Consider the following 142,561-nt stretch of genomic DNA (forward strand, 5'->3'; position numbering starts at 1 on the left):
TAGGGAACAACCACAGACCGCTCCCCATGAAGAGTCTGACTGAGCCTAGCTAGAAGGGTGAGCTAGAGGCCACCAGGGGCCACAGAGGACCTATACCCCATGTCTGTGCTAGGTATCCCCACATCTTCCTACTCACCACCACACCACACACTGGCCCTTTCCTACCTTCCAGCCCTGTCCGACCATCTGGGTCTGAGACAGAGGAAGGGACCCGCATCTGGGTGTCAAAGACCAGAAGCAAATGTCCCCCTGACCCCACATCTTGTCTTTATTTATTTATTTTAAACTAGGTGAATGGGGGAGACAGAAGCAACCTGGCAGAGCAAGCCGCTCCAAAGGGGGAACATCTGGTAGGCGCAAAGGGAGGTGACTCTCCCGGGCGGGCTGCTGGGGGTGGGGGGCTGCTGGGTGGCGCACGCCCCCCAAGCCCCGCAAACCCACGGGCCCCGCATGACATCAGAGGCTGGGGAGAGCGCAGAGCGCAGGCGCGGGCGGAGCAGGCGGGCGGGAGGGGGCGCGTGGTGCTGCTCGGAGAGCGCTCCTCCGCCCAGCTCGGTCCCTGCGCCCCGCTCCGCCCGTGCCTTGCCGCCCGCGCCGAGCTTCGGGCGTCCATAGCGCGCCCGTCGCCCGTGCAGCCAGCGCCACCCAGGGCTGCGCCGCGCACCCCCGCCTCCTCCGTCGCCGCCGTCGGACACGCAGCCGCAGGCCGGGGCCCGGCCGCAGCTGGGGAGTCAGGGGCGCGCGCAGCCAGCCCTTCCCCCTCCGGCTCCCGCACCGCTCGCCGCCTCCCCTCGCCCTCCTCCTTTCCCCTCCCTGCTCCTTCGCCGCTTCCTCCTCCTCCTCGCCCGGCCCCAGCTGCCAGCACCATGTCCGCAGGGGGAGATTTTGGGAACCCGCTGCGAAAATTCAAGTTGGTGTTCCTAGGGGAGCAGAGCGGTGAGTACTCGGCTTATTCTCTCGTCTCGGAGCCGAGTCTTTTCCCCACGCCGCCCATTCAGCCACCCCACTAGGGACCCTCCCAGCCCCTGCTCGCCAAGGCCCTTCCACGCCCCGGTAGAGGAGAGAGATGCAGATGGGGAGATGAGGCTGGCTCGGGCGGGGCCGGGCTGGGTAAGACCAGGGGGTAAAGGAAGAAGGCGGCTCTAGGGTCATGGGATGAGGGTGAGTGTGGGATCTGGGTACGGGTACCCGGTGCAGGTGCGTCCGGGAGGACTGAGGGCGGCGGCTGGCTCGCCGGCTCTAGGCGCCGGGCTCGCGGGCTCGCTGACTAGCTCGCACTGCGGCACGGGCTGCGGAGCACTGAGCAGGTGTCTGGGTGCCGGCGAGGGTGTGGACGAAGGGACAGGAGCCTCTCTTGGGAGAGGTGGGTCTGGGAGCTGGTTGCCCCCTCCCCAAGGTTAAGTCCCAGGGACTCTCTGCGGACCCTGCCTGGAACCTGGGGAAATGACACGTCCAGCCATGGAGCAGATTGCTGTTGGGAAATGGGGGACACGATACCTGTCCCTTTTCGAAAAGAGTGGGTGCAAATGGTAGAGGGAACGGGGCACTTAGCTTCTCTTGCTTACATCCACCTAGGCAGAAGGTTCTAGACTCACTGTCCTTCACTAATGCATTAGCCTCTTTGGGGCTCAGGGGTGTGGATCGGAGAATGAAGATTTTCCCCATAGCAGGTGACTTGGGGGATGGTACAGAAGCATCTTATATCTATGAGCTTGGCACTGGGCAGAGAAAGGCCTAGGCGACACGCCCTGCCTGGCTTCCCTGCCCCCTCTAGAGAGCATCAGTGAAGCCAGTGGATTCTCCCACCCCCATCTCCCAGCTCACCGCCCTTCTTGGGGGAGGGGAGGTCACCGTGGCAGCCAGCCAGAGCCCAAGGAGGGGGAGACTAAGGGTTTCTTTGCTGCCCAGGAGTCTCCCATCTCCAATAGCTGAAACCTACGTTGGTCCAAGGTGGGAAACCCAGATTGAAGAGCAGCGAGCCCTCTGATACCTGTAGAAGGAGTGGGTCCTTGAGAGCCATGTTCATGTGCAGTGGTCTCATACCCAAGGGGTTATAGAGACAAGCCGGGCTTCTAAGCATTTCCGCTGGAGGGGAAAGGGATCCCTAGGAGGCGGGACCCCCAGCTCTAGCTCTGTAAACCATTATTAAAAGATTATTAGCTGGTTTAGAGGCCAAGAGGAGGAAGGCTGTGGGAGGAACTGGTGGGCCCAGGCACAGTGCAGCTATGACGTGTGCGTGTGGGCTGTGGAGGTCACATGGCCACCTCCTGTCTGCTGATGCTCAGTACCTGAGGTGGGGGGTTGGGATCAGGGTGGGAGAAGTGGTTGCCTGTCCTGGAGAGGTGGGTTTGGGACATTTCAGATCATATCCAGCTCAGCTGGGTAGCCTGCTGGATCTGACTTCCTGGACTTTGTAGATCCCAGTGTCAGAAAGGACAAATTCGTTCCCTGCTGTGTGGAAAGGATTTGGGAGCACCTCGGCCCTAGGAGGGAACCTGTAGGTGCACAGCAGCCTTGGGGTGGAAGTCTCAACTGTGTTGTCTTTTGCCTAATTTTAGGCCCCCTGGACACTCAGTTTCTGTGTCTGAGTAATGGGTGTCTGGAAGCAACCTTATACCTGTTTCCACAAGTGCCTGGATATGCTGGGGTTCAAAGAATATTTGTTTATTCTAAATCTAAACACAGTTGCATAAAGAATTGTTTATGTGGTGAGTTTGAATGAGCTCTCTGAGCTCCCTTAGAAACTGTTCTGATGGGTGGAAACCCCCCAGTGAGAGCTCTGCTAACCTCTACAGGTCTGAAGTCACAGAAAGAGAGACAGCCTTTCCTCACATCCTCATGTGGAGATGGAGCTCCAGGGAGTGGGGAGGTCTGGCCCAGAGACCCACTGTGAGTTGTGAACACTTTGGGAGCAGGGACCCACACTTCCCTTTTCCCGTCTACCATTTTTAACTAGCATGTCATTGGGAAATAAGATGACCTTCAATGCGGGAAGCCAAGTTCGGAACCTCTCTGAGAGGTTCTATGTGCTCAGGAACTGTTGTTTGAGACCGGGTGGGAATGCTTGGCTAGTTGGTTAGGGGCAGGGTTCATGGGCCCTTAGAACATAATCCATTGGTGAGATCATCTGCTGGCCACTCTGGTCCCTTCCAGCAGACAGCCCAAAGCCCTTGAATAGTTTCTTCCATCTCGATGTGTTATTAGTGAGTTGTTTATCTCCAGTTTACAGAGCTTCTGGTGTCTGTGAGTCGCAGAGGTTGTATAAATCCCAGAGCCTGGTGGGCCGTGACTGTAGCCCCTTCCGTCTTACCTCAGTTTTTCATGGCAGCATCCTCTGCAGCCTGTGCTGTGGAGGGAGTCTCCTGAGGACAGGTCCAAACCCTACCCTAGCTCTCCCTTCCTATGTGATCTCAGAGACCCCTCACCTTCCATACCCTGGCACTTGAGCCAACTGAAATCTGAGGCTTAAGCTTCCTTATAGGAGTCGGCTGATGGTGATGAGGTAAAAGAGGTTGGAAGGACACAGCCTTCTCCTGATCTCTGTTCCTGGCATTGTGGTAGCATCCCTCTAGGCTTGTGGGCAGAGACAGCTGGATTCCAAAGACGGGTTGCCAGGCTTGGAGCACGATAAGGAAGAAGATATCCTGGAACAGAGAATCAATCATAGGTAGGCGTGAGGGCTTCAAAGGTACCAAGGAACTGGTTCAAACCGGAAACTTTTTGAGTGCCCACTCTCCGGAACACACCTCCAGCCGGAAGGAGAGTGTGTCAGCATAATGAATGGTGTGTCTGTCATCAGGCCTATGGACTGTAGTCTGACTGGCAGTGCCCACTTCGCAGGTGTTGGGATCCTGGGCAGGTGTTGTGGACTTAGGGTGATGTGTTTCCTAGCATCAGGAAGGCTAGGCGACAATGCCGGTATTCAGGTAGCTGTGTGGGTCTTCCCGATTAACCCTAACACCATGGCAGGGAACGCAAGAGGGTGGTGCACACCAGACTGGTGTGGGACACTGCATAGCATCTGAAAAAGATAGGTTGTCTGAGGGACCTGAACAGTGTCCATCTTTCTCCAAGTTATCCGAGCCTCCAAGGGGATCTGGACCTCACCAGACACATCCTGGTGTGTGTGTGTGTGTGTGTGTGTGTGTGTGTGTGTGCGTGTGTGTGTGTGGTGAGGAGGAAGGGAAAGAAGGAAAGGTGGACAGACACAAAGGGCTGTCTGCTTTCCCGGGCTGAGGCAGTCGGCCATCCGTCTCGATAGGTCTGAGAACGAGGAGTAAGTATAAATTTCAGAGACTCTCCTCTCTCCGTGGCCCAGCTGTGCAGAAAGTGTAGGTGAAGACACACCTGTCAGGAGTGACTTCTAAAGCAGCCATTTTCAACCCTCCTAATGCTACAACCCTCATGTCGTGGTGAACCTCCCCGACCAAGAAGGCATTTTGTTATTGCTTCATAACTATAATTTTGCTACTGTTGTGAAGAATAAGGTAAACATCTGACACACAGGATAACTGGTATGTGATCCCAAGGGGGCCGCGACCACAGGTTGAGAGCATATGCTCTAAGGGATTGCTGGCACATGGGACTGCCCTCCACAGTTAGGAGTTAAGGAATAACTGTCCACAGCCTGAGCCCTGTTCCCTGCAGCCACCCGGTGCACTGGCAGCCCTGTACTAGCTTGGTATCGGGCCCACTGTTTGTTCCAGGGGCTTTTTCCCCCTCCTTTCAACTTCCAGTCTTGTCAAGTGGACACAGCTTTGATTCTTTTAATGAGCATTTAAAAAAAAAAAAATTAGTCGTGTGCAGTCCCGTGACCCCTTCTTCTGTCTCAGTTAACTAAGGATTTTAGGGTGAGTTTTAAGCACCCTAAGTGGGTGACCAAAGCATGTTGAGAGGAGCGTGTTTTAGTCATATCCTGCTCCCTGCTTCCCCCATCTGTAGGCTGTGCATGTTCACTGAAGATCCTGCTTTGAAAATGATGACATCTTCGATGTGTGAGACTTGCTGATGGCCTGTCATCAGATTAACAGTGAAGGCAGCTTTATGTAGTGTTCATCCTGGCACCTGGCATGTCCTCAGCCCAGGTTCCTGTTAGGAGTTGTAGGGGTTTTGTTGTTGTTGTTGTTGTTTTCCAGAGTATTGCATCATTATGCCACGGTCATGCCCAAGCTCCTGAGATTCTCAAAGGATCCCCTAACTCCCTTTATATCTCTGAAGAAATATTGGGGGGGGGTCTGTACTTCCAGAGGTGGGAAAGGACACCAGAGCAAACCAGAGCAGATCTCTTGGAGACTTGGACTCAATTACCATGAGGTTCTGTGCCTCAGTTGCTGATCTTGTTTTTTCCCTCTCCTTCTAATTTCTCACTCCCTGACCCCCTCCCTTGAATTCTAGGACAAGAGAGAGAACCTTGGATATTGGGTATAGACCTAGAACCCTTGATCTGTTTGTTTGTTTAACAAGGTGTGTAGAAATCACATACACAGTAAGATAAGTTTCTCAGTAGATTTTCTGTTGCTGTAATAAAACACCCGAGTCAAGCCAGCTTGGTAAGGAAAGCAGGTTTATGTAGCTCACATTCTGGAGGGTCAAGGACAGGGTGCTGGGCATCAGCTCAGTTCTGGTGAGGCTCTCATTACGGATGACATCATAGTGGGGAGTGATTCTGAGGTCATATTACCACAGGAAGTTAGATAACTTCACAATCCTTTCACAGCACCTGCTCTAATGGATCAAAACCCCTCTTAATAGGTTTCCAGTCTTACTGTTTTGTGAGGGGTTAGGTGAAGGTCAGGAGAGAAGAAGATTGACAAGGGTCTTACACAGGCCTCACTGAGGATAACCATGAGCTCTCCTTCTCCGCATCCTGAGTACCAGGGATTGGATCTAGAACCTCATGCATGCCAGATTAAACACTAAATCCTCTGGTCCCGCCGCTTAAAGGACCACATAAGGGCCAAGCCACATCCCCACCAGAGACTTGAAAGTTAACTATATGCAGCATAAGAGAAAAAAAATGGCTTTGTTGATGCCAAAGGATAGATGCAAGGGGACTCATCATAGAGAGAAAAGAGACTAAGGTGTCATAGTTGTCACCAGTGTTTACATAATATCATTGTCATTACTTGTAATCCCCAAATGCTCATAAATCATTTTAAAATAGGACAAAGTAGCTTCCTGTCCTCCTCTTCAATACTGCACCCCTAAAATCAGTCTGTGCTGCCCTGACGTTGCAGACCCTCCTTGACAGACCTGAGAGAAGCAGCATGTATGTTACCCCCACTCCTCCCTCCCCACCCAACTTCCACACCCAGTGCCTCTCACTGTTGCTTGGCCCAACGGGGCTGCTTGGTCTCATGTAAAGAAATTTGGGCAGAACTGTGTAGGGAGCTGAAAGGTTAGGTAGAACAGCAAAATCCATAAAGAGTATTGGATTACTGTTGTTCTGGACATTTGCATCTGTCTGTCTGTCTGTCTGTCTGTCTGTGGTCCTTCGTTGTTTCTCACTGTGCAGAAGAGAAAGAAGATGGAGGAACTCTTGGTGGAGGTTGCCAGGGAGAAGGACCAGACACGCCCTGAGATGGGCAGCTCTTTTGTTCCAGCCAGAAAGACAGGCTGCTGGGAAACAGGGCTCCAGGCAGGGCCTGGGGACTTGAAGTCCCAAGGGGACTGGGAATGTCAGGCGCTTTGTTTCCAGAACCAGGGAAGGGGCCTGATGTTGACTTTCTTCTCAGGGCTCCCGAGGAGGTCTATATTATATGTCTGGGCTTCAAAAGTCACGTTTTCCTCATTATTTCTATAACTTTGGCTTGAACGATCATCTTAAAGAGTAAAAATGTTGCTGCCACGAGTACTTTTTATCACTTTCATAAAGTAGTTTATTTTTAGAAGAAAAACATATTTATCCTGTTCTCTTGGCAACAAGACCAGTGGGAGCCCAGGTAACTGGGGCTACGTACCTTGGCCTAGCACCGTATCCAGGGAGTGATATACTCAAGGGACAGGCCTGGGTCCTGAAAAATACAGGGGATGGTGTGGCCCTGAAGGCAGAATTGATTCTCTAAAGTGGTCGCTGAGAAATACGCAGTAAGGCTGGTTGCCTGTGTCCTTCCTCTGTGAACCTCGAGTCTAAATGCCCCAGCCTCTCCGGGAGTACTTTGTACCTTCTGTGATAAACACACAGTTATTTTGCGGTTCACGAGGTTGTAGAGAGCTGGTCCGGCCTACCATTAATGTAACAAATTAGAATTTAGAGTGCCAGAGCTTGGGAGGCAGCTGAGTCAGGGGACTACTTGCCTTGCAAGCATAAATAGCAAGCTGAGTTTGATCGCCAAAACTCACAAAAAAGAAGAATGTGGTGGCAGATGCCTTAAATACCAAGCACTGGGGAGGCAGAGGCAGGTGGCTCCCTGTGGCTCCCTGTGACTCACCAGCCCTGTCCCGGAAAAAAAATAAAGGCAGCTCATGAGGAATGACCCCCAAGGTTGTCTCCCCCACCCCTGCTGCCTTTCTTACACACACACACACACACACACACACATACACACACACACAGGCATTTGGATCACATCATTGTCAAAGTCAGGGCAGACACAAAGAATACTGAAGTCTAGGGCTGGAGAGATGGCTCAGTGGTTAAGAGCACAGACTGCTCTTCCAGAGGTCCTGAGTTCAATTCCCAGCAACCACATGGTGGCTCACAACCATCTGTAATGAGATCCGATGCCCTCTTCTGGTGTGTCTGAAGACAGCAATAGTGTACTTATATATAATAAGTGAATAAATCTTACAAAAAATAATACTGAGGTCTTCTAATCGTATGATCTGCCATAAATGACTCAGAGGACACCTGTGCCAAACACTTTCTAGATCCCTCTGCAGATCTGCTGACCATGCAGCTTCCTCGAGCCAAGCACAGGGAGAACAGGCCAGGGAGAACAGGCCTTTGGGAAGGAGGCAGGCAAGGTCTCCACAAAGGAGTCTGGTGGTCCTGTGCACTGTGTGGTGGGCGCTGTGTCTCCCCACACCGGGAACTGCTTCCTTTGGATGGTTTGGAGGGAACCAATAGAGAATCAGCCTTCCGCCTACTTCTGCTGGGGACATGATGCTGGGCACTGGTCACCAACAAAGGAAAAACCAGTCCCAAGTGTCAGGTTGTCAAACCACCTGCTGTGGACTAACCCCTGCTTGGCCTTGTCCTGCTCCTGGGACTGCAGTGTCCTAGAAACACAGAAGTTATTTGCCACCTGTTAAATGAGCCCCAGCTCCACTCTGGTTCCCAAGGCTCCTGGGTGGCTTCTTGGACCTGTGGAGCTAGTGCTCTGCTTCTGTAACTCAGGGCTGGCATGAAACAAGATAACAGGCCTATAGTGACACTCCAGCCAGGAGGGGAGCACAATACTGGTTCGAGGTGCTGCAGAGAGGCTCTCCTGATGGGTGTTTTGGTCTATCCTGTACTTCCTGTCACCAGAAGGCTCTTCTTCCACATATGGATGGCTTAAGACAAAGGCAGTAAGGAGGGTGGCAGCTCTCGGTCACTTGGTGCTCAGGATAGAGAGAGAGCCAGAACCAAGGTGGCTGTTAGTGACCCTGCCTAAGCTGCTCCAGAAAAGCTGCTCACTCTGTCGGACCTCCTGAGTCCTGGGCTTCTGCCCCAGCTCACCCCCCACACTTGTCTGGGTGGTTTTGGGGTGCACATTTGTTCCCCTCCTCTAGCGTGACCTTGCTGGAATTTCACGAAGATCAAACGTGTGAACACACCTCATGCGGTTAAAGCTCAGGCACCAGCTGGCTTGGTCGATAAAATCGTGAGAGAGCCTCCCCTCCCCCTCCTCACCTTGCAGCTGTTTGGGAAAGAGTAGAGATGCATGGAGCATTTCCGCAGGTAAGCTGCACCCCACAGCCTCCGGGTGGCACATCCTATTTGACAGCTGCAGAAACTGGCGGCTCTGAGACTGGGCCTCCTCTGTGGAGGTTTCTCTGTACCCAGCAGAGCCCAAAGCCAGGCACCACGCTGCAGGAAAAAGACTCAGGTCTCTGACTCAGTGCTAGCTTGCCCCTGCTCATCACTGTCAGAGGCAGGAATCACTGACACAGCAGTTTCCCCACTTGAGGGCTATCCATACTCTATTCCCCCGGGCAGACCACAGGGGCAGAAGCTGCTTGAGATATGACATGAGGAATATGGGCTGTTCAGGTCAGCATGTGGTCTAAGGTAAGTGGGTCATGATATATAGGAGGAAGGCTATGACTGTGGTCTCTTTGAACAAGTCCTGGAGATCTTCTCATAGGTTTTATGATGAATGGGAAAACACCTGCAGGCACAGGGCAGGGGACAAAAGGGCCCCACTGTGCCAAGGCTGTAGAGGGCATAGAGCCCCTGGAGAACTGAACAGGTTCAGGGCTGCTGGGACCCTGGTAGCCTGCAGGTGTGGGAGAGTAGCCGGTGTAAGAGTTGAGCCTACAGAAGATGGCAGGGCCAGGGCCAAGAGGTCTCCCTTGTCTTCCCACACTGATATCTGAGCCTTTCCTACAGAGAGTGGTGACCCATGGAGGCTCGGACGGAGGAGGCCCATGCTCATGGATTAGGAGACAAAGGCAAAGTGTGGCATATTTGACAGTCTAAGTGACTGAGCTAGGTCAGACAGCCCAACTTCTGCCTAGTTCTCTGGCCTACTCAGTTGGGTGGGTAAATTCTCTTAGTTTGGTCTGCAGAAACAAGCCTCAAGACAATGAAATGAATAAGGGAGGGACTCTCAGTCTTCTCCTTATTGTCCTCAGATGTCCCAGAACCAGCCACTTTGAGCTCCCCTATCTACCCTGCCTCCATGGTAGCCTGGGGCCTCTGGATGAGTTGACCTTGGGGACAGGGGTGTGCTGGTCTGTAGCAGTCTCTCCAGACTTCCCTCTGCCCGCTGCTCGGGCAGATATGGCATCAGATGCACAGTGACTGGGCTCTGATCAGCCTCCCGTTGCTCCTCCTCTTTGGGGGACCTTGCCGCACGCTCCCCTTTGCTTTCTTCTGTGCTGCTGTCTTTTAAGATTAGATTTGATTGCTCAGAACAGATTAAGAGAAAGTGCCATTTCCTGCCCTGGAGACCGAACCCTTGTCTTAAACTGGCTGCTCCGAAAGTCAAGGTTTTTGAGAGCCAGGGGCCAGTGTGGAGACAGAGAACAGCCATTCTTGAACCCACCTCTAATGGAAAAAGAGAAGCTTATCAGGATCTAATGGGAACTGGTTTTTAGATGACCCATGGCCTTTGCTCTCTACCCTTCCTGCCTTGACTGTCTTCCAATGCAAGGGAGCACCACCTGGTATAGCTTTGGCAGCATGGATATAGTCCTGATTGGTTCATCTGCATTGACAGCATCTCAGAGTCACAGTCATGGCCCCTTGAGCAGCACCAGATCTATCATTTCTGCAGTCAGGGTAGGTGAGGAGAAAGAGGGATGACTTAGACCTGTTCTAGCCTCCTCTGTGGGGATGGGCGCTGGAGACTCATCCCTGGTTCTGGAATAGATTGCTGTAACTGTGACCTGTACACTAAAGCCAAGTCCCAAGGGACAGGCAGATAACAGATAAACTTCTGACTAACTCTGAGAGTCAAAGAGAAACATTCCACCTTGACCCTGGGATGAGCAGGAAGTAGTCATAGGACAGAGCAATGGAGCCATTTAGAACACATTTCTCCTTTCCCCCTCCTGTCCAGTATAGTGAGCAGGCCAGGAGGGAGCCACAGGTGTAGCCAGAGGGAAGAGAGACCAAGGATGTGCTGCTGAGTCAGGGAGAGCAGGCTTCCTGCCTCCAGCCCTGGCTAGGCTCAGCAGCTACGGTGTGCCTTAAGGGCTTGCTGGCTTCCCAGAGCCAGGATGTTTGGCAGTTCCGATGGTGCTGTCCATCCCAGGGTTCTGAACAAAGTTTAGTTAAAGACTGGAGGTTCTGTCAAACTGTTGCTGGTTCTTGGGCATAGTATGTTGTGACCGTGAAGGGCAAGAAGAGGACGGTAGCCCAGTAGGGCAGCAGTAGAAAGGAAGACCCTAGTGCTCCCTGGTGGACCTCCAGCACCCCCACTGCCTGAGCACTTCCTGTGTGCGTTGTGCAGTGGGGTGATGCTGAGCCCCATCTCTCCCTCCCCCAGGGGTCTGTGCTGCTGCTGCTGCTCCGACCCTGCAGATGTACACTTATCTGACCACAGTAGAGGATGCTTTCAAGTTATTGTTAAACTCTCAGCACAACCTGAGTGCAGCCCTAGGGCCTGTAAGTTCTGAATCTGGCTCATCGGGTTCCCTTGCCTGCACTGCAGGCCACTGCCCAGACCACAGGGAGCAGGAGGCCTGACGAGGCACCTGGCCATTCTCCAGACTGATCCTTCCCTGCCCACATCAGAAAATGCCAGAGCCCCACCTGCAGAGCCAGAAAAGCTCTGCTCGTCTCCAGCTCTGGGAACAGGAGATGCTAGTGTCTTCTGTTTGGAGAGCCCAGGTATGGTGTGGAGGTCTGGGCAAAGGGTGCACCCTACTGAGCACCCTCTTTTTTGCCTCCATCCCAGCAGGCTGGGAGAATGTCTGAAGTAAGTTAGGAGACCTTGTTCCGGGGGATCAGTCCAGGTCACAGCAGTAGGAGGGGAAGGGGGGACCACTTGGGAAGGGAGCCTGTCACCATGACTCTCATGTCCTTCAGATGTCCTTCCCTTGCGTGCAGATGGGACTTGTGACTTGCTGCTAATCCATACAGTATGGCAAAGGTGGCAGGGGAGGTCACTGGTCTAATTGAGTCATGTTGTTGAGAAAGGTACCCTTAACTCTTTCTTTTTTCTTTTTTTTTTCTTTACTAATTAAAATTTACTCTCTAAAAACTTCACACGTGTATACAGAGTACTTTGATCACATCTGCCCCTCATTTTCCCCACTCCAGCCCTGCCACCACCACCAGAGGACCATGACAGGTGTCATCCTCACCCGCTCTCCATATTTTTTTGAGACAGGGTCTCTCAGTGAACCTGGAGCTCACCGACTGGCAGATTAGCTGTTCAGTGAGCTCTGGGGATTCTTCCGTCTCTGCCTCCCGTGCTAAGATTTATAGGCCACCCATGGCTTTTCACACTCAGATCCTCATGTTTATGTGCCTCCGAGAAATCAGCTGCCATACTGTGGGTAAGTGTGTGTGGAGAGGGGCTGGGAACTGTGGCTGATCCCTAAGGAGGAAGTGACTCCAGTTTTATACGATTGGAGGAGGACTCTAACTTCAGAAGAGAAATACAGTCCAGCAGACACCATGTTTGTGATCTTGGACCCAGCTATAGGACCCAGTTCCCTATAGAGACATCTGTGGGGTATTCTACCCACTCAGTGATTTGAGCCATAAACAAAAGCACACAGACACTGTAGTGCCATTTAAACCTGAGCCCTCATAACTTCACATGGTGCTCACAGAGATTCTAAAGTAAAATTGCTGCCTGAAGCTAGCTGTCTCAGAAACTAGGACCCACCCTTCTCATGCCTTTTGATCTGTTATTTTATGCTTTAAGATTTTTCTATTCATGTGTAGGTTTATGCGTGTCTGTATATGTGTCACATGTCTGGGTGCCTATGGTGTCCAGAGAGGCATTAGATCTTCTGGAGCTGGAGTTATAAGCAACTATGAGCTGCCCAAAGTGGGTGCTGGGAACTGAATTCTGGTCCACTCGAGCAGTACTTGCTCTTAACTCAGGAGTGAGCCATCTTTGCAGCCCTTCTTGAGTTTGTTCTACTCCAAACAAGCCTGGCTTTGTTTCTAACAAGACCCCAAGCTGAGAGGTCCCTTCAACCCATGCCTGGACTCCTAGCCCACAGGGACTGAGAGATTGTAAAAGTTCACTGTTTTGAGCCACTGTGACAATCAGCGATGGTAGTTGGTACATACAATGAATGGCTTATAGAGAGGGAAGATTCTAGGGTGGGGAGATGCCTTTATTCTTCAGAGCGACCCATGACTGGCTCTGAGTCAAGCAGCTACCTAGGCTTGACCTGGGAACCCCTGATCTGCTTGTATTCTTCATGTGTTCCCAAACTGATTCCTGGAGTTGTCCCCTTCGGATGCCAAGCTAGAGGATTCTGTAGGGCCTTCTGCCATGTCCTTGTGTGCTGGGACCACTTTGATTGATGGCCCTCCAAGAACCAAGCTTTAGTGTCCCTTAACCTCTCTACTGACCTTTGACAGATCCCATTACATGTTTACAATGGGGCCTTAGCAGGTGAAGTCTTCCAAGTCTGGTGACACCTTGGTGACCTTGTGGTTTTATATCAGCAGCAAGGACAAGAGTAAAAAGAAGAGCTTCAGAGGGTGGGTCTCAGTTGTGCACTGGAAGAGAGTGCCTGCATGTGGCTTTAGTTCTGTAACCTGCTAGACAGGAGCGCCCTCCTCCTGGTTTCACATCTCTCTGATAAGATCTGCTCCAGAGTCTTCTGTGGTTTTGAACATTATGGGACTGCTTTTAGGAATGGGTCCTTAGAGACCTAGAGCCTACAGAGTTAGGAGGAGACTCTGAACATTGCCCTGGGTCCCTGGTTCCCCATCCAGTCTGGTGCCTAACCAGCACCATCTGAGTTTCACAAAAGCTGGAGACATAGCGGTCCTTCCTGCGTCCCAGATGGCCTTTATTCACTCACAGGCCCAGGGTCCTGAGGTCTACAGTGAGCTTTCCTTCCTCATTGTACTTCAGCAGGAGACCTGCCCCTATGCAGCTGTCTAAGGAGCAAAAGGGTGGATATTCAATTTTGGCTGAATGGGAGGTCTAGAAGTTTCTCTCTTACTCTTGCATTCCCCTTCATAGCTGGCTTGAGCGGAGCAGGGCTGAACCTCTATCCATCTCCTGGGCCAGCAGAATGTTGAGCAGCTGTGTGAGGGTCTGAAGGAGGACAGGAGAAGAAGCGAGGGCCCACAGAGGCAGCATCAGAAGCAGCCCCGTTTGGAGACTTAAGAACATCCCTGTTTGCCAATTAGCATGATGCTACCCCATCCCACAGTTCCTTTGAGAAGGGAGTCGATTTCTAGGAAGATATTTGCCAGCGTCGGTCATCAGGCCCCTTCCACACTCCTGAGAAAGCTTTTTCCCATTGTCAGGTCAAAGTCGTAACCGTAGTTTGGGGAGCTTTAAGTAACTGCAAGTCTCTCTGGCAACTTAGGAAGCATACCCGTGCCTCTCGGTACCTTGTCCACCATCTTGCCACCTCACCCCTTTCCCATATCGCTCAGACTTTTAACATTGACAGTGCCAGCCTTGGGAAGAAAAGAATGAACATGCCCATTACTTTGCCAACTTGATGTTTGGCTGAGCCAAGACACCTGTTAGATAAACTATCAGATTGCAATAGCAGGAACTTTCTAAGGGGGCAGTGGGAATGTAGCATTCGTATCTCCCTTCTCTACGGCATGCTTGCATCCATGGTGGACCAGCACATGGATGCATGGACACAGTTTGCCTGGAGGGTCTGGCTGGAGTTTGGCTGAGCCTCAGAGCTGCTGAATGGGAGCACACTTGCCCACTCCAGAGTTGCTGTGTATGCTGTGGATGGGGCCCTGCCAGTGTGTCTGGCTTTCAGAAAGAAGTCTTTACTTGACCCTGCAGGGAGGATGCCATCCTTTCTGAAGTTGCTATGAGTGTGTGATGCATTGAGGCAGAAAGGGTTCAGACCTGGGTAGGTTGGCTAGGGTCGGAGTATTTCTACAGCCTGGGGCAGGGGAGGTCTTGAGAGGGTCTTAGAAACCCTGAAGGTGATGTTTTTTATCATCAGTCCCAACAACAAGAAGCCCAGGGAAATCAAGGCATTTCCACACAGACCTGCTGTATTGGCCATGTACACGCATACATGTGTATGTGTGTGTGTGCTACATACATCTCAAATATTCGTACATCAGTGACAACTGGTGATAAGAGCTCCCAGCAGCCTCTGACCCGGCTCAGTCCTGTTCTTTCATGAGACTTGAATACAGTAATATCCCTGTTCCTTAGGGACATTTCATATTCACTAGGGGCTGCAGAGATGCTTAGTGCTTAAGAGAGTGAACAACTCTTTCAGAGGACCCAGGTTTGGTTTTCAGCGCTCACATTGGGTGGCCCAGGGCCCCTCCTTGCTCCAGCTCCAGGGATTCTGATATCCTTTTCTGTTCTCAGGTTCTGCACTCACTTTAAGTGCATATCCTCGACATACACATGTACTTAAGCATGTACTTAAAAATAAAATCTTAAACATTTTTATATTCACCAGCACATTTGTTTAATCAGACAGAATGCACCATTTCATGAATACACTGGGTATCTCAGACTATGTGTGTGTATACTAGCATCTATATTACATATTAATATATAAAATTTCCCTTTTGTTTATGTTAGCATACTTTTAAGCTTATAAAAGGTCACAGAAATAATACCAAAGCTTCCTCTCTGCCTTTTAACCCAGGACCCCCAATTTTTACATTGTTACTGCTTTCACAGAATTCCTCAGACTTTTGTGAGACAGACATACAGTCTCCCCGTTGCCTGTCTGAGGAAGCTGAAATCCAGAGAGGGTAGTAACTGACGTAAGATCACACAGCAGAGCAGAGGCAGAGCCAAGATTAAAACCAGGCCTGTCGGTGTTTAAAGCATCTGTGTGGGCACCAAGACTGTGAATCTGCAAGCAGTGGGTTATCTCAGCATCTGTCTGTCTCTATTTCACATTTATTTTCGGAATGTTTTTTTCTGGGAATGGAATCTTAGGCTGCTGATATCTCAAAGATGCCATTTGCTCAGCGGATCCTCAGAGTTGGAGTTTTAGGCCAGGGCAGAGGCCCAGCTCCGAAGGTCCCTTAACTCCCAAGAAGGCAGGTGGGATGATGGTGATACAGCAAGAAAGGTTTTGAATCAGCACGGCTGTGCTGGGAAGCAACCTCCATGAAACCTTTGCGGTTCATCTTCTGTAACCGACTCAGGCTTTTTAAACAGAAAAAATGGGAGAGAGGCATGCAAAAGTAAGCAGGCTTGATTAAACTGGCCTAGGTGATTATTATATCAGTTCCGGCTCTGCTGGCTGGCTGAAGTCCTTGCTTGAGGGGATAGGCCAATTTCCTAAGACAGTGGATTCTGAGGGAAGGGACACTGTCCCCAAGGGATCCAGGTGATGGCAGGTTTAAAAGAGTAGCTACTTCCTGGTACGTTGTGGTTCATTTGACTCTGTCTAGGGTAGGGGTGGGGCAGTGGAGTGTCTTGAACAGATTGTTGACAGGACAATGCTTTTATCTGCATGCTTTCAGGCTCAATGGGAACTGGATAAGTCACTGACTTGCACAGACAGCACTTGAACAACTAATGTGCCTGTGTGCAGAGTTAAGCAGAGCCAGAACTTCATTTGGAGCAGGGTCTCACCACATAAGACACCAGCTGCTCTGTCTCCTTAGGGCTTTAGGGATTGAAGGCAGACACCAGGATACTCAGTTCTGACTCCAGGTTCAAGGCCAAAGAATATATGAACATGAAGGCTTTTCTCCTGCTTTGGGTGCCTGTGGGGGGGGGGGCAGTGAGGAGCCAGGTTTCTTGGTAAAAACAGTCTCCACATGTCCATTATGGCATTTCCGAGCAACAAAGATTCTTCTCACAGTTCTCTCAGGCTTACTGTTATCTTTGTTTAAATAGTCACCTTCAAAGCGACTTAGATGGCAAAAATCTCGGTGTTTGTCCGTCATTCTCTTGAGTTTCTCTGTGTTTCTACCCAGCACCATTGCCCGGGTTCCTGAAAAATTTCCAGTGACAGTTCTTGTCATGAGAATCTGCCAGTGATAAATTCTGTTAGCTTTTGTATGTAGATAGATAGACAGACAGATAGACAGACAGACAGATGATAGACATGGATGGATGGACGGACAGACAGACCCCTTTATCTTGACATTGCTTTTAAAGATTGTTTCTGGGTATAGAATTCTAAGTTAGTACTTAGTGTAGGTTTTTACTTTCAGAACTTTTATTTTTAAACCTTAGGGCTGGGAATTAAACCAGGGCCTAGTGCATGTTGAAAACTCCGTTGTCTTCTTGCATACATCAATTAGGAAAGAGCTCTGGCTGCCCCCTTGTCTTCGAATCCTGGTGTCACTTTCCAGCTGGCTTGAGCTTGATTGGACAGTTCAGAGTGAGAAGCTGGAGGCTCAGACTTGGAGCAGTAACCAGAGTCCCATAGGGGACGTCCCCACCCCCAGCTTCTGTGTGAATGTTCGAGTCGTCTGCTAACCACTGACTATATGCAAGCAGAAAGTGGAGCTTCTTAATGAACTTTTGTTGAGTTCTTTTCACTTTCTTTCTTTCTTCTCTCTCCCTCTATGCTCCTGACTTCAGTCTCACACTTTGAGATCTCTAGTCACATATAGAGAAGACACTTGACATTGTCCCACAGCTCGCCGGTATTCTGCTCATGTTGATTCTTTTATCTCCCCGTGTTTATCACTGTTCCCAAGTTCATTGTTGTTCTCCCCTGTGAGGTGCCATCCTCTCTGACATCACAGTTTTCACTGCTGGGATGTTGATTTGTGTCTTTAAAAACATATTCCTTGTCTCTGTTTAATTTTTTCAGACATACAGAATGCAGCTATAGTAACTGTCTTGTAATGTCTTTATCCGCTAATTCTACTGTATCAGTTTTGGGTTTTTTTTCCCCCACTCTCTTTTTATGTCCCCATTTTCAGGCTTCTTTGCCTAGTGATTTCTTTTTAAGGTTTTATGTGTATGGGTGTTTTGTCTGTATGCATGTCTGTGCACCGTATGTGTGCCCAGTGCCCAGAAGATAGTATGGAATCCCCTAGAACTAGAGTTACAGGTGGTTGTGGGCGCTAGGAATTGAACACAGGTTCCCTGGAAAAGCAGACAATGCTTTTAGCATCTGAAAAACCTCTCCTGGTGATTTTCTTTTTTAAAATTAGATATCAGATATCATGAAGCAGGTGTTACTGTGTACTACAGTTTTGCCTTCCTGTAAATGTTAGGAAGAGTTGTTAGTTGGATCCTAAGCAACTCAGAGACTAACAACCCACTTCTGAGGACAGCCCTTCTGAGGACCCCCAGTGTCTTTTGACAGATGAGCATTCCATACTGGTTGGTAGGGGTAGGGGGATGAGGGGAGTCATTCTTCTGTCCCAAGTAGTTTTTCCACATGCTGGTTTCTCAGAGACTTGTGAAAGTCCCTTGCCAATGTTACAGTTTTTCTATCTGGACCTCTTCTCTGGAACTCTGTCTTGTTGGCTCCAGTGGTCTTGCCACCTCTAGGCTCTCAGCTCCATCTCCTCTACCTAGGGGTGCACCAGGTTACCCTGACATCATCTTGAATTATGGGTGCATGGCATCTGTTTCATGTCTGTCTGGGACCACCACTGCCATGAAGTAACCACCACTGTAGAAAAACATCTACCACTGCTGTGAAGCCATTACTTTTAACGGTGGTTTTCCTATATTTTGTGTTATTTGGATGAGATGTGTCTGGTCACTGTTACTACAACTTGACCCGAAGCTAAAGTCACTGGATCTTGGGTTTCTGATGTCCCCAGCTGTTTGTCAGGACACTAACCTGAGCCTGTACCTCTGATCGCTGACATGGTCTCATTATCAGCCTTTGTTTCAGTAGCCAGTTAATTATGCGAGCTCAGATTGGCTCTTTGAGTGGCTAAACAACTTCTGCACTCCAGACCCTTTTCTAAAATTCTTTTGGAATCTGTCATATATAGTCATCTAAATTAGCAGCTGGTTTGGGTTTTTCCACATCAATGTGAATACAGTGGTACCCACTTATGTCTTCTACTGCCATGGGCAATTGGAAGAAGTGAGATTAACACAGAATAATAAGGTACCTTGAATGCAGACCTTAATAACCGTGAATTGTTATACTTATTATATTATGATTGTTAACAATCTCTTACGCCAATTTAGAAATTAAACTTTATCATGAGTGTGTGTATTCCTAAGATGCAGCATTGTTTATATATGTAGGGCTTGGCATTATTCTGGCACACTCAAGTCTTAGGATGAATATGCCGTGGATAAGTGAGGGCTGTTATACTGTGAATGTTATGACTGGCCCTGCTGTGTTTTTTTCAGCTTACACTGCCAGGGAAGATGAGAAGCTTCAGGAGAAGCTATTGCAACAAACTTTGCTCATGGGTTCTCTTTTTACTGACCTGCCCTTTGCCTTCCTGAATTTATAAACAAGAGACCCAGTGTCACCATTCCAACTGGCTTGAGCACCAGAGGCGTAATTGGACCGTTCAGAAGGTCGGAGGCTCAGAGCAGTAGCCAGAATCCCATAGGTAGATATAATTCCAATGCTGGATACCAGTAGATGCTTAAGACAGACTCTGGAGGTAGAATCCAGATTCCTGCAAGTTCTCCTTCCTCACTAGGTTCACACTGGCCCTCTCTCTGGCAGAATCTTGTGTGAGTATCTGAAGGGAGAAGGCTGTGTGTTGCAAAGTGGGGCTTCTCCACTGGAGAGGTAAGTTGGAGCTTCCTCAAACAATGGACATCCACAGGGATTGGGAAGCTTTTCAGCTTTATTACTAAGGAGGTGCCATATCTTGACACTGTCTTCAACAATTGTATGTCTAATCTTACTTTCTAGAGTTATGAACCATCTTTTTGGCACAGGGAAGAAATTATCTAAGTAATTAAATAAGGGCAGGTACTCATGGCATACAGTGGTCCTGAGCCAGAGAACACAACTGTTACCCCCATGCTCCCCTCTACTTTCCCACCACAGACTTAGTTCCATCCTTTGGCTTTAGGGCTCTGGGCTGGATAACATTATGAAACCCCAGGGTAAGAGGATTCTGCCCACAGCAGTAAAGAAACCTTTCTTGAACTTACATCCCACAGTATATCAAAGTAGATTCGGGTCTTAAAAGACCATTTGGCTCAGCCTCAGTGAAATACCAGAGAGCCTAGACAAAGCCAAGACATGTTCATGGGCACGTTGGCAAACTTGTTGGTCATGTTACTCCCTTAGGTCTCCATCATTTGACGGGTATCTCTGTTGCTAGTCCTGGCTGGTTCTTGATATTTGAACAGACCGCTGTTGTATCAATGAACCCATCTCTCTCATGAACAGTGCCTTCCTCAGTCCCGGACTGTCATCCCAAATGTCTGTTCTGGGACACGGTGTCTTTATTTCAGTAACCTGTGGCCTTATGCTGCAAAGCTGCCTTAAGGTAAGCTTGTTCTGGTTTTCTAGTTCATGGTTTCCCTTCTTTATCCCTTGACAGTGTGATGTCCCTCCTTCCCTTTTGTTGCCCATGTCTTCCAGCAACTAAGTCCTGTACCTCCTACTGTGCTGTATGCCCTCCTGGATTTCAGGTGATAGAAGTTGGGGCCAGGGGTTCCATGCCATTCCCTGACCTTGAACTGAGAAAAGAAAGCCTCAGGTCAGAGCTCAAGACTACTTCCTGATCCTGGCCTGAGGTTGGCTTTGGCTTGTTTTAGTGTGTCTTAGGGTTAAGGAATGGGACACTCCTGTGGCTGATGCACCCAAAATCATTCATTCTCACAGGGGTTGACCAAAAAAAAAAAAAAAAGGTATCAGTGAGGTGGGGAAGATGGTTTGATGGGTAACCTTGTTTTGCAAGTGCAAGGTTTGACATTCTGGTCCCCAGTGCCCACATAAATGCAGCACTTAGGAGGTAGAGATGGGGCATCCTTGGAGCAAGCTGGCTAGACTAGCTGAGTCAAAAAAACTCTGGGTTCAAGGGAGAATCCCTGCTTCAGTGAAGTAAAATGCAATCAAAGGAGGTAGCACACACACACACACACACACACACACACACACACACACACACACACACTACAGGCACACAATTACACATTGCCAGAAAGGGAGCTGTGTTGTGATGAATACATTAGCTAGACTAACTGCCATATCACTGCGTATGTATCTATATAGAGAGGGAGTTCTATGAAAGCATCACCTTGTATATTTTAACTATTTATAACACTGACTTGTCAGCCATGCCTCCATACACCTGGGGGTGGAGAAAGAAAGGCAGTTGGGGAACACAGGAATGAGCATACAGCGGAAAGGTGGCAGAGCCCTCCCTCTAGGCAGCAGGAGGCCCCAGCTGGGCACCTTGGAAGGGTGTCACCTGGCTCAGCCCTTGGGCAGCTCTCCAGTTAGCCTTCTACTGAAGGAGGAGCCACTGGAAAAGAAGCAGGAGGACAGCCAAGAGTGTGTGACAGAAAAGGAAAGTGAGGGGCTGGAGAGATGGCTCAGTGGTTAAGAGCACTGGCTGCTCTTCCAGAGGTCCTGAGTTCAATTCCCAACAACCACATGGTGGCTCACAACCATCTGTAATGGGATTTGATGCCCTCTTCTGGTGTGTCTGAAGATAGCAACAGTGTACTCACATACATAAGATAAATAAATAAATCTTTTTAAAAAGATTAAAAGGTAAACATTTTTAAAAAGAAAGGGAAACTGAGGCTGGGCCTCCCTATGCACTGTCTGATGGCCATGTGAAGCAATCCATTCTGTCACTGGCAGGCACAGGGCTTTGATGAAGGTGTCTGGAAGACCTAGCACACTGCATGCCTGAGGCTCCTGAGCGAGGGAAGCATGCTTGTCTGTAGTTTTAGACTTCGTGGAGATCGAGGAACTTTTATTTTGCCCTCTGGTTTCTGCCTTATCCTGACTACATGGTTAAAATGCGAGTTTCTCTTTTTATTTTACAGCATTTTATTTTTAATTCATCATCATCACCCCTATTAAAATTATGTGTATGTGGCCAAGAAGACCAGAGCTATCAGATCCCCTGATGCTGGAACTGAGTTAACGGCAGTTGTGAGCCACTGGACATGGGTGCTGGGAACCGAATTCTAGTCCTCTACAAGTGCTCTTACACAGAGCCATCTCTCCAGCCCTGTGGTATCAGCTTCTGTGTTGCTATGATTTCTTTGGATCCCCCTGATCCTGCTTTTTCTTGCTCTCTCAGAAGTACTGAGATCCCCAGGGAACTGCAATGGCTCCAAGGTCTCCAGCCAATCAGGGGCACATAGGTAGGCCAGAACTCCCTTCTGTAGGCATGGAGTCCCATTGTTCCAGCAAGCGCAAAGGGTGGGAATGAAGCAGCACTCTACATCTGAGTCAGGACAGCTTCCAGAACACTGGGCTTAAAAAAAGTAGGGCTGTGGGAATGGGGTGGGGCTTGGGGAGACTGAGGCAGGAATACATGATAAGAAGACCAGAGGGTCAGGCATGGTCAGCCCTGGCTGGTATAGAAGGGCCTGAGCCACACAGGCCTGCCCCATGTCTTGCTACCCTTGGCCTCCCTCTTTCTCCTACCCCCCCTTCCCATCTTTACTGGCCCCTAAGTGAGGCCCAGGCAGCTGAGCATCCGCTGGCAGAGGGAATTAACATACTTAATTAAAGTGTCCAATGAAGAGCTTTGCGTACTTCTTAATTACTGTCTGAGTCTGTGCGGGGAAGGTTTAGAATGGGATTTTTTTTTTCACCTGTTTCCGAATTTAGCCTACAGTGAGGCAGCTGGGCCCCGAGGGCTCAGGTGGGAGCTGTCACAGCCGCTTTGAGCACAAGATGGCAGGCTGAGCTGGGTGTGGAGGGGAAGCCTGGCCCCAGGCACATTTGCCTTTCACAGTCAGTGAGGGCTGGGTTTTCTGTTTAACCCAGAACAAAAGGAAACGAGACTCAGACAAAGGTAGCTGGTGTTTCCCTCAGCTCCTCTCCTCCTCGTAGGGCCTGGGTGTCCTGCACACTGCAGCCGGACCAGTTACGGTGTGCCTGGTGTGCAGAGGCATCTTTTGGGGGTGCTATGAAACAGTGACACGGGGTTGGGGAGGCTTGTCCTCCTTCCATTTTAGACCCAGGATGTGAGTGAGCTCTCTCTGGACCATCAGGAGGACTAGGCTGAATTGCATCTCTGTCCAGGAGTGCTGCAGAGAGACAGGAATGTGAACCTGAGCTGAGAGCCAAGGCGAAGGCTCTCTGGAGGTGGTACAGCTTTGGCCAGGCTTTGGCGGACCCTCCATCAAGTCAGCAATGATTTCTTAGGCTCTGTCTCACTCCCTGGCCCTTACAGCAGTCTCTCCACGCACATTCACGCCCACTCTGGGAAGAGAGGAGGGTGAGGTGTGTCCTTTACAAAGTGAGCCAGCAGCAGGACATGGTCTGGAACGCTCCATCGATTCAGCTCTTATCCCTTCCAGCCAGGCCCAAGCCACACCCCGAGTCCTCTTGGGGATGGCTCCATCATCCGCCGGTCACAAAGCCAGGTGATTGGAGGCATCCTGGGCTCTCACTTAACTCTGACCAGCCATGGGGTCTTGTTACCTCCTATATCACCCCCACTGCATCCTTCCAAACGGTCCATCTCTCAGCCGACTTCAGCCCCACCCCTGGGTGGCATCTGTAGCCAGTCTCCTAGAACAGAGTAAGAGTGCCTTTCAAAAGCTCGGAACAGACTCTGTATATCTCATGCCATGGACTAAACCACCCAAAACGCAGCTGCCCAAGGCAAAGCAGGGTATTCACCCGGTTCTCTCAGGCTCCTGACTGGAGCAGGACACAGCGGGGTAGGTACTAGTTCTGAGCACACAGCACTGTGAATGTTAGAGTCCCCAGAATGAGAAGGCTCACTCACTCACAGGTGTCCTGGGATGGGGGATGTCTCTGTTTCTTGTCACAGGAACACAAAAATGATCTCACCCAGGTGGGCTCTCGAAAAACCTGATAGCCCAGTTTTAGGGTGTACAGACAGGAGCACACTCCAGGCAGGTGATCTGTCCTTTCTCCCCTGGTGACACATAGAACCTTTTCTGTCACTCCGCCCCTGATGGAGTGCCAGGCTTGAATCTGTGGGGGCATGTGGAATGGGGACCGTTCCCTGTGGCGGGAACATTGAACTACAATCACTGGGTCCATCCATATCCTTCTGCTGAAGACTCTTCTGGAGCACTCAGTGCCTCAGGAATTCAGATGTGGTTGCCACACCCTTGGCAGCCGAGCCTTCCCATCTGCCCTTGTAGCTCTCCATGTCCAGCCCCAAAGGTGCGTTTTTGTTTAAATTGACCCTGCAGCCTCATGGAGCTTTTAATGTTGCCTCAGGGGAACAATGTTTTCATTTCTTTTCCTCACACACTACCTGGCTCCATTATTTTGGGGAGCAGCATTAGGATTGAGGGGCCTCCACATAGGTCCCCACGATAACCTGGCCCACTCCGCTACTTTCTTAATGGACATGGGTCTTGCTGCCCACTTTACCCTCCCACCAGCAGCTTGGCTGACCTCTCTACAGAAGGCAGATCTGTACCCCTTCTGAGGCTCAGCTATTAGAAACAAAGACATCATGAAATGTGTGGGAAAGTGAAAATATCATTTCGAATGAGGTACCCCAGACCCAGAAAGACACAGTCTGTACCCGCTTATAAGTGGGTATTAGCCACAGGATATAGGATAACCATGATACAATCCACAGACCCTAAGAAGCTCAGTAACAAGGAGGGATCAAGGGAGAATGTTTCAATCTCACTCAGAGAGGGAGATAAAATAGACATGGGGGGTGGATGGAGGGAGGGAACTTGACCTTGGGCATCTTAATGCAAAGCATGGAGAGGAGAATTCCTGAGGAAACCCGAGTGCTAAATCCCCCGCCTTGCTTAGGCAGAGGCCCATGGGTGTTTCCTTTCTGGAGGCTCCTGGTCAGGGCCCCAGAGTGAAGTTCCTCACCTTCATTTAGCCGGAAGAAGACTGTACCTCCCTGTTTATTCACGTGGGACTATCCACCCTGGAGACAGCGGGGTTGCTGAGCCCCGGGCTGAGAGTAAAGAGAGCCCAGTAATGGTTCACTTGCTTGTTTCTAATAAAGTCCTGCCCTGCTGTGCTGCACTGTGTCCTGAGCCTTGTTGGCAGTGCGACAGGGTGACCTTGAGAGAGGAGCCAAGTGGAAGGCTGATGTTCACTGGCATTTCTCGCCTCCTCTCCCACTGCCTGTCCTGGTGCATGCTGACCACGGCCACCTCTCTCAGCACCCCCCATGACCTATAGTAATTCCTAATGAGATCTATTTCCAGATTCCAGCACCTTCTACCCAGGGCTGTTGTAAAGGGCAAGAAAGGGGCAGAGAAAGACCGTCTGCCCTTTGGGGTGAAGTTGGCAGAGAACTCCCCAAGCATGCGCCATGGGGATCTGTCATGCAGTGCTGTCGTGGCCGTGAGCAAACAGAGGGAATGACTTACACTGGGCTCAAGCCTCCTGGAGGTTCAGGAGGCAGCCATGGAGGATGCCTTTTCCTGCAGTTCCTGGTGTGTGTTAGCATTTTCAGGCTTTGCATCCAGAGCAGGGCAGTCCAGTTCCTTGCAGACTGTTGAGCCCAGAGACCTCAGAAAGCCAGGCTCAGAGGCCCTGCAGTTCCAAACTTGGCCAACATGGGGCTGCAGAGAAACAACTTGATCAGAAATAAAGAACAGGGACATGCTCCCCAGAGCATGAAGGAAGGATGAGGGTGCCGGGATGTGGGGAACTGTCTCCAGGTAGAGAAGCTGGAAAATGTTGGGGGGGTTCCCCAAGACATCTACACTTCTGACTATTTCTAAATCCAGAGGGTCCCCAGTGCTCTTTGGGTTCAGAACAGAAACCCAGAAAAGCCCATTCCTTAAGATTGCAGTGGTGGGGGTGAGGGACAGCAGAGATACAGCTCAGTCAGTCACTTGCCATGCAACCGTGAAGACCCCAGTCTGGCTTCCCAGCATACACATTAGAATCTGGGTGCCGTGGCGCTGCACATCTGAAATCACAGCCCTGGAGTGGGGAAGGCGGGCAGAGACAGGCAGCTCCCCGGAGCTAGCCTGCCTCACCAGTCAGTGATGGTATGGCCTGTCCACACTCAAGGCATAGCTGTGTGTGCACAACCCAGGAGACTCTGTACCGCCCGGCTGTCTGGAATTCTTACTGGGGTGTCAAGAGCAGACAGAGTTGGTTGAGTGCTGTCCAAGTAGTGGAGCTCCGTCTCCAGCCTGCCTTCCTTCCCTGGCAGTTGGACTGACTCTGGGCTGACAGCCCCATCCCTAGGTGGTGACAGCCACCTAGGGAACCACCACCTCGTTAATGAGTGACATGGACTTAGGAAAAATAAAGATACTCCTGTTGCAGCCCCACCACCAATTCCAATCCAAGCATGTTGTGTCTCCAACCCAAGACAAGAAGGAGTTGGTTTCCTCATTACACACAGCCTTAGTGTTGGTGGCTTTGTTTTTCTCCCATCATATGTCATTCTGGAAATTACCTCCACTATCCTAAGTGACCTGACCCTCTTGTTCTTCAGCATTTCCTGTGTACTGTTCATCTTATGACCTTCTTACCAATTAACATTCTCTGACATCTCTGTTATGTTATAATGAGGACCCGGGGTCCAGAGGAATGGTGACCACCTGAAGGTGACACTGATAATAAGTGCCCCAGTAGGATTTCACCTCAGCTGGGTCAGACTTGGGATCCTTTGGCTGCAGCTCAAACCGAGTCTATCAGAGGCTCCAGGTCAGGTGACTGCCTCTCTTTGGCCACCGTTGGCTGTCAGGAATGATTGCATTTCTCTGCTCCATGCTGTGCATAGTAGATTCAGACCCAGCAAAGAGCCTTTCTGTGGATCCCATTGGGTTGACCTGCCCTGCCCAGGCAGTGACAAGCTATTCCACTAGTCCCAGCCTGCTGATGGCCTGCTAGACAGTGGACAGGGCCTTAGGGACTTTTGTCTTCCCTGTCAGGGGTACTTTGCTCCTGCAGCTCCCTTCTGAACCTCTCTGGACTAAGGCTAAGTCCTGGTGGGACAGAGGAGAGTACCATATAGTGACCTAACAAATGTCCCTTTATTATTATCCTTCTTCCCCTCCCAGATGGCTCAAAGTACAGCAGTTGGCATTCTTGTCACTGCCGTGTCCCATGGGACCTGCACAGGGTTGTGTCAGAAGCCAACCCCTGCAGTTTGGGAAATTAGCAGCATTTATGGCTCTCCCAAGAGACTCTTGGCTTCTCAGCCATACCAGCAGTTTTCAGCTGGGGACATTTTTGCCCCGTTTAGGGAGTTTACAGATATGTAGGTAAGCCTGCAGTTGTTACAGTATTGGGGGGTCCTTTTGTCAATTACTCAATGGGATCTAGAGGTGCTAATGTCACAGTATTGAGCTGAACAGTAGGGCACACTCTGTGGGGAATAGACTTGCCCTTGAGAGACCTGAGAAAGGTCTGCCTTCCCCTGCCCCTTTCTCACCAATGTTTAAGTTGAATTGATGGGAAACCAAAGGAAGTCTCCCTTGAGCTGATCGTCAGGTGATATGTCCAGGGGAGCACAGGCAGCTGTGAGAAGAGCATTCTGTTGGGGATCTCATGTCAGCTGGTGCCTGGGGTCAAGGTAGACCTGGACTTGGATGGTAGGAACTGGAGAAAGGGTAGGCCTCCTTCTCTGTGGCAGCCCAGCGTCTGACAATAGTGCCCCTAGAGTTTACTTCAGCACCTTGACTTGGGGTCTTTTTCCTGGGGTCTGCTTCTCCCCTTTCTGTGATTCTTATAAGCCAGCCTTTCAAGTGTGTGCATTTAGAAGACCCTGGCCATAGGCTCATCTTACAGCTGAACTTCTCTGTCCTTTCTGCCTTGCAGTCGGGAAGACGTCTCTCATCACGAGGTTCATGTACGACAGCTTCGACAACACGTACCAGGTGAGATCCCCGCTTCTCACGCCGCGCCCTCCTCCTCCCCTGCCTCTCGTCTCTGCCTGTGGACCCTGTCAGGAGACCACTGCCAGCCTGCCTCGGGGGATCACTGGGCTGAGAGGGGGGCCAGTCCAGATTTCTGAGGCATCTTATTGCTTTGAAGGAATGCCTTCCACAAGTACTGGGCCTGTGCAGGAAATAGGCTCAGAATCTAGATAAGGAAACTTTTTTTTTAAGGGATAAATATCAAAACCAGAGAGGGGATCTTTTGAAAAGGCAGGTTGGAACCATTGTAACATTTGAACATTTGATTATGTTGTGGAGCAAGCAGAAGAGGGCAAGATGAAACACAGGAGCAGTTGGTGAGAGTGCACCTCGGGAGCGGCCATATTGGCTGGATACATACACATAACACGGACACCCGTGGATAGGCGTGCTCACATTCCCTGGGCTTCACACACGCTCAGCCCCTATCCCCATCGCTGAAGTACACCCTACCACAGAGAGGCATGGGCGGCTAGTTGACCCTGCCCTGTGTGGTCAGGAGAGTAGACATAAAGACCTCTGTGGATCCTGGTTTGGGGATGGTGGCCTGGGCTCAGCCATAGACTCACAGACCCCCAAACCGAATTCATGATGGGCAGAGACATATCTGTTTGGTATCAGTGGTGGTAGAGGGAGGCGGTATCCAAGTGAATTTCCTCACAACTAAAGCATTTTTGTCAAAGTTGTTAACACTTAGGCATTTCAGCTATTCTTACATTTTTAAAAAGTACTGTTGTTCCCGCCCCCACCTTTGGATATAGACAGAGTTCTCTAATTCATTTCTCTAGGCTGTGAGTCCTGTGGGATACTAGCTTCCAGACATGGTAGTAGCTATTACTTGGAAAATGGAGTGTGTGGTTTCGAGCAGAGCTGGGTTGTTTAGACAGGGGGACTGCTCTCCACATCGCTTCCCAGGGCTCTTCCCTCAGCCCAGGGCTTCAGTCAGCCGAAAGCAGATGCAGCGACTGTTTGAATGTAGAATCCCTTTGTCAACACATTCTCAAGGACAAGTATTTATAGATTCACTGGGGCAGCTGTTCCAAGATGCCGCTCCCCACCACTGGGTGCGGAGTGGCTCACCGTACTTACCATTCTCCGTTTGCTTGGCAGTCAGTGCCCTGGTGTAGTTGCCCTTGTCTCAGATGCCCTCTGAGGACCCTGTTTCTGTTTCCCTCAAGTTCCTGTTCTACTCTGCCTGTGGTGAAGGACAGGAGACTATGGGTGTATAGAGGCTGCACATGGCTTTGGGACATTGATGCTGGTCGGACTGTGTGTCCTTCCCCAAGCCAGGACTTTGCATCACTTTGGTCTGACTGTGGAGCAGAGGTGACATCCCTAACAGACTTCCTCCTAAAGTCTCCCATTGTGCTCTGAGTGTGTGCACACGTGTGAGTGTGTGCGTCTATGCACGAGCCCATGTTTTTACTAGTTGACTTTTCCCTTTCCCTTTTTGACACAGAGAGTCTTGTGACCCCAGTTGGCCTTGAATCTTCCTTGTAGCTAGGAATGACCTTGATCTCTGGGTCTTTCTGACTGCGCCATACCTGGCTACTGCTTGATTTTTTTTAAATTGATCTTCTTCCGCTTTTCCCATGGCACCACACTGAGATTCTCAGCAGCAGTGGACAAGTTACCTCTGAAATTTTTCCTCCCTTCCTCCCCACTGTCACCCTCGTTGCCTGACACTTGTCACTGGAGTAATGCTTTACTTGCAGTCGGTGTTGGTGGTGCTGGCATAGCCTGAGCCTCAGCTCCTGTCATTGTTCTGGCTCTGTTTTCTCCCTCTGAAAATTCTTCCAGTGCCTGAAGCTGGGCAAACACTGCCCTGTGGCTTGCATCCGCTCCCCGTGACCCTTTGGCATGTGGTCCTAAAGGCTAGTTGGGCTACTCATCAAATCTAGGGCTACTCCTCCACCCTTCTGCTTCTCACCTGTGTTTTGGGATGTACCAAGTCCTGGATCATCTCAGAGCCATCACTGTACAAGGCCTGGCCACAGATGTTGTCACAGGTGCCTATGAGCACAGTAATGGCCGCTTGCCTCAGCTGACTGGTGCCATTAGACTGAGCACCTCCCAGGTCCACTGTCAGGGAAGATCACTGAACAGACACTGCTCTCCTCTGTGTGGTAGAATTGTCTGACCTGGGTTTCTCCACAGCCTCGAGTGGAATTCCTTCCCTTAAGTCCTTTAGAGCAGTAATTATGTTGAGAGGCTGGGCTCTGCTTCTCTCTCTCTCTCTCTCTCTCTCTCTCTCTCTGTGTGTGTGTGTGTGTGTGTGTGTGTGTGTTTGTGTGTGTGTGTCTCCCTCCCTCCTTCTCTCTCTCACTCACTCACACACACACACACACACATACACACAAAGATATATCACACAGACACAGAGACATTTACATACACATAGACACACACAAAGACACATACAGATACACACAGAGGCAGACACACAAAGACATACATATACACACAAAGACATATACATACACACATAAACACATACACATAGAAACACACACACAAACATACTCATATACACACAGACACACATAAGAACAAAGACATACACACACAAAGACATACATACATATATACATACACACAGACACACACAGAGACACACACACACAGAGGCACACGATTGCTTGTCTTAATCCTCTGGAGATGGAGGCGGACAGACTTTGTTTATTTTCTTTTTCTGAGCACAGAAATGTATGGGAAGTAGATAAAGTCCCCAGGGACCCTAGGAGATGAAATGTATTTCCTCTCAGGCTGTTCCACAGCACCGTGGCTGTGCCTAGACCCACTCAGTCAGCTCCCAGGACAGTGTTCCCTCTTTTCTCCTCATATCTCCAGACCCCGACCTCTTCTCTCCCACTCACTCTGATAAAGGCAGCTGTGTGCTGTAGTACTTGGCCTGCCAAAGGCAGTGAAAGAACGCAGCCTGGCTGAGGGAACCTGGCCCACTCTCCTCGGGGCACAGAGGGCAGGGCCCAACCTCAGTCACAGCCAGTTCCACCATGGGGTAGAGCTGAACATGCAAGAGGCCCCAAGGGGCCACCATGAAGACCTGAGTATAGTAGGCTAGGGGCCCTCACCTGAACCTCCCAGAAGGTTCTGTTTGTGGGTCCTGGTGAGCTGCCACTTTTACAGCCCTGGGGACCTTTGAGGAACACATCTTCCTCTACTTACCTGGCAGTTACACACAGACATGTGCACACACATGCACTCGTGCGCGCGCGCGCGCGCACACACACACACACACACACACCTTATTTTCTGCTAACACCTGTACTCTGCAGTCTCTCCCGCCCTGCCTAACCACACCACACAAACTGATTCATTTATACAGTTTTCACTTGGTGGAAAACGAAGTCTCCACTAGAGGGAATTGTGTCTGTGATGATTGCTTCATGTAAAACCCCAACTAAAAGGTGATATGTTTTGTAATGTGGTAACATGATGCGGCAGAAGGGGATGCCTTGTGGGTCCGTGTTGAGGCACCACACCAAGGTACCAGCCATACAACGGGTCTAGTATAAAATGAAGTCTATTTGGGGCATGAGAAGGGGGTGTGGAGAGGGGAGAGGGGAGAGAGGAGAGAGACCAGCGGGGGAATGTGTGGGGAAAGAGAGAAAGGGGGAGAGGTCAAAAAGGGGAGGGAGAGAGGCTGGAGTGGGGTGGTGAACAGTCTTTTTATAGAAAGCCAGGCACATACCTGACTGTTGCTAGGAAACCGTTGGGCGGAGCCTAGAGCTAACAAGAGGCCACCTTCAAATTCTACCTAGGAAAAAATATCTGGACATACCTTGTAATAAGAGGTGGCTATGGTGTGCCCTTCCACACCCATACCAACACACCCCAGAAACCCCTGTGGACTGTGTGAGGGTCCGCTGTGAAAGAGCCCAGGTAATAGGAGGTGTGATCCTCTGGAAGTCACTGCTGGCTGAGGTTGGGAAATCAATGCTTAGTGGAACCTCTCCCAGGCTCTGTCTCCTGTCTGCTAAGCTGGCAGCTCAGGCCTTAGCATCTTATAAAGCTGAACAGTGATGAGAACTTAATGCTGGGAGCCCCTGGCCCCGTCCTGTAATTCACACCCTGATACAAGTTAGAACACACAGATCTAAAGGGGCTGCCTCGGGGAGAGTCCACGTGCTGAAGGACTGCTCTCCATGGACACTTGTGAGATGGGAAAGTGTTTGAGACTCTGAGGGGGGTTCCTAGGAAGCTCTGGTCTTTCTTGCCGGCTCAGATCTCCTGAGATCTCTTGCCTGCAGCTGGTCCTCAAGCGTGGCAGTCTGTTCTGCCCTAAGGCTTCCCACACTTGTTCTTGGGGCTGCCGTCACAAATTACCACAAACCGAGGAGCTTCAAATAGGAGGGTATTCTGTCCTCACCTTCCTGGGAGCCTGAGGGTGAAACAAATGCAAGACAGCCCTGCTCTTCTGGAGGGGGTGGGCATTCTCCTTGCCTTCGGCAGCTTCTAGTGGCCTCTTTGTTATAGGGCTTCAAGATTTCCTTGTGGCCTCCTTCTTTAAGAGATCTGAGTAGATGTGGTGAGTGGATGAGCCCTTGAAGTGGCTGCAGCATGCATCTGTACCCAGGGAGAAGCTCCTAGTCACCTCATGTGGTGCCCGAAGCCTTGGCTTTTATCTCTGTTTCCTGCCTTTTCCTGACCATGTGCTCTTGCCGTGGCCACAGAGACTTCTCCCTGACAGTGTGGTAACTGGCCTCTTAGCTGACAAGGTGAATACACATCTGCATATACACACATACACTCACATGCAGACACACTCACATGTGCACGCACATACACTCTGGCGCTCACGAATACACGAGCACACACCAGCACACACACATTTATGCGGCATCCGTACACACTCCGCCTCTCCTGAGTACCTGGGTGCTGCTTCTGTGTGAGCTCATTCCTCTCCACTGTGGCTGGATCAAGTCCTCACCTCCCACTGTCCCCACTCTTCTTTGGTGGCCTTCCTGCCCACTCCAGCAGCCATCAATCCCTGGCTTGTCTGGACCACACACCCAAGGGACCACATCATTAACACTATTTTCCACAGACTGAGCCACTACAGGAGGGGAGGGTGAGTGGGCAGGGACTTGGTTGACAACAGTGATGTTTCTCATGATGTGAGCACAAGACCACCCAGGGATGGGCTAGCAAGGTGTTTCTGTATTAGTATTCTGAGAAACAGAACCAATAACTTATATTCATATACATAGATTACACACCACACACACACACACACACACACACACACACACTTACAAATTGGGCAACCATTCATCATAGGGTAACTACTGGGCAGATTATGACATTGAAAACCCAGGTGCTACCCTGTGACCTTGGGAGCCAGTATCGCCTCCTCCAGGGCACTAACTGAGCAGCTGGCATTGGCTGGCAGTGACCTGTCCCTACATGTTTCCCAGAAGCTGTAAGATCCTCCCTACAAAGCAACCACTTTCAGGACTGAATCTTCAAGTTTACCGGGCTCATTTGCATGCTAATTTGCATAACTTTACTCTGGTCTGAGGTTGGATACTCTGGTCTGAGGTTGGTGGTGCTGAGAGAACAGCAGAGTCATTGTCAAGGGCTTGTCGTGCCCAGCCGCTCTCCAGCCTTGGGCTCAGGCCGGCCAAGGCGACAAGAAGACACACATACTTGCCTTTTCATTCTCTTCCCCAGAAGAAATAAATGCTGGAGTCAATTTATGCAAATCGCCATGCAGATTTCCTCTGTAGACTTTATTGTTGTATCTTGTCAGAATGTGGATGCAAATTTATATCTCGTAATAAGTGCTCAGGGCTAAGAAGATTTCAACAAATGCCGTAGGGAGCATCTTCTTGCTCGGAGATCTTCTTGCTCGGATGTGCTGGTGGAAGTTCTGTGAAGAGGAATGCATGGAACACAAGGGTCCCTGTTGATACTGTTTAATACTGAACTCGGGGGAAGATGAACGGGGAGAGCAAGGAAATCTGTGTTTGTTAATATTCTTTGCATGTGTAAAATAAAGCGGCTGCCATGTTTCCACAGGCAGGGCTGTTTGCAAGCGCCAAGGAATAAATTAGCATTGCTAGGTTCAGGGCCACGTACCACAGTAGACTACCGCAGCCTCCTTCCGAGGAGACTTCACATAGTACAAGCAGAGTAGGCACAGCTGTGTGAGGGGACCATGGGGCTTCTAGACTGACAGGGGACTCCCCAAGCACATGCCTGTTGTTAATATTTCTTGATATATATTGCCCTGTGGGGCAGCTATCATCAGAAATGATTTGTTTCATGCCTCATAAGATACAGCAAAGAACAGAAAAGCTACTTGGACCATGATTCCTTGGCACAGTGGAAGAGGGTCGTTGCCTCTTCTCGGATCCACCTTCCTGAAGCTCCGCCTTTTGCTCCCGGGGCTCCACATTTGATCCTAAGTTTCCAGGTGGCCAGGAGGAAAGGAAACTGTGTGCGTGGTCCTTGTAACTACAAGAAGCTTTCGGGTTTGTGTTGTGATCAGACGTTGCTACCACATAAACTAACCCACACCACCCACAGGCTCATGTGTTTGAATGCTTTAGCAGGTAGGGATGTTTGGGGAAGTTGTGGGACTTTTAAAAGGTGGGAATCTAGTGAAGGAAGCGTGTCTCTGTGGGGAAGGCAGCACTGGAGGATTTTGTTTATGGCCTGAAAACAGCTTCACACTCCCATGTGCCGGTCTCACCGCCCCTAAACCATCGAAATAGAATCTTCCTCCCTTAAGTTCTTACTTTCAGGTATTCTGTCTCAGCAAGTGAAAAGTCACCAATGTCCAGGGTTTCCTGGAGCCAGCCTACAAAGATGTACATGAAGTGACTTGGCCGGCAGACCAGTTGGTAGTAGTGTCAACATCGAGGTAGAGACTCCTCCTGTGGTGATCTGTGCTTCTGACTCACCGACCTCTAAAGTGTGATGCCTGCCTACCCACCTCGCTTCCTGCTGACACCGTATTGTACTGTGTAGACAAACATCTGAGGTCCATGGCCTCCACTGTCGGGGTTGACACAGGTCTGAGCCTGTAGGGCCGTGCTGAATAGCAATTAAATAGTGCTCTCAGACAGAGCCCAGGAGGCCCACGTGTGATGCTCTAGTCATCCCGGCCCATGCCCTGTGGGGATGCCCATCAGTCTGGATCTAGCTTTGTGGCTCTCCACTTGGGCAGCATGAGTGATGGCCATGTATTATGTTTCCACTAGTTAGTTCGTGTGGTGTGGTTGTGGCTACCTTTCTGTAATCTGCTCCAAAGGAGTCAGCTTGTATTGGCTATATCACCACAGGTTATCACCAAGCACCCAACAGAAACAGCCTAATGTAGAAAGTATTGATTTGGGTGTGTGATTTCCGAGATGTTAGTCAATCATAGAAGAGAGCACATAGCAGAACAAAGCAGTTCACATTATGGTGCCCAAGAATCAGAGAGAGGCATTCAAGTGAGGGTCTGGGCAAGGACACACTAGTGACTTACCTCCTCCAATCACCCCTCATCTTGTCTGCCTTACTACGTCTCCATAATATCGTCTTATGAACCCATTAAAGGATTGCTTCATTGGTCAGGCCAGAGTTCTCATGATCTAATTGTCTCTGAAAATGCCAGCCAGCTACACACACACACACACACACACACACACAGAGAGAGAGAGAGAGAGAGAGAGAGAGAGAGAGAAAGATGGAGATGTACAGTATTAATCGCCTAGGTGTTTCTTGGTCTGACTTTTGGTTTGTTTGTTTGAATTTGAAACATCCTCCATAGGCTCACGTTTTGAATGCTTATTCCCCAGCCAGTAGCACTATTGTAAGAGGCTGCAATTTTTAAGAAGAAGGGCTCTATTCGGTAGCAGTTAGACAATGGGGGTGGGCTTTTGAAGATTCCGCCTAACTCCTTCTTCCTGTGTTACTCTCCTCTTCCCGTGCTGCTGTGATGGGAACAGCTTTGGCCACATTCTGCTACTGCCAGATATCCTTCCCAAGCAGGTGGGCCGAACAGCCATGGACTGGGAACTGTAAGCCAGAAGAAAGTTGTCCCATTCTTGAGAGTTCCTGTTTTATCGAGTATTTTGGTTACAGTGATCCAAGAGTATATACTAACCGACTCAACAAACGTGACCATCACACAGCACACAAAGGCCATCTTTATGTCCTAGCAGCAGAGAAAGAAGGTCCTTGTCTTCCTACTGGCTTACTATGACACCCTGGAAAAGTCATGTCTCTTGTCTGAACCTCTGGTTTATTGTCTGATGAGTGAGTATATGTTCCGACATATACCAGCTACTCTGGTTGCTAAAACCTTGCCTCAGTCATACACACAGCCTTTCTATATCTCTCAACATTCACCAAATCCGACTTGTCCTGAGTGTCATCTACGTGCCCTCCCCACCCCCGCCCTGAGCCTGTTCCCTCCCCTTGCCTGTCTTTCAGATATACACAACAGTTCTGTGCACCTTCCTTCTTCCAGATATACACAACAGTTCTGTGCACCTTCCTTCTTCCAAATAAACACAACAGTTCTGTGCACCTTCCTTCTTCCAAATAAACACAACAGTTCTGTGCACCTTCCTTCTTCCAGATATACACAACAGTTCTGTGCACCTTCCTTCTTCCAGATATACACAACAGTTCTGTGCACCTTCCTTCTTCCAGATATACACAACAGTTCTGTGCACCTTCCTTCTTCCAGATATACACAACAGTTCTGTGCACCTTCCTTCTTCCAGATATACACAACAGTTCTGTGCACCTTCCTTCTTCCAGATATACACAACAGTTCTGTGCACCTTCCTTCTTCCAGATATACTCAACAGTTCTGAGCACCTTCCTTACATTTGTCCCTTCTACAACCAGAATGAACGTTCTAGAGTGCCGGCTATTAGGAAGTCCTTCTGAAGCTTCACTTTATCCAGTTCCCTGGCTTCCCCTGGTCCTCCCTTCAAGTCCCCTTGAGGAAGCCATTGGCCCCAACCATTTTCCATTTTCCATTTTGTGAAATAAATGCATGGCTTCATACTTCAGGATGCTCTGTCTGTCCTACAACAGTCTCCTGCCTTTACCCATGTACTGATCTTCTCCTTCTCCTTCCAGAGGACCCAGGGCCTGTTAACAGCGTTTCATTTCAGGCTAAGGATAGACTTTAACATAGACTCTTCATCCCATTCATTTAAAAGATGCTTTTAGTTTATCTGCACTTTGAAAGAACATTTTTTTCCTGATTTAGAGTTGCAGCTCCGCTTCCTACCCATCATCATCATCCCAGTCATTACATCCTTGGGTACCATGTGCCATTTCCCTCTGGCTGTTCTCAAGATTTAATTTTTGGTTTGGTGCTCATGGATTTGACTCTGATTTTTTAAAGGCTTCTGTATGTACTTGTGTGTGTGCCTGTGTGTGCTGCATGTGCATTTGTCATGTATTATGTGTGACACCAGAGGACAGCTTGTGGAGTTAGTTTTCCCTTTTCTACCATGAGGGTTCCCGGACCAAACTGAGGTGGTCAGGCTTGGTGGCAAGCACCTTCACCTGCTAAGCCATCTTGCTGACCCATATCTGTGCCTTTGTTAGGAACATAATCTTCCGCATTGGGAAATAATGCTATTGGCTATCTTAAAATCAACTCAGGATTGATCCTCAGTTTTTGTTTTCCTCATGCATGGCTTCCATTTTTCTGTCACTTCATATGTCTACCCAATAGAGGTTACATCCTGCACATTTTATTTGTGACTCTGGGTTCTGGTTACAGCTTTGAGCTGGTTCTCTGTTTTAACAGTTGTATAGACCCTGATTCTCAGCTCCATCCCCTGTGCTGGGCAGCAACTTTCTCTTCCATTTGTAGTTTTGTTTTGTTTTTGTTTTTTGTTTTGCTTGTTTCTGGCCTTGGGGGTCTTCTCCGGTCATCCAGTGTTGAACAGCATTTATCTGTAGACTCCACAATCCCTTCTGTGGCTTTATCGAGTCTAGGGTTTTTCTGAACTTCTTGTCAACTGTGATGGCTTTGTGTTGTCTCCTCTCATGTTCCATTCGGTATGGCTGACTGGGTTTCTTTACAAATCTGAGTTTTTACCAGCACGTACAACTGGTGCCTTCATCGCCTGTTTGTTCTAGTGTTTCCGAATTAATAGCATTAATCATCAAGAGGGTTAGGTGACCTCGTATGATGAGAACCAGGGTCCCCCACGCTCCTTTGCAAAGCTTCTTCCCAAGTCTCCCATCTCCCACTGTCCCCCAGCCCCTGCCTACTGGAACGTCCTTTGCACTGAGGGCTTGTATGTCCTCTCCACAGTTCCATAAGACACCAAGCAAGCAAGGCCTGCTGCTCTGGACCCTCAGCCCTTCCACACAGGCTCTGCCTCCCCGTTTGCATCTCCACCAAGTCAGAAGCTCCTTAGGGACAGGGACCAGGATTTTATTTTATTTATTTATTTATTTATTTTTTGCAACACACAGTAGGCACTCAAGAGTGAAGTGGCTTTACTGTTAATTATTCACACCATCTGCCACAAAGAAGCTTCCCAGGGAAGACCCTGACATCTTCTCTGAAAATCTGGCCGCCTTGGGAGAAACATTAGGGAGCCAGATAGGGTTTGACTCCAGCTTCAAGGCACAGTGACAGCTTCGGAAATGGGCTTCTAGAAGCAGGAGGAGTACAACCCAACAGCCTGAAGCAGAGACTTTGACACAAAAGAGAGCTGGATTCAGATCCCAGCGCTGCTACCCAGCCTGTGTGAGCGACCTTGGTTCTGAGTGAGCCTGGTTTCTTCCCTGCTCGAAACAACACATCCACTGGTGTCATCTCTGTCTCCCCCCTCCCTCCCACCCCCACCTCCTCCCCTGCGCCACCCCAGATCAGTCTGTGGCCCTGGAGACCACAACCTCCTCAGACCTGGGTCACAGCACAGAGCAGTTTATCTGCACACTTCACTGAGCAAGTGACTGATCTGAGACCTTGTCTGTGATTCCGATGCTCACAGCCTGTGCTTGTATCTACCTGAGTGGGCTCAGGAATCTCAGTGTTTATAAAGCTCCTGGGGTGAATCTGAAGCCCATGATCAACAAGCTACAAGCTAAGAATCTCCACATCGTTGACCAGTGGCAGACCTAGGGAGTCTGAGACCTTTCCTGATTGGCAGAGAAAGTATTGAATAACTTCTGGGCTGGCCCGAGCGTTGATAATCTGATTTTCGGAGAAGCATCTCAAATTCTGAAGAGGTACTGACTGTGGAAGAGCATTTCACAGGAGGGACAGTGTCAGAAAAGAAACAGAGAAGCTGACATGGGAAAGGTCTGCAGACTGATTCAGTGGGTAAAGGTGCTTGCTGCCAAGCCTGGGGACCTAAATTTGATCTCCAGATACACGTAGTGGAGGGAGAGAACCAACTCCTGCAAATTGTCCTCTGACCTTCACACAAAAGCTATTGCATGCATGCATGCATAAACACATACAAAATTAAAAAAAATAAATGCAGAGTAACGTGTCTTAGTTAGGGTCTTACTGCTGTGAACAGACACCATGAACAAGGTAACTCTTATAAGAACTATATTTAATTGGGGCTGGCTTACAGGTTCAGAGGTTCAGTCCATTATCATCAAGGCAGGAGCATGGCAGTATCCAGGCAGGCATAGTGCAGGAAGAGCTGAGAATTCTACATCTTCATCTGCAGGCCTCTAAGAGAAGATTGGCTTCCAGACAACTAGGACTAAGGTATTAAAGCCCACAACCACAGTGACACACCTACTCTAACAGGGCCACACCTCCTAATAGTGCCACTCCCTGGCCCAAGCATATCAAGCCAACACAACATGTGAATTCTAAACAGCATTATTCCCTAGTATGAGGTCAAGCTGGTTAAGACAAGGTCCTAAAGAGCCAGTGATGGGCTATAAATAGTCAGCCACTGGTGCTGAGGAGGAACGAAGTCATTTTTTTTTTTTTTTTGGTTGTTTGTATGTTTTTTGTTTTTTTTTTTTTTAATATCATTTGGTTTCTTATGATTGATTTATCTTTAGTTCATGGTTCATGTATGAAAACGCACCATGTTTGTGAAGTGGAGGTGGAGACCAGAAGAGGGCATTAGATTCCCCAGAACAAGCACTGTGGAGAGTTGTAAGCTGCCCCATGGGTGCTAGGAACTGAGCCCAGGTCCTCCCCAAGAGCAGCACGTGCCCTTAACTGCCAAGCCACCTCTCCACATCCCTAATGTTGTTAGTTTTAAACTCAAAATCAACCTTGCCTGCTGCATGAAGATTACTTACAAGGAAGGCAGTGTTGAGGACAGGAGGCCAGCGAAGATGCTACTGAAGTTACTCTCGTGGAGGTTCAGTCTGAACGAGGGAGCGTAGGGAGCGGTGAGAAGGCGGTGAGGCCGGGGCAGATGAAACCACAAGAGACAGCACTGTTAGACTGTTGTCTCTGCCTTCCCTCAGCCCCGTCTTGATCGTTTCCGAGGGTCCTCACATTTCTGGAAGCTCATTTTCACATTTCAAGCATAACTGTTTGTGTCATCTGGGGGTCTGTTCCTGTTGAGTTTTTTTTGTTTTTTTTTTTCTTGATTCTGATCCAAATTTCTTCTTTGCATAGGCAGTCTGTTTTTATTTTGTGGCCAGGGTAATTTAAATGCACAGTTCCCTTTGCTTTCCCGGACACTGCAGTCCCTCCATTGTTTGCCAGCTTGTGGTCTCTCTTATGTGCTTGTACGTTGTTGTTTCTTGAGTTTTTCTATAATCAGAATAGCCTAATCTAATCTTCTCAGCTCTCAACAACAGAAACTGTGACATCAGAGCTTAGGCGATGGCCATGCTATGCCATGCAGAGCTGGAAGATGTATGATTGGTGGATTATAATTTTTATGTTGTTGTGATTAAGTTACCTGACAGAAACGGTTTAGAGAAAGATTTATTCTGGCTCACGGTTTCAGAAGAGTTCAGTCCTTCATGGCAGGGAAGGCAGAGTAGGGTCCGAAGCAGTGCCGGCTTGTACTGGAGGCTCCTCTTATCACAGTAGATCCTGAGGCAGAGAGAGCAAGGACCAGGTATAAATAAATGCCAAACACCCACCCTAAGTGTCCTGTTTCCACCAGCTGGGTCCCACTTCCCAAAGGTTCCAAACTCTCCAAATAATGCCACCAGCTGCAGAACAAATACTCGAAACCTAAGCTGTGAGAGACACTTAAGAGTCAAACCATAGCAGTCCATCCTGGTGACCAAAGGTTCGTGGCCATCGTCTAAGACAAAGACACGTTTATTCCAACTTCAAGAAGCAGTACAGTCTCAAAAAGTCTCCACTGATACTCAGAACAGCCTGCAATCCCCTGTAAAGTAAGAATGCGCTCAAGAGTAGACAAAAGCAGGACCAGCAGCCAGCAGGGAAAACAACGAGCCTTCTACTCCATGTCTAGAATCTGGGCACATTGCTCAGTGACACACACCAGTGTTTCTTAACAATCTCAGTGCAAGTCTCCTTGACCCCATAATTTACATTCTGCACACCAAAAAAAAAAAAAAAAAAAAAAAAAGTAGCACCAGGTAGATAAGACCAAAGTCTGCGGGGACCCTTCAATTATGGCTGCCTCCGCTTCTGAGTACCTGAATAGCTAAATCAGAACCTAGAAAACCGTCTCTTTAGGTGGCCCCTTTCCACCAGAGCACCTTGGTGACTCTACAAAATAGTCTCCTTTTGAAGGAAAGTATTTTAAGTGAATAATTGGTTAGCCTTCTGTTTCATGCCCTAGAGACCTTAGGATGGGGCCCGAGTCTCAGCTCACCTGCTCTGTTGCCCGGGTGCCAAGACTTTGAGATGAGTAGCCTGCCCTGACCCCACTTCTCTCGTCCACACCTTTAAACGTCTTCACCTCCCTTTCGGGGCCAAATCCCACATCTTGAAAATTCTCTGCATTTTACTCCCTAGTCTCACTGTAAACAAGCGAAAAGTAGCCAGCCAGAACCATAGGTTGCAAGGCTGAGTGTTGGGTTGATTTGCATTTTCTCCATTACCTTTGAAGTCTGCCTCACTCAAAATTTCAGGTCATGGGTAGAGGTAAATAAATTCTTAGTCAAATTCAAGTGGCTTCCAGGGTGCAGTGGAATCCTTGTTCCTCCCTGAGACCACTGTTCATATTGTGCTCTGATCCTCCAAGTTCTCACCAGAACAGTGGATTAAGAGCCTCGGAGTCCACATGGGTAAACTGTTGCAAATTCCTCATGGATAAGCTGTTGCAAATTCCTCTCAAAAGACAGTTTCAAAGGCTTGTAAACCACCTAGTAAGATTAGCTATCTGAATGTTGCCACTTTGCTGGGACCAGCTCTCTGATTCTCACTTTTGCAATGTTCAGAGAAGTGACTTGAAGAAAGGAGGGCTCTTTGGCTCATGATCTTTCAAAGGGCTTCAGTCTATCCAGTAGTAGCATCATGTAGTAGAGGCACCTCACGTCCCTGAGGCAGGTCAGGAAAGAGAGAGGACAAAGTCTTTGTGTAACCTTCAAAGCCCACCCCTACCCAACTGCTTCCACCAGGCAGATCCCATCCTGAAAGGTTCGGCTGTCAAAGTCAACACTGCCCGTGGAGAACAAGTATTCAAAACCTGTGGGATGTTTCAGATTCAGATTCAAACAAGTGGGCAGAACAGCTCTTAGAGAGTGACAGCTACACTATTAGGGATGGGAGACAGCTGTGGGGAGCTGTTGGTCCCTCTCAGCGCTGGTTCATTGTCATCTCTTCGGTCAGTCTGTTGTGAGGCTTAATAGAGATACAGTCTGTGGCTCTGCGAGTTGATGATGAAAGTCACTGGGCCACGCTTGATCCAGTGGCATGATTCCTTGTCATATTATCTAATGACCTCTCTCTGCTCCATGGCAGCAAAGTGTCTGTCTTACATGTGCACACAACGGGAGGAAAAAAAGGATTGTTCCTGTTACAGTTATTATGAGTAACATCCCTGTCACCACCCAGCCACTGACCTTAGGGGATATGATTTTCCAGGGTCCTTCACTCTGTTGATCAAGGTTAGTTACGCCATGTTGACGGAAATGGCGTGAACGCAACAGAAAATGAAGTCTCTCTTGCACTCAAGAATAGGGCTGTCTTGGTAACTCTTCACCGTCAGGGATTTGACTCTGTCGAACAGTCTTCCTGCCCTGTGGTCCTCAGCTGAATGACCCATTATCACCTTCCCTACCAGTCTGCATTCCTGGGAAAAGGAGCAGCTTGGGGCTCACTAACCCAGGAAGGACTCATTCCAGATGGTTATCACCTTCACATCCTTTGATCAGAACTTAGCCACCCTGCAGCCAAGGATGCAGCCAAGGATGCTGGGAAACATGGCCTTTGACTGGGGGCAGCCACTAGCTCAGCTGTGCGTTTTCTGAATTCCGTGTCGAGATGCTAGCAGCCTCTGCCTCTGATCCTGAGCCCAGGCATCTGGTCTCTGTTCAGGGGTCACTAAAGAAGGAGTATGGTGCCCTCAAGTGTCCCGTGGCACATAGAGGAGTTGAAATTTCTGCCTGCTTGATGCATTCCTTAAGGTTTTGAATAGACATGGAGTTGTCAGTCCACTGGATAATGAGTGTGATCCTTTGGGAATGAGGCCTGGTCTGCAAGCACTTGTCAGTTTTAGACTTAGTTATCCTGGCTGTGGTCGGCAGGACACTGCATAGCTGGGCTAGTAATGCCGGGATTTCAGCACAGATTCTCCCAGCTCCGAACAGACAAGCAAAGTCGTGAGACACGCCCCAGCCTTGTCTTTTCCTTTCTGCAGTCCCTGCTGACTGGAATGGGATGTGTCTGTGGTATGTGTGTAGCTCTTGTGTTGTGGAGTTGTGCAATCATTCTAGAGTGAGGTGGCTTTTGGCACTTTTGAATCACTGTGACCACGTCCCTGGGGAGCAGCAATTTAAGGATGGAAGGACGGATTTGAGAAGGGCTTAGGATCGTCGTGGTAAAGATAAGGGCACAAGCCTTCTGGTTACACCATGGCCAAGGGCTGGAAGGAGAGAGTCTTCATTCTAGTTTGCTTGTTGTTGCTGTGATTAAAACACCATCCAGAAGCAGCCTGGTGGGGAAGAGTTCATTCTTTATCACACTTCTGCGACACAGTTCATCAGCCAGGCAGGATGCTGAAAGCAGGCACTGACAGAGACCACGGAGGAACACTGCTTACTGGCTTGCTCTTTATGGCTTGCTCAGCTTGCTTTCTTATAGCATCTAGTCACATGCCCAGGGGTGACATAACCCACGAAGGACTGGGCCTTCTCCCAGCAGTCATTAATAAAGAAAATGCCCCCACAGGCATGGCCACAGGGCAGTCTAGTCCGGTGGAACCAGTTCAGATTCCCTCTTCCCAGGTGACTCGAGTGCATATCAAGTGGACAAAGAAACTAACCCACGTGGAGAGGAGAAAGGAAGGGGTGGGGAAGGGGAGGGGAAATGCAAGGGTGGAGGAAGGGGAAGACAGTGGGTGGGGGAGGGGAGGAGGTACCAGGTGTCTCCTCAGTCCGAACTTTTCATTCAGCCTGGGACCCCAGACCACAGTGTGGTACCGCTCATATTCAGGGTGGGTTTCCCTGCTCAGCTAAGCTTCCCTGGCCATGCCCTCACAGACAGCCCAAAGCTGCGTCTCCTAGATGATTTTAAGTGGGTTTGACAGAGCTCTCCGTATTTACACCGAAATCTTCCTTTGCTGTGTGTCTTTTGTGTCCACTGCAGTTCTTCACATGGTGAAACATTTTGAACTTTTTCTTTCAAAGATTTTATTATTATTATTATTATTATTATTATTATTATTATTATTATTATTAAAGAAAGTCTCACCATGTAGCTCAGGTTGGCCATCTTTCTCTACCTCAGTAGTACTGGCATTAACAGACCTGTGCCATTATGTTTGGTGGGATGGTTTGTATATGTTCTGCCCTGGGAGTAGCACTTTTAGAAGGTGTGTCCCTGTTGGAGTAGGTGTGTCACTGTGGGCGTGGGCTTTAATGCACTTCCTAGCTGCCTGGAAGTCAGTCTTCCACTAGCAGCCTTCAGATGAAGATGTAGAGCTCTCAGCTCATCATGTCTGCCTGGATGCTGCCATGTCCCGCCTTGATGATAATGGAGGTCATGGAGGAGACAAGATCACCAGCACCAGAGAGTAGCCAGAGTTGTCATGGGATGGAGACAACTTTATTATTTCACACAACAGATGGTGCTCAATGTGGGGCACAAATCCATGACCCTGAGATTACCTACCAGGACAGAAGAGGTGTCAGGTGACACAGGGTTGTGGGTGACATCTCTTGACTCAGCAGCATGAGGAGCAAAGAGCTTGTTGGGTCTACTAAGATATTACCCTTTCTCCTCATGAACAATGTTGAACTTAAGTCCAGGGGAGAGTCTGTGGGAGCTCAGAGTCTGCTATAGGCAAGCAGGATCTTCTTCCTGTGCCCCAAGCTCTCTCACCCTTCTTGAGGCACCTTTCTCTTCCTCTGTATAGAACATCCTTCTCTGGAAACAAAAGCTGATCTCTCACCCATAATTTGTTCAAGCTCCTTCCTCAGTGGAGCTGTTTGGCTTGCATGTCCTCTCAGCCATCTGTGCCATTCCCTGGGGTCCCTGGCCTTTGGGCCCCTTTGTGTGATTCGTTTTCTTGTTGACTTCTCTGTGCTGTTTTTTAACAGGCAACCATCGGGATTGACTTCTTGTCAAAAACCATGTACTTGGAAGACCGTACGGTGAGTTTCTACTCTTGGAACCGGAGGACAAGGGGGGCATTGTTGGGTTGTCCCCTAGAGCCCTCACTTGGGCAATCTCTGGAGTCTCTACTGAGACTGGAATGGAGCTTGTTGTGCCAGCATCATGGGGTCTGGGCCTCCGATACCCTCTACCCTCCTCTACTGACGCCTCTGTTCGGCTCTGTAGGTTCGACTGCAGCTCTGGGACACTGCTGGGCAAGAGAGGTTCCGCAGTCTGATCCCCAGCTACATCCGGGACTCCACAGTGGCTGTGGTGGTGTATGACATCACCAGTAAGTAGGGGTCTGTGTTGGAAGGAGGGGGTTCTTGGGCCCCAGTGTAACCCTGACCAGACCTGTGGGGGGGGTAGAGGGTAGTGAGTTATCTTAGACCATAGCAGAGTCATTACTGTCCTTCAAACTCCTGTGACAGATAGGACTGCATAAAGCAGAGTTGACCCTGCTCCTGGTCCTCCTGGGGTGGGAGCAATGGCAGATGTCCACAAGGTTAGCTCTCTGTGCCCTCCCTGACTCTAGCTGACATATATGTGCCGGTTCTCTCCAGGCATCCCTGTGGTCAGCCCCTCATGTATACATGTTTTTGAAGGGGCTGCACAGACTCAGTGGGAGCCAAGAGGTTGGGGCAGGCCCTATGCAGCTATCTCAGAATCATCCAGAACAAAGATTCTCAACTGGTGGGTTGACACTCTTTTAGGGTCAAATGACTCACAGGAATGGGCATATCAGATATTTACATTACAATTCATAATGGTAACAAAGTTATAGTTATAAATCTGTTGCCGTAGCAACACAATAAATGTATGGTTGGAAGTCGCCACAAGATGAGCAACTGTGTTAAAGAGTCACAGCATTGGGAAGGTTGAGAACCTCTGATCTAGAGAAACATACCTGGGAAGCCCAGGTTTTAAAGCCCAGGCCTTAGTCAGAGGATGCTGTGAGGACCGTGGCACCACATGGGTTTGCCTCCTTCCTGAGCACATGCTCCTTACACCCTGTGGTGAGGTGGGAGCTTCGTCCTACAGGACTCTTGTCACGGCCGGGGAGAGACACCTCCCCTCCTCCAGGGACTGAGCCTCCATGTCTCTGATGCAGATGATACTGAACACAGATGACGTGCTTCTGGATTTATGTTCTAGGGGAAGCTTTATCTGCCCATCCTTCCCTGCAGAGCTGCAGGTTCTCTTCCCCAGCCAGCCTGGCCTTTCTCAGGCTCCTTTGAGCATCACTTTGGTGGGACACCATTTCCTAGGGGACACTGTGTCCACCCTTCACTGATCTGCAGCTCAGCAAGGCCCGTGGCCTTCCGTTCCTCCCTCTGCTGTGAGTCTCAAGTCAGCTCTCACTTTGTGTGGCCTCTAGAGTCACTGTTCTGTGTAAAAGTTGTGACAGCCTAGCTTTCTAGGTACGGAGACTCCTCTCCCTAGGGATGCTGAGCAGGGCTGGAGGCTCTCCACAGGCACAGGGCTTGCCTCCTGACTCCTCCAGGGGCCCTCATTCCCTTTCTGTCCCTACTTTCTGCCTCCAGATCTCAACTCCTTCCAGCAGACTTCTAAATGGATCGATGACGTCAGGACAGAGAGGGGCAGTGACGTGATCATCATGCTTGTAGGCAACAAGACAGATCTGGCTGACAAGAGGTAGGCAAGCACCAGAGCATGGGAGTCCTGTGACTAGAAGGCCCATGCTTCTTCGCCCCTCTGGGGCTGTTCCTGCCCAGGAGCTCTGAGGTGACAGGAACAGCAAGACTGGTCTCCACACACAGGGACACCGACACGCATTAGCCCCCACACACTGCAAGCTTCTTATTCCTGAAAGCTTTGTTTTCCTCAGCTCAGCAAAGGCAGGGTGGGGGCCTGTTTGCACAGGTGTTCCCGTCATGGTTCCAGAGTAGCCTGACACAGCTTCTGTCCCTGTGAAGTCCTGGCATTGACATATGAGGTGTGAAACCCAGGTCCTCAGATAATGTGTCTGAAGAGTGTCAGCAGGGCAAAGACCTTGCCCCCAGTTCGTGCCTCCTGGTTTATGGCTGTGTCTGGGCATGGTGTTTGCATAGGAAAGGGGGGGGCTGAGGAATGACTCCAAGAAAGGCTGCATGTGTCCAGGAGATCTTGTCCTAACCACTACTGAGAAAGCCATCCAAGTACTTTCTGTGAGGCCCTGGGTTCAGTACCCAGCACTTATAAAACCCGGCTTGGTGGCATATACCTACCGTCCCTGTTTTAGGGAGGCACACACAGAAAGATCCGAAGTTCAGTGTCATTCTTTGTGACATCACAAATCCAAGGCCAGCCTGGGCTACATATGACCCTGCCTTAAAAGGTAGGGGATAGCCTAGCTCCCTAGTTTGGAGGATGTGGGAAAGTGTGAAAAACACTTGGGGTCCTCTGTGCCCAGCTGCCGCCTTCTTACTAGACAGACAATGGTAGGCATGCTGGCAAGGACCCCTAGGCGGGAAGCCTATCTTCAAGGCTGACCAATGGCTCCTTCTGCCCTGCCCACAGCTCTTTATCTCGGGCTGCCTCCTCACTTGTGCCAGGGGTTGCCTCTGTGCCACCTGATTTCCCCTCCCCCCTTCTTTTCCAGGCAGATAACCATCGAGGAAGGGGAACAGCGGGCCAAAGAACTGAGTGTCATGTTCATCGAGACCAGCGCCAAGACCGGCTACAACGTGAAGCAGGTGAGGCCACACCTGCCTTGCTCAGGTCTGGAAGTCCTCACTGGGCTCTTCCCTGCTCTGCTAGTGACTAGGATGGGGCAGCCAGCCAGTGTGTAAATCTAGAACTCTGGGCAGTGAGAGGTGGCACAGGGAGGGAGGGTAGCACTCAGCTTAGGAGTCTTGCAGACCCTGTCAGTCACTAGTCTCCACAGCCTTCATCAGGTGTGGGTCCCTGCAGCAGCGTGTGGGAATGAAGGTCCAGCATGGACTTCCGCCTGGCTGAGGAAGCGGCGGTGCTTAGCTTCACTTCAGATGCAAACGCAAGATTTTGAATCTGATCCACGTGTTGGGTTTATGTCTTGTACTTGGCAAAAACCTGGGGCCATGAAGGGGTAACTCAGAAATGGAGCAGAGAGACTCCTGTCAGGAATGGCGGGAGGGAGAGGATGTGTGGCCGGGAGTCACAGAACCAGAGTGGTTCATGGGCAGAGCTTAGCAGCTCAACCTGGGCTTCAGAAAATCCCGTGGGTATTGTGACTGCTCCCTCATCTGTAGCCTGATCCTCAGTGATGGACCCAAACAGCCACTAAATGCAGTGTTAGCTGCATCCACCCGTAATCCTGTTTAGTATGTTTGTAAGGCACATATTTGGGAAGTTTCATTGAGAAGCAGACGGTTTCCTTTATGATCCCTGTGACTGATTTCATCTGAGAATGAGACCCCGGCTTCAGCAGACTGTGAACGGAGTCATAAACAACTGGTTCAGGCAAGGTGAAGAGTCCGTATCTTGAAGCAGGAGAAGGGTGGTGGCAAGGAGAAGGGACATCACAGGCAGGGCTGATGAGACTAGACGGTGCCTGTAGCCCAGGAAGGAACCCTACGTAAGGAATGTGCCTTGATGTAGTACCTGCTGTGACCCTAGACTTCCCAGGAACGCCAGGCAAACCTGGGCACCGCTTGGCTTTTGGGAGATAGTGACAGTTCACTTCATGTTGATGGTATTGAGATTACTGTTGACAAAGGAAATAGAAGGGACAGAGTGGGGGGGCACTGTGGCAAGCTTAGGGAGACCCCACAGTGCCCAATTGGAGGGCCCTCAGCTCCATCCATCCCAGCCCTTTCCTGGTCTTCGTATCAGATGTGAGCCTAACCACCCTGACGGTGTCTCAGGTGGGAGGAAAGTGGGTGATGGGTGGGTGGACTCTGCTGCTCTTTGGGTCCCATGACATCATGGGAAATGGAAGCTGGGGACAATATCAGGCATCCATAGAGCAGGAGACATCTACAACCCAGTGGGACAAGGAGAGGCTGGTCTCTTCCCCCACCCTGGAATGATCTAGAATCTGAGCAAGAGTTTGAGCAGGAGTTAAATCTGGCCAGCTTGAGCTGCTATCACAAAGTACTACAGGCTTTGTAGCTCATAGATAACAGAAAATTATTTCTCCCTGCTCCGAAGGCTGAGGAATCCAAGATAAAGATGCTGGGAGGTTCCTGTGGACTCTGTTCCCTGTTTGTCACCTTCCAGTTGTTTTCTCACAAGAAAGGAACTCGAAGCCCCCCTCAGTTTCTCTGTAAAGGTGTTATTCCCAGTCACGGGGGCTCCTTAAGGCAATACCTCCTTACACTTCCTTGCTGGAAATTAAGTTTTTGTTTGTTTAATTGGGTTTTGTTGTTGTTGTTTGGTTGGTTGGTTTGGTTTTCAGTTTTTTGAGACAGAGTTTCTCTGCATAGCCCTGGATGTCCTGGAACTTACTCTATAGACCAGGCTGACCTTGAACTCACAGAGTGAGTATTAGAGGCATATACCACCACTACCTGGCCAGGAGTTAGGTTTTAATTAGTGAACTTGGGAGAGACCCAGACATCCAGCCCAGCCCAGAATCTTCTGAGCTCCTGGCTTCTGCCTGTACATGTTACTTTAAAGATGTTACCTCCACCAGTATCCACCTGTTAGGTACCCCCGATGTCTCCTGTTCTTGTGCACACTCTTAGGCCTGCACTCCTCCTAAGTAGACATATACGTGGACCCACACTCCACATGCTTGCTCCTCCCACACTCTTTCTTATATACACCCAGAAACATGACATTTACAATACCACACCACACACACACCTCTTCACTCATATGCTTACACACACATACACAGACACACACTTAACTTTTTATACCCACTCTACAAACAAAATCATGCACACTACACATAGCACACCACATCAACACAAATTTTCACATCTCTCATCTTGGCCATGGCCCTGGCTCCCAGGATCTGGCTACCTCAGTGTCCCCCCGGGAGAGTTATTTATCTTATATGAGGCCAGAAACTGGTTTTCTACACCTAGTCCCCATGTCAGAGTGATGGGCCCACTGAAGGGCCTGGTCCCTGTGGCCTAGATTATTTCTGTAGGAGGGCAGGTCCTCTGCAGTCACTCTGATCCCTGCTGACTGCCTGTGGGCCAGCCTGCCTCTAGGAAGCCCCAGCTTTGTTGTATGTGCAGGCATGTCACATGTGTGTAGACGTGTATTTGTGTGCAGGTGTGTGGGGGCACACATGTATTTCCACCAGTGAAAGTCACACATGTCATTCCTCAGGTGTCATTCACCTTGTACTTTGAGGCTTTGATTTTACCTGGAGTGTGCCAGTGAGCCCTTGGGAACCTGTCTCTGTCACCCCATCACCAGGATTACAAGTGTGTGACCCAGCTTTTTATGTGGATTTTAGGGGCTGAAGTTGGGTCCTCATGCTTGTGTGGCAAACACTTGATTGACAGACTGTCTCTCTAGCCCCTGTTTCCTCTTCCTATAAACATTCCGAGATGCTCCAGGACCAGCATTGGGGGGTGGGGGGGATGTCAGCAAAGGACTTAGAACAGGCCTGCACTCTGAGGGGGGATGTCAGCAAAGGACTTAGAACAGGTCTGCACTCTGAGGGGGGATGTCAGCAAAGGACTTAGAACAGGTCTGCACTCTGAGGGGGGGCGTGTCAGCAGAGGACTTAGAACAGGCCTGCACTCTGAGGGGGGATGTCAGCAAAGGACTTAGAACAGGCCTGCACTCTGAGGGGGGCGTGTCAGCAGAGGACTTAGAACAGGCCTGCACTCTGAGGGGGGCGTGTCAGCAAAGGACTTAGAACAGGCCTGCACTCTGAGGGGGGATGTCAGCAAAGGACTTAGAACAGGCCTGCACTCTGAGGGGGGCGTGTCAGCAAAGGACTTAGAACAGGCCTGCACTCTGAGGGGGAATGTCAGCAAAGGACTTAGAACAGGCCTGCACTCTGAGGGGGGATGTCAGCAGAGGACTTAGAACAGGCCTGCACTCTGAGGGGGGATGTCAGCAAAGGACTTAGAACAGGCCTGCACTCTGAGGGGGGATGTCAGCAGAGGACTTAGAACAGGCCTGCACTCTGAGGGGGGATGTCAGCAGAGGACTTAGAACAGGCCTGCACTCTGAGGGGGGATGTCAGCAAAGGACTTAGAACAGGCCTGCACTCTGAGGGGGGTGTGTCAGCAGAGGACTTAGAACAGGCCTGCACTCGGGGGGGGGGGGGTTGTCAGTAGAGGACTTAGAACAGGCCTGCACTCTGAGGGGGGCGTGTCAGCAGAGGACTTAGAACAGGCCTGCACTGGGGGGGGGGTGTCAGCAGAGGACTTAGAACAGGTCTGCACTCTGAGGGGGGCGTGTCAGCAGAGGACTTAGAACAGGCCTGCACTCTGAGGGGGGATGTCAGCAGAGGACTTAGAACAGGTCTGCACTCTGGGGGGGGGCATGTCAGCAGAGGACTTAGAACAGGCCTGCACTCTGGGGGGGGGGGATGTCAGCAAAGAACTTAGAACAGGCCTGCACTCGCGGGGGGGGGTGTCAGCAGAGGACTTAGAACAGGCCTGCACTCTAGGGGGGGGGATGTCAGCAAAGAACTTAGAACAGGCCTGCACTCTGGGGCAGTCGGTGGACAGACAAGCCATCAATCCTCAGGATCCTTACGCATGAGGAGAGCAGTGCAGGGGGAGACCAGGAGGGGGAAGGAGGGGGAACTGGGCAGGCCTCACCCTGTATCTCCTGCAGCTCTTTCGGCGTGTGGCATCGGCTCTGCCCGGCATGGAGAATGTCCAAGAGAAGAGCAAAGAAGGGAGTATCCTTTTCCTTAATCACGTGAGTGAAAAGATGGTTCCCCAGGCCCGTGAGTCACTTGGTTTGGTAAGCAAGTGAAGACCACCTGGTCTCTGGCACAGCCCTCCCTGGACACAGATAGCCAGGTCACCTCTTCCAGTAGCCAGATGGGCTCCATATTATCTGAGCTCCCAACCATCTCTAACCAAGGCTGCCTCTTCTTTCCTAGCAGTGAGGAGAGACAAGGGCTGTGCAGCTGTGGTGTGTGTGTGTGTGTGTGTGTGTGTGTGTGTGTGTGTGTGTGTGTGTGTGTGTATGTGTGTAGGGGGGAATAGTGGCTCTGTGCTGCTTTGTAGTGAACACTACGTATGTTTCCTGAGATCACAGGCAAGGAGGCTTCCATGCAATGAGCACTTGATTTCGATGTGTCAGCGCTTCCTCCATCTCCCACTGCTCTGTGGGAAAAGCTTGCCAGACACTCACTCAGTCTGACTGAAATCCCAGCTCACGCCCAGATGCTGAATCTGAGATAGATCAGTTTACTCAGGGGCACACGGTTTGTAACTCAGGTAATTCGCCTTTACACTGGGGCTTCCTTCATATCTATCCCTACTCCATCCTGGGGTGCTGTCTCAGCGGGGCCCCTGCAAGACTGAGACCAGCAGCACTGTAGGTGGGTGAGCACGTTGCCCATAAGCAGACTTTCCTTGAAGTCCATCAGATGGTCCTGCCTGAGTAAAAACCCACCTGCAGAGTCAAGAAAAGAGCAGGACCAGTGGGAAGGCAAGAGCGACCCCGTACCCACCATGAGGGACCGATAGCCTGTCTTTATCCTGCCCACTCCAAAGGCAAAGCACAGTGGTGATTCCTTCATGTTCTCCCAGAGCCCAGGGTGGGACTCCATACTGGATTAACAATCAGGGCTCCCACTTCAGTGTGACAACTAACATGGCATCCTGGTGTGCCTAGCATCTTGCTTGGCTTTAGGGAGAAGAGCACTAGGCAGATAGCAAGCAGACCACACAGAACAATCGGTCCAGCTGTGGGATGCCCCAATCTTGCAGATGCAGCCATCTGTCCCACTCCCAGGTGCTCAATGGCTGGAGCCTCCTAGGAGGCAAGACTAGAACAGCCTGGAACAGACTCTAGACAACCCAGCAGGGGCCAAGTGGAAGCAGCTGCCACCTCAACTCAGTGCTGAGCTAGCACTTCTGTTGACTGATGGTTCAAACCCAGATGTTGTGATGTGTTCCAGGGGTCATGCTTGGGATTGCATTGGTATGACATAAGGGACAAGCACAGGGAAGTGCCACTCAGTGCTGATATGTAAACGGTTTTTATGTGGCTTTACTCCCTGGACTGGTATGAGTGTGGCAGGGTGTGGGGAGCTATGTGGGCCCAGAGCTTCTGTTTTCTGCATCTAGGTCCCTAGAGAGCTTCTGCTCCTCACCTCTTCCCTGCATAGGAAAGCCTCTGCAGGGCCATTTTAGTGCTCCCCCCGGCCCCCGGGGCTTGGTCTCTTAACAGAGTTGGGCTAAGGAACCACAGAAAGATAGGGCCATAGCCCTATGCTGTGCCTACGTACACAGGGCCCTCCTTTCTGCGTGTGTCAAATACTGACAGTATCTTGGCAGTAACAAACAGGTTTCTGCCGGTGAAATGAACCAATTCAAGTCAAGTCAAAAGTATAAAGGCAGGTTTATTGAGAGGCAGCTGTCCTGTGAGTCATACCTGGAGGTCAGTGAAGTCACATGCCCAGGCTAAAGCAAGGGGTTCTATGGGTTTTAGGCACAGGGTAATGAGGTGTGAGCTGGGGTTATGCCCGTGTAAGGTAGAATAGCTGAACCCCTGCATGAGCACTCACGGTGTAGAGCCAGAAACAGGGAGAGATGATGTGTGAGCCTGGAATTTTCCTCTTGCAGGCCAGGTTGGGGGAAGAACAAATGGAGTTTCTTAGCTTGTGCAAGGTGTAAGCAGGGGTTCCCGCCAAACAACCCAACCTCTTTCTGAAGAGGGAGAGAGTCCGGAGTCAGTGGGTCCGAGTTCGGTGGAAAGTTTGTGCAGAGCATTTGGCTAGCAGTTACTTTGAGAATCCATTCCCGGAGAAAGCAGAGGATGCGAGGTGTTAAGGAGGAAAGAAATAGATTTATACCGCCGCTCTGTGAATGGGGCCAGACATGTCCGTGCGGAGTAAAGACCGACAGATAGAATAAAAGGGAGACGTGCCCTGGCAGTGTTGGCAGAGTTCTTCAGGTGACTCAATGTTTGCTCCTACTAGGCCAGATTTGCTGACATAACAACATTCTTCTCCCAGGGACACACAGGTGCCTTCCTCGTCTGCTGTGAGGAGGACCAGTGCTCTTCGGTTTTTCGTGGCCACCTGGGCCACTGCAGTGATCTGACATTGGAGGTTGAGAGCAATGATGCCACTAGCGTATTGATGAACTCTTGGAGACAGTCGGACACCCCTCTGATCTCAGCTTCTGTATCCAATAACTGCAGTTAAGGCAGTTGCTCTTGTAGTGCTGTGAGTTAGTGGGGAATATCCAGCCACTGGCTCAGCCCATCCTTGTTTATGTTCACCAGCAGCTTTTTGTTTGTACCATCCTGGAATGTTTGTTATACAAGGATCCCCCATGAGCAACCGCCATGTTTTCACCCTTTGGGTATGACAGACAGGCTTCCTTCATCTGATCATGGGCAAAGCAAATCACAGAGGAGCAATATTCCCTGTGCATTTAAAGAAAGATACAGGGGTGGAGATACCATCTTGGCATCCCTTAGATGCCCACATCTGCTTGGCCCACAATGTCATTGTGGGTCTCACCAGATCAGTTGCTGACCATGGAAGCATCAGTAATATGTTGGAGCTGACTGACTCAGTCTCACCTAGCTAGACAACCAGGCAGGGGTGTCATAGTGTCTGGTGCCTTTGCAACAGAGAAAGGACATGACCCAGGAAAAGGAAGAAGCAAATAGAGTGAATGTGGCCAAGTTTGACCATTCAGATCTGTTTTTGAGAATCCCTGTAGAATCTGAGAGTGCTGAGTCCTGCTGCTGAACAGACCAGCCATCTTGGGCTGGGGCCTTTTTGAGCTTAGATACCAATACTTCTGTCCTGGAGTTTGGCAGCTGGGGTGTGGTGTGGTGATTACCATGTATGGTATGGTCCACCAGGGCCCTAAAGATTAGGAAGATAGTCCTCTCACCCCAGGAAAAGTGGAGGAGTGTGTAGCAGCTGAGTCTGCTGATGTTGGGGTAGGGAGATAGTTGTCAGTGTATGAGCAGATAGGGGAGCACGGGAGAGATAGGGTAGGTAGCTGGCCAATGGGGGAGTCTGGGCCAGCCAATGGTGGCTGAGGAGAAATAGGCCCTCCGTACAGGAGCTCAAGAGGGCTGAGGCTTGTAGGAGAACGTGGGGTAGCTCAGAAGTGAGAGCACTGGGGAAAAGGGAAGACCAGGATAACCTGAGCTCAGCTGAGAGTTTTGAGAGTTGTTTGATAAGGCCATTGGCTCTCTCTACATTTCTCAGTGACTATGGGTGTTACGGAATGTAAAGTTTTCAGGAGACATTCAAGGCATCCTTGGCATTTCAAAACCGAGGAATGGTTGGTTATGTTCAAGGAGCCTCTGGGCTGTCACACCTGCTGCCTCCCTGGATGTGGGGAGTGTTTGGATCCACCCTGTAAAAGTGTCAACAAGGGTTAGGAGATGGTGGAGTCTTTTCTGGGCAGGCCTGAGTGTAAAGTCAGTTTGTCCCAGTTGGTGTCCTTGGAGCTGGTGTGGGGCCTGGTGTATCTGGAGAGCTCCCTGTGAGTTTGTCTTGGCACATGTTTGGCAGGAAGTATTAGGCCTGTAAAATATGGGCTCAGAGGTCAGTGGAGTCAAAAGGGGGCTCTAGAAATGGGAACAGAGCCTTGGGTCTGATGTGTAGGCTCTGGTGGATGTTGGAGATAATGGAAGGTGCCAGTTTGGGGGGAAGAATGAGGCTGTTACTTAGGCAAAGCCACCAGTCTTTTGTCTGTGTGGTCCTTTTGCTAAGGAATCTTTTTCCCCTCCAACTGCTGCTGAGGTTTGTAAGAAGATGTTAGGAAGAGGATGTGCCCTGTGAGTCTGTAGGAGCTAGAAGCCATTGAGTCAGCCCAGGCTCTGGATATGTAGAAGTCTGGTCCCTCCCTTATCCCTACACTGAATTATGGCCACCTCTGCAGGGAGTTGGAGGGCTCCAAGAGCTTGGCTATGAGGGGACAACAGGAATGATGGTGAGGAAACCCCTTTCTTTCCATAGGACAGAGGGGCTATGAGCTATAAGAACGGCATCTTTGGGTGCTGGAGAGATGGCTCTTTCAGAGGTCCTGAGTTCAATTCCCAGCAACCACATGGTGGCTCACAACCATCTGTAATGGGATCTGATGCCTTCTTCTGGTGTGTCTGAAGACAGCTACAGTGTACTGATATACATAAAACAATTTTTTTAAGAAAAGAAAAGGCATACTTTGAATCAGTGTTAGCTCATTGTCCTTTGGCAATATGGAGTGCCCTGGTTAGAGCAATTTGTTCAGCCTTTTGGGAAGAGGTTCCACTGGGAGAGCAAGAAAATGGCTCAGTGGGTGAGAGGCCCACTGGGAGCCTCCTTGGCTGCCTGGTATAGTGGTTTAGCCATATTAGCAAAATTGGGGGTCCAGTGTCTAAAAAATCTCACCAGGCCCCAAAATGAAAGAAAGTGGTCCGCCATAGTTGGGGGCTGTCTCTCAGATCCTGATCTTGGTCAGTGGTGAGGGTTTTATAACCCCAGCTAAGTTAAATGCCCAAGTTACAGTGGGAGAGCATAGTTGAGCTTTGGATGGGGAGGATGATCCCAGGGAGCCAAGGTACTTTAGAAGCAAGAAGTTGGCCATTTGAGACAAAGATAAGGAGGGGCTTCAAAATAGGAGGTCATCTACATACTGAAGAAAGGCACTAGCATTGAGGTCTAAGGAGGAAAGGTCCTGGGCCAAGGCCTGGTCAAAGAAATGTGGACTATCCTGAAAGCCCCAAGGGAGAACTGTCCATGTGAGTTGTCTCTCAGCCCTTGTATCAGGGTCCTTGCAGGTAAAGGCAAAGAGAAAATATGAGAGTGTAGGGAGAGAGTAAAGAAAACATTTAGGTCAAGGATGGTGAGGTGGGAATTGATAGGAGGAATGATTAGAGGTGTAGCCACAGGGTGGGTTGGAGTGACAGAGGTCCTGAAGTAAGTGGAGGCACAGGGAGAAGTTGCAACATGAAAGTGTTGCAAGGTGAGTAAGTAGGGATTAGAAGTCCCTGACACAGGAGGTAGATGGGCTTGAGATGGAAACAGTGGGTCTCAGAAATGGGGATCTGGGGTCTTGAAGGGGAAGTAATATGGGTCCTTAGGGAGAACCAGGCTGACGGTGGTGAGCAACTACCAGGGTGGAGATATCCCATACAGAGGTCAACAGGATCCGGCAGGGCAGAAACAGGGTAGCCTTGGGATCTGTGAGGCAATCAAGGGAAGAACATAGAGTTAAGAGAGGTTGTGGGGATCAGAAAGAGGGAGGCCCCAAAGTGGCTGAGGATATTGTGGCCAAGTGAAAGCATGACTAGAAAAGAATGTGAGGAAAAAATTGTCCTGCTAGAATGTAGGGAAGTGGCCCAGCCAGCTGGAAAGGAGGGGATCCCATCCACCCTCATAGCAGAAATCGGTGGTGGACTGAATGGGAGGTCAACAGAGAGAAGATAGCCCCATGTCCACCCGGAAGGTGAGGGACTAACCTGCTCCCTGGTGCACTACCTCGGGATCTGCAAGGATGACAGGAGTCCTTGAGTCTGGGTGCCGTCAGTCCCCTACCAGGACGAGGAGCCTGAAGGCAGGAAGAGTTTGAGGTACCTGTGCTGATGAAGCTTCATGGCATGGCACAGAGGACAAGCCCACACTGGGGCATTCTGACTTCTGTCGGCAGACAGAACATGGGTTGCTGAGGGTTAGGGCAGTTGCAGGATCAGTGGCCTTCCTGGCTGCATTTGAAACAGGCCCCTGTTAGGGTTGGCACTGACTGGACCCCAGCGGGATGAGGTCTGGTAGATCTCCCTTGTTCCCTCTGCGGTATTGCCAGTGGCCTCTGGGAAATTGCCAAGTCTTGGGCTTGGAGTGCAGCCTTTCGTTGTAGCTGAGCCTATTGGGAAGACTCAGCTGCCTCCTCTCAGGCGTTAAAGACCTCAAAAGCCATCTTTACCAATTCCTGTATGGGGGCTTGGGGACCATCCTCAGCCTTCTCCCCCCACAATATCTGAAGATGATTTGGAAATAAAATGGGTAGACAGGACCGTAGCCCCTGCTGGGGAGGTTGGGTCAAGGTGAGGGTGTTAAATCATGGTTTGTTATAATCAGCTTTATGAATGATTTTTCATTAGCTTCCTGTGTAACTTTGCAGAGCTTATCAAAGTTAACAATTTTATTTGAGACCATTTCCATTCCCTGAAGGAGACGATGGACCGTGAGGTGTCTCCTTTAGTGGTCATTGTGACCTGGCTAATAGTTCCAATTAGGTTCTGCAGTCAGCACTGCTGTGTCACCCACAGGGACCATATTGTCCACTAGGTGGCTCTGGTCTGCCTACTGTGTGACTGCAGCCTGAGCCCGTCTACATTCCTGGGAGTGAGGGTAGAGGCCTGAATGACATAAAGGTCGTGTCAAGTTGGGTTATAGGCCTGGCAAAGGAAGTAGAACTCTTTAATATAGGCAGAGGGGATGGCAGAGAAGGGGCCTGTCCAATTTTGAGTCTGGGAGAGGTCATGGAGGGAGAAAGGAACTTGAACAACTGCCTCGGCTCCAGCCACCTTCTAGAGAGGGCAGAGGAGAGCACACGTCACATAGAGAAAATACACAACTCAGAGTGACAGTAGAAATGTGTGGTGGACAGGAGGTATACCTCACGGTTGAATACATACTTGATGTGTCTAAGGCCCTGGGCTCTATCCTCAGTCCCAAGTAAGTAAATAAACCAGGGGCTGGAGAGATGGCTCAGTGGTTAAGAGCATTGACTACTCTTCAGGATGTCCCAGGTTCAAATCCCAGCAACCATATGGTGGCTCACAGCCATCTATAATGAGATCTGATGCCCTCTTCTGGTGTGTCTGAAGACAGCTTGTGTGTGTGTGTGTGTGTGTGTGTGTGTGTGTGTGTGTGTGTGTGTGTCACATACACAGTTGAAAGCCCTGGCTTAAAATAAGGCCACTTACAGGCAGAGATAGGGAGGGAGGGGACCTGGATAGGACAGAGTTGTGTGCAGTACTTCTAGAAGCAAGAAAAGTATGGAATCTGCTGAAGAAGGAGACAGACTTGATTGCTGGAACCTCCGTGGATCAAACCAGAGGTGATTCAAGGGAAGCCTGAATGCTAGTAGTATCTTGGATGTTGTGCCTCTGCTGCAACTGATGGTATGGGTGTCATGTCACTGAGCTGGCTTAAGGATGTCACTCTGCTGAGCAAGAGGTAAGGTGGCTCAGAGGGGCACCTGGAAAAGATGAGAAGACCTCAGAGAGGTCCTCAGGGCCAGCAGTGCAAGCCAGGATCTGGAGTGTACTGGGATCAGTGGGGACTACAGAACCACAGCAGAGAATAGCATCAGGACCGTCTGGGAAGTGTTTGTAGAGATGTAGGGAGCAGAGAAAAGGGACCATGGGATGGGAGAAGACAAAGCTGAGCTGAGAGGGCGCGGTAAGGAAAGCAAGTTTACTTATGTATACTCTACAGTGACATCAGACATGTGGAAGTGCATACATACATACATACATACATACATACATACATACATACATACATACCAGCAAAGCTGTATGTTTTTCTATGAGCACACACAAGATAGGTAGGAAGAAAATCATACTAAAAATGCATACCGTGCCGAGTGATTGATAGAAAGGGCAAAATACTGGCTATGAGCTTAACAGCCAAGGCAAAGAGGCAGTGAAATTCAGGGTATGGTGTGCCAAAAGAACCTCATATGTCACCCCCAAACAGGGGACACAGAGACATCATTGAATGCTAGCAGCAAGCTCCACCCCACTCACCCCACTCACCCCTGTTTTGTGCAACAGCGCAGCTCCACCAGAGCCCAGCCAGGGATCTGGGTGCGGCTGTAGAGCACCCAAGGGCTTGGTGCTCAGCGGTGGCCAGAAGATCTGGCTGGAGACAAAGCTAAAGTCTCAGGAAGTAAGTTAGTCTGGGGGGGGGGGGCACAGGCTGCCCCATACTTTGAACCTACTCCTCTGGTGTACCTGGCAAGTGTGATTCAGCCCCCGGTCCCCAGAACGCCAGAAGAAAGAAGCTGTTGAGTCCCCACAGATGCAGCTAGCTTCTCATTGTAGCAGCCTTGAGAAGTAAGGACCACTCCTGCTCACCATGACAACCCCACATCCTCCTGTATTTTATGAGACGGACACTCATTTCTGAGCCTGCCCTAGGGGACTCTTCCCTCCCAGGGCACTTTGGGCTAGGGCCAGCCGTTAACCAGGTTGAGACTATTGCTAGATGCTGGAGTTGGAGCACAGTTCATCAGCCCTTGGGGAACGCTCCTAAGCTGGACTCTTCCTGGCCTCTGGGTGGTGTTGATAGTGGGATCCCAGGCCATTTCACTCTTGGTTGACAGTTTGTGGGGGCGGGGTGTAGACAGGTAGAAATAGAGAAGAGGGTGAGAAGGAGTTGCTCCCTACTCCAGCTGAGCTCAGAGCTGAGGCTGTGGGTTTGCAGAGGGTCAGAATGGCATGTCCATCATGTCTTCCTTAGCCTGCCTCCTACAGTGATCGACATCAAGCTGGACAAGCCTCAGGAGCCCCCGGCCAGCGAGGGCGGCTGCTCCTGCTAAGGCACAGCCTCACTCGGCTTCCTCAACACCACTCACTTGTTTTGCCTCCTATTGGTTAGCTTCCTAACGGGGTGGGAACTGAGTTTATCAAGACGGGAGGATCTTTCTTTTCTCTCTCTCTCTCTCTAGGAGTAGGGTGGGACATGGGGAGGGAGGCTGGGCATCAGGGACCACGTCACTCTTAACAGCTGTTACCTAAACAACTATTTTTTGGTTTGGTTGTAATATATTGTACTTTATTAAGATTGCCAAAAACTGTTAAAATTTTAAAAAAAAATTTAAATCATGTGTATACAACTTTTTGCCAGATAAGAAAAGTAGTCATTTTTATTTGAAAGAAGTACTTTTTTGTTTGTTTGCTTTTGTATATTTGTAAACTTACAGAGAACCTCTCCACCCGCCCCTTCCTTCCTGTTCTCTTGGAACTGTGTCTCACCTCTAGTTTCCTCCTATCCCCAGCCCAGAAAATTAAAGCAATTAACTGAACAGTAGTAATTACGTTCTAGTTCTGGGTCACATGGCCCAAACCAACCAAGCCCAGGACCCCACAGGCAAATCAAACTTTAATCTAACAAAATAGCCTCAGAGGGGCATTGTTGAATCCTTCCTTGGCAGAGTGGGACATGTTAGCAGGCCCCAGAGTGAAAATGAAGGTCCGTGGACTATAGCCTCAGCAGCAAGTCCCTCGGCTGCTTCTGCCTTTTCTCCTTCCCTGAAAACATCATGGAGTCAGAGGGCACAGACAACAGTTGTTCTCTGGGCTGACCCAGTGACGAGCAGAACAAGAGGTTACTAGAAGGATGGGTTTTCTCGGCCCTTGAGGGCTGTGGCAGTGTGTGGGTCTCAAAAGTTGTAATCTACTGGCCCAACCGTTGACACACGTGGTTAGGCTGACTCAGCAACTCACTATGTGATGCTGGGTGGCTCGGGATGCTGAGGCCTAGGGCCTCACTGCAGCTACAATTGAGGAAGAGAGGGGTGTCGGCCAAGACTCTGAATACTCCATGTCTTCAGACCCTTGGTTACTGATCTTGCTGAATGTTGTTCTGCCAACGTTGATTCCTCGGTGTGTTCTCACCCCTACATGGTACATTTGGAATCTCTGTATGAATACCTTTGGGAGTGTTGCGACTGTACTGCAAACATCTTGGAGTCAATGTGGGGTTTCCAGAAGGCTGCCCAGGAACTGTACCGTCCCTCCCCGCCCCAGCAGGCTATCCCTGCTATTCCCACTCATTCCCCAGACTGTTTCTGTCCTGAAGACCTTCAGAGTCTCTGACAGAGTGCTCTTCTCAAAGTAAAACAGCTCACGTTCTGAATGCTCCTGAACTCACTGCCCCGTCTGCCTTTGGGCAGGCCTGGGGCAGTTTCTCTCTCTAATCGGAACATCCCAGCCCCAATAGCATTGGCTCTTCTTCCAGACTGCTGGTGGGCACAGTAAATTGCCTCTGTAGGGCAGAACTCCAACAAGGAAGTTGGGGTGGATTATGGAATCTCTCAAAAATGAGTTAAAAATGGCAGCCTATATGGCATGGCTGATTTTGTGAGTGTCATGGTCCTCCGTAGTGGGACACAGTGTCAGAGCCGGTTCTGGTGAAGAAGAGAGGAAGCAGGACCCCCCCCCCCCCCGTACCTCTTCCAGAAGGCAAGGACAAACATAATTGTCACACATTTAGTTTTTATATGTGTGTACATAACTATACATAGAGATAGACTTGTGTATACACCCTCCACACATGCTCACAAACACATGTGCTCAATGTATATCCTTGTCTCTCCTGCTCACAACTTGGAACTTGCATTGTGATTCCGGTTTTTTGGAAGTTCAAGAGTATGCAGTGTATTGAAATAAGACATAATTCAATATTGTCAAATAACTTGTGGTTGTCTTGCCTTCAATAAAATAGTGCATAGATGTGTTAAACTACAAGCAAAAATAGTCCACAGAACTACCTTTGCCACTGCTTTTTATGTACCTGTGTGCACAGGTGTGCATGCCGTCGTGGGCCAGTGTCCCCCCCAGTGTGGACACCCCACCTATGTGGTGCTTGTGGGAAGAAAGCATACTTACCTCGTGGTGACAGCAGCCTGGTTGGCACTGAGGGGCTTTGCTGGTGGCCTCTGGCAGAGTCCCACTGACAGCACTCTCTGCCAGTTCTCACTGAATGAATGTGGATTTTAACCTTGACACTGAATAACCTTTCTTGTATTCCTGTAACGAGTTAGAAACTCCTTTCTCTTCTCTTGTACACACAATCTAAGGCACCATGGCCTGCTATTAGAAACAGCAGGTGCCATGGTAGACGCCCTTTCTGCTTGATCTGGCCTAAGGAGCCCTGCCTTCCTAGCTTATACACAAAACCCCTTCTTGAGTTTAGGCTCTCCCAGCCCTGCGGCCCCTGAGAATGAGGGTTCTGCCCCGTAGCTCTCCCACCCCAGAGGTGCCCTGGCTTTCTTTTCCTCAGCCAAACTGCCCATCTCCCTCCCTAGAGGCAGTTAAGTCAGCTAGGCCCCAACACAGAACTGTACTGGATGTGGGCTCTCCCCTTGACCACCACCACCATCACCCCACTTGTAGGTAGGATCTAGTCAGGTTCTCTTAAAGACGTCCTGAAATTATCTGTGCCCCTGTCTTTGCTAAATTCAGATCAGTTAGAGGACAAAATGGAGGATTTCTCTTAGGGCATGATCTCTGGACACTAAGCCTGGCCTGGCAGGTGGGCCTGGCCCTCTCCCTTTTCTTTAGGAGCCTTGAAGGAGAGTTGTCAGTTAAAAAAAACCTTCTGTGAGCAGTGCAGAAATAGTCCGAGATGGAAAAGGTAGGTAGCATAGCTGTACACACCTGCAGACCAAAACGAGGGCGTGACATCGGAGTGCTCAGCGCCAGCGTTGCTGTGGGGTCAGAGGTTAGAATGCTTGGTTGTTCGTGCCTGGTTGCTGTCCTTCGCCGTTCCCTGTCACCATCTTTAAACACTGCGCAATATCTCAAGATCCAGGAAGCCATGGCCACATCAGCTCAGTGTCTCGGGTAACAAAGGGTTTCAAAGCGGAAGCTAGGAGAGTAGACACCCGGGCCTCTACTCGGTTAGCCCAGTGGGTAACCAGCGTCGGAGATCTAAGCACTGCTGGCTTCAGCATCCTTCGGGCAGTTTATTCCTCCTCCATATGGACTGGGGGAGAGGCTGTCAGCAAAGACCGGATAGCTGAAGATGGTGAGTTAGAGCTACACAAGACCAGCAGGAGTCTGTCTGAGTGTGTCAGATGCTCAGGGCTTGATGCTCACTAGTTTGTAAACTACCTCCCCCCAGGAATGGGAGGCAGTCTCACCTTGCCACAGTGCTGGGAGCCCAGACCCTCCTGTTTCACAGGTGGGAGAACCAGAACAGACAAGGTCACCTACAAGCCAGAGATGATCAGAATTAGTGTTGGCATTCTTGATCCATTGCTGACCCGCAGAGTACAGACAGGACTGCTGAGCTCATGTCCCTTAAGCCATCTCTACTCTGTGGCTAGTGCAGAAGGGCATTCCCAGCCTGACTAGAGGGAAGATAGGTGCATTTTGGGCTCTCACTGTAAGGAAGGGTGGTCCCCAAATCTGCTTGCATTGTCTTGTGTACACACACACACACACACACACAGTAGTCAGGGTACCCTTTTAATTTTTGTTTGAAATCAACTTCTTCACTCTTCTGAAAACTTGCAGTTTCAATGTGCAAACTCTTTGGACTCCAGACCCCCTCTGATTGACACTCTCCGCAGGGTATGATTATCAGGAAAACCTTGCAGCAGGAGTTCAGATGGGCCCTTCAGGAGGCAGGAAGCCTCCATAGCAAAGAAGGCCAGCCTGCCTGTTGTGATGTATTGACTTCTCACCTCCCCTGTCCTTTAAAGTGAGGAGCAGAGGGCGGCATTTCCATCTGTACTGGGCTCAGAAGGCACAGTGTCCATATTGACTTTACATTCAACTGTGTAGTATGTGGAAAAGACTCAGCATGTTGGTCAAACAATAAACTGTCCTAATTCTCGACACAAAGTTTCTTGTTGACTGTTTCTAAGTGGCGTAGTTATATATTGGGGCTTAAAATCGGGTTTCCTCTCCTGGCTGGGTGGTGTATCCCCTCCCTCTACCAAGCCCATTCCTCTTGTCCCTGCTCACCTGGGCTCTCTCCAGTTCTAAAAGAAAACTGGACTAGTGCGATCGTGTCCACAAGCCTTTCCACATCTCATCTGTCTGGGAAGCTCCAGGAGGGACCAGGACTTGGGAGTGTATTTACCATCACCCCCACGCTCTACTTAACATAGCAGAATGCAGGGAGATAGTAGGTTTCTGTCCTCTTGGTTTCCAGAATATCGTTTAAAGGAAAGAATGTAAAGGTGATTTTAATTACCTTTAAAATGGCACCGGCCATGACCACCGCTGCTTCTCACACAGCAGTTAGGGAACAGTCTCTGAGAGGTCCCTCGGATCTCTAACCTCTAACCTAGCAGGTGCCCTCAGAGCCGGGCTGGCTTCCGGAACAATTCCTGAGAATGCTGGAAGTGCCACTCTTCAATGCCTTTTCCTATCATGATTCTAAAAGTTCCGGGACACTCGAGTCTGCCACAAGGCTGCTACTGGTTAGAAGAAGCCATGAAAGTCCCTGCCTGCTGCCTTAGATCGGCATCTAGTCATAAGGTGTGGGGTGGGCAGCTGCAGGGGGTGGCAAAGGGTAGAAGGCTGAGAGCCCGAGAAAATGCATGGTCCAGACAGAACAGCCCGTCAGTCCTTCCCCAGCACAGCACCACAAGGCTCCATGCTACTGATGGTTGCTGTCTTCCGGTAAGATGCTCAAAGTTCCTGGAAAGACTAAGGAGGTATTCCAGGAGGGTACAGGAAATGTCCCTGATTGCTCTGCTTAAAGTGCAGTACGGCAAAGGATTACTGGGTGACTTTCCTAACCACTGCAAGAGTGGTCACTGTTTGCTAAGCTCAGGTTTATAGATTTCTGGAAAACCTTGGGGGGGGGGGGGTGGAATACACACACACAAACACACACACTTTAAAATGCCTTAAAACAGATCAATGGCTGGGCCACTCCCAAGCTAACACCTCCCCTCTGGTATTCCTGAGTTATTACTTACTAAGTCTGTGTTCTATCTTTGTTGCCCTAGACCCAGTTGTGGGGAGGGCAGGCTGGGGCCACTCTCCCCTCTTACATAATTGCTATGCTCTCTTCTGCACCTCAGGCTTGGTCCTTACTCCTCTCCTGGAATGGTGGCTAAATCTTCCTCCTCCTCCCTCAGTCCCCTGTCCACGAATCCTAAAGTCCCACCTCTGTTTCCTGCCCAGCCATTGGCAGCCAGCAGCTTTAACAATCACAACCAACTGGGGACCTGCCTTGTCCACACAAGATGAGATCAAGGCCTAAATTTCTGAGATGAGGTGCTTCTCCCTACCTCCTGCCCTGATCTATAGGAGATCAAAGGAAGGCCTCAACTCATTTATTCATCCATGTATTATTTAAATTTTCCCTTCTGTGGAGATTATCTCTTTGGGTATAACATATATATATATACATACATACATATATATATATATATATATATATATATATATCACTTTTCTCTTTAAGAATTACATTAATATCCTTTCTTATTTAACTTCAATTAAATTACATTCTTACTTTATAAGCCTATTAATTTGTCATACCAGACTAAGTAATCCAAGAATTCCCATGGATCCCATGTTCAGAGAACCCAGTTGCCTGCAATGGCATAGACTTTTCAAATTTCTTTCAAAGCAATTACAATAATTTCTCCTTTTTAATCCTTAAAAACAGTTAATTTTTATACATTCTCCCTTCTGTGGAGATTAACATCTCTGTGGATACATATGTCACCTTTCTGGCTTGAATTAACATCTTTTTAATGTATTTAACTTTAATTTTCTTTTATATTCTTGTGTGAGCCTATTTTTAGGCTTACCTATTTTTCTTTAAACAGTTTTCTTTAGCCCACTGCCCATGTCCCTGGGTCAGCCTGGGTGTGTCCTAGCCTTAAGCCACAAACCCCAGAATCATGTGTGCCAAACCCACAAGATTTTTTTAATCTTAGTTTTGAACCTGAGCGGCTTGGGGAGGAACCATGTGGCTCAGCTCGGCTGAGAAACCTATTCTCCCATGTCCTAATTGTAAAGTGTATTCTACTTGGGAATCTCTACTTTTTAAAAGTGAGTATAAGCTCCATGTTCCATGCCATCTGTTGTAGCTGTCAATCTTACTCAAATAGGTGGCAGCTGCACTTTCTTTGGTGCTCCTTTCTACCCGCTCAATGGTCTGTGTTCTCAAATAAAACACACACACACACACACACACATAGCCTTATATATATATATTTTAAAATATATTTATTTGTTTTATGTATGAGTACACTGTAGCTGTCTTCAGACACCAGAAGAGGGCATCAGATCCCATTACAGATGGTTGTGAGCCACCATGTGGTTGCTGGGAATTGAACTCAGGACCTCCAGAAGAGCAGCAGTCAGTGCTCTTAACCACTGAGCCATCTCTCCAGCACTGCCTTCTATTTTAATATGCCTTAAACAGCTCAATGGCTGGGATACTCCCAAACCTCCCCTCTGATAGAACAAGTCAGGAGGTGCTGGAGGCCTTGGGAAGGGTTTTCCCAGCTGTTGCTTAGTAACAGCTGAGGCCTCTGCAGAGACCACAAGACACCTAGCAGTGGGAAGCTGCGACAGTCATGGCTCCATAGAAGAAGAGTCCAGAAGTAGATATTTACTCCGGGCCTTCTTTGATGCAGCAGCACACAGCAAATCTAGACCTATGCATTCCAGGCAAGCATTCTACCAACCTAGTTCCAGCTGTGCCCAGCTTACCTTTTGCTCTGGGCCACATCAGGCTATGAATAACATTTATCCTTGCTCTCCATCCTTATCACTTTTTTTGATGTACTGATTCTCCTACTAAGTAAAATCTCTTTATTACCCAGAAAAAAGGGAGGTCAGTGAACATTTTCTAGCTGAAAGTCTTTTTCATGAGCTCCTGTGTCCTCCCAGAGCAGTGTGCAAAGGGGAGTAAGAATCCCTGCAGAAATACTGCTTCACAGTGAGACCTGACAGGTCTCCTCATGACTTATCCCTTCTGTGCTGTATCTGTCTCACACACCATCAGCAAGCACAGTAGGTATTTTAGGGGTGGGGACCTGAGTACTTATGACGGGAATCGTGGTCTAGGACTGTATTGTCAGCCCAAGTGACCCACAGGGAGGCCATGTAGTAGTAGGCAGAGGCTTGGGCTGGACTGCCGAGAGGACACGCAAGTGTCATCCTGTCACTCCACTGGTCCCTCAAGGCCAGCTCAGATGCTCCTGCACATGCTCCCAGAGCACTGACCTCGAGTCACTGCTATGATGGTGTGACTTCAGTGAGGCTTCACTGACGCCTGACCCCGAGTGTGAGGTGAGATGAAAAGTCTGTTCATACGCAGTGCGCTGTAGGCTCAGGAACTGGGAGCTGGGCTTGGATCCAAGCCCAGGTTCCCACGGCACTGATCACCTGACCTAATGCTTTCCATGCGGCTATTCATTGAGACACCAGTCATTTATAAAAGCAGCCAGGACACAAATGCTGAAGGCAGTGTCACTTTAAAACGGCAACATGTTTAAAGCATGAACGAATACGTACTTAAAACGCACAATGGACATCTTCAGTTTGTATCGTTCACAGCACTCTGGCTGGGGTGACACAACAGGGGCTGATCAAGGAGCACAGGCGACAGGCTGGGCTCACGCATGCCCAAGGCAACGGTGCTGTCTTCCAGCTCTTCCCAGTGGAACCTCTAGAACACACTAACCCATGAGCATCTGGGGATTTGGTTTTTTTTTTTTTTTTTAATAAAGAAAGAATTTTTTAAAGATTTATTTTATGTATATGAGTATACTGTTGCTATCTCAGACACACCAGAATAGGGCATCGGATCCCATTACAGATGGTTGTAAGCCACCATGTGGTTGCTGGGAATTGAACTCAGGACCTCTGGATGTATTCTGAACCACTGGGCCATCTCTCCAGCCCAGGGATTTGGCTCTTAGAGTCACCATGTAAGGGTGACTCTTCAGGGTTCCAACAGCTTCTGAACCTAAGGTGGAGTGGAGACAGGTCACTGAGCCTATGTGACACACCGTCAGTTGTCCCCCTGTGGTTCTGAAGATATCTTCACAGTGACCACCTTCACATCCCAAACTTCACCGAGAACTGACAATGTATTACGCCGAAAGCCTTATCCCAATGCAGGAGGCAGAAGACAAGGACTTCTCAGACGATCCCCACTCTCAGGGTGATGCCTTCAGTCATGTCTCACACTAATGCAACCTACACCTAACACCCAACAAAGGGAAGACAGAGGAATTAAGGCAAAAGGATACCTTGAGAAAGGAGCTGAGGAGGAAGGAAACTCTCAAGCTGGTATAATTGTTTCAAGAACTTAAGAAACGGTACAAACAATGACACGCCCCCTCTTTATCAGCCCACACCACCTTTCCCAAACTTCAAGTCAGTCTCACATAACCAAGGTTTGTGGCCAGCGATGCTCCTCAGGCGATCTTGGCCAGCCACTTCTCCAAGTCCTGAATGTCAGCAGAGCCAGCGTCCCCTCGGCCACCCTTGGCACTACACTCCAGGAATTCCACTTTGAGGGGCAACTGGGAGAATTCAAATTCTTTGCCTTTCTTTCCCAGCTGAGCAGGTGCAGCGCTGGAGCTGTCCAGGGTGCTGGGAGCAGCAGACCGGGTGACTCGCAAGGTGTTGCTGGGGACAAAGGGACAAGTCAGAAGCAACAAGCCACAGATGGGATAAACACCAGTCTGTATTGACACTACTGGCTTGCCCTTTATATCCACGGATCACTGCTTCAGACAGACAGGAGAGATGGGTCCAACCTGTCTTGTTAGCCAGACATCAGTGGGTTAGGAGACCCAGGGCACACCAGCTCTTTGAAGCGTATACCTACTTCTAAGATCTCTTGAATGACACCACAGAAATAGTTTTAAATGTATGCTGTGTTATGAAACCCATGGTTTTGAAACTGCAGAATGAGTAGACAGGGAGCTTGTTTTTTATTATGAGTCTCCTCCGTCCTGTTCATCTGTAAGTAGGGAAACCTTCCCAGACTGTCCCTTTACTGCCAGCTGCAGGCCCTGCACAGCACATAAGCAGCATGCTCGCTGACTTCCTGCCAGGGACCAGGGACCAAATTTTACAAATACTACATCAGACAAAAATTACAAGCGAGGCATGGTGTCACACCTTTCCTGGCACTCCTGAACATTTAAAATAGCTATAAACATCCCATGTCTTTTATAATTATATTGATTCTTTTAACACACAGTCCATACTACCCCGACTATAATCTAATCGTCACTAGAACCAAGGCTGTGGTGGCTCAGCCCATCAACCCCGCCACCCCAGGACACTACCAGCACATCCCACTTACAGTTCCTTTTCAAGCTGCTGCTGAATTAACTTCGCTGATTTTGCCATTGTGATATCTGTGAAGAAAAAGAGCATTATTCTAGTTTAAACCAGAATGTGCCTTCTCCCTGAACTTCTAGCACAGAGAGAAAATTCCTATTTATGCTGAGAAAGTTCACCCTTCCCTCCTTTGTTAAAACACTTTTATCGCAATTTCTTTCTGTCATAGTAAACGCTGTATTTGTAGGTTTTTAAATAATGCTTTAAAACATAAAATACAACAAAATATTTTAGTGCCAATGACCCTAAAACTAATTAAGCTTAAGTCCCCCACACCTTACTCGCTCTTCAGTATTAGCCTGTCTGGTCCACTTAAAGCAAGCACACACACCGTGACTGACATCGGATGAGAACTTTCACCACACAACACCCTATCAACCCTTTAAAGAGAAGCCTTGCACACTGCCAGTGAGTCCAGGAGGGCACGAAGCCCAAGCCAAATCAGTATTACTGCACTCCTCATACAAAAGAAAAGAAGCGGGCTGGGGCTAGAGATGGCCCAGTTACGAAGCCATGAGTTACGAAGGAGAACTCCTGTATGTTACAGCTGTTACCTAAACAACTATTTTTCATATAATTCATAAAAAAGGCTGTAACATCAACACAGCCCTCAGCTGTCAGTCCTTGGGACAACCTGGTAAAAAACCAGGAAAGTAAGAGAAACAGATTTTTCAGGTTAAACCCCGTAATTAATGCTTAACCACAGCCCCTGCCCCATGCTCAGTCATAACAACTGCAGGTAAATGAACTAATCCCAATAGCAATCCTCGGGATGATTGGCTGCACCGCCAGGAAGCACCTTGCTTGTTGCAGGCTATTAAGAAGGACGGTACGTTCTTCAGAGCCATGCTGTCGACGAGGACCTGGTACAGAAACTCGGCCACATCTTTCACCTCCCGCTGGAACGCTGCACTGTCCACCACAAACACCACAGCCCTGCGGTTAGAGGGAAGGGACACATGAGCACACAACAGCATCCCTGATTTCTCCACTCAGTCTTCCACCACAACACGCACACACACACTCATGCACGAACACACGCACACTTTAAGTAAAAAAACAAAACATGAAGAAGCTGAAAGGACACAAGAAGTGATTTCTGCTCCCAAAGGCCAGAAAACCATCCAACAGGTCTACGTGTTTGATGAACGCCAGGGCAGAGTGTACCCACGATAGAAGAAGAGGGAGACTAAAGTGAGATGTAAAGCTGAGTAGACAAACAAACAGCGGACAGACGGTCGGAAAAGGGAGTGTCCTGAAGGTACAAATAGAGCACATCTCGGGAAGAGCACACAGGCAGGGTGAATGGGGAAGCCAGCTCAGAGAGGAAACGGATGAGGGCACACTGCCCTGTGAAGCTTGTGCTGGTGAAGACTTTTGGTGTCTTCTCTTGGGAGGGAACTCAAGAATTATGACTACGTGGGACCTGACCTCAGACAACAGCAACGACACCCATCACGTACCAGAGGTAATGCGTGGGAACTTCAGACTACAGGTCCTAGAGGCCAGGGGTTTGAAGCCCAGGTGGAGAGAACGTGTGATGGATATAGGGCCTGGGCAGCTGCACCAAACACGTTACACAACGTTTCTCACTCAAAGGCAGCCTAATGGAGGCTGTAGTTAGAAAATAATTTTAAAGAAATTAAAATACCTGGTCTCCAATGGCTACAATAATGGGGCATAAGTGGACACTATGCCTTGGAATAAGGGCCCTAAGCAAAGGATATAGGACCATTTTCATCAAACCCAGATGGTGCTAACAAATGGGAATAGCTGTGTGGAGTCGGCCTTTCATGCCCTACAGTAACAGAGACCACCAACCTCATCATGACACCCATGCTCTTGAAGGAGGGGATCTGAATCAAAACATACATGAAAATATGTAATTATAAGAGAAATTAACCAGCACCCCAAAACTGGAGTTTGGAGCAATCGACAAAGCAGGTGTTTATGGGCTGGACATGTAGCTCAGTTAGCAGAGTGCTTGCGTAGTAGACACAGCCTTATATCCCATCCCAGCAGCATAAAACCAAGCAGTGACCACCTGCCATCCTAGCACTGAGGAGGCAGAAGCAGGAGATCAAACACTCACGGTTACTTTTGGCTGAACTGTGAGTTCAAGGTCAGGTTGAGCTACATAAAATTCTACCTCCAAAAACCAAAAAAGTAATAATATATGTTTAAAATTATTTTAGAGGACAATACTAGAAGTAAATAAAAAGAAACAGGTGAACTTTTAAAGGGTATTTTTAAAAGAACACATTATAAAAAGAGTAAATAAAATTAGCATCGCAGTGAAAACTAAGCAGAGATTCTCTCAGCTGAAAAGAACACAGCAAAATAGGCAGCAGATCTCAGGGGGTAACACAACATTCAAGAGAGAACGATTTGTTAGATAAACTATTGAAGAGCTAGGGCAGAGAGAAGGACCCATGCTGTGACACTCGGGACAGCAGGCAGTCCATTTTTGTAACTGCAGGGTTTGATGAATCGGCCCATGTGTATGTTAATCTTTCACGTGGGCTCTTATGCCTGTAGAGCGCCCACTTGAGCCTTGCAGTGGTGAGGCATGGAGGCCAAGTGTTTCAGTTTCTTTGGAATTACTTCCACCCACAGCCTCTATTAGACTGCCTTGGCATGCTATACACAGGGTGCTTGGTCCAGATGCCCACCAGGGCCTGTCAGCCCTGCACTTAACAGATAACACCCTTGTGTAGGTGTTATTGAATTCCAAACACCACAAATGCAAAGACAGATGACTCATGGGGAAATGACAGTTACATTGTCAATAGCACTGTCTGTAAAAGCAGATGCATAGTCAGCAGTCTCCATGGGATCACTGGAAGAGCTGCTACCCAGGACCCCACCACGAACAGCTAAAACTACAAACCATGGGGGAAAAAAATAGAGGGCCAAATAAAGTAGCTTCAAGTGAAAGACAGCCAGAAATTTCATGACATACTCATCCTCTAGAAACATTTCTAGCAGATACACTGAGGAAAACAACAAAACCCAGGAAGGAGCAGAATTTGTCAAAGAACAAAGAAATCACAAACATTAGGCACACTTAAGGAATCTGGGTGTAAGAAAATGTGGGGACCACTGGCAGTCACAGAGGTGCATACCGAAAACAACACAGGGTCCGAGGAAGCTCAAAACACAGGTTGTAGGTTGATGTGCGCATGCATGTGCCAGTTGTGGTAACTACCTGCCTAGGGGACTGTGTGGCAGAGTAGCAGCTGGGTCCACACGTGCCATGTGACCCCAATGGTGGCCACACTAAGTGTGGGATAAAAGGTTACATTTTTTAATAATTACCACAACAACAGGTGCTTATTATGGTTCATGGAAAAAAACAACAGATCCTGATTAGATACTGTTTTTTATTATTTAAAATGGGGCAGAAATCCACAGGGGGGAAATATATTTTAAATCAGTAGACAGAAAAACAATCTTAGGTCACAGGAAGAGGTTTTTTTAAATGTCACACTGAGCTTCATGGTAAGAGTACTTGTTGCTCTCATAGAGGACCAGGTTAGGTTCCCAGCACCCACATCACACTGCTCACTAAACTCCAGTCCAGGGGATCCAACACCAAGTACCTGCACATACATGGTACATAAACATACGAACAGGTACATGCACCCAGATTTTAAAAGAAATCTTAAAAAGAAAAACGTCATATACCACAGTAAAAGTGTTTTCAATTCAACAGTCTTATGGCTGAAGTCTCTGTTAGTTTTATCTTTATATGCTGAATATCCTGCTTATCAAAATACTTGGATAAATACACAGTATAATTATACTACAAACTCTAAAATATTTGCAAGTGGCAATGGAAAAAGAAAAAAAGCTGTTCTTGAGACACCTTGACTATATAGCTTAGGCAGGTCTCAAAGCTGCCATCCCTCTGCCTCTCCTAAGTAGCGTGTGCCACAGTGGCCAACAAAAGGGAAAAGAACACCCATTTATGGCCAAACTTAGTAGTTGCAGATGTGTCTCAATTGTCTGAGGAATAAAAATGACATTCTCATCTATGACAGATTGCTCAACACCATCTACTTGTGGAAAGAAGAAATGACAAAATCTAAGTCTAGACATGCTCGACACAAAGGAGGCTCGAGTGCCAGTCAGAAGGAACAGTAATACCTCAGGCATAGCACTGCCAATTAAACTATCACAACATCATCTCCAAGATGCTTTCTAAATTCAGTTATCAAAATATGTCTTCACATCACTGAAATATATCATACAAATTTACCTTACATTTTAATAAGTGTTAAGATAGCAAACACGAAGAAAGCATTTAAAACTACAGCATACAAATTTTAGGAAAGAATTTAAAAATCAATGACATGAGGACTTACACTAAAAATAGTTCTTTCTCAAGGTATCAATTTAGTGTAATTTAAAAACAGACATGCTGGGCACCATGCTGCCTCTAGCCTTGGCTGGGTTATACAAAGGAGATAGTAAGGAAAGTTTCTATACCGTGGTTCTTATGAAGTGGGCTGCTCCAAACCCACCAAAAAGGCACCCAGCAAACTATTAGCTACAAAGCTGCTTGCAAGAGCACACCACTACTGTAGAGGTAAGGAGACCTCATTGTTCCACGCGGGACCGTGGCGCTCTACTCTGAATTTCTGATCCACAGACTCTGGTCAGCATCTGGTCCAGACCCAAGGCTTGAGACCTGTACTCCTAGAGGACTCAAGCCAGGCCTCTCTAGCTGGCCTTTTTGAGGATACCAGCTGTGTGCTATCCATGCAAGCAAGGAAGTTATGTCAGAGAACTCCAGCTAGCACGCCTGAAGAACATGCTTAAGAACCTTCGATGAGAGCCAGGCATTGCAGGGCACACACATTGTCAGGACACAGGAAGCAGCAGCAGGCAGATCTCTGATCCGAACTGAGGGAGTTCCAGGGAGCCAGGGCTACAAAGAGAAACCCTGTCTCAAACCTGACCCCAAAAAGAATCTACTATGAGAGAAATGTTTCCTTCTTTAAAACAAAGCAGAGCAAACCCTAAACCCCGTTGTCCTGTTATCATCAGTAATTCTGAATGTTAGATTCGTCCCCTTGGGGTCAAAAGGTAGAAATCTGAGTAGAAAAATGGGGCAGAAATCAGTTGCTGACAGTTGCCTTCCATTTCATTTGTACGTGATTTCCAATACAAGCATGGGACATAAAGCTCAATGGAGCCAAGTCTTTCTCCGGGCAACTCCCGGCAGCTCAACTATAAGACAGTTAGTAATAGACCTCTCACATTTTCTGGATGATGTTAGCATTTGCAGCATTTCTATGCTAAAACACAAATAAGTAAACATACACAAGTGAATTTCTTAATGGTGACAAAAAAAGGAGGAAAAAGTAAGACAAAAAGAAGGTAAGGAAAGACTTGCTAGGTATGGTGACACAGACCTATAATCCCAGCACTTGTAAATTCAAGGTCATCCTTATTTGACTACATACAAGGTTTGGTATGTTCAAGGTCAGCCTGCAGTGTGAGACACTATCTCAAAAAGCCAAAACCAAGCAGGCAGACAAGAAGGAAAAGCAACTTAAGTTTATATGAACCAGGAGACTGAGGCAGAAAAAGCTTTCAGTTCAGGGCCAGCCTGGGCTACATGGGCTAGAGAGACACTGCCACCTTATCAAAACAAAAGAAAACCAAAAAGAATGTGATTAATGTTTTGAGTTTAATATCTTTCAGGATCCATCCTAGTCTTAAGAATTCCTTTTTCAGATTCTAATAACCCTAACGTGTCTTTAAACCTATCTTCAGAGTTAGGGATGAGAGAGATGGCTCAACAGTTCAGAGTATGTTCTGCTCTTGCAGGGGAACCGAGTTCAGTTTCCAACACCCATACTGGAAAGATCACAACCAATTATAACCCCAGCTCCAGGGGATCCAACACCCTCCCTCCTCTGGCCTACACTCATATCTGCACACCAGTGCAAATACTCTGCCCCACACATATAATTAAAAGTAACACAAGGTTTTTTTTTTTAAGTGTCTTCAGGATTGCCATGAAGTTTAATCATGCTAATAGAATAACATTCTCTGAGCAATCTGAAAAAGCAATCTTTAAGCAGGATCCCAAGTCTTCAGCGTCCTAGCACCCCAGAAATGGCCACTCAAAGGTACATCCCATAATACCAGTGTCAAGCTCTTAGCAGAGGGAACCGCGTGGTGGATGCCATACACAGTACAGGCCTGGACATAGCCATGTCACTTCGTCCCTAACTTACCTGGCTGAAGACTTGAAGCGATCTAAGAACTGAAACCTCAAGCTCTCGTGCCCGGGGAGGTCAATCAAAGTCAGGCTGTTGCCCTGAGGACAGCAAGAGTGACATCACATCACCATTCGGTCCAGTTCCAGGTTCACAAGCTGGATCTTCACCATCAGATCAGCACACTGGGGCTGAGCTAAAGAGCACAGCAGATGTTTACTGCAGGCAGCAAGTCAGATGGGTGACTGCGGACCATGTCCTAATAGTAAACACCGACCAAGGGTGGAGGCTTGCCTAAGATACATGAGGCCCAGGAAAAGGAGGTTTTGTTTGCTTGTTTGTTTTAAATAGTGGCTGGGAAAAAGTTGGTAAACAGATGTGAGTTTTATTCCAAAAACCTATATTAAAAAAAAAAATCCCAGTGTGGACACACCTTCCACCCCAATACTGGGGAAAGAGACAGGCAGATTCCTGAAGCTATCTGGTCAGCCAACCTCACCTACTTCGTGAGCTCCAGGACAGTGGGAGACCCTGTGTCAGAAACCAATGTGCACCCTGAGGAACAACACATCCAAGCTTGACCTCTGGCCTTCACACGCAAGTGAGAACTACATAAAGCAAGGGCGGGGCTCTGGCCCAGAACAGTAAGCATGGTACCTAAGCGAAGTACAAGGGAACAAAGCAAGTGCTGCAAAGCTGAGGAAGATGCTGTAAAACGGCAATGTTACTAAATGGGTTGTTTGGTTGGTTGGCTTTTGTTTTTCAAGACAGGGTTTTTCTCCGTGTAGCCCTAGCTGTCCTGGACTCACTTTATAGACCAGGCTGGCTTTGAACTCAAAGAGATTCACCTTCCCAAGTGCTGGGATCAAAGGCATGCATCATCATGCCCAGCAATAAATGTTTTTAAGAGAATGGTAACACTCTGCTGTCTGAAGGAATCACAGAAGCATGGTCTATTCAAGGCTTAGGAAATACACCAATGTGAGTCTAAGCAGGCCACACAAAAACTAGTACATATTCACAAATAATGTAAAGTTATAATATATATTACAATTAACGAGATCCTCACTTTTCTTAATGAAACATCTATAATTTTTACTTTTGATCTTAAGCATCTCTTTAAATGTATATTTATTTATATTAATTTAAATGTATAACTTAATTTATATTAGATACAGCATTTATCTGTCCAACTTTGTCAGTATCTTGTTCTAGTTCCTCTTCCCCTTCTGGGAAAATACACTATACACAGTAATAGGTGCTAGTCACGATCCCGGGACCTCACTGAACGATTGTTATTACAGAGATAGCAAGACCATCAGGTATGGTATGGTACATGCATCAGAACCACCCATCATTTTTCAAAATGACCTCTTCCCCAAGCAACCATGACCATGGTGTCTGCAGAAGGAAGTCAGTACTATATACAGACTGCACACAACCCCCTAGATTCATTGTGCCCTTTTGGTTAGCCCGCCCAGACCCTCCCCAACAAATTATCGAATATACAGACATATGTGTATGTATGTGTATATATATATATATATTATATATATGAATACACATGTACTTATACATGTATATATGTGGGTAATTTATTATATATTTATATGGGTTCATTTTATCAGCTCTGTTCCTTTAGAGAACCCTAATAAAACATCTCTCCAACCTCCCAATTAATCTGCAAACAAACCCCAAAACATTACTAGTTGTTCATTATTCTTTGTCCATACTAAGCGTTCCAAGATGTGGCATGTAGTTGGCGTGAACAGTACCCCTCAATTAGGATGAATCACATAAGCTCTGAACAGTCACACAGGGCAGTAGCTGTAATATATACTCAGGTCTAAAGTGTACCCTGGAATATTCTAACTTTAAAAATCTGGGGGCTGGAGAGATGGCTCAGTGGTTGGGGATGCTGGCTGCTCTTCAGAAGTCCTGGGTTCAGGTCCCAGTGGCCAAATGGTGACTCACAACCATCTGCAATGAGATCTGATGCTCCCTTCTGATGTGTCTGAGGACAGCGACAGTGTACTTATATAAATAAATAAATCTAAAAGAAAAAAAAAATCTGGGCCTAAGGACCAGTGACATAGCTCAGCAGGTAAAGGTACTCGCCACTTTTAAGCCTGAGGATCTAAGTGTGATCCTTGAACACACATGACAGGACAGAAGTGATTCCCTCAAGCTGTCCTCCGACACAGCTACGGCACACATGCTCCCACTCCAAACACACATAATCTAAAAAAGCCTGGGAGTGCAGCTCAGTGCCTGACACACGATGCCCTGGATCTCTAGCATCACTACCCTCTAAAGACCAGATACAAAGATCCACCAAATTAGTAATGTTTCAAATGTAAAACTTCAGTATCAAGTAGGGGCTGGATGGAATGTTGCAACGCATCTAAAATACCTACAATGGGGAGGCCAGAGTAAGAGGACTATAGAGACCTTAACCAGGTATGGTGCTTAGCCATCCTGAACCAGGTACGGTACTTATCTTTAATTCCAACACTTAGGAGGCAGAGGGAGGTGGATCTCTATGAGTTCAAGGCCAACCTGATCTACACAGTGAGAATCTGTCTGAAAACAAACAAACAAAGAGGTAAGTTTAAGACGAAAACAAGTGCTTTCTAATTCTTTTGTGCTCTAGTAAAGACTCCGGTAAGGGTTGTAGCTCAGTGACAGAATTCTCCTACCATGTACAAAACCTTGAATTTAATCCTCAATACGGGGCTGGGAGGGTCATGGGGGCCAAGCCAAGCAAAATAAAAATCACAAGAAAGCTAAGATTTTGATTGGCATCCCTACCCCAGATTCCAGGGTTAGTCCCAGGGGTTGCAAACTGCTCCATCTCCCCAGATGAGTACCATGTTAGATGACTGACCCTTTTATTTGCTGACAGTGTTCGGAAGGTACCAGAAAGGGGAAGAACAGGGTCTCTAAAATCAAAGCTCTAATCCATCCATCGCCTACCCTTCCATCCCTAATCATCGATGAGCCCTTGCCCCTTACTCACCGAAGCTCAGGTGTTGTTGGAACCAACTTGGCAGTTACACAGGTGTGCAACAAACCATTCTTCTGGCTCTTCCTGGGTATATTTGAAATGTGTGATACAGCGGCATTAAGACATCCATTATGTGGTGTCACAGAAGCCAGAAATGTCAAACCAGGCCAAAGACTCACTGCAATGAATATTTATTTGCAAGTGAGCTGTGTGACAGAGGGGTATACTGTGGGACACATGTGACATACTGCAGCTTCCACAACTGGCTTTGGGGACTTTGTTTGTTGTGTGTTTTTATTCTGGGCAAGGGTGAAGGTGGAGCTGAGTGGCCCTGCGGGGAATGATGTGAAACTCAAAAAGGACCAATAAAAAGTTTTAAAAATATATATCTATCACCACAATGCTCTTAAAAGCCAAAGTCTGCAACAGCACTAAACATCAATAAGGCTCTGATTGAAGTCTAACTATGGGACAGCTTCTAAGGAAGTCTGGCTAGCAGAGACAGAAAAACTACTTTTAACCAAATGATTGTCCTCTGTCTGCCGACTTATACCAGAAAAAGACCCCATACCCACTGAAACTCACAGCACAGTTGGACAGAAACAACCTGGAAAGAATAAAATGTCTTGTAACCCTGTTTATAAGGACAGGTGGACAGGACTAAATCTGCTGCCTATATTGCCAAGGACAGATCTGTTATGCAGAATATGTTCTTCATAAATGTAAACTACAAGATACCCACATCTTCAGACCACTCCATTCAAGACGCTCCTTCCTTGACGAGCCACAGTGCTCTGGTAAACTTTGTTAACTTGACACGGCTTACAGCCATGTAAGAGAAGCCTCAACAGAAATGCCTCCATCAGACCAGCCTGTGCGCACATCTATGGCATCATTTTCCTGAGTTCAAAGTGGGAGGTGCCATGTTTAGGCAAGTGGTCTGGGGCTATGAAGTAAACCAAAGAGTGAGCCAGCAAGCAGCACTTCTGCAGGGCTTCTGCTGCCAGGACCCTGTCCTGGTTTCCCTAAATAATGAATTATGTCCTGGGAGTGTAAACAGATTAAATTCTTTCCTCCCCAAGTTGCTTCTGGTCAGCAACAGACACAACAGTAGACCACAGTAAGAAAGAGTGTCAGACTCTAGAACATTCCACAGATACTTACCCTGTTATTGTTGACTTTGTATATGGCAGAACTATCGGTAATAGAAGTCTGTGTGTCTCTGTACTGGCCAGTTAGCAACTGTAAAAAAAAAAAACCAACCAACAAACAAACAAGATAGTCAAGATCGAGATCAGAGTAAGTGCATTACAATAACACCAAATTCAATTTTAAAAATACCATTTTAGTTCTGTCGAGAGTAAGGTCAAATGAATGGATGTTACTTGAAACAGCTGAAAAGGATCATACGAATCTATTTTTAACTCATAGAATAATATAATTAATTACATGCTTTATTTCTCCTTTTTTTGCAGTGTTAGTGATCAGACCCAAAAGTGGCCCCTGGGCCCAACATTATTTCTTTTTTAAACAACAGCAAGGGGCCAAACTACTGAGCTGTAAAGATTTTAACCACCCAAAACAACTCAAGGCTTCAGGAGCTGCTTCAGTGGAAAAAATACTTCCCGTGCACCCTTGATGACCTGAGTTCAGGCCTCTGAACCCACATAAAAGCTGATCTAGTAGTGTACACATTCACAAGTCCAGTACTCCTATGGGGAAAATGGGAGGGCGACAAGACAATCTCCAGAAATTCAGACTAGCCAGCCTGGCACAGCAATGAGAGAAGACCAACACTGGTCCTCTGACCTCCACAGATGGGCCAGGGCACACGTACCAGCACTCACACACATGAACCAACACACCAACACAATTAAAAGGTCGTATCATTATCACTACTATGTATGCCCGCCAAAGGAAGAGTAAAATATTCTCAATAGTAAAACACGTCCAGTTAAAAAAATACTGGCTATGTAAGATGAAATTGTTAGTAAAGGGAAGCCTCACTAGCCGTCTATGGAGCCTCAGTAGCTTAAACTGTCAGAGAATAATTTTTGTTATGACTATGATAATGCTGGATTGCTCAAAAGTGGCCACACTGGAACTATTTTATGTCACAGAAATCAGCAAAAGTTATTCTTTTATTGGTTGTTTAGAATAAAGACAGAGTAATGAAGCAAGCTACACTTAAAAATGTATGTCTATGAGCATTATAGTCTGACTGGCCCAAGAAACTGATAATGCATTTTTTAAAAACAAGTGTATGTGTACGTATACTGAAGGCTGGTAGTCCTTCCTCAATCTCTCTCCACCCCATTCATTCATTCATTCATTCATTCATTCATTTTTGGGTTTCTCTGTGTGGCTCTGGCTGTTGTGGAACTGACTGTACAGATCAGACTGATGTAAAACTTGAAGAGATCCACTTGCCTCTGCTTCCCAAGTGCTGGCTTTACAGGTATGGACCACCACGCAGCCATCTACGTTATTTTGTGAGGTTCTGGTGGTCTCTCACTGAACCTGGAGCTTACCAACTACCAAGGGTGGTGAGCCAAGGAATTCCAGGGTTCACTGTATCTCTACCTCCTTAGCACTAGCTTTCATGTAAGTTCCAGGAAAGAAAACACACTGAGTCACCTCCCCATCCCCAGACAGCATCCTGTGTGTGTGTGTGTGTATGTGTGTGTGTGTATGTGTAGTGAGTGTTTACAGGTTTTCCTAGAGTCTTTTTGTATTCCCATGTAAGTCAAGAATTATCTCCAGGGGCTGGAGAGTCAACTAAGTTAAGAAAACACACTGCCCTTGCAAGAAACCTGAATTCAAATCCTAGCCCCCCACATCAGTCAGCTTTTAACTCCAATTCTACAAACCTGACAACATCTGGCCTCTACAGGTATAGGCACTCATGTGCACATACCCACACACACACATATAAGTGAAAAGGAAAAAAAACTTAAGTATTTTTAAAAACATGTCCCAAACTTGCTGACAGTTTCTAATACCAAATAAACTGCAAGATGACAGGAATACGGAAATGCCATAACAATCCCTACAAAGTCTAACCGAGGTGGAGATCAAAACATTACCCTGACAAACAGCAACGTTTTCCCAGAGTCACAGAGACCAACAAAGAGGACAGCTCTCTGACTGCTCTTTCGGCTCCAGATAAACTTCCAGAACACTGCAGAGAAGAGAAAGGCAGCCTTCATTTTCAAAAGACATTAAAAGGCATTTACGACAAAACAAAACACGCTCGTCTGGACTACTTTCATTGTCATACCGACTAGAGTCAGTTTTGTTAGGAACCCACTGTGCGCCAGCCACTACTGACTGCAAACGTTTCCACGTCTATTCCCCTCACTCCAAATGTGGAGACTTCAAGTACACACAGAACGATGGATCTGAGAAAAATCGGTGGCTTGCTAAATTTGATTGGTGGACTTCTACTCTACCTTAGTACCTCACTAGCTCAGAGCCCAGTTCAGACACAGTGGCTCAAAGTTGGAATGAGCGATGGCGGCCTCAGCACGCTGCGCTCAAGCACACAGGGGCACCTCTGGTAAGTACTCCGGTCCCAAGAACTAGGTCACTTTAGCGTCCCCTTCCGACAAAGCTCGGGTTTGGAAGATTGGTGATAGAAAAGGGGAGCCCAGCCGTCCGCCTCCCCGGCCTGCCCCGCCGAGCCACCCCGTCCTCGCCGCTAACGCCGGCCGCCTCACCCAGCGTCAGCAGCACCGCCAGTAGCGCCACTGCCACAGACAGCAGCGTCGGATCCTTCTGCTGAAGCTCCTGTCGCAAAGAGTCGAGGTAAGGCTGGAAGGCGCCCTCGACGCCATCCCCAACACGCCGGGTGTTCGCGGAAGCCATGAAGGAGGCGCGCGGTCTGACCCGGCCGCCAAAGATACGTGGCCCTAGGCTCCACGCCGCGGCGGGGCGCGGAGCATCACGGGAGTGGTAGTTCCTTAAGGGGGTATCTCAGCTACGAGACGTGAGGAGGGCCAAGTGCCTGACGGGAGTTGGAGTTTTTTGGTTTCTACAACCCAGTTAGCTAGTGTAGTCATACCGTCATGCTTTGAGACACCTATGTATTGACTCAGGCTTTGTGGAGTTTTTCCCTTGCATTTTAATTTTTTATCTTTGGAGAATCTCATACATGAACATGTCTTTTGGTCAAACCCACCCCTCTACTCCCATTTCATTTCGATTTTTGAAAGAATGATGAATTTGATCAAAATTAATGGCCGCAAAAACTTCATTTGAGGATTTCCACACTGCCGTTACTTGGGATGAAATTTATGAGACATTTTACTGCAGTATAATGTGACTGGAAATGTGATAGAGTCACGGAGAATCCACAAAGACACGTCGAGTGTTTTATGAAATCAAAGAAAAGCAGCTAAAGACGGAACTGAATCTTGGAGGATGTGTTAAACTATGCCAGCAGGTAAAGTAAAAAGAAAAAGATGTACGAAAGATCAGCATGAGTAAAAGCCAGTGACACGTGGGAAACTCCATAATTCTGTGTCCTGCATCGACACACCCAGCACTGAGAACTCAAATGACTGCTTTAAAAAGCAATCAAGAAAATCACGAGAATGTGGGGGGCACCGACAATAGATTGATCATTCCCACCCAAAGGAAGCAGGCTCTACTCAACCAGGTAGACCAGTTGAGAGGCCTGGAGTAGACAACATTTTTCAGTTTCTAAAATTTATAAGCGATTTTCATTGCAAGTCTTCTACTTAAGACATCAGCAGTAGTCGAAAATGTGAGCTGCAATTTAAAAACATCTCTGCCTGTCAGAAGTGGCCACGCCTAGAGGTCAATTTGTAGTCTGTCATTAAGGAGCTGTCAATGTTCTAAAGAATTTAAAAGACAGGTCCGACCCGGAGATGACATGAACAAAGTCAATGTCACTTAAAGACTAAAACAACTGCATTACAATGTCACATTGCCACATAAAACCCCAACTCCTGTGGGCTCCAGGAAGGGAGGAAATGAGACTCTCCCGTTCTCTCCAGTGTGGCAGTTAGTGATTGAGTAGGAAATGGAACAAAGGTGTTTAAGTTTGAGTTTAGAAGGTTCACAATGTGATTTAGATATATCCTCAAAAAGCAGACCACGGTGAGGAAAAGCACATTTGGGGCCACCCATTTGGCCTTGTCATCACCAGATACTGAGTCACTGGTTACAAACATGTAAAAGGATGATTAGATTGTCCATTTAGGCAAAAATGGCAGAAAATCAGCTGGAAAACTTTATAGGACTCAGACCTGGAGGGATTTTGTGTGCTATGCCCAAGAACCTGGAGTTTACTCAGAGTTCACAAGCTGAAGGTGACACGGATAATTGGCAGATTTATGGAGAGCTATGACTTGAAAGAGAAAAGACTGAGGCTGGAGGATCAATGGGAGTCTCTTGTAGCATTAAGGCAAAGATACTGGGAGTCTAACACAGGATTAAAGTGTGAAGCGGGGTGTTGGAGAGAGGGCTCAGCAGTCAAAAGCACTGACTGCTCTTAAAGTCAGCAGACACTGACAGTGGCTTGTAACCAATTTTAATAGTCTGCCCAGTGTCCAGGGACAATTGGGACCCTATTCCTGTCTCATTTCTACCCTGGCCCCTCCCCCTCTCAGCCCATTTTCCTGGAAGTTCCAGGCTCCATGTACCTTTCGCCCCATGTTTTAGTAATAAAGATTAAGCTGGTTTAAGAGCTGGTGGGTGGTAGTGACTTCTGTCAGGGTGAGACATGTAGAACCGATGACTAGTCTCTGTGTTCAGTCAACTGCTTATGTGTTCATGCCGAGCTCTCGGTCCATTCTTATATGACGCACTCTTTTTAATGCTCACTTCGTACAAATAAGCCAGGGCCTTGGGGGGGGGTGTGGAACTTTTTGATTTCCTAGCATGGGCCCCTACTGACTTAGCTGTCAGACAGCAGCGCTAAGGACCTGATCACCTGTCGCCTACAGGAGGACTGTAACACTAGAGGGTGCCATCGGCATGCCTGCCCTCTGCAGCTTGCCCCACCCCCACATCTCATGCACCCAAGCTCCCAAAGACACTTGAAGAACTTCTCCTGGCCCGCCAACTGACCGTTGAGAAAGGACTCCGCCCACTGAATGACAACAAATTGCTTGCTGTGTTGTCAGGCTCAAAGGGAGATTTTTACCAAAAGTTGATTCTGATTTGGTTTTGGACCACGGCTGTTATGTACTCACTGAGGCATTTATTTCTAACAAGTTCTTCTTTCTGGCATCATGTGCAGGCACATGTGCACACACGCATGTGTGTACTCATACAGATTTGATTCTATTAGAATGACCTAGGAGACCCTTTTTAAAAATGTCTCTTCTTGGGCTGGATCCAGGAGTTGTGACTGCTGGAATCACACTGAGCCAAGGGAAAGAGACTACCTAAATTCTTTAAAAAGATTCTTATTTTTGACCTTTTATTTTTACGGGTATGTGGTTGCGTGAGTTTGTGTGCCTCCCATGTATGCAGGATCTTATGGAGCGAAGGAGGCATCAGATCCCATGGAAATACAAACAACTGTGAGCCACCATGTGGTTGCTAGGAATTGAACTCAGGACCTCTGGAAGAGCAGATAGTGTTCTTAACCACTGAGCCAGTTCTCCAGCCCCGACTACCTGAATCTTGAGCTCAGAAGCCAAGGTTCAGTTTATACGATATTTAGTCAGACTGTAGAAAGAAATCCTGGTGAAAAAAATATTTAGACAAGAACGAAGTTTTGGAAACATAAAGTCAACAATCATTTTTATTTTGTGCTCTGTGTATGTGGTAACACAGTAGGGAAGACAGACATGAAGGCCAAGAGAAGCTCACGGGTCATGTGAGCATCTGTCTCCACCACGGAGGTAGCCCACCTCTTGGATTTTAACTTTTGTGGAAATTGCAGGCTTCTAGGAGTCCTGGGGAGAGAAGAAACATATAGGACATTCAGAATACTCTTGTTTTTATGAACTGTTTAGCGGAATGAATGAACCGAATGGACAGTTCAGTATAACATAAACTGTGCCAAGGTTCATTGTCCTACTAGTCTCATGCACACTGTGTCCCAATCCCCCAGTGCCCATCCCTACAGAGCTCCTGAGCCTCCCACAGGGAGGGCTCCACACAAGGATGTCGAGGCTGTAACGTGACTTTCTGCCTGCTACCATCCCCAACCTTGTTTTACCCAGTGAGGCTCTGAACCTGAACTCATATAACTAGAGGCTTCCTAGGAAGGCCTTTCTCTGAGAGTGTTAGGCAGATGGTAGCTGGTCGTCCCCAGGAACTCCTGAGCTGAGTGTAGGGATGGAGTGGAGAATAACAAAGCCAGACTGTTCTCCTCAGCATAGAGGGAACGGAAATATTAACTTGGATTTTGTAACAGGTAGACCTCAACAATCAATATTGCTTACACTAGAATCCCATATGGCAACTTGTAAAAGTATGTATAGTATAGTATGGTATGATATGATATGATATGATATGATATGATATGATATGATATGGTATAGTATATTGTCTCTTCCTACTGTCAGATCTAGGGATTAAGCTCAAGTCATCTGACTTGTGCCACAAGCTCTTTTACCCACTGAGCCATCTTACCAACCCACACTTGGTGACCTTGAAACCGACATCACCCTGAACCAGCACAGACTCCAAAGCTGTGTCTCCAGGACAACAACTTAAATTAAGGCCAAACCTCACCAACAAACTACAATTGAAGACTAGCCACTGTACACCCCATGTAGTCTCCCACACTTTACAGATGCTTTCGGGTGAATCCCCAAACAGAGGGTAAAGATATGTTTTATTCTATTTAAATTCCTGGACTCTGACGTTGCGGATGAGCCTAGCACCTTTCTAACTAGCCAGAACTTATCCTGTTTGAAGCTCTATAGAACAGGGCTGTCCAAAAGGATGTTCCGTGATATTGTTTTTGCTATGGCTATTTTCAACTGAAATTGTAGCTGAATGGAGCAAGGAAATGATATCTAGATTTAATTCAGCTGAGCCCTCACATCTTGCTGGCCATTGCCATATTGGGCAAGGACCTCTAGTAAGTTTGGTGCCCTTTTTTAAATCTTAGGAATAAGGTGGGATTGTGTACATATAGTGTCCTGGGTCTGTGGCCCCTTTATAATATGTGCATATAACCCACACGAATGTATATGCTAGGTTTCATCTTCCCCATGTGGCTATTTCCTAAGGGTCTGAGTTCTTGTAAACACCACACCAGCAACCATCACTGGGTTTTCTCTGCAACCTCTCCACACTGTTCATTCTACTTACGTGAAGTCGAGCACTTCCTTATGTTACTAACAGCTTGCATATACTCTTCTCCTAAGTATTTTTCATAGGTTGTACCCTCTGGAAGTTTAACGAAACATTTGGTGTCATCTCTGAACAGAAGGTCCTTGGTGGTAGACCGGAACAAACAGAAACTGCCAGTGCAGTCTTGTTTTCCAAATAAATCCTGTCGAATGAGAAGAAAATATAATGTGAACCTATGACTCAGGCTGGAAACACCTGTACTGCAGGAGACTGAAAGATCCAAACCAGCCCTGGGGACAGAAGAAAGCTACAGAAGGTGCTTTGGGAAATTTCCATCTTCTTCATTTACCATCTACCCATTTGAAGCCTGAACCACAATACCCCCAAGTTCTCTGAGATTTCCCGGCCCTCTCAACTACCCACTCGCACCTTTTGCGAGCTCTTCCAGTTTATTACTAAGTGATTTGGAAGTGGTTATAGGAACTGAGAAGAAATAGCAATGTCCCTTCCAGGAAGACATCGGATATGAGCCCTCTCATAGAAGTGGTAGGATTAAAAACAGCAACAGCAACAAATTTAGATCATGTCTAAATTTTAAATTTGTCTTAGGCCAGCAACTTAGCTTCGTCCAGCCTCTCATAGTTGTGAATGATATGCTGAGAAGTCTAGCTTTCTGCTGTGCATGAGGAATATTGTTAAATGCTCATTATGACTGCTGCGTGCTCTCTTTAAACATTAAGATCTTTATAAATGCCTCGCCTCAAGAAGGAGAGGTTTGAAACACTGTAATAAGGTTAAAGACTTCACATTGAGTCAAAAAGTAAAGGCCATCTCTTTAAACATTGGCAATGCTGATACGAAACTCTGTTACCAATTGTAAGATCGTTTGACCCAAATCTAATGTCAAACTGGAAACACCACTGGAGATTATCATGTGCTTTTAAAGGGGGATTTTTCAAGGTATGCCATTCAATTTTCCTTTCTTTTCTTTTAAAACTAATGACAAGTTAACAGACAGGAAGCTATACCAGAAAGGAGGGTAACATTTGTGTGTAGAGGGGTCCCAGGGATAAAAAGTATTCAAGTGGCTCCTGTACCTACCGCCGCCCCCAAAGGCTGGCCCTGAGGGTAAGAGTTGTTTTTTCCAGACTGTTAAGAATATGATACAATTGACCTAAGCTAGAGAAATAGTAGTCAGTTCTGGTCTTTAAGACTTGTATGAAGGGACCTTAGAAAACAGGATCTGTCTTCTTCGTTTTCAGAAAAACATTCTTGAGAAAAATAAAGTCCTGAGTCAAGATCCAAATGAGCTGAAAGGCAGATTCTAGGTCCTGGGGGCTCATAGGTCAGGTGGGAAACTTGTCCAGAGTGACTAGGAGTCCCACAGAAGGAGAGCCAGGTCTGAGGAATCCAGTGCCAGTTCATACCCTGCCTGTAGACACACATTTCCTAAACCCTGTACATGTGTGTGTGTGAGTGTGTGTGTGTATGATTTCCATTTAATAGGTGAAGAAACTGAACATGGAGATTTTAAGCCATGCACCTAAGATGGCATGGGTCAAAAGCTACCGAGCTGAGATTTGAACTCAGATGTTCTGATCCACGATCTAGATAGTCCAAATTCTAGTTTTCAGAAAGGAAATGCCTACTCTGAAGCTCCATTTAGCTCTGAACTCCCAATAACCTGCCCCTGCTAGGAATAAATGGTAGGAGACCCTGGGTGGTGCATACCTTCTGGCTAAGCAGCACACTGCTAACCCGGCCTGCCTTCTCTTTTCGTGAGACCACAACATGGTTTGGAGCTTGGGCCAGGTGGCAGCTGGCAAACTCAGTCACAGGCTTCCTGGTACCATCAGGGCACAGCAGCTCAAAGTGGTCCTGCGTCAGATCCTTAGCCCATGCAGCAGGGTTCTTTCCTGGGCAGAGAAAAGGGGTGGATCAGCCAGATCTAACATTGTAGTCACTGGGGATGTCACTGGGTATAGTCACTGGGTGTGTGGAGAGTGTATGCCTTCTGTCCAGCAGAAGGTTTAAGGTTATGGCTGTGCTATGGCAGGATGGTCATGCATAGCAGGTGGTACTCAACTCATGAGAACTTACTAATGACCACTCTCTTCTGACCTTCCCTCTCAGCCAAATGAAAAAGAGCCACGCTCTATGTGTATTATTTTTAAAAAGGAAATAAAATGTCATTTCTATTAAATCCTAATGCTAAACAACAATAACGCTTTTTTTTTTTTTTTTTTAAAGACAGGCATGGTGGTGCATGCCTTTACAGAAACAAATGGATCTCTGTGAATCTGGGCCAGCCTGGTCTACACGGTGAATTCTAGGTTAGCCGGAGAGAGTGAGGCCTGTCTCAGACAAAATCCCATGGCCTTTAGTACTGGCTCCAGCGAAGGGAGGGAAGAAGGTGGTGCTCTAAGGCAGTTTCCCTGCCTCTATTGCCTCATCTTTCGAAACGGAAAACCTGCCCCAGACGATGCTTTTCAATCCTCTTAAACATTTTCAGTTTGTCGTCATGCTAGTCCCAGGTGCAAACATCTCATATCAGCTGCTTACCTAATCTCTTATGCATTCTCTTTGCAATAATTAATCAATTGATCAACTGATTTAAAGACCTCCGCCTTTTTGGAGGCTTTCAGTGGTTCCTCCTGGCAGTTTTTCTCGACAGTTTTCATTTCTCGCTCACAAAGCAGGACCGTGACCTCTCGTTTCAGTCACTGTCCACTCAACTTTTTCCGTAACTGAACCAAGACTACGTGAGACCAGCACCATCCTATTTTAAAATTCATTTCCTTACAAACTAAAAATCCTCAGTTCTGCATTCCTTAGCTCCCAATGTTTTCTCTGGCCCCAATCTTAGAAATCACAGTTTGTGTTACTAAGCATGTCTCTTGTTCTCATTTACCTGTATACGACTCTGTGGGATGCTACAAGTTTACATTGCTTTTTCTCAGCAGTAGATCTTAACACATATGAACTTCTGTAGCTCTTTCTCAGCTACGCATATACCTGACAGTGTCTTCTGCATCATTATGCAAATCAAGGTAATTCTTTTAAACCATTGGATCTTATTCCATAGTGTGACTATAACATAGTGTTTTAAAGTCATTACTCCATTAATAGAAATTTGAATAGATTAATACCACAGCAGTGACGAGTGTCTATTGAATATGAATGTGCTTATGTAGATGTGGAACAGTTAATTCAGCTTAATTTGAATGTAACCAGATTGCTTCCATCACCCTACATGGTAAATACTTGCTTAAGCATGATTCAGGCCTTGGGTTAATTTCCAATACTAAGGTGGGTTGTTTGGAGGGTCAATAGGAGGGACTAGCAGAGGATCATAACAAGGTTCTCTATTTAGAGACAGATGCTATGAAAAGGGAACTGGGAAGGGCTTGCATTTGTGCCAACTGAGCTTGTAATGCATAAAAATAGCAGCTTGGTGGAGGAGATGGAAGGTCAGGTCCCCTACAGCAACTATAACCAGGAGCCTTTATGAAGAGTGGAGAGTCAAGGCCTAGAAATCAAAGACTTACTCAGAAAAGCACAAAAGCAATCAAAGGTGACACTTTGGTGGCATGAAGAAAGCCTTTAAAGGAAGTTTAGAAATCATGGGGGGAACAAGGGAGGGAGAAAGTGAGTGAGGGAGGGAACAAGGAAGGGAGGGAGGGAGTGATAGGGAGAGGGAGAAAGGAAGGGAGAGAGAGAGAGAGAGAGAGAGAGAGAGAGAGAGAGAGAGAGAGAGAGAGAGAGAGAGAAGCATAGTCAAACCAGTCCTTTAAATAAATTCTTAGCGTCTTCTGAGTGCAGTCTGAGGTGCTGGGAATAAAGAGGAAGGGAAAGAGCCCAGTGATTGCCCATAGCCAAAGTGCACACAGACACTTTACAGCAGTGTGGACAGAGGATTCCCATAATAGAATGGGGTATGCCGCCTGGGAAGGCATCTCAGAGAAGCTGCTGCCGAGATAGGTCATCCTCCATCAGCTGCCCAAGGCAGCTGCGTAATAGTGAAGGGATCAGAGAGCTGGCAGGAAGTCACAGATGGCCTGAACCGCAGTGCTTCACTAGCCCTGAGTGACATCCTTACCCACGCTCAAGACCATCCTCCCAACCTTGCCATCCTCCTCATCCGTTAGTTGGCATTCTGTGGTCAGGAAGAGCTTTCTCTTCATCCTCTTTCTAGGCAGGCTCGCATCATGGGTCCTCATTTTGATCTATGGCTTGTTATCCTCTACTGTTAACATGCCCTTAATGTTCAACATTCCCAGACTCGGCAGTGGGAGAGCCTTTACCCTGGCTCCCCTGTGCTGTGATCCGTCCCATCCTTCTCTGCACGGGAAGTGCCAGCAGCTTACCGAGTACATTCACCACGCCCCGACCTGGCAATGACCTTTTCCATAGGGATTACTGGCTCCTTTGTGCAGAGCAGTTGCTTCTCTCTCCACTGAACATACTCTAGAGCCTGTCAGTATCTACTCGGCTAACCCCAGAGAATTCCAGTGACCCAGATTCTGTAGGGAACAGAAGAGAGCGCACACATAACATACCATCAATGTTTTCTTGGACAGTCTGGTCTTTCACAAAGGCTACATCTCCCTTCTCAACGAGGCACCTGAAGAGATCCAGATATGGGGAGGAGAGAAGACCGGAGGTCAGATTGATGCCTGTCATTCAGAGACACCTTATAGATCCAGGTTAGTCACCTGATGTCATCAAGTGTTAGGGCTATCCTATCACTAAGCAATGTGCAGAATAAGGAGAACAAAAGGCCCCAAGTTGCTGTGCAGTCCCATAAGCTCAGCTCCACACACTACACCGTTTTTCCTTTATTCTTTGTGGGTTTGAGAGGAGGGTGTATATGCACATACATGTGAGTATGCGTGCCAGTGCACATGTGTTTATGTGTGCAGAGGTCAGAGGTTAACACTGGGCACCTTCCTTCATTTCCCCACCTAAATCTTTGAGACCTGTTCTCTCCCTGGACCTGGAGCTCCTCCTTTGGCCAAGCTGACTGCTAGTGAGCTCCACTTGCTTCCTCTCCACCCCTCGCCTGCAAGTGCCAAGGTTAAAGATATGCATCCGTGCCTGGCGTTTATGTGGAGTTTTAGGTATCCAAACTGAGGCCGTCATGTAGGTGTGTGGCCAGCATTTACAGACTTAGCCATTCGCCTGATTTCTACATAGTGATCTTTATCTCAGCTTCCCACTCCAATCATAGGAAGGTACCGTGACTTTGGCACAAGTGACCTTTGGGACTTAGTGCTGACCTACACACTGTGTTTATCTGATTCTCTCATTTAGATGCTGGAGGTACATCACAAGCATCCCAGACATTGCCAATGTTCTCTAAAGGCAAACTGCCCCTAGTTGAGAACTGCTAAGTCGTATCGCCTGTCAGTCTCTGTCTTGACAGCAGGCTCTGGCAGATAGAGCTCCGTGGGGGCTCGAATGCACCCCCTCCCCCCACACACATTAGGATTGGAAAACTCACTGCAAAGCTCCTGTGTAACCATTATATCCCTCTCTGTTGTTCGGAGCACATTTGCTTGGGCCGATACACAGGTCACAGAGGGTGGAGTTCTTCTCATACCCAGGAGCACAGCCTTGGCTGAAAAATTCATCTGAATAGAAGAACAAGGAAAAAAATTAGGTTTCTTTGTGTGTATGTGTGTGGGGGGAGTTAATTCTAGTGGCTTACTTAACCCCTGACAGGCTATGAAATAATTCCCTCTGCGACCTGACACCCACCAACCCAGAACCACCATACTGTAGTTTCTTTGAAGCAAACTTCTCAAGGTCGGGAAAGGCTTTTGTGAGCACTCCACTTTGGGGTGGAGGAGATCCCTGGAGCACCACGATGGTGCCGTCTCTAGCCTGCAGAAGGAAGTGGGGGGGGGGGGTTCCTGAAGTTGTACCAATCTTTTCTGTGTGTGTTTCCCCTTCCCTGCCATTCATTAGAAGACCTCTACTACACCTCAGAAATCAATGGAGGGATGGGGATCCCTGCACATCAGCTGCTTCCAAGGCTGTAAAAGCACAAGGGGGTTCAGGGGAGCAGAGGTCAGGAGCCTGTGCTTTCTGCCTGTGACCCCAGGTATACTTTGCTTCTGAGACATCAGAGCATCTCAGTGCAGAGACTATCCCCATGTCCAGTCCCCGTATATGCTAAGGTTTCAGGGTTCATAGTCGGGTCTATAATTCTCCCATTTTTAAGGAATTGTCCAAATTTAGAGACCTCGGGAAAGAAGATCTGAGGAAGCCAATATGAAGGAAGCAAAGTCATGGTCAATTTTTCTCTGTTTGGATCGTCTACTCAGAAACATAAGGAGGTAGAAACAGCCTCAGGTAGAGGACATGGTGAACTGAAGAATCCTAGACTCTGAGCAGGGGCTTGGTGAGATGACCAACACCTTAAGGGACCCAGGAAACCACACCCCACAGTCATATCACAGAACCCCGATGGCAGAGATTGCTGGGTGTCCACCCAATGTCTGTCACCCTTTGCTCCTCCGTCTCGAGGGTCTAGTTTGGTTTATAGTGGGTATGTGTAGGCAGGTGTCTGACAGTTCACCCAAGGTCTGCGCAGTGGCAAGTTATACGGAAAAAAACCGCTTTCTCGTCCAGAAGACTCTCCTCAAACACTGACCATAGCTGGTGTAAGTTTCCATTTTCTCTCGTTCCTGCCTGAACTGTAACTGCCTTGGCAAGGTTGCTATGAACATGGCAGTACCGTGATGGAAATGGTGGACCAGAAAGAAGGAAGGAGCCCTCAAGACCTTATCAGCCACGGGATGTTCACCTCTGACCTTCATCGTGAGAGAGACAAGTCGATGCGCATCCACTGACACCATTCTTTGCAACGGAGACAATCGTCCTGACTCCACCTCTCAGCTCCTCGCCCCTCCTAGTCCTTTTTGCTATTTCCTCGAGGTTCATTTTTATGAAACTTCACTTTTATGGACCCCCGAGCCCATAGCCTTCCTCGGGACCCCCTTTTTCTGCACGGCCCTTCTCAAGCTCTGCTCACCGAACTTGCAGTGGTTGATCCTGCTGTACAGCAGGCCCATGGGAATGTTCCAGCCAGCGGTTCTGTCTACTCCGGTGTGGCAGGACTTCTTGCCTTTCAGGTTGTTCCAGGTGATGCTAGAGTCTGATGCCTTCACTACAGCCACAGCGTAATACCCTTTAGGGAAGACACCTGAAAAGAACATTTGATATCGCTGGGGCCTCCCAAAGTATATGCTTCCAGCAGAAGGCACTGTCTCCTTAGAACAAGGAGGATGTCCTAAATAGTACATCATGTCATGAAAGGAACTCCATATCTGACTCCAGTGAAGAACAGGACAGTCTATCAGGATGAATCTCAAAAGCAAAGCACTCAGATCACTTGGTGCCCCGTGATTATGTCCATTTTTTTTAAAAAAATGCTTTGATATATTGATTTAAAAATAAAATAATGGGCTGGGGAAATGGCTCGGTTGTTAAAATTCTTGCCATGTAAGCGGCTCAGTCCCCAGAACCAATGTAAAAAAGCCAGGCCTGGTGTCATGTGCTTATAATCTTACTACTAGGAAGATGCAAACAGACAAATCCCTGGGGCTTACTAGTAAGCCAGCTTAATTTACTCCAGGCCAACAAGGATCCTATCTCATAAAACAAAGTGGATGAATCCTGAGAAATGTCACCTGAGGTTGCCCTTTGACCTCCACTTTGCAAACATGCATGAGTGCCTACATATACACGTATACACATAAAATAGCAAATATTAACATATCATTAGGGATATGGCTAACATATAGCCCTTACCTGTATGCATAAGGTTACTGAAGTTAAAAATCAATAACTCACTTTCCAGATTATTAAATCAAAGACATGGATACAGAAAAGTTCATGGAACTCTGGCATTTTGTATATGAACATGTATTGGGGTTAATCAGGCCAGATATCCTATTAAAAATATGGTTGGGGGCTGGAGAGATGGCTCAGTGGTCAAGAGTGCTCTTCCAGAGGTCCTGAGTTCAATTCCCAGCAACCACATGGTATCTCAGAACCATCTATAATGGAACCAGTTTTCCTTTTCTACTGTGTCTGAAGACAGCTAAAGTGTACCCATATACATGAAATAAATGAAATAAATCTTTTTTTAAAAAAAAAAGGTCTTATACCAGGGTAAACATTAAAAAAAGGAAACACCAACAATATGTTGGTTATAATTTTCTATAGCACAGATGTGCTTTCCATCGATCCTGTCTTCTATTTTCATTAATTCGGGATACTTTCTCCAACGGAAAACCATCCTCATTATCTGTGGTGGAATAATAATGGCTCCTTCTAGATATGCTAAAAAACTGGGAGGTTAAGTTTAGCTGCAGGGATGAGACCACAGGATTGTACACTCGTGGTTCTGTGGAAACACAAGGACTCAAGGTCACTTTGGTGTTAGGCCTCCTGTTTGCTCTTATGCTGTCTTTTCAGATCCACCCCTAATCAAAGCCTTAGTAAGAGATGGATTAGTCTGGTTTCCTGGTCAAGGAATTCCATGCTCTTAGACATCAGCATTTTGAAGTGTTCTGCTCTCTCCTGCAAGGACCACATAGGCAAAGCCTGCGCTCTTATCTAAAACTCTGAATACTTTATGGGATTCGGAAGTGATGGGAAGGACCTAGATCAGTTGACAGTGGCAAGAAATCCTACCGTTGCTAACAAATGTTATATTTACTGGTTTGTTATCAAAGACTTGTTTGGAGACCATTCACAAATTCTGAACCCTTGGGTCCCCTCATGAATTCTTACAGAGGCCAATACCTACATATTAACAGATGAGGGACCCCGTGTCTGAGTCATCACCCGCACGACCTTCCTGATCAATCACCAATCTCTCACCACACTTTGCCTGCTAAGATAGGTTCTCTCCGTTGACTTATAAACTTGCCTAACCACTTCTCCCAACAATGAGAATTTACCTTTCAGTGCCCAGGATTAACAGTTTCAACTTACCCTGTTCTGATAGGCGGTCACAATTAGACTCTGAAAAAGTATGAAGAAATCATTAGACATTTATCTATAGGATGGAAGAACCATGCCTTTCTCATGAGGCAACTAAAAATAAAAGAAGTGGGTAAGACTGCACCCATCACTGATTTAGAATAAGGCCAAGACTCTCCGGATGTTGAGAGTTCACCTGACTGCTGACCTCTGGGATTCATTCACCAACTGAATTTCAAGTGTCTTACTCACTGCACCGAGTTCACCAAGTGCCGACTGAACTTATTTTTCCTGCAACGAGGTAGCAGGAAAAGTGGGCCTTCTGGATATTTCAAGACTTTCCAGACTCCCCATATGTCCTCTGTAGTCGGATCCTTTTTTTTATATACCAGAAATATCATCCCAGAGACTGAGGGTCCCTCTCATCCTGTGAAATGACTGGAGGTAAGGGAGTCTCAGAGACTGAGACGAAGCTCAGGCAGGGAGCATTTTATGGTAGCTGTGAGATAAACTGGGCTGCGATTCTCCTCTCACCTGTACTCCCCTCCCTTACCATAGTTCTCTGCCAGGACGGGCACTAGACCACACTGGCCAGCGATGTAGGCATGTCCTCCATCCAAGCTCATGGCGTCTGCTTCTCCATTCTGCGGAGACACAGCAAGACACAGCAAATGAAGGGTTGCTATTTACTGTGCCACCTGCCCTTTTAGACTGTCTTCTAGAAGGCCCCTCTCAGCCTCAGGGTGACAGCAGATGTTGATACCAGACCCCTGATGATCAGTCAACCCATGCCCAGATGTCAGTATACTTTTATACAGACACCGGTTCTGAGTTAGCGGGGCTTTGTATGAATTTGGCTTAATTTTTCTTGCCTTGACTCAGACAAACCAAGAAAATGGTCTGTAGCTAAAATATAGTATTTTTAAATGTAGATAGGGGTTGGTAGTCTGTTTTGCTTTCTAATAGATATCTTAGAAAGCATGTGATTATTTTTTAAGATTTATTTATTATTTATAACTGTCTTAAAACACACCTGAAGAGGACATTGGTTCTCATTACAGATGGTTGTGAGCCACCATGTGGTTGCTGGGATTTGAACTCAGGACCTCCGGAAGAGCAATCAGTGCTCTTAACCACTGAGCCATCACTTCAGCTCCCCATGTGGCTATTTTAAGTGCTCTTAGCAGGACTGAGAAACTCCAGAAGGCTCAGTTGACAGTGGCAAGAAATCCTCGTGATGTCAATAGATGCTGTATTTATTGATTTGTTGTTATCAAAGAGCCAAGTGCAGCTGAAGTTCAGTTGATAGAGTTCAGTCTATGGCACCAGAGACCTGGGGTTCTGTCCCGAGCATCCTCTAAGCATACGTGGTGGCGTAGCGGCACAGAATCCCAACACTCCAGAGGTAGAAGTGGAATGATTGGATCTATCAGTTCTTTCTCTGCCTCAACCAGTAACAGGCCAACACCAGGTACATGAGACCGTGTCTTAAAATACGGCCATCACTGCCACCACCAAGTACAGAAGTAACTCACAGCAAGAACAAAAGATTCAACTCAAAGAATAGGCAAATGTAGGGGCTCTGTGGAGCAGAGAATCGACGTAGGTGTGTGAGAGCTTGGAGCTTCCTTGCCCTCTCCAAGACTCTACCCTGCAGAACCTCCATGTATTCTCTAAGACAGAAACATCAGGGTTTAAAAGACACAAGAAAGGCTCACTAGACATGAGATGCTAAGTCGGGGTGTGCTAAGCAACCTGTATGGCACAATCCGAATAAGAGGGTTGTCTCTGAGTTATGGTGATGACAGAGGTGCTCCTCTTCTTCTTTCTCAGGCTCAGGGTTTTGAAAACTCTTTGTAGGCATTTTAAAAATGCTATTTTGATCAATTAAGTGAACATGCACTTGCCTGCAAGATCCCTTCTACACTCACCAGCGTGTATCCTGAGCCCACAGGCAGTCTTGCCAAGGTCCTGTTTCCCTCAGCAGGACATGCCTCAGATTACTCTCCTACCATGCTAAGGTAAAGGGCAGCCTTTCAGACCCTTAAATGCTAAGTCTCTGAACCACCTGGGCTCACACCAAGCAAGGATTCTGGAAAGGGGATTTCTACACGATATCTACATTTGCTGACTCAGCCTTCTCGTGGGCCAGCCAGCTATGGTGTGAGGGACACGCCCTGGAGAGGGAGGAGAGGCAGGAGAGACATACCACAATCTTGCTGATGCAGTCCTCAGTGGTCTCTGCTGACTCACATTCTATCTGGCCCCCGCTGTTGACGCTCCACTCGTCACACTTGATTCTCTCCTGGTGACTCAGCGCACACCACTTCACTGGTGAGTTGTCCGTGGAGATCTCCGGGCCTGTAGTCCAAGAAGAAGGAGCAGGGCTCAGGAAAGAGAGGCTCCAGCCACTGTCAGGTACAGGCCAAAGCTGCTAACTGCTTCATGGAAATGGCCAGCTAAATAAGCGGGTCCCATTCAAGGAACTCCTAACGGCTAGGACAGCAGGTCGGACGCGGTCCAAGTTCACCTGAGTTCAGTGAAGTTCAGCTTTTCTTCTTTTGTAAGATTTGTTTTTCTTTAAGTGTGTGTGTGTGTGTGTGTGTGTGCATGATAGTTCAAGTACCCTCAGAGGCCAGGGAGGGCATCAGATCCTCTGGAGCTGAAGTTACAGGCCATTTTGAGCTGTCTAGTATGGGCACTGGGAACTGAACTAGAACCCCCTCAAAAGCTATACTTGTTCTTCACTACTAAGTCATCTCTCCAAACCCCAGCCTTTTCTTTTGAGAAGCCAACTCTCTAACCTCAGGACACTCCTAACACTTGAACTTCTTCCAACCTCCCTTCCCCTCCCTCCTTTCTCCCCTATCTCTCTCCCTTTTTCCTTCCTTCCTTCCTTCTCCAAATAATCATTTTAACTAACCAGTTATTTCTATGTTCATTGTTTGTCATAGGTTTCCATGTGGGAGAATGTAAGATCGAATGGAGAAAGGGGCAACCCCCCCCCCACCAGGGCACCCTCCCGTTGAAGCAGTGCAAACATGGGATCAGTATAATAAATGTCTAGCAAAAAATTAAATAGACAGACAGATAAATAGATAGACAGACAGACAGATAGATAGATAGATAGATAGACAGACAGACAAATAGATGATGAATGGATGGATGGAGGAATAGATAGAAAATGGATGCATAGCTAAAAATTAGAGAGATACATAGATAGACAGACAGACTGACTGTGCACATGCCTATCTTTTAGGCTCAGTCCCCAGATCACTTCCTTAAGAGGGCCTTAGTTCAACCCCTGGCCAGGATCTGTTCGACTTTGGTTTTCACTAGCCTGAGGCTTTGCTATTTTACTTCTGTTTTTCATTCTTTTACTTTGTATTTATCTGTTCGGTAGTGTGATCATCTCTCAAACATTTGTCCTCCCCCTGGCCTGAAATTCCCAGGTCAGCGGAATCTAATCTGTGTTTTTTAGCCTAGCGTCCAGCAGAGACCACATTCCTGGGGTCACCTAGCTTTTTCTGAACACTTACACACGCCTTCCCGCTGATTCCGAATGGCGGTGACATAGCTGTGGCCGAGGTACAGCCTGTAGTCCATCCCTGGGGGGACCCTTAACAGCCCAAAGGCAGAATCCTTAAACAGCAGGTCTTTCCCAAGAGGAGAGCTGAACAGTTGGAAGTCTTTTGATTTGCCTTTGCCAAAGTGTTCCTGTTCCCAGAAATAAATAAATAAATAAATAAATAAATAAATAAATAAATAAATAACAACCCCCCCAAAAAAAACAAAACAAAAAACAAAAAACAACAGAAGAGTAGACAGTGAAGTAGGGAGGCTAAAAAGAACTGAAGAGAACAAGAAAAACTTCAGGAAACTGATATTAAAAGCTCGAGAAAACTTGCAAGTACCAGGAGAGAAGGCATTCAGGCATGTTCTCCATCACCGAGCACCTCTTTGCCCAGTACCCTGTAAGGACCACCCCACACTCTCCTGATCCTGTCTCCCTGAGTAGAACTAGCTGAGAACAAGTTATCTAATGCAGAGGCATGCGTGGGCTAACTTTCCAAGAGGCAGGGAAAGTCAGTCCCTCTGCAGTCCAGGTGCATATGTGGGGGTGGTGGGGTAGGGGTGGGGGAAAGGAGACAGATTCTCTTTCCTTCTAGGATTTTCTCTCGGCCTTGAGGGCCTAACTCAGATGGAAAGGGTATCATTGTTCAAAAAGGTGGTGGATGTTGATACCAGAGAAGACAGCTGCTACTTCTACCAGGATGCTGGCGAGTTTAGTGACACATGGCAGTGTCCCCACTGTATCCTGAACACACAAGGACTATCTCAGTGTGTCCATGTGTCAAAATGATCTGAGCACAGAGTGGTAAAGCAGGAGAGAGGATGGTGGGTAAAATACCTGGGCCACTTTGAGAATCTCCCAGATCAAGTCCTCTTTGCCATCTACATTTCGAGCCACAACAGCATGAGAAGGGATCCGGGCTAGGTTGCACTCCTCATACTGATCCACTGGCTTGCGGGTATTGTCAGGACAGAGCAGCTCATATTGATCCCTGTCAGCCTTCTGCGGCAAGACCTCTGAGGAGGGAAAGTTCAGGTTAGCCGATGGCAGGCTGAGCCCCTCCCCACCTTTGAAGTCCTGCTACCAAAGAAAGCACAAGCTGAAAAGCCCAGAGGGGTTACTGAGGGTCCAGGAATATGCAGGAAGGTGAGCCTACAACCGGTTAAAGACACAGAGGCTTCTGTAGGCCAGTGAAGCAATGGTTGCCTCCATCCCACAATTCCGAGCTGAGCAAGACTGCCGACAAGTCAAGGTCAGCCCAGCCAACCTCCAGCCCTCGGCTGGGGCACTTCTTCCCTAGAGGTAGGGCCACCGTGTGGTTTGAGTGATAGAAAGAGACCCATGAGTCTTGGTGGATACCCCTAAAGTACCTTCCTCTGCACACACAGAAACTCAAGCAGCGATAGAGAGACCTTGCACACTCAGGTCTGACCACTGAACACAAGAAGGATGACAGGGGACCTGCCAGAGTCTTTCTCCATCACTCACCAAATATGGTTGTGTGCTTGACAAAGGCCACATCTCCACCTCCATCTTTCAGACACCTGGGGGAAAGAAGTACATGAACAAGGACTCCTACGAGGCGGACCCTGCTCCTGGTCCAGATCATACTGTCAGCTTCCAGACAAGGACTGAGGCTGAGCGGCCCCCACAGTGGAGACAGCTCTAGGTGAACTGCTGACATCCACAGTTCCACCGGGATGGGGGATGGGCTCACATACCCCAAAATGGCCGACAGGAGGTGAAAATATTTTAACGTTAAAAAAAAGCTTCAAATCCTTAGTACAGTAGGTGACAGTATTTCTACCCTGGCTATGCGGACTTCCGGATATAAGCAAGATAAAAAGAGAGATCAAGAAATCAGGCACATGACACAAAGTCCTACTCCTAACCAAGGTTGAAATTGATGCTGGCTTGGGAAAAAAAAAAATCTCTTTTCTCGAAGGGAGTATATCAACCATGTTTCGGGTAGGAGTAGCTGACCAAAACACAAAAAAAGACTTCATGTTTTGTTTTCCCCTGTGTACTTTTTATTTGGTTTGACCTTCAGTGTTTGTGGGGGGGGGGGGGAAGCAGTGTCCTCTGGTGTGATGATATCTTCTGGGGAGAGGGATAGGAGGAGTTGGGGGAAAGAAAAGAATGTGATTAAAATATATTTTGTGTAAAAAGAATAACTTAAAGAGCCACGTGTACTGTTGGAGTGGCGCAGTGTCTACTATTTTGAGCATGGTCACTGTTGGCATAGAAAGTCATTGCTCAGCAATGTCCCCAGGCACCAGGGGTGTGTCCGTCCCTTCGGATGCTGCTACCCAGCTCGTGGAGAGGAGACACCAGCCAGATGTGAGAGCTCTGAGGGGAGACCACTCCCAGAACAAGACTTGATCTTTGACATCAGATGAAAGGGAATATAGGCTACCTTGGCCTTGAGAGCCCCCAGGTTGGACCACTGCCTCCCTGGGAGAAGTCTGAGCCACCTAGATGCTTCTAGGTAGGTTGGGTCAGCAAAGAGCCTTCATTTGAGGACTTGTGGCCCTGGTCACCACAAAGTGGCCATCTCACTCACCTTAATGCGCCTGAATAGCCAAAGAACGGTTGAGTAGAGGAACAGCCGCAGCCTGGACACAGTTGACACAGTTGGGGGAAGGCCACCGGATCTGCACAGGGGACACAACTGCCCGAGAAGTAACTGGCCACAGCTGTTCAGCACAAAGAAATAGACAAGGTATAATAAGTACAATGCTTGTCACCCAGCCTGGGCTGGTGAAGGGGTGCAGAGGTGAAGTCCCCGCTCAGCCTTTCATGTGCTAAGCAGGGTTTCTAAACAGGAATAGGTTAACCCCACCCCACACCCCACCCCTACCCCCGCACCGCCTGCTCATGCTACTCAGTTACCCTCTCCGGGACATAAGCCAACCTTCTTGCTAGCCAAGGCTTGCCTTAGACTTTGTTGACTCACTCTGCTCCCTGACCTCTCAGAAAAAAGGGGAGGAGGGCACTCTGGGGACTGTAGAACAGCCTAGAGAGGTGCAGGACAACGTCATGACCAGCAGGTGGCACCAAAGTGCCAGAGTACGGGGGAGTTGGGGGGTAGGTCAGGGTTGGGGGGGGGGTGTATAGGACCAGCCACTAAAGTGAGTGAGTATGGAAATCCACTGTTCCCTCCTCAGGACAGCCTCTGCCGGGGTGTTGGGAGCTCACAACAACAAGGCTCAATTTGTTACTTTCTAATCGTTTTGTTTCCCCTCCACTACCTTGGAGTTCAGCCTACCTGTCTGACTAATCAGGACTATGTGACCCCAGCAGTCCAGGACAATCAGAATAAAACTGGTGGCTTACCTTTCTCAAGAGGCTTGCGAGGCTCCGGCAAGTTACAGTAAAGTAAGCCAATGGGGATGATCCAGCCTGCAGACCTTCCCAGGCCTGTGTGGCAGGACTTCTTGCCTTGGAGCTGGTTCATCTGGAAGCCTGTTCCCTTCTTCACCACAGCCACAGCCAAGTAGTGGGTTTGTGGATCTGAAAGGGGACAGTGTGGAGGGGGATGTTGACAAGGTCAATTTGTGCCCGGAGGGCTAAAAGATCTTCACATTCTCTACGGATTCTCCCTAAAAAAAGCTCACTAGTATCTAGTATCTGATACCTGCCTACGAAATGAGATTTAACATCTACTAGGTCATGACACCCCTCCTGGGTACTTTGGGAGGACTCACGTTCATGAGATCCATAGAACTCTGCGGCCACGGGCTTCAGGTTGTTAGGAGTCAGGCCTGCGTCGTACACCCAACCGCCATCCAAGGTCATGGCATCAGCTTCACCTCCCTAAAAGAGAGTAAGTCCCAAATACTTATTCCAAGGACGCCCTCCCTAAGCCACAAGTGGGAAGGAACGGGCGGTGTTCCATGGGTCTCAGGCTAGAAAAAATCCCAAGCATAATAACACCCAGCCCTGCTGGTTTGAGTTGATTCCATTTAGAGAAAGAAATGGAGTATTTTCTCTCTCTCTCTCTCTCTCTCTCTCTCTTTTCCTTGATGTATCCAATACCTGGCGAAAAAAAATTTTTTTAATATGGATTTACCCTCAGCAATTGTTGAGGCTTGGTGTGGCAGGCTCGGTAGGGGGAAGGGTCTCTCCCTCTTCAGATGGGCACAGATTATAGCAGAGGCTCTGCCGTGGTTGTAGTTGAGCATCCGCGGGCCTGTGGATGGCTAGGTTCTTGCATCTGTTTCCGTGTTCAGTCACACAGAGGGGTCTGTGGTTCAGGGACCCTCGTGTTTTGAGAGTCCCTACAGATTACAATCTCCTCTGTGGGTGCTGCTGTAGAGATGGAAACCCTGAAGGTGCTCATCTTTCCACTGAAACAAGGTTCACTGCTTTTCTCTATGGTCCTGAAACAGTGCGAGCTAGCGTGCCATGGCCACATGCATCTGTTAGGCCAGAATTTGGGAGACCCAGACTTTGAAGCTTTGGGATGATCCCCTTCCTTTCATTTTTGGTATAACTGTCTACTTGGACACTGACAGTTCAATTTTTACAAGTAAGCTAAACCAGAGGCCTAGAGGGGCTAAGTCACCTTGGTATGCCCCGTGGCTGCTAAGACATGCAGCTGGGATCTCGGGCCGGAGAGTCTGGCTTATTTCTTATTGTTGTTACTTCAACATTCCTTGCTTATTTTACTTCATGTTTTTGTGAATGTTCTTTTTGGGGGGGGGTATTTTTTTTGTTTGTTTGTTTTAAGGTAGTTTATGTATGTGTACTGATTTTGAACTCATGATCCTCCTACCTTGGCCTACAAAGTGCCAGACTGATAACACCCCATCATACCTCACGAAATTCTTGGATGTCCTCACATGACAAGTCTATCTAAGCTCCTGCATCAGGAAAGCTTGACCATACTTCAGCATAAGGTCCCTAGGCTAGGTTAACCGCAGCCCTCTCACGTGCCTGCCTAAGAAAGCACAGCACCTTCAGGAAAATGTCCTCTTTCATTGGACCAACATAACACACACACACACACACACACACACACACACACATCAGGAAGGACAGGTACTTGTCTCCTCACATCTATGCCTATATGCGAAAATGGAAACGTAAATATCTAACTGCCAGTCAGCCAACACTTCGAGCCTTACCAGATTGGTTCACTCTGAGCAATCTCGGACTACTCGCTTCCCTGACTGTTGAGTTCCTGTACTCCCCCTCCTTAACTTCCTTTTTAAATGTCCATTTTACCTCCGCTTGCAGGAAACTGGGGCTCAACTCTCCCCCTACTGACGGTAATCATAATTACAAGTCGTGTCTGTCCTGCTCTACCTAACAGCTGGCTGGGTTTCTCTGGTTTCCTGCTTATAACTCACACCAGCTTGGCTCTGCCTTCGCACGTGCAGTCTGTTCCTGGTGAGGTTCCCCATGGATCTTAAAAGACAACCCTACCCGGGGTCATCTGCTGAGTCTTAGCTTCACTGCTTCCTTCTCTAAGAGACTGACGGGCCAAAGACGCTTCTTTAAGTCCCTGTCAAAACATTATTCTTCCCCGTTGTTGAAATGAATACTCGCTCACAAACCGTTCTCTTTCTTTACAAGGCTGTGGACACCTAGGTGTGTAAAGGTAATCGATGTTTACGTCACCAAGGTAGCTCCGTGGGCTAGAAGAGGGGCTGACATGCCCAGGTGTACAAGAGTGATCCTGAAGGGTCCCCAGTCATCCCTCTTAATGTTACCCCACCCCCATCCACTCATCTTGGCAGATATGTGTCCAGGGCCTAGGTGCGGGGGTTGGGGGAAGGATGCAGTGCGGGGTTTGAGGGGGGACGGAGGAAAGGGAAAGACAGACAGAGGCTAGGAGGGTGGAGAGGGAGAAGAAAGGGAAGGATGGAGGGACACACACACACACACACACACACACAGAATAATTTTTGACACCACAGACATTCCTCCCCCTCCCCATACTCCCCCCTGCCCCAATTCATAAAACTTAAGTACCTCCCCACAGTCACCTTTCAGAGCGCATTGTCTCTATGGAAGTGATTTGAAGAGCAGCAGGGAGGGGTTGACCGCCCCCGCTCATCAGCCTCTACCCCCAGGAAAGAGTCATTCCAAAATGCCTCAAGCAGATGGTTGAACGGCCTTCTACCGTTCTGTTTGTTCACGGCGGCAGCACTTACCGAAATGGCCTTGATGCAATCCGGATAGGAGGTTTTCTTCACGCAGGCGAGCCGGGGGCCATCAGCCGGAAGGACGGTTTTCATGTGGTCACGGAAACTGATACACTTGGTGTTCTCATGCTCTGACACGGCGCACCATTTAACCGTTTTGTCAGGGACAGCCAGGCACAGTCCTGCAGAAGAGAAGGCGGAGGCATAAAGGACCCACTCCCCCTGCCAGGGGAGAGAACGCACCACTTTATGAAGGGTCTTGATGGCCACCTCCTCTCTGCTCCACCCTGTTCTCACTCACAGGGCTGTGCTGCACTCTGATACTGGAAACTGATAAACAGTTCGCCCCAACCACCTGCCGCTTTCCCACCTAACCCTGGGCTGCTTGGAGAGATGCTGGGATAGCTGACAACCTGCTCTTCTCTTGCCTTGCTGTCACGGCTGAAGGTCCACATTCAAAATGTGAGCCTTCAATCGGCAAACGCCATCCTCAGCCACCTTCATACACAACTCTAGACAACAACTCTAGGAAAGGCATACCGTCTTTTGGAAACGAGAAAGCATAGGCTGGAGAGATGGCTCAGTGGTTAAGATCACTGACTGCTCTTCCAGAGGTCCTGAGGTCACCCAGCAACCACATGGTGGCTCACAACCGTCTGTAATGGGATCTGATGCCCTCTTCTGGTGTTAAAACAGCTACAGTGTGCTCATATATAATAAATAAATAAATCTTTAAAAAAAGAAAGAAAGAAAGAAAGGAGAAAGCTGGACTTGAAGCGGGGGGGGGGGGGGGGAGGAAACAGGTTTTTCCAATGTCATCATGTTTGTTGGCAGCCCCAGACTCTAGGTCTGCTGACCAGACCACAGAGGAAGATAACAATCTTAGGTTCTCTCTCTCTCTCTCTCTCTCTCTCTCTCTCTCTCTCTCTCTGCACTATGGTAGATCACGAGTTCACCTGTGATACGTTTTAGCTGTCTTCTCTTTAGAACTGATTTCGAAACTCCCATTTATTCAGCAGGTTCGTTTGTACCAAACTGTCCCTCTATGTTTAACCCTTTTCGGCCACCATTTAGAGAAACAGCTGAAGACAATTATGTGCCTCTTGATGAGTGCTTGTGCTTATATAATTGGGCTCATATGGCACACGCATGTGCAGACGGGAACACACAGGGCTAAAGGGCAACATGGGGTGTCTTCCACTATTACTTTCTGCCTGGTTTTTTGGAGACAGTGTCTTTCACGGAATCTGAGCCTTGCTGGTCCGTCACATCTCTTCCCTTTCGGGCAGCTCAGCAGAGCTGACTTACTGACTCAGCAAGTCCACAAAATTTTAAGCATATACTTGGGTAGGAGAGGCTAACGGTCCTTAGGATGGATAAGGAAGTATGACAGGGAAACTGAGTGCTCCCAACTCCTTCCCTTTAGTTCACCCTGGCCACCCTAAACGACCTCTCTAGCCTCTTCAAACTTTCAAACTCGTTCATCTAACTTGTAAATTCTGTCCCTGGTCCTGTGTCACTGTGCACAGCCATACAAGGTGCTCTGACAGGCTGACAGTTGTTAGGAATGGCAAATCACTCAAACTGGAAAGCCCCCAACAATGTGACAAATGCTAACCACAGTCCAACTGAGCCAGGCACTTGGGTGTTTGAGACCCTTTTCTGATGAGGAGTCGGCAGGATGCAGGACTGGAACCTGTGACCTCACCCTCACCTGACCCCCAGGCTTGTGCTCTAACAAGAGCGGTCACAGGAGAAGTACAGGTATGATTTGAACCCAAGAACCCAAGAATTCTGGCTTCGAATTCCACACTCTAGCCTAAGCCACCAGCACCAAAGGCATCCAAGGAGGCTTCAGACAATGAAAAGATAGCAGGATTAGATCCCAGAAGTTGTGACTGCCACACTAAACTGTTAGGACTATACTGAGAAGCCCGGTGTAGCGCCTAGGTAAACTGGTTAAACGTTTTCTAACATCCTATACCAAATCTTCAAATTACTGGCCATAGGGGAGACAGCGTGAGGAAGATTATCAAAGGTAGGGACTAAATCAGAGCCCCAGATGCGTGAGGATCAAACGTTATTCCTAAGCTATTGAAGATGGAGATGCGGCGGTGAGAGGAAGCAAGGGCAGGCTGTTGGGGCTTCCAGCTTTAGCTTGTAAGGACTGCATAGCCAGCCAGTCCTTCCCTGCACCCACACTCACCCAGGGCAGCACAGGCCAGCAGGGCACCCACGGCGAACCTCATCCTCTCCGTGTGTGTGGCGAGGAGCGGGGAGTACAGACCGACCCGCTTCTGCACCGCCTCCCTGTGGTCCGTTTCCCTTTATGCACGGAGCGGGCCGGCTGGGTGCAATCTTTGACCTCTTGTGTTTGCTCAGTCCAATTGCCCAATCATTCCGCAACCACCCCCTTCCTTTCTTGCCCTGAAGATCACCCCATTTCCTGAACTGCGCATGGAATCCACAATCCACCACCACAACAACACCCCCCCCCCAAAAAAAAAAAAAAAAACTGTTTAGAAGGAAGCTTAAAGCAAAACCCGCTTTGTTATCACTGCCTGGAACAGCATGGTACAGCTGCTTGGGTGGGAGTGGCTAGCTCCCGGGTGCCAGGGCTTCTGCTTGCCAACAACTTCATCAGCCTTATTACAAAGAGAGTCTGAGGCTTGAGCAGGAAAGGAACTGCCCTGGACCCCAGACTAGAACCGGAGAAGGAACATAAAGAGGAAAGTTGGGCTCAGCTCAAAGAGGAACCACCCATGTTCCTCAAAGATGATCCAACCCTGCGAGGCCTAGCCTGCTCTGGAGCTGAAAGTGTCCTGCCCTTGAGCTTCTGGTGAGACAATCCAGCCTAGGAACAGACACAGGGGCAAGAAACCCCCGCTCTCCTACTGCCAGGAAATGGTCTGTGAGGCACAGAACAAAAGGCCAGTGTAAGCATAAAGAACAGCAGGGAAGATGCTTTCTTTTTTTTAAATTTACATTTCAAATATCCCTCCTGAAAATCCCCTATCCCATCCTCCTCCCCCTGCTTCTACAAGGGTGCTCTTCCATCCACCCACCCACCCTAGCATTCCCTTCCACTGGGGCATTGAGCCTCCACAAAACCAAGCCCCCCCCCACACACACACACACTGATGCCAGATAAGGCCATCCTCTGCTACATATGCAGCTGGAACCATGAGGTCCCTCCACGTGTACTCTTTGGTTGGTGGTTTAGTCCCTGGGAGCTCTGGGGGGTTCTGGTTGGTTGATGTTGTTTGTCTCCCTAAGGGGTTGCAAACCCCCTCAGCTTCTTCAGTCCTTCCCCTAACTCCTCCACTGGGGTCCCTGTGCTAGTCCGATGGTTGGCTGAGAGCATCTGAGTGCTTCCTGTCCATCCTGATCCTCCTCTGATTAAGTAGTCATCAAACTGATCTGATTGCTTTTATCACAAAACATTTTGCTTGCACCCTCCACACATGCCGTTTCAGCTGTGAATGTTCAATCCTGTACATAGACTGGAAAGTTCTGAAACGATGAAGTAAAAAAAAAAAAAAAAAAAGCCAAAAACAAAATAGGCATTTGAAAATGTCCCTCTGGGGGTATTACCAAGTATACTATACTATCCCAGGACTCAGTATACACTCAGGGAAAAGTCAAGGTGATAGACACAAAATCCAGCTTTCAGAATCATCAAGAGAATTTAGGGTTTACAGCAACCATTTCTTACTGGATTTAATCAAGGCATTGTCCGCTCTGGTCCTCTGTTTCTTTGTCAAGTCTGCAAGATGGAGATACTGAGGCACCGATTCCAGGCTGCGGAAAGAGCCCAGTGAGGCTCTCAGCAAGTCTCAGCCATTGTTAGGGTGTTCAAGGGGGAGTGTCCAGAAGCTCTCTGGTGTGGAATTAAACACATAACTGAGGATACATACAGATGTGTCTTGGGTCACCAAGGACACAGAACACCATGGCGCCAACCTCTCTTCTTCACCCCTATAGACATTCACAGACCTGGGCCTCCCATGCAAGCATGTGGCACATACATCCCCATGGCCAGCCCTGCCCTGTCAACCCCTGTCAACCCCTCAGATGAATGGCAGACACGGGACTCTGTTGCTGTCCTTCTCCTGTTCCAGTCCCAGTAGCCTGGGCTCCGTAGCAGGAGTGGGAAGGTGATGTGGGTCTGATTCATTGTTTGGCTGACAGAGGAGCTGTCAGTAAGACTCAGTCAGTGCTAATTTGGCTGCTTTGGTTTTGTGCAGTGGCATTTACGAACACAAATTGGCTTTTCCCATTGTAATTCCAGTCTCTGACAGGAATGTTTTAAAGGTACTTGTATGTCCTGGGAGGGTTAGAGGAGATGTTGTGCTTGCTTTTTCTTTCGTTGTTCCTTTCTTTCGTTGTTCCTTTCTTTTGTTGTTCCTTTCTTTCTTTCTTTCTTTCTTTCTTTCTTCCTTCCTTTCTTCCTCCCCTCCTTCCTTCCTTTCTTCCTTCCTCTTTCCTCCCTCCTTCCCTCCCTCCCTTCCTTCCTTCCTTTCTTTTTACTTTGTTTATTGTACACTGTGTGCATATCCAAGCATAAGCACACACGTGTTATATGTCACAGTGCAACAGTCAACGGACAACTTTCAGGAGTCAGTTCGGTCTTTCCACTGTGGAGGTTCTGGGGATCAAATTTAAGTTGTCAGGTTGAAACCCGTTTGCCTGTCAGCCCCAAAGGTCAAATGTTCTAACTTAACACATTCATTTAACTGAACATATGAAAACCTTAAACATGGAAACAAACTGTCAAGCAAACAAACAAACAAACAGACAGACAGACAGACAGACAGACAGACAGGGACAGGGTGTTGCAAGCATCCAGAACTCCTTTCCTTTACCAAATTTTCTGAGAAGATCTCCCTATTCCCTCAGGCACTTCAGAGACTTCATACCACATGTTACCGTCTGGCCTATGGACCCAGGTGAAGAAACGAGGACCCAGGTGAAGAAACAGGGCCAACCCGCACTCTGAGCACAACTGCTGGTTGGCTAATCTTTTGCAATAGCAGGAAGTATTGCTAGACCATTACAATAGATGGTCTCCTGGAGAAAGGAGCACTTTGGAGACCATTGGTTTAGCAGGGGTTTGAGCAGGGACATGGGGCAACATGCATATCACTAATGAGGAAGAGAAGTCACTGTTGCTATGTGCTCTGTCCCCTGACCCTCTCATGGATCCTTATGCACAAAGGCTATACTCCCAGTGCCACCCCACAACAGGCCTTAGGATGTAGTCTGGAGTCATTGACACCTGGAGGCAGGAGCTGAGCAATAGACACACTTCCAGCTGATGCCTTGGCTAGGCCCTGCAGAGAGTTTTGGGGGCTGCCAGGAAGCAGGAAGGAGGATTGTGAGGTACTGAATGTGTGACACAATTTCAGGGAAGTTCAGAGGATGCCAGGGAAGGCAAATAGAAAGTGACTCCCTCTGCCTCATCCTCTCCTAGGGACACACAGTGAACCCAAGCTACTCCTCCAGCCACAGGCTAATAGTCTTGCCTTAGCAAAGTGTCTGGCCTCACTGGGTCAGATCAGCCAACCCAAGGTCCTGCTTCAGAATTATCCCCTGAAACCAACCTCATAGAAGTGCACAGTCCATGGAGAAAGTTCCAGTTTGGCATCGGTATCTAGAGGTACCATGTCATTCACACATACCTGGTCCAGAGTCCAGGCCACTCAGAGAAGCCCCGAGTCTGCCATTCTTCAGAGGGTAGGTGGGACAAAAGGCTACTTTTGGGGTGTACGTGTGAATACAACCCTGGTTATATTGGCTCCTCAGGCCTAGGTGTGTCTCTAGGGATGTGTCGGGATAGGAGACTGGCTTCACAGTACTCTGTGTTCTTGGTGGCCCAGACATCTGTGTGAGTGTCTTCACGTGTGTGTTTAATTCTATACCAAAGACCCTCTGGATACGCTTTGTTCCCTTGAGCACCTTAGTAGTGGCTGAGACTTTCAGCGGGACTTTACTGATCTCTCACTACAGCCCCTAGGGTTGGTGCTTGAGAATCTCTACCTAGATATGAGAAAGAAATCACACTGGTTGTATGTGAACTTGCCAACCAGGGACACAGCTTTTTAAGCAGGACTTATAAAGGCCAAGAAGGCTCATCTTCAGTCACACTGAGGTTACAGGCATGGACGGCCTCCAGCCCTGCCTCCCCTCCCCCCCACAGCTATTCCCTCACCTCACCCACCTCTGCTGCTATTTCTGCCATTTGAGGACCTGGTCACCTCGGGAGAGGAGTGAGTGACCAGCTACAGAACCTCAGATGGGGCTGCCTAGATTGGGCCCTGTTCTGTAGCAAGAGTCTGTGGTGTCAAATCTATCGATGAAGTCAACATCTGTGCTTCCAGACCTAGACGGTATGTTAAAATGAGGGCTCCTTGTTCACAAGCTTTGGGAGTAGAACTCAGAGCTAATGCTAGCTTTCTTAGACCACAGGTGACTAATATTCGATATCTCTATTTAGAAAGAGTGAGAGAAAAAGAGGAGCCAGGAGTAGGAGAGGCTGAGAGAGGAGTTAAAAGGGGCTTTTCATTTCATACTGACCCACAGTGGTCCCAGCCAGGTACCACAAAGAGAGTAGAACCTTACGTTTCAGCAGCAGAGCTGACTCTCTGGTAGAAACAACTGAACTTGTGTGTACGTGCAGGTGCTGCTCGGAATAGGGTGGACAGGAAGGCAGTGGGACTCTGAACCAATATTTGCTGTTTACAAATGTTGCCCAATTTTCATAGAAACTGAGCAAACAAAGAGTCTCTGTCTGCTTCAAGCATTCCTGCCTCCCCTCCTCCACTCCATGCAGTGTCCTCTGCCCCTGCTGCCAGAGCCTTCCTTCTCTGAAACCTCAATCTCCATTGTCTTGGGGAGGGAGTAAACCTAGGAGCCTGGGAGGTGAAATCCACAGGCGAGTCACTGCCAGCCTGCTGGGTCACAGAGGGAATGTGAGGCAGGTGGGCACTGGGACAGGACCTCATGGGAAACTGGCATGCAGATGTGGCATGTGGCACTGTCTCCCTGTCTCTTCCTCCCTCTGACTACCCTCCCTCTCAGAAGTCCTAGGACAATGAAAGGTTTTTATTCTTTTCACAGCCAAGAACACACAAGAATAGCGTTCTCATAAACCGTGGCAGTCCGTGGCCAGGTGGGATGAATTCAATCCAACACTTAAGAAAAACCGCAGCAGTCTTACATACTCTTCCTGGAAACTAAGTCTGGGAGAGCCCGGACTAATGTTTTAAGGACAGAACGTGTACTTTGAAAGGAAAAAAAAATCAATAAATACATCAGGACAAACACAAGATATCTTCTGAGGACATAGATGCAAAAATCCTATGCAAAAAAAAAAAAAAAAAATCCCAAATGGGGCTGGGAAGAGGCTTGGTTGGTAGAGTGCTCTCCTAGTGTGCCCGAGGCCCTGGATTTGATCCCTAGCACTGCATAAATGTGGGCTTGGACACACACTAGTAAACCTACTTCTCATGTTAACCTGAGTAGGAACTGAGTACCAGCCAGCCTGGCCCATGTAGAAACATCTTTTTAAAAAAAAGTCACAAAGCAGATTCACTAAAATACAGTAAAGATAATGAACAGTTACTGTCAGTTTGGTTCACCCAGGGATGCAAACTATCTTCTGAAGCATCAGTGTAATTGGATAAATCTGTATAATAGTGGAGGAAATTAGTAACATCCATCACTGTCAGAACATCATTCGATAAAGCTTAACTTCCACACGTAATGAAAGTTCTTAGCAAACTTGTTCACGGATTTGATGAAGGGTGTTTAATAGAGATCTACAGATATCCTGCTTTGTGGCGTGTGACCTGAAGGGAGCAAGAACAATACTAAGACACCTACTATTATCGTCTCCACTGAACATATTGGTGGCAGGTCTGAGCCAGACCTCTAGGCAAGAAAAAGAAATAGGAAGCAAAATGACTGAAAAGAAGAAAAGGCAAACAAACAAAAATTCGTATTTGAATAGATGGCTTAAGTGCATATGTATAAAAGTCTAAATAAATTTAGTTTGTATTGTAGGATAAACGGGCTAAGAAACATCAGAATGCAAGGTAAGTTATACAAATTCAACCCATTTCTATATACAAGATCTAAAAGCTAAAGAATCCTACCTAAAGGACGGACAAACGGGTGTGAACAGATATCTGGATTGCCTTGCACCGAATGGTTAGGTATTGTTGGGGAAAATAAACTGGAGGTAAGTGGGAAAACCAAATCCTGACTGGGCAGCATTAGAGCCAGAGTTAGGAAAGTCTCACTTCTCTCCACACTGATCCGTAGGTGGGGGTGGAGCACATTAGGAGTTAGAGGGTTAATCAGGGCTGGGGCATGAGAACAGGAGGCAGGAGAAAGTGGTGGGTAACCCAAACTAAAGACACGAGGAAAACGATGTGCAAACCTACTATTTTGTAAGCCCACTGAAATCCCGTAATTTTTTAAAAAGGAGTCTGGATACAAGCACCCTGCTTGGGTGGACAGTGCTTCACTCCAGAAGACGCCTGTTATTAAATGAAGATCTCATGGCCAGGTGTGGGATCCCTCTCAATGAATTGTTTGATCGAAAAAGGTCTCAAAACAGCAGGGGCCACCACCATTGCTTTTGGTAGTTACTAGCAGTAAGAGCCTACTGCTGGAGAAACCAAGCTGGAATTGGTGTGAAAACGTTCTTCCTGCTGGCTAGCTTTCACAGTGCTGGAGGAGGCTGCACAGGCCACGGGGTGGGGGGTGGAGGATGGGGGGGGAGGGAGTCACCGATGTGTAGTCCCTAGCAGTGAACCTTGAATGCTCCAGTATTGACCTACTAGGCAAGATGTGCCTCTAATGTAATGGTGCCTTTAAGGTTACGGTGGAAACCAGCTACTTTTGGATTGGCTTGATGCCTCCGCCAAAGGAAATTCATTCTTCATGTTACAAACTTGGTCAAAAGTTCAGAAGGTTGTGCTGTAGACTGTAGTGGGGCCCGCACCTCTGCTGCTTTCGTAAATGAACATGTCAAGCTGCCTTTTAAGGCCTGTGAGATGGCTCATCAATCAAAGGTGCTTGCTGCTAAGCCTGGAAACCTGAGTTTGATGCCCAGGATCCAACTTGGTAGAAGGAGAGAACCGCCTCCTACAAGTTGCCCTCTGAACATCACAGGCAAGACTTGGAGTACACAAACACACACACACACACACACACACACACACACACACACTGAATGAATGAATGAATGAATGAATTAAAAATTAAAAATTAAAATGCAAAGCACTGTCTTCTAAATAGTAATGGTTATCTCCAAAGGTCAATGTTGGTCTCCCTTGGCCAGAAAAGTCCCTTGGTACCCTGAGTTGATGCATAGACCCACAACTGGTTAAAGTGTCAAGAGTATGAGATTGTTGTGTGATCAGCCTTAAATGGGACATTTATACCAATCCCCTCCCCCAAGGCTTAGGGAAAATGGCAAAACAGGGTAGACTGTAGTAGCCAACCATGGGGTGGGGTGGGGATGTCAAACACTGTCTTCTGGACATGACATGACTGCTGGACTCATGAACCCACCAAAACTGTGGGTACCTGTGTGCAGCCTGCATGAGATCAAGCCAACAGCATCAGCCAACTTTCCAAGAGCCAGTGCTAGTAAAGCTCAGTGTGTTATAAAATAACAGTAATAATAATAACAACAATAGAAGACGTAAAGGTGAAGATATGTTAGGGGTGGTGTCCGTGGTGCCTGCAGGGGAGTGGAGGGAGGAGCCAGGGATTGATATGATCAAGATACATTGTATACATGTATGGGATTGTCAACAAATAAATAAAAGAGACGACTTTAAAGATGATTTCTAGATTCTGGTACAAGAAATGTTTGTATGTCTTTGCTATAAAATGACAATATATTTCCACAGGTCACGTATAAAAGCAAAAGTCTCTGTGTGTTTGATGATTGTGCAAGGCAAGGCATACAAGATAAGAATAGATTGCATTTACCTTTTTGGCCTCCTTGCCCAATCCTGCACCCAGATACATAGTATAACCAACATGTCGGTGAGTGTGTGTTTAAGAGTGATCTTGGACTAATGGCAGTGAACAAAAATGACACAGTCAACCACACTCTTTCTAAAAAAATATTGTGTATACTTTCTAAGTTATAATTACTTCATTCCATCTGCCCCTTTCTTCTCTCCAAACCTTCCAATATACCCTTCCTTGCTTTCTTCCAAATTCATGGCCTCTTTCTTTCATTAGTTGATGTTACAATCATATCTGTGTATCTACATGTATCCTTAAACACATACACACAGCCCGCCTAACCTGTATAAAGTTACTTGCGTGTATGTTTTCAGAGCTGGCTGACCATTTGGTATTTGGTAACCATTGGTTCACTCTTCCCTGGGGAAGGCTGTTTCTCTGGCTCTTAGCATTCCTTGGAGCCTATAGCCCTTTGTAGAAGGTTGAGGCCTACGAGCTTTCCCTCACCCATCTGAGCATGTCTATTGTTCTTGCTCTTGATTGGCTCACTTGAGCTTGTTCCTAGGGTGTGAAACTACATACCACCACAATGGACAGTCACTATGCTCACCCCAGTTTCCTACGCAAAGAAGGAAAATAAACTTTTGATTTTACTTTCTGGGGTTTGAAGCCCCTTTCAGATACCTTTCCTTCCTTCACAGGAGAGTTTTCAAACATCCATAAAAGTACAGTCAGTAACGTAGCAAACGCCCAGAGACAGCCCCCAGTTTCAACGATGCTTAGTGTTTTGTCTGTTTCGTTCGGCCCATCCTCCCTCCCTTTCTTTGTTCTGAAGTGACAATTAATTTACTCCCCCCGCACTCCCCCCCCCCCCCCCGGTTTTCGATATATCTTTAACACAGAGGAAGCTTTATGTAACACTCCTGACTCATCTCTAGCAATCTACAATGATTCGGCATTGCCATCTGTCTGCTACTATCCAACATTCTTTTAGTATTTCTTCGATATTTGTGTCTGCATGTGTGTGCATGCGCTCGCTTGCAAGTACGGAGGTCAGAGGACACCGCTGGAAGTTATTTCCTCTCCCTCCACTGTGGGTCTTGAGGGTGGACTCAGGCTGTCAGACACAAAGGGACGGTCTCCTAGTTGCTGAATGGTCACCGGCCCCCTTACTACTCAGTCAATCTACAAATTTCCATGTTGGTCTAAAAGCAAATTAAACTAGGAGCTCACAGTAGATCCTAAATGAGATTGACATAATGCGTGGGGTCTCTTGAGATCTGCATGCTACATGGGGTCTATCCCAGAGCTTCTTTTGCTCTAAAGCGATCACATGCATTTTATGCTGTTTACTTGTTAAAGAAACCAGATCTTTGTCCTGTGGAATTTCCAGTGTTCCGGATTTGCCTGAGCTGGATCACAATGGTGGAATTTAGTGTGCTCTTTTGTATTTGACAGCTATTCTGGGGAGAGTCTCTTGACCTGGGTTTTTCTGAGATTACCTCATCATAAGACTTTGGTTTCCTGATTTTGGCAGCAACCTCAAAGAGGTGACATTGTATCACATGGCACAGGCTGCCATGGTGACCTGTTGCCTTGCTGTGCAGTTAACTGTTTCTTGGTGACGGTATCTGGTAGGTTTTACTACTGCCAAGCCCTGTTTTTTTCCATTTTCAATTAGTAAGAAGTGGGCAAAGGGATACTTAGAGATTATTTTATCTTTTTCTCCTAGTAAGACTTTTGCCCACTGGTCTTAGCATTCAGTAGTGATTCTTGTCTGAATGAATTGGTATTGCACTAATCACCAAGTGTTGATACTCTGGTCCTCTCTTCTCCTCTAGACTTACTGATCCTAAAGTAAAGAAAAGCCTCCCCTTCCTCACATATTTATCTGGCCATCATTTAGATCAGTGTGGAGTCTCGGGTTCCCATTTATGCCGAAGGTTAGAACCCAAAACATCATCATTCACTTTATTTGTCTTTCAAGGATATTTGCTTTGTTTATACTTACTTATTTTGTTCCTGCGTGTGTATGTCTGTGAGCACCCTGTACTGTGGCAGTGTGTGGAGGTCAGGGGACCGTGCAGACTCCTGGCCCTGAGCTAGGAACATCAGGCTTCGTGGCCAGTGCACTCACCCACCGAGCCATCCCGCCAGTCCTCATTTCTCATCACTACCTGGCTGTCACCTGGACACCTGTCTCCCCTAAAAAGCTCCATCACTCAAGTCCACCTTGTGTTTTTCTCTGCACTGTCTCTGGGGTTTGTGTTTCTGAAACCAAAACTCCTTGGAGACTTACTTAGTGGAGAATGGTGTTCAGAAGTGCATTCTGGGTACCTGCTGCTGAGGGGTCACTGGCGACAAGACTCAGACTCTTCTGTAGACAGAGCTAGGACCCGTGTGTGTGTGTGTGTGTGTGTGTATGTGTGTGTGTGTGTGTGTGTGTCGCAGCTTCTCACTTTTTCTGTCTTCCTCTCTGGCAACCATTAGTTCACACTGATTGACTAGTCCCAGTTAAACCACAGCATGTATCCCAGTTTTCTTCTCTCCTTCAATGCAGTGAGAGCTCAGTGCAAATGAACCCACTGTCTAGCTGTCTTCTTCCCCTTCCTATCACTGAGAACCCGGGCACTCCCATCCCACGACCCTTTTTCTTTGCTTCTGTGCATCACATCTTTAGTCTTCTTTTCCTCCAAGTGTCTTCACAGCCCCAGGCTCTTATGAGTTTCAGCCCCAGCCACCCAAGGATTGGAGGGGAGAGGAGGGGGAAAAAGCAGAGGGAAGGGAGAAGGAAGGGAAGGGAGGGGGAAGGATTGGAGGGGAGGGGAAGGGAGGGAGAACAGATCCATTTTTATTGTTGTTGTTTGTTTATTTCCAGTAAGAGGACCAGAGGAGGAGAGGGAAAGAGAGGAGGGAGGGAAGACTGTCCAGGGAGGACTGTGAAGAACAGAGGCTATATTTCAGAATGAAGAGGAGAGCAGAGATGCTCAGAACCTCCCAGTGAAACAAAGCTGCAGACTCCTTTCCACCCAGCCGGTCATCCCGCTGTAGTAAACTGGGAGAGGCCAGGGCTTTGTGTGAAAGCCCAAGACTTCCATTCTGCAATTGAGGAACTGCTAAGAGCTTCCTTTCCTAGTCCAGTACAACGTTCAACCCATCCCGGCTCTACCTAACCCGAAAGCCAACACCTAGAGAGGCCACTGACCCTGGAATTGAGTGGACTTTGTGAAGTCTCATGTGTAAAGGAACAAAAGGCCCTGACCAAAGTGGGGCCAGCAGGAAGGCAGGTCTTCACTGGCATTCTGTTTACCGGACATCTGGACAGACCTGCAAAAGGTGAGGTTAGAGTCCAGAGCCATGGGTTAATGCCCCACAGTATGGCAGGTTTGGGGAAGAAATGTGAAACAGTGACAATGTAACATCTGTCACAGAATCTTCTTCAGTTCCCTATTTCTGGGATCCCTCTCCCAGGGGAAAGCAGGAAGCTTTGGCCTGGAAAGGCAGGCAGGGAATTATGGGAATTATAGAGTGAGCCAGAGAACTATATGGCAAAGAGTCTGGAGTTTCAAATGGAGACGTTGGTTTGCAGAAGTAGAGTTGGTCCCGGATCCTGATTTGTAGAAGGCTTTCACGGATGCCATCCTGATAGAAGAGGAACTATTCAAACACTGGAGGAGGTCCTGGCAGGAAAGAGAAGATGAGGACAAGAGCTCACATCATGGTCCCCTGCTAAAGGCACCGGTGACTTAGGTGACTTGATCTTCCCTACTATAAATGAAGACCTGTAGGGTAGACAATGAACTAGACAAGTTAGTTAAGCTCCTCCTGTGGCTGCTCCTCATCCACTAGGAGGATTAGTAATACCTACCCTAGCCAGCTAGAGAGATTAATAATGCCTACCTGAGCTGACTGGAGACATGGCTAAGTTGGTAAAGAGCTTGCTGCACCAGCATGACGATCAGAGTTCGGATCACCAGTACCCATGTAAACAGCCAGATGTGGCAGCTTACGGTGTAATCTTAGCACTGGGGAAGCAGAGACAGAAAGCTTGTCAGGCCTCACTTGCTAGCCAGCCTAGCTGAACTAGTAAATTTCAAGTTCAGTGAGAGACTCTTGTCTTAAAATATAAGGTGGAGGATGATGAGGAAGACATCCAACATTGACCTATGGTCTCTACACACATATACATATATGTGCATAGCACCTACACACACACACACACACACACACACACACACACACAATGTGCATGAATGTAATCCTAGCCTTGGGAATTAGAGACGGCAGAATCAAGAGTGCCAGCCTAGTCTTAGATATAGAACAAGTTTGAGGCTATCCTGGGATACATGAGACCCTGGGGTTTTGTTTTGTTTGGTTTGGTTTAGTTTGGTTTGGTTTGGTGTGTGTGTATGTTTTGCCTAGCTAACAGAGGATCTAAATTAGTGAGGCGCCTGATATGGATACTAGAAAATGAACTAAGGTCCTCTGGAATCTGAATCACTGAACCATTTCTTCAGCCTCATGTTACTTTGCTTTAGTCATATGGCAGAGGGTTTGCAGGTGAGTGAAGGAAAACCACAGGGGCCAGAGGGGCCAGATCTCAGGATATAAATTAGTGGTTGACCTAGTACAGGGCTGAGACATTGCTATTTTTACTCTTGTCTATAACCTGACCAATATTTTGCCCCCCTTAAGTCCTGTGGGCACAGTCTTCAGAGCCTAGCTCCTCAGGTCCCATTTTTTTGTTTTGGTGGTTATTTTTATTGTTAGTCTTTTGGATTTTTTTATTGGTTTGTTTTGCTTGTTTGCTTATTTGTTTTGAGACAGGCTCTCACTATGTGTCCCTGGCTAGCCTGCACCTCACTTTGTAGCCGAGGATGGCCTTGAACTCACAACCACCCCCATTTCCTTCTGCCTCCTGAGTATCCAGCTCTTGGTTTCCATTTTTATTTGGAAGCCTTGCTCACCAGATCCTAGGCAGTGCATGCTAGAAGACTTAGCTGAGGGTTGTATGTTTTTCTGTATACGAATTACTGCTGACCTCCACCTCTACACCTGACGAGGGCTAGGTACCACCATGCTCCCTTCAAGGACTAATGAAACATAAAAAGACTCTACTTCAATCTTAGAACACAAACAAGGCATCTAATAACAGGCAAGCTTCTTATTCTTAAGCTCCATTATCTCGTTAGGAATAGAAATGCAAATGTTGTTCTTGTTGTGACCATTACCGACCTTGCTACCAAGATGCTGGCTCTGTTTGGACGGATAACAAATCACGATTCCCTCCATTACTACCAGGCCCGCCAGCCTGACACGGGTAGAGAGAGCATCTAGTATAACACCCTCGCTTCACAGATTAAAACGAACAAAAAAAAAAAAAAAAAAAAAAAAAGACTAGGGCAATGGATATAGCTGGTCCTCTGCCCAGTAGGGCAAAGACACAGGAGCCTGGACACTGGGCTGGTGTCCCGAGATGTCCCCTTTGTCTTGTTCCTGGAAAGTACCTCTGCTGTTTTCCCCAAGGTTTATTTCAGAATTTAGTTCTTTCTGCTGTTTCATCAAGAGCTGTTAAGACTCGGACTATCAGGTGGACTCACACACCGGATAAACTGAGCAGAGTCCAAGGTTCCCAAGACAAGACAAACAGAACACTGGCCCCTCTGTTGTCCCCGCAGTCTATGCTGTTGTTTAATGTCCCTACTGGCCATGGAAAAAGAGGACCAAAGTCCACCGTCCTTCTCGGCTTGTCCAAATTAAGCCTCTGAGCTGTACAAATTCCCAGACTTATAAGTCATTGATGTCAACTGCTGGTTTCTTCAACCGAATGGCCTTATCTTTTTTAGTTGTCAGGAATGTTACTCACAGATGCTACTTTAATCTCCATATAACTTCTCTGTATATGTAATTTAACAGAACTTACGAGCCTCTCAGGTTAGCACCTAAAATCAACTAACAAGCCTCCATTCCCATTCTCCTCCATGAGGAAGGAAGGGAGAGGTCTCAGAAGATCCACTGAACTGATACACAGAAGCTATATGCAAACGTGTGTGTGTGTGTGTGTGTGTGTGTGTGTGTGTGTGTAGTGTGTGTGTGTGTGTACGTGTGTGTGTACGTGTGTGTATACGTGTGTGCTTATACACGTGTGTGCGTATCTGCATGAGTGTGGATGTGTGTGAGACAGAGATGAGTCTCTAACTTTTAGTCATCCTTGATAGGGTTTATCAATTAGTATTCAATATGTCAAAAATCTCGGCTTCTTTTTCCAAGATCTCAGGGTTGGGAGAAGTTGCAGACACTTGACAGTGTTTCCAGTGCCAATAAAAGACACCAGTGGACCTAAACCTCAGATCTTGCCTTGGGTTTGTGGCTCTGTGTCACTGAGGGCTGCAAGATTGGCTTTTCTGGTGGAGCAAATGGTAGAAGAAATTGAAGGTCACTAGAGACAATACTGTCTAAAGCTTTGGTTCATAGCCTAGAGATTTTGTAGCAAGTGAAACTCTGAAGGAAAATCTTCCAGAATCCATAGTATTCTGGTGTGCCTGTGATTGGCGTGCCTGTGGCTTCCTGAGGGCAGTCTTTAGGGGGATGGCATAAGACCCAGAAGAAGTAAGTCCTCTGTTCCAGAAAGTACCTGAGCTTGTCTTAGGGTAGGGTTTCTATTGCTGTGATAAGACACCATGACTAAAAGCAACTTGGGAGGAAAGGGGTCTTAAGCTACTTACATTTCTACATCACAATCTATCATTAAACGAAGTAAAGCAGAAACTCAAGGCAGGAACATAGAGGCAGGAACTGAAGCAGAGACCATGGAGGAATGATGCTTACTGGCTTTCTCCTCATGGCCTGCTCTGCTTGCTTTCTTCTAAGCACCCAGGATCTACCAGCCCAGAGATGGCACCACCCACAGTGAACTGGGCCCTCCCACATGAGTCATAAGTCAAAAAAATTCACCACAGACTTGCCTCCAAGCCAATTTAATGAGAGCATTTTTTTCAATTGAGGTTCTTACTTCCCAAATGACTCTAGCTTGTGTCAAGTTGACATAGAACTCAGCAGCATAGGCTGGGGGCGGATCTGCCCTATAGTCTTCAAATGTTTACATCAGCTTTGATAGTGGAATGATCTGGAAAAGAAAACCTCATGGCTAGTTGACTTGATAAAGACCTTGAGGCTGGAGCTCAGAAGTTGGGAGAACCTTTGGAAGATTTTATCTTGAAGCCATGTTTCTTTCCAGTTCGCTAAAACAGACTGAACCATGGCTTTGGCTGCAGCTTCTCAAAGCTGAAGATGCTCCATTTTGTGGATCTCTGGCCTGGGAATCTTCACCATAATGTATAATGTTAAAACTGATGGCTTTGAAGCAAGGAGATCAGAATGAGTTTGAATATAAAACACTAGTAGAGGGGGACTGGAGAGATGTCTTGGTAGCAGTTAAGAGAACTGGATGCCCTTCCAGGGGACTCAGCTTTGATTCTCAGCTCCTACATGGTGGCTCACAACCATCTGTAACTCCAGTCTCAGTCCACCCAATATCCTCTTCTGGTTTCTGCAGGCCCCAGGCATGTACATGGCACACAGATATGCATACTGGCAAAACACAAATACACATTTTTTAAAGCTTCTAGAAACATTTATAGGAAAATAGATGAAACTGGAAAGTATTATGTTAAATTAACTCAGCCAAATACTACATGTTTTCTCTTATATCTGGATCATAGACTTTAATGTGTCTATGTATTTGTAAGAGAGAGAGAGAGAGGGAGGGAGGAAGGGAGGGAGGGAGGGAGGGAGGGAGGGAGGGAGAGAGAGAGAGAGAGAGAGAGAGAGAGAGAGAGAGAGAGAGAGAGAGAGAGAGAATGGTTAAGGCAAGAAGAGGGTGCTGGATCCCCCAGAACTGGACTGACATCCATTGTGAATGACTCTATATGGGTTCTGGGATTGAAAGTTTAGTGTCATGACTGAACAGCAAGCACTTTTAAACTGTTGCTCTGTCTCTCCAACCCCACTGGTTTTTTCTTACCTTCCACATTTTTCTTTTCTCTGTTATAGTCACCTTTTTCTTTAAATCCTCTAATGTATTCATAACAACTCTTTCAGGAGTTTTCTGGAGATTAGCACAAGACCGGTATGCAGAACCAAGCTAATGAAGGTACCCACTCTTGGACATGTAGACTTCCCAACTGAGATAAACAAATCCCCTTTCTTTTAAAAAAAATATTTGTATTGTATTTATTTTATACATTTGTATTGATTTGATTTACTTAGCCTCTCCTTTTTCCCTTTAACCTCCTCCAATTCCACGGCCTCTTTTAGTAATATTATTGCATATATGTGTGTGAATACATTTATAAGTACCACCTGCTGAGTCCATTTAGTATTTCGTGTATGTGTTTTTAGGGCTGGTCACTGGTATTGGAGACCCAGTTAGGGGACTCATCTCTCTAGCAGAATGATTCTTCTCTCAGCAGCCATTAATTGCCTATAGCTCTTTTATCTAGGAGCAGAATCCCAGATCTCCACCACCAATGTTGATGTGCCGTCTAGTGTTGTCTTTGCTCTAGTCTTGCTTAGGCAGCCATACATATTGACATTTCATGAATACAGCTTCCCTGTCATATATAGAAGACACATATTGAAGATGCAGTCTCAAAGATACGATACTTGCTGGTCCTCTGGCTTTTACAGTCTTTCGCCATCTCTTCTTCAATGTTCCCTGAGCCTTGGGTATGGGGGTTGTGTTGTAACTGATTCAACTGGGGATTGGTTCCTCAGTCAGTGGTTCTTTTCAGGTTGACCATTTGTTGTTTTCTGCAATGGTCTCTATCCATTGCAAAAGGAAGCGTCTTTGATGGGGAGGAGGAGCTATATGTGGGTATATGGAGAATTATTTAGAATGTAGTTAGGGATCGTGCTGGTCTAGTTAAAGTGGCTGTAGTAGACTCTCTAAGATCCAGGACCTCACTAGCCTCATGAAATTGGCTAGATTTCCAGCACCAGGCATGAATTCCCTTGTTGCTTTATCTAACAAGAAAGGGGGGAACTGAAATAATGGCTCATCAGAAGTGGCTCTCGAATAGAACCCGACTTCCGTTCCCAGCACCTACTTCTGAAGCTCACAACTTTCTGCACTTCAAGTCCAGGATGTCTGCTGCTCTTTTAACCTCTGTGGGCACTTAATTCACATGTGCAAACACACCCGGTCACACACATGACACATAATTTTTAAATTGTTTTTGAAATTAAATATTTTTAAAAGTTTATTATTTGAATTTCTTCATCTCTAGCTTTTTAAAATAGATCTGGCTCCTGAGTTTGTAACAGTTTGATGTTTCTTTGCAATATCTGAAGTTTTTTTTTTTTTTTTTTTTTTTTTTTTTTTTAAGATGCAACTGTGTGAGTTGCCCTGGCAAATACTTCCATTTTGTTGCCTTGGTTTCATGGTATTAGAGTTTGTGTTGGAGGGTAGTTAAGATGCCCATAGACCAGAGGGGTCCTTTGAGGCTAGTGTCAGCTCCAGTGGAGGCTAGAAGGAGTAACCTTTAATCAATATGCATTTAAAATATTTAGTTTTTAAGTTATGTGAGTGTGCCTCTGTGAGTTTACGTTCACCACATGTGTGCAGGGACCTGCAGAGGCTAGAAGGTGTTGGATCTCCCAGAACTGGAATAATGGGGCTCGTAAGCTACCCAAAGTGGGTTCTGGGAGCTGAACTCAAGTCCTCTGCAAGAGCAGTGAGTACTCCTGATAAGCCATCTGTCTTGCCCCCTCTATGGCACGCCTCCTAGTGAAAGCCTTTGAGTTGAGTGATGGCTCTTCGCTCTGCTTGCAAGAAGCTCTGTCACCCCCTTCCCCTCTCATGGGTTTTGTTCTTCGTCTACACTGGTGCAGGGACATCAAGGACACTGGAATTCGGATCCTAGGGAGTTCCCCAGCCAAGTCCCATTCTTGCTGGCACTTCATCTCAGTCACGTTGACCTCAGATTTCTATCTCTGTTTCCAGAAACTTCAGTCTGGCAGAAGGCCCATCATAATGTCACCTCTTCTTTCCCTTTCTCCATGGACGCCGGCCCCTCACTGTTATTGTTCAGTGTCCACAAAGAGCTGTTTCATACCTTCCCCCAGGCTTTTAGTTGTTTGTAGAAAGAGGATACACCCTGCCCTAGGCACTCTCTTGTTCACCTAAGTGAGTCTGGCTTTTAACAGTGTGTCTTGGCTCTGAATCCACACTTGCTAAGAGGCTGTCACAAGCTGGTTTCCTGGTACAAACGAGCAACTGTGAAGTCTCTGATAAGGAACCTGTCATACTTTCAGAAGTGGACTGCACAAGCAGAAAGACACACTGTTTGCAGTAATTTTCATATTTTTCAGGAAACACTGACTAAGACTTTGATTGTCCTTGGCATTAATTTTGAATGTCAAAATATAATTTGTTTTATTGTGTTTCTACACGTCAGGGTGCACACACACACACATACTGGAGGTGAATGTTGAATGTCAGTCTCTACTGCTCTCCACTTTCATTTTTGAGACAGGGTCTCTCAAACCTGAAGGTCACTGGTTCGGCTAGCCTAGCCCCCCCCCCCAGTGAGCCCCGGGGATCCTCCCATCTTTGCTTCACCAGCCCTAGGATTACAAGTGCACAAGGCTGTACCTGGTTTTTTGCATGGGCGCTGGGGATCCAGGCTCACACTCTCATGCATGTACAACACTTTCCCAGCTGAAACACTGCCTGGACCCCCAGCCATACTTAAAACACACAAAAGCATTCTGTGTCATTTCTTGTTATTTTGTGAGTCATTTCTGTTGAACATTGGTGTATGTGTCTGTGTGAGTGTGCGTATGTATGTGTGTGAGTCTGTGTGCATGTGTGTGCATATCTGTGAGTATGTGTGTACATGTGTGTGTATGTGTGTATATGTGTGTGCATATGTGTGTATATGTGTATATGTATGTGTATGTGTGTATATGTATGTGCATATGTGTGTATGTGTGCATATATATGTGTGTGCGTATGTGTGTGAGTCTGTGTGTGTGTGCATATCTGTGTGTGTGTACTTGTGTGTATCTGTGTGTATATGTGTGTGCATATGTGTGTGTATGTGTATATGTGTGTATATGTGTGTGTATGTTTGTGTGTGGTCTTGTATTATTGCTTGGATTGTATTTAAACAGGTATTTTTTTTTTTTGCTCAAATTATAATTGAATTTAGTTGTGTCTTGTATAAAATAATCAGATTATCAGGAGATAAGTCAAACTTACTTGGTAGAATTACTTTAAGAATACACTATTTTTATTTTTAAAGTGTGTGTATGTGTGTGGTGCATGTACACTCGCATGTGCGAACACATGGAGGCTGCAGTTTGACACCAGATATCTTTTTCTATCACTCTTCCCTTTATATTTTTGAGAGAGGGTCTCTGGATAAACCTAAAGTTCAGTGATGAAGCTCGGCTGGGTGACCGGCTGGATTCTGCCACCTCTGCTTCAGCATTCAGGTCACAGAGACAGAAACCATCGGTTTTCATGTAAAGCTTGGGGTCCAAGCTCCAAACTGAGCGTTAACCCAGCCGGCCATCTCCTCAAGGGTATGTGTTTACGCTTACTCATCTGTGTATGTCCGTGCGTGGCGGCTCACTCGTGTTGCTACGTCGGAGAACAGCCTGTGGAAATCCGTTCTTTCCACTGTCTCAGAGCTCAGGCCCTGGTTGTCTGCCTTCACCTACCTCCCCAGCTCTAAGATCTAATTTTTAGTAGATACTGAACTCAGAGTCACAATTTTAATACAAGAAGTCTTATTACTGACTGGGAACACTCCGTGGAGCTTTCCGGGCAGACACTTTTATCCGTGTTTTGTTTCTGTTAGGACACTGAGTTATAGAGATGTCAGCGCACGTCCACATGGAGGCAAGCAGTTGAAATGGCGTTTAATATTTGTGAAATGTGCAGGCATCCAGCAGTTCTGTAAATCAAAACACAAGGGGAAGAACATCAGCCCCAGTGCTTCCACCCTCTCTGCTCTGGTTGCCCATGCTCTTAAAAGTGAAGTTCTTGAAAGTATGTTGGGAACACGCCCATCTTCTAACAGTAAGCCATAGTTGAGATGGGTTAAGACCCTCATTGCTGCTCTCTGTCCTACCATGTCTATCTAGCCTTAAGTACCTGTCCTTCCTTCCTGTCCCTAAATCCCCATACTGCCCTTCCTTCCTGCTTTCATTGTCCCTAATGCACAACATAATGCTACAAAAAGTCAGGCATATGCCCAATGATTCTATTAAACTCAGTTTTAATTTTATTCCCCCAATTTCTTTCTTTTTTGAGACATCCATGCCATCTAAGATATGCATCCCAAGATTCCTACTAGGCTAACTATGCTGTATTTGTTTTTTTTATTAGCATTTGTGCATTTTATATGAAACCATCAAAAATCAGTTCTTTGTGAGTGGTATATACGGTGTGGTGGTTTAAATATACTTGGCCCAGGGAATGGCACTATTAGAAGGTGTGGCCTTGTTGGGGGAAGCATGTCACTGTGGGTATGGGCTCTAAGACTGTCACCCTAGCTGTCTGAAAGCCAGTCTTCAGCTACAGCCTTCAGATGAAGACGTAGAACTCTCAGCTCCTCCTGCACCATGCCTGACTGGATGCTGCCATTCTCTCCCCTTGATGATAATGGACTGAACTTCTGAATCTGTAAGCCAGCCCCACTTAAATGTTGTCCTTTATAAGAGTTGTGTTGGTCATGGTGTCTGTTCACATAGGAAAACCCTAACTAAGACATACAGCTTGTGTCATTTCCCAAGCCCTGACAAAAATGGGAATGCACATGAGAAGAGCTTCATTTCCCAAATGGTTTCAAGTTCAGCTACATTTCTTGTCTCCTTCAGACAATTTAGCATTACCTGCATGGTGTCTTTCACTGTTGTTTAATTGAATTGGCTCAATGGTAACTCCAATTCTTCAAGGCAAAGAGCAAGTTTCTACTTCTCCATGCCCTTGTCTGTATCAGCTGAACACGTGAAACAACTGAGTTCTTAATATAAACGCACTGACTTTGAACATCCTGCCATTTCTCCCTGGTGGGTGTTTCTACTTACCAGAGGACAAGCACTTTCTAAAGTTGTCCATCAAGGTAAGATACTGTGGTCCTAGGTATGTTTTATATGTTGTTTTGTTCTGAAGGTTAGACAAGCATTCTGTATCATCGCTGAAAAGCAGGTCCTTAGTTGAGGATTCAAACAGCTGGAACATTCTATATTCAAATCCATTTCGTCCAAAGAGCTCCTGGATTGGAACAAACAGACAGTCACTGAGGTGCCAGGAACATAGAGGTGTCTTCTCTTTCTAGAAGACCAAAGGCTTCTGCTCAGCTGTAGCCCTTGGGGAATTCTTGGACACAGCAAGAATTTAAGAAATGCTGTAGTAACAGAAAGTGTGGTCTGTGGATTTGAGTTCTGGCTTCATCTTTTCCTTGCTATATGAACTTTGGAAAAGCCTTCACCGAGATCAGTCAACCCCCGTTTGCTCATTTGTAAATGGAGACAGTAACATCACATTGTGCAATGATGTATGCAAAAAAACATAAACAGAAAGCTAGTCATAAGTCACTAATTAGCCAGCTAGTGACAGGTGCTTTTCCAGATATTGGGATCATCCTCCCAAGTCTTCTCTTGCTGCTTTCTCTTCCTCTAGTCTCTGAACTCCAACCAGTTCCATATCTTCACCCTACTTCTCTTCCTTAGTTGATTTCCATAGTAGCCAACATGGCAGCTTATCTTATGTGAGACTTTCCTCCTCAGGTGTCCACAGTCAAGACTCTCTTATTTCAATGTTTTTCCTAGGTGTGAAGGTTAATTTTGATTGTCTATGTTACACACCGGAAAAGAGGGCTTCTCAGTTAACTAAAGCCTCTGTTAGATTAGCCTGTGCGCATGTCTATGGGTATTTTCTTAATACTTGATATAGGAGGGCCCAGCCCATCGTGGGTGGTACTATCCCTCAGCAGGTAGGCTGAGATTATACAAGAAAGGCATCTCAATGTGAGTATCAAGCAAAACAGTAAGTGGTATTCCTCCATGGTCTATGCCTTCAGGTTACTGTCTTGAGTTCCTGTCTGGCTTTTCCCAATGATAGATTAAACCTGTAAGCCAAATAAACCCTTTCTGTGCCCAAGTTTCTTTTGGTTGGTGTCCTAGCACAGCAAAGAGAAGAAAATTGGAACACCAGGCCACCATTTTTTTTTTTTCAGTAATGTGAAGGTGATAAATGATAAAACAGGGATTTCTTCTTTGGGAAACCTTCCAGAACGGGGTATCTATTGCAATAGGTAGAGGAGACTACAGGTTTTCCTTCAGATCATTTGGGCTAAGCATCTGCTACTACATAAAATCAGCTACTGTTGGCTTCCAATAGGGTCATAAAGTGTCTAGATATCTGGCTCCTTAACTTTCAGCAAGCCCAGATGGTGCCCAGCCTATCCAGGTTAAGAAGACAAATTCAGATCAACCCACAAGTCAGTTAGAGAAGCCACCATTCTGCTTTTGCTGCTCAATGGCTGAGCCAACAACTCCTGTACTTATGGCACTAGGAGAGAAGGGATTCATTCTCTTGGATATTGACCAGGCCCAAGAGATCCTGTGTGTTTTCTCAAGGCTGGGAATCTCAGGCGGTTCTCTTAAATTCTTGGAGAGCTGCACAAAAAATGGGCACCAGATATAACCAGAGACAGGACTAGTAGGCCCAGGCCCTCTGCTTAGGAAGAAAAAGCATGAGCTAAGCTGGGTGTATGGGCATCAGTATAGCTCTGGGAACTGGGCTCTGAGTCACAGGGAGTAGGCATTGATGCCCATACCTGTTGGTTGAGGAATATTCTTCTAACAAAGTCAGCCTTATCTTTCCTGGAAAACACAGCATGGCTTATCACTCTGTCCAGGTGGCAGTTATGAGCCTCAGTCACAGGCTTCCTGGTGCCATCAAGACAGAGCAGCTCGAAGTCTTCATGTTTCAGACCCTTAGCCCAAGACTCTTGGTTCTTTCCTAGAGAGAGAATGATGTCAGGCCAGTGAGACAGCTCAGTGGGTTAAAAAAAAATGAATGAACGAACAAAGGCAGTTGCTGCCAAGGTGCAGGACCTGAGTTGGATCTTTGAGACCCACACACTAGAGAGAGGGAGAGACCTGACTCTAGTAAGTTGTCCTCTGACCTCAGAACAAACAGCCATTAAACAAACACATGTAAATTTAAAATACACATATGTTTAGAGAGATGGCTCAGAGGTTAAGGACCAGGGGACCCACATTTGAGTTACAGCACACATACGGTGACTCACAACTGTCTGCAACTCCAATCCAGGGGATCTGATGTTCTCTTTTGGCCTCTACAGGCAACAGGCATGCATGTGGCATACAGACATGCATGTAGATTAATCACTTATACATATAAAATGCAAAATCAACCAATTAAGCAATAAACAAATAAAACGCCAGGGCTATAGCTCACTGTAGAGCATTTGCCTAACAAGACCCTTGGCTAAATTCTCCAGAACTGAATAAAAAATTAAAATAATAGTGCGGAGAGTGTTAACCAAAAGGGAAATTTCAATTAATTAGAGTGTGTTAAAATTAATACTGTTTGGCTGGAAAGATGACTCTGTGATTAACATCACTGACTGCTCTTCCAGAGGTCCTGAGTTCAATTCTCAGCAACCACACAGTGGCCCACAACCATCTGTAATGGGATCTGATGCCCTCTTCTGGTGTGTGAAGATGTGGTTCAAGGGTTAAGAGCATACTGTTCTTCCAAGGACCCAAGTTAAGTTCCTAGCCAAGTTCAGGCAGCGTAAGTGTCAGGGCATCTAATGCCCTCTGGCATTGGACTCTTGCACCCATGTTCACATGACCACACACATGCAGATAAATATATAAATAAGTAAACATTTTAAAAAAGAAAGTGAAAAAAGTCAAGTCATAGAAACAGACAAGATATTTTCCAAACTAGATAGCTGTCAAGAACTTTAATCTGGAATGACAAAAGAATGTCTGTCAATCAGGGAGTCAGACATGCTCACGTAGCCCATGGTTTCTCTGTGCTTTGTCAACCAGTTTCAAGGCCAGGCTGATAATTAGCATCAAGTCTGAACAGATCGAAAGGATGTTAAAATGCTAGATTAATTTAAAGTGCTAGGATTCCAGTCACTGGAGTCTGCTAGGCTTAGTTACCAAACTCCCTCAGTTGCCTGTTGGGGAATCACTCTGTTAGGGAGACCCAAATAGAAGGAAAGCACAGTGTAGGTGCCTACCATCAGTGTTCTGTAGAACCGTGGGGTGCTTCATGAAGGCCACGTCCCCCTTTTCAACCAGACACCTGCACAACAAGGCCCAGGTCAGCAAGGAGAATCAGCAAGGAGTGAGCAGGAACCACCAAGGGGGAGTCACACGCATAGGCACCCAGCCTTCCCATATAACAACCCCAGTGCCTGCAGGTCCCCAAGGTGTGAGAGGAGAAGATGATGGAAAGACTGAACAGCTCATTGAGTTTCACTCTGAAAAGCCCCATTAAGGTCCTCATTTTAAATCCTTACCACTTCCCTAGACAGGTTGTTGTGGACTCCCACTAACAGAGAAATCTAAGGGTGGCACTCCACAAGATTCATGAGGTGTTGTATCACACCACGAGATACTACAATCTGTGTGGAAATATGTCTGTTGGAGGCCTTTATCACACTCATGTGTCTGCTCAGTACTGTCAACAGAGAATGTGCACCCCTAGACACAACACAATCCTCATCCCATGGAAAAATGTGTACCTGTAGTGACATCTATAACCCCAGCATTTGAGAGGTTGAGACCAAAGAATTACAAATTTGAGATCAGTCTGGGCTACATAATGAGACCTGTCTTTATAAAAACAAACAAGCAAGCAAGCAAACACTCATCCATCAAACGTGACAATCTGAGTTTGATCTCTGGAGCCCATGTGGTAAAAAAAGAACTAACTGCCTCAAGTTGTCTTCTGACCTCCATGTATGCATTTTTGTACACAAGTCCTCCCCTTTCTAACATAGATAGATAGACAGACAGACAGACAGATAGAGGGATAGACAGACAGATAGAGAGATAGATAGACAGACAGATGATAGATAGATAGATAGATAGATAGATAGATAGATAGATAGATAGATAAATAGATAGATAGATAGATATTGAGAGATGGAGAGAGAGAGAGGGAGAGAGAGAGAGAGAGAGAGAGAGAGAGAGAGAGAGAGAGAGAGAGAGAGAGAGATTGAGGAGTAGATATAAATATCCTGGAACACATGTACCTCACACATACAAAATAATAAGCAAGCAAAAATGATTTGAAAAAGTATCGGAGTTGTGCCAAGTTTATCCTTTAGACCTGGCTTAGATTTAACATTCAGCAGATATTGACGTCACTAACACATGGCTGATACACATGGCTGGAGGGCAAAATAAAGTCAACTGATGTGTATGGAGGCAGGAGAGTTTTCTAGAGTGCCACATGCTGCCCATACAGTTTTTACTCATCTTCTCTCTCTCTCTCTCTCTCTCTCTCTCTCTCTCTCTCTCTCTCTCTCAGACACACACACACACACACACACACACACACACACACACCAATCCTTACATGTCCAGCATGGCTCATCATACTTAGAATTCAGTCTGCCTGTTCAGCAGGTCTACAGGGTTCAACAGATGTGGTCACCATAGGCAGAGCCAGCAGGTCACAACCCAGACCCTTCCTTCGCCACACTTCAGCCCACAAATTCTTATTGCTGACCTCACCATGGCATGGTCTGTGCCACCCACACCCTTACCCTTGCTGATTCACTTCTAGATTACTCTTGCTCCAGATTTTCTCAGGTAATTTCCTCTCATTATTTAGGCTCTCCTGATTACTCTGCTCTCAAAGGTCTTCCCCATGTACCTTTTCTAAAACTGTTGCCTGTTCTGGACACTGCCACATACCTCCCTGCTGTGTTAGAATCTTAAACATCTTCCAAAGGCACATGACTATTAAAGGCTTGGTTCTTGGGCCTGGAGAGATAGTTCAGTGTTTAAGAGTACTTGCTGCTCTTCCAGAGAAGCAGAGTTCACTTCCCAACCCCCATGTTGGGCAGCTGACAATCACCCCTATCTCCAACTCCAGGGCATCTGATGCCCTCTTCTGGCATCTGCAGTCACTTGCATGTACATAATTTTATTTAAACAGAAAGACACACAGACACACAGACACACACACACACACACACACACACACACACACACACAGAGGGGCACATGTACACACATAAAAATTAAAATAAAATTCAAACTTAAATTTTTTAAAAAGCTTGTTTCTGAGTGATGGTATTAGAGGTGAAACCAGAAGGAGATGGGTCCTTGTGAGAAATCCTTAGGTCATTGAGACATGTCTTTGAAACAGACAGTTGGACCCCAGCTGTATTGGTTCTACTGGAACACAGACTACAATCTATAAGACCATGAACTAAAATGAACCTTTTCTTCTTATAACCTGAATGTCTCAGGTGTTTTGTTACAAGGATGGAAAGCTCCCTAAAAAATGCCTCCTCTTGATCTCTTTATAGCATATACAGTTGAGAATCTTCTTTACTTGTCTGTTTACTGTCCTGTTCTTCTACTGGGACTCAGAGTGGACAGGACCATGTGTGTCTTGTTGCTTGATAGCTACCTAAAAGAGCACCTGCCACTTAATGCTCTCTAAGTATGTCTTCTCTTGCTTACATGAAAGAAGATCTATTGTAAAAGACACTCATGAGCTAAGTGTAGAAAGCCATTGTCTGGGTCTCTCCTGTGATTAACAGTTGAGCTCTAACAGAATCCATGGCTTAACCACATTCACACATAAGGAAACAGGAAAAGTAGACTCTGTACTACTGGATCTTGCCCCAGTCCCTGAAGTGCCCTCAGGCACCTGGGAGAATTCTTTAGAGAACCTGGCTGACTATCAGCAGAAACTCTGGTCTCCAATTCTGGATCCTTGTAAATCAACACCCAGATACTGAAATAATGAGAGGATGGGGAGATGAGGGGTCAATGGGGTGATGACAAGAGAGAGAAAGTGATGACTAACCTGAGAGCTCCGCTGGAGCCGTGATACCCCTCGTTGTTGTTGGCAGCACACTTGTGGGCTGGGTTGTTACCACCAGCACACAGAGCACAGAGACGAGAGTCAGGATGAGACCCTGGGGCACAGCTGCGACTGAAGAATTCATCTGCAAGGAAGGACAAGCCAGAGTCAACTCTTCCTGTGATCATAGGAAAGCCCCAGGGGTTTGTCCCTAAGACTGCCTGCAACACAGGCAAGAGTTTTGCTATTTGGCAACATTATTAAGGGGTCAGGCAGATGGCTCAGCCAGCAAAGTGCTTACCATGCAAGCAAGAGGACCTGAGTTTGGATCCTCAGAACCTACATCAAAGCTGGGTGCAGTGGTGTAAATCTGTAACTCCAGTACTGAAGAAGAGAGAGACAGGTGGATCCCTACAGTTTGCTGACCTACCAGCCTAGTCAAAACGGTGAGCTACAGGTTCAGTGAGAGACCCAGTCTCAAAAACTAAGACAGGGGCCTTTAACCCCAGCACTTATGAGGCAGAGACACCTGGATCTTAGGACTGTCAGGGCTACACAGAGGGATCCTTATTCAAGCAACAATGGTAATTCAGAGATCAACTGAAGAAGACACCCAACATCTACCTCTAGGCTCACATTCGTGCGTACATGCACCTGCACATATAGCTATCCTTGCCCACATGAACACATACATACTCTACATATACAAAACTCATCTTTTAAACAAAAGGAACAAGAACATTATGGAATAAAAGAAAAGATTTCAGACAATGTAAAGGGACTGACTGGAGATGAGTCAGCCTGAGAGCTCACAGAAGTCTACCCCTGTCCTCATACAGGACTAGGGTGTTGAAGGGTAAAGAGTGAGCTTAGCTCTAACAGAGTGGAAAGGGGGTGGGCTGGTTTGTTTAACCTACACCCATGTTTTCTGGTCGCTGATGACTTGGTTTTCCCTTATAAAGTTTACCATTGTGACTTCAAGTTAGGAAAGCCATAGTGGCAAGCCTAGCTCTGGGTTCCAGGGAGCAACATGGAGGACACTGACCATGAGCCCTTCCCTCTTACACCTACTCTCTGTGGTACCATTCAGAACTCAAGAAACCACACTCATACATTTGCATGGCTCCACTTGCTCTGGGAAGAAGGAATATGATTTCATGAAACTAGAGATAGAGGGACCTTCCATAGGCCAGAGAGTCAAGATAATGGATGAGGGATGAGTAGGTGGTCCCCAAAGGAATGGGGAGAAGAGGTTACAGACAGGGGACGGCACCTGAGAAGGCCTGTGTGGGAGTGGGGTCCAGACATATGAAAAACATAATGAGGGCCATTTGGATAGATGGTCACGGGAAGGAAGTAGGGTAGGGGCAAGGTCCAGACCCCAGGAGATATTACTGTACAGCTACTGTTGTTTATCTCTAAAGTAAGGGGAGTCTCTGAAGCGATTTAGGCCATGCTGGGCCCTGTGGACTGGCACACACAGTCTGACCCACACTTTGCAGAAGTCTACCTGACTGAGATGGATCTAGGGTTGATGGGCATCACAGGTGGCAGGCCACCGCAGTGGGCCAGGAGAGGGAGGGTGAAGTAAGAAGACATGGGTGGGAGGAGGAGGGCCTGGCATTGCTGGGCAAGTGAGACTCCAGAGTCCTCCACCATGCTAGGCAGTCCTGGAACATTACCAGCTTAGGACGAGAGTACATAGTTTTGGATAAATGGGATGAGTTTAATATGCCTTCTAGATCTTAAGTAGATATGGAAAGAGTTCATTAGATAAATGTTTGAACCACACGTGATGGTGCATGCCTGTAATCCCAGTATTTGGGAGACAGGAAGATTAGAAGTTCAAGATCAGCCTCAGCTGCATGGTGGGTTTGAGCTAAGCTGAACTTCTTGAGATTGTGTGTGTGTGTGTGTGTGTGTGTGTGTGTGTGTGTGTGTGTGTGTGTGTGTTATGGGGTAAGGGGTGTCAAGTGGCAATCCATGCTTGGGAGTTATCGCCTTTTAGACACAATAATAGCAATAACAGTCAGCACTGATCCAGTGTGTGCCAAGAACCCGGTTTTGTATGAGCAGCCATAATGATTGGGCTGCTCTTGGATGTGAGTGCTTAGGGATGCAGCTTAGACTGGGGAAAAACTGCGTTATAAAACCCCACTGTTTCTTAACCAGTTTGGAAAGGATGGGCTCTTTTAGGAGGAAGATAAAAACCATGTCCAAGGGCTGGAGAGACGGCTTAGCGGGTAAGAGCACTGGCTGCTCTTCCATCGGTCCTAAGTTCAATTCCCAGCAACCACATGGGGACTCACAACTATCTGTAATGGGAGCTGATGCCCTTTTCTGGTGTGTCTGAAGACAGCAACAGTGTACTCCCATACATTAAAAAAGAAAAAAACAAATGCATTTTAAAAAAGCAAACAAACATGTCCAGACATCTTCACAAAAGCCAGGGAAGGGTGTTTGAGGGTAAACTGAGGGGATGGTGCTGGGAGAGCAGGAGCTGAGCAGCTGGAAGGCACTGTGGATCTCCATCAGAATGATTCCCACAGGATGGTGCAGAAAGATGGACAGCAGGAAGTTAAGAAGCGAGAGAAAGGTGTGTGGCTCCCACAGTGCTTTTAGGATCTGGTAGGAGAGGAGAAAGTAGATAGGGACTGCAGAATGTTGTAGGAGTTGAGAGTCTTAAAGGTAGAAGACATTGGGTATATTAACGTGTTGAAAGGAGTCATTGGATAGGCTAGGAAGAGACAAATAGCTGAGAACCTCAGGCTTTATAGTGAGTGGTACCCAAGTGCAGGGGGAGGGATCTGGACATATGGGAGGCTGAGAAGAGGCAGAAGTCAGGAGGTCAATAAATTCAGTAGTCGGATGCTGATGGTTTCAGTTGTTTTCTGATGGCGCCCACTGACTGGATCATCTGCTGAGGAAGGTGGCCCACTGAGGCCATTGGCTGGAGCTTTTCCAGAGCAATGACTGCTCTGTTGTCCTGGGTTCTTTTCCAGCAAGGTTCCACTGTTCTGAGGCAGACTGGGATGTGTCAAGTGGGAGGGGCAAGGAATCTTAGGTACCCTTGAGAGCACAGCTGAAGTGGCTGGCGTGGGAGTCATGGGAACAGGATAAACCTAAAAAAGGAGGCAGCACTGGAGGGCCTTCCTGGTGAAAGGACTTCATGTGTGAAAGCTGCCAATTCAGCGCATATGTGAAAATAACATGAGTGTGCACCTTTACACACTACTCAGGCTCTATTTATTTCCTGGACTGCTCATAAGACATGACAGGGCCCTTTCCCTGAGATCTGCCTTCAGGGCTATGTACACCCATCAAAAGCAGGGGTGAAAGGCAGGGAAAGGAGAATAGCTACCTGGGAAGGGGTGGGACTCACCTTCTGTCTGCCAAGCCTATGACCCGAATACCCACTATTATAGTTTCTGTATGCTTGGCCCAGGGAGTGGCACTATTAGAAGGTATGGCCCTATTGAAGTAGGTGTGATCTTGTTGGAGTAGGTGTGAAACTGTGGGTGTGGGCTTTAAGACTGATCCTAGCTGCCTGGAAGCCAGTATCTGCTAGCAGCCTTCAGATGAAGATGTTAAACTCTTCGCTCTGCCTGTACCATGCCTGCCTGGATGCTGCCATGTTTCTACCTTGATGATAATGGAATGAGCCTCTGAACCTGTAATACAGCCCCAATTAAATGTTGTCCTTTATAAGAGTTGCCTTGGTCATGGTTTCTGTTCACAGCAGTAAAACCCTAAGACACCCACCTAGGAAATTTCTTGCCATCTACTGAAATGAATTGTTCCCCCAACTTAGGAACAAGCCCAAGGAAGGCACTACCTCACCTTCAGAACACACTTACCAAATTTGCAAGACCCAGTTTGGTTGTATATTAAACTCATGGGGACATTCCAGCCTGCAGAAGTACCAACAGCCGTGTGGCAGGACTTCTTGCCTTGCAGAGAGTTCCAGGTAATGTCAACATCTGCCTTCTTAACCACAGCCACAACATAATAACCTTGCAGTAGAGACACCGAGACACAAGCTCTTTACTGTTTGGAGAGAGAGAGTGGGATCTGACACACCCTCTCCCCCAGAACATTTAACGGAGTCAGTGTGGAGGAGAATGTGAACTTGGTTTCTCCATTTTCTGTTCAGCTTCGTCCTTTGGCTGGTGTGTGGAAAGTCGTTTGCCTGCAAGTGTGACCTTAGTGTAGTTCAGGATATGTGAGAATGGGGGTGTGGGAGTAGTCCAAGGGAACCCTGTTTTTCTTATCTCGTTGCCTTTACTTCTAAGGTAAACCAGCAGCCTTCTGGTGGGAGTGAGCATTCCTGCCTTCTTCCTGTTTCCTGGGACTGTCATCGGTGCCTCGATTTCCCTTCCTGAGGAATACACTACTGACTCATGCTCATTAGTAAGTCAGAGCTGAAAACTGGAATTGGTTAGGTGAGATGGAATTCTAAATCTTCAGAACTAGGAAATGCTGTCACTCACCACCACCTCTATTTTATACACACACACACACACACACACACACACACCCTGTCCTCTGTGTTCAAATGTGGGAAAGCTGGGGCTCAGTATAGCAAGTTAAGACTTGTCTCACTCACTGTTTATTAGATGACCTTGGTTGGGTGCCTCTCTATGTGCCTTCGTTTCTCTTTAGTACAATAATGGTAAAACTCATCATGTTGGAGAATCTGATGTGTTCCACGTGTCCTGCTGAGTGGGGAGAGTAGGTGAATCTGTAGGCTCCCAGCAGTGGTGCTAGTGGCAGAGGTAATGCTAGATTTTCTAGTGTCAGAGCAATTTCCACTGACTGGGCTTTGTCATACAAGTAGCTATGCCACCTACTACTGCTAATGATGATGATGATGATGATGGTAATGTCTTTAGGTCTAAGATTTTTGTATTTATTTTATTAAATACTATCATCTATCTTTGACTTTGTGTGAGAGAGAAAGACAGACAGACAGAGATAAGAGAGAGAAACAAGAAAAAGGGAAACACAGAGATGAGAGAGACAGAGGCAGAGAGATATATAGGAGAGAAACACAGAAGAGATGGTAGAGGCAGACAGAAAGATAAGAGACAGACTTGGTGTGATGGCTTAGGTTGACTGTTGACTTGAAATGACTTAGAACCACCTCGGAGATAAAACACTGGGCATGTCAAAAGTTGGCCTTAATTGGGTTAGTTGAGGTGGGACATCAGGTACTGCTGATTATTTTTTTAATGTCTGTGTATGTGTGTGTGCCTGTATGAGTGTGTGTGGACCATGTACATAAAGGGAACAGAGCCCAGAAGAGGGCAGCAAAGAAGAAACTGGAATTTCAGGCATTTGTGAGCCACTTGATGTGGGTGCCGGGCATTAACCTGGGTCATCTGCCAGACCAATAATCATACTTCACTGCTAAGCCATTTCTCCAGCCCCAATTTTGTTCATTTTTAAGGCTTCCTTTGCCTTCTCCCCAAGGATTCATTTCTGCTTTTGAACCCCAATATTCAAAAAGCTGACTCACCTTCGAAAGGTGCATTCACACATTTAGACCGCAGCCCCCCACTGCTATGGGTAGACACTAAAACGAAAAACAGAAACATCGAAGGTTCATGTTAAACTCACACACGTTTATTCTACCGGAGCTGTGAGCTTCTCAGTCTCAGCTGAGATAGAATGCAATGAGAAATGTTGGCTTAGCAATCAGTCACCGGTTATCAACAGCCAAACATTCCACATCCCATTTAACTCCCCCCCCCCCCGTGCCCTTTGCCTTTAGAACATTAGGTTCATCCCAGAATCTCAACACTCAAACGGATACAAAATACAATAAGATGCCCTCAGAAGGGGAGCAGAAAAGACACCGATGTACGTCTTGGCAGAGATCCTTTTGAAGTGACTGTCTGTATCTGACATCTTCCCCAAGCTAACAACAAATCTAACCCAGGGGCTATTTGACAAGCACCACCCACCGCATGCCCTCCAGTATCATCCTAGCCAAAATAATAGGTATGATATTGAACTCTTTTTGCCTGTGACTGTCCCAGCAGGGGCAAAGACACTGAAGCAGCAGTTACTGTTCCCTCACTTTGGCTGTCAGACTGTTCAGACAGTAGGCTCCAAGGAATTGAAATGCCTTCAGGAATCTCATGCTGGGAAAGGGCAAGACTCACTGCGAGCCTGAGGAAGAGCCTGTCTCCCAGGGAGAGAATCCACACAGTTCTGTCACCCTGACAAACCACACTCATTGAGCCACCACCTTGTAGGCGAAACTAAAGTCAAATAACATGATGGACCCATGATGGGGGAGACCACATCATGACCAGGATTGCTCATCCGTGCATGCCTTTTGTCTTCTATTTAAACCTGAAACCTTCGCATTAGAATCCTGAAGAAGGACTTAGGGGTCATACCTCTAATCTGCCCTCTTCCTGTGTGGCTACGCTGGATAAGATATCTGTCTGTCTGTCTGTTTGTCTGTCTGTCTGTCTGTCTGTCTCTCTCTCTCTCTCTCTCTCTCTCTCTCTCTCTCTCTCTCTCTCACTATTATGTATGTGACTCATTAACTAGTATAGTGAGGGAGTGGCTGAG

At 47.5% G+C, this 142,561-nt stretch overlaps 4 protein-coding genes across 5 annotated transcripts in view; 1 reads left to right on the forward strand and 3 right to left on the reverse strand.

Annotated features, from left to right (window-relative positions):
* Positions 1–695: 695 nt before the first annotated feature.
* Positions 696–61,194, forward strand: RAB6B (RAB6B, member RAS oncogene family). Of its 2 annotated transcripts, XM_080933981.1 has the most exons (8): positions 696–936; positions 27,643–27,701; positions 45,411–45,464; positions 45,652–45,757; positions 47,010–47,121; positions 48,068–48,161; positions 52,201–52,267; positions 61,042–61,194. In XM_080933981.1, exons 1-8 carry the CDS (start codon positions 867–869, stop codon positions 61,104–61,106), a joined length of 627 nt encoding a protein of 208 aa, XP_080790107.1. In that variant the 5' UTR covers positions 696–866; the 3' UTR covers positions 61,107–61,194. The 2 variants fall into 2 exon arrangements, with proteins under 2 accessions (XP_080790107.1, XP_080790108.1); XM_080933982.1 differs by lacking the exons at positions 45,652–45,757; positions 47,010–47,121; positions 48,068–48,161.
* Positions 61,195–69,540: 8,346 nt separating this feature from the next.
* On the reverse strand, positions 69,541–83,767 carry SRPRB (SRP receptor subunit beta). The gene is made up of 7 exons (XM_080934413.1): positions 83,592–83,767; positions 82,959–83,053; positions 81,037–81,114; positions 76,884–76,966; positions 71,432–71,568; positions 70,595–70,649; positions 69,541–69,909 (listed from the first exon to the last, which is right to left on the reverse strand). Exons 1-7 carry the CDS (start codon positions 83,737–83,739, stop codon positions 69,696–69,698), a joined length of 810 nt encoding a protein of 269 aa, XP_080790539.1. The 5' UTR covers positions 83,740–83,767; the 3' UTR covers positions 69,541–69,695.
* A 2,865-nt stretch (positions 83,768–86,632) lies between these two features.
* On the reverse strand, positions 86,633–109,238 carry LOC308434061 (serotransferrin). The gene is made up of 17 exons (XM_080934240.1): positions 109,085–109,238; positions 106,888–107,060; positions 104,434–104,542; positions 104,063–104,239; positions 103,290–103,422; positions 102,215–102,270; positions 101,564–101,742; positions 100,692–100,869; positions 99,362–99,513; positions 97,706–97,796; positions 97,165–97,194; positions 95,195–95,365; positions 93,659–93,788; positions 92,715–92,779; positions 89,887–90,071; positions 88,174–88,357; positions 86,633–86,804 (listed from the first exon to the last, which is right to left on the reverse strand). The coding sequence occupies exons 1-17, from the start codon at positions 109,125–109,127 to the stop codon at positions 86,770–86,772; spliced, it is 2,091 nt and encodes a 696-aa protein (XP_080790366.1). The 5' UTR covers positions 109,128–109,238; the 3' UTR covers positions 86,633–86,769.
* Positions 109,239–128,231: 18,993 nt separating this feature from the next.
* The window catches only part of LOC308434351 (inhibitor of carbonic anhydrase), a 35,524-nt gene continuing 21,194 nt past the window's right edge, over positions 128,232–142,561 (reverse strand). The window contains exons 11-17 of the mRNA XM_080934646.1: positions 141,495–141,551; positions 139,834–139,989; positions 135,980–136,121; positions 133,167–133,231; positions 131,721–131,905; positions 129,967–130,153; positions 128,232–128,831 (exon numbers count right to left, since the gene is read on the reverse strand). Of these exons, the coding sequence (XP_080790772.1) occupies positions 128,797–128,831; positions 129,967–130,153; positions 131,721–131,905; positions 133,167–133,231; positions 135,980–136,121; positions 139,834–139,989; positions 141,495–141,551 (827 nt within the window). The 3' untranslated portion in view covers positions 128,232–128,796. The remainder of the gene's footprint in view (positions 128,832–129,966; positions 130,154–131,720; positions 131,906–133,166; positions 133,232–135,979; positions 136,122–139,833; positions 139,990–141,494; positions 141,552–142,561) is intronic.

This window comes from Micromys minutus, assembly GCF_963924665.1.
Source record: "Micromys minutus genome assembly, chromosome: 21".
Lineage (NCBI taxonomy): Eukaryota > Metazoa > Chordata > Mammalia > Rodentia > Muridae > Micromys > Micromys minutus.

Excerpts from the sequence above, each read along its gene's own strand:
- RAB6B (XM_080933981.1), top strand. The coding sequence starts at position 867 with ATGTCCGCAGGGGGAGATTTTGGGAACCCGCTGCGAAAATTCAAGTTG. Across the intron at positions 937-27,642 it reads GTTCCTAGGGGAGCAGAGCG|TCGGGAAGACGTCTCTCATC; the intron begins GTGAGTACTCGG and ends TCTGCCTTGCAG. Across the intron at positions 48,162-52,200 it reads CCGGCTACAACGTGAAGCAG|CTCTTTCGGCGTGTGGCATC; the intron begins GTGAGGCCACAC and ends TATCTCCTGCAG.
- SRPRB (XM_080934413.1), bottom strand. The coding sequence starts at position 83,739 with ATGGCTTCCGCGAACACCCGGCGTGTTGGGGATGGCGTCGAGGGCGCC. Across the intron at positions 76,967-81,036 it reads ACAAAGTCAACAATAACAGG|GGCAACAGCCTGACTTTGAT; the intron begins GTAAGTATCTGT and ends TGCTGTCCTCAG. Across the intron at positions 70,650-71,431 it reads AATAGCCTGCAACAAGCAAG|ATATCACAATGGCAAAATCA; the intron begins GTGCTTCCTGGC and ends TTTTCTTCACAG.
- LOC308434061 (XM_080934240.1), bottom strand. The coding sequence starts at position 109,127 with ATGAGGTTCGCCGTGGGTGCCCTGCTGGCCTGTGCTGCCCTGG. Across the intron at positions 97,797-99,361 it reads ACTGCATCAGCAAGATTGTG|AATGGAGAAGCAGACGCCAT; the intron begins GTATGTCTCTCC and ends GTGTCTCCGCAG. Across the intron at positions 93,789-95,194 it reads GATCAACCACTGCAAGTTCG|ATGAATTTTTCAGCCAAGGC; the intron begins GTGAGCAGAGCT and ends TCTTCTATTCAG.